This window comes from Mytilus edulis, chromosome 2 (genome assembly GCF_963676685.1).
Source record: "Mytilus edulis chromosome 2, xbMytEdul2.2, whole genome shotgun sequence".
NCBI classification, from domain to species: domain Eukaryota; kingdom Metazoa; phylum Mollusca; class Bivalvia; order Mytilida; family Mytilidae; genus Mytilus; species Mytilus edulis.
Genome location: NC_092345.1, coordinates 74746077 through 74859235, shown reverse-complemented (window position 1 = coordinate 74859235; position 113159 = coordinate 74746077). Strand labels below are relative to the sequence as shown.

Here is a 113159-nt window from a genome sequence, read left to right as displayed (position 1 = left end):
CAAAAGTTCAAGCGGACGGGTCAGCCGGGAATAGCGATAAGGTGTATTAAAGACAGCACAGTACAAAACAAAAAGTGTCGTATTTTTGTGACAAATAAATCAACTTGAAATTCATACAATTATTGTCACAATACTAGTCCAAACAATTATTATGATTATAACGGTACTGAAAGACTATTTAAAATAAATGTTGTGATAGCGTTATTTGGACTTATAATATACTTTATCCATGGAATATAGAAATTAACTCGACTATACTGACAAATAAGACATATGTTAAATGTACCAAAAATACAGAATTCAAACTACAAACGATAAGCCATAACACAATGTCAAATGCACCCACAACAGAATCATCCTAGTTAAATAAATGATTGTTGGATGTATTGATACAGAGACACATCGTATAGCAATGCAAATAGTTATCAAAGGTACCAGGATTATAATTTAGTACGCCAGACGCGCGTTTCGTCTACATAAGACTCATCAGTGACGCTCATGTCAAAATATTTATAAAGTGTATAAATACACACTCGGCAAAACATTATTTTCGAAAGTATGTCAAGTTCGGTACTTAGCAGACAGACGACATATATGTTAAACCACAATCTAAGATGTGGTAAAAATGTCTTTAGATAGTATAGACACAGACACATCGTATTGATGATGGTGTCCACAAGATTTACGGAGTGTCAATTTGAATCTTTCTCCACAAAACTCTACTGAAGCAGTTTCTGTGTAAGGAGCACGCTCTTGTATATGAATTCCATATAGTGTGAAAATGCACGACTATAACGTATCAATTAGGATATGTAAACACCATACGACGTAGCAGAGGGTATGTTACTGCTGCGAAATGATAAATTGATAATTTGGAAGTTGAAATCATCCCGTTTTTCATAGATTTTAGTGTGAATTGTCCATCTGTGTCAATAGTGAGGAATAGATCAATGCATGAAGCAGACCTTCTAGTACCATTAGTATCTTTAATTTCAAATTCACTGAGATATATATGATGCAACTACTGATTAAATTATGGATTATTCAGTGAAAGGAAATCCATATAACTGAAAGTAAAATTAAAGAATTTTTGCGTGGTACTTTTTGTCATTTAGAAGATTCTGAATGAATTCTACTTCATACGAGTACAAATACAACTCGGCGAGAAGGGTTGCACAATTAGTAACCATTGATATACCGACTGTCTATTTAAATGTCAACCCTCCGAACTCATCAAATATATTGTCGATTAAAAAGACCAGTATTAACACTGTATAATCTGAATTCATGGCAACCAATACGTAAACCTGTATTAACTGGTTTAATAGAAACCAAAATGTACCATCACTGTATAAACAGGTTTCATGACATCACCAGAGGGATTTATTTACACAGGAAAAGACGTTAGATAAGTGTTGATTAAATGTGTGATATCAAGGTATAAATGTTATCGAAATTTGTTGGATATATAAGTATTTAACACGTATTATCACAGAGTGGGTTAAATGTGTTAATTTAACCTTTCACTCACAAACTAAACAAAAATCCATCCTATTTATTATTATAATCTAGCTTTGAAGAGTCTGTCAAGCTGATACACAAATAATCGACTTCAAAATCACTTTTATTAGTAAAAAATATAGAAGAAGAATTATTTGTCGTTTAATACACTTGCTTTTATTTTCATTTATACTAGTAGAATGAATTATAAGGAATGTCAAATTAAAATCCTGGTGTAGTAGGGGCTTGTCAACTTGTAGTGGTACTGTCTGGAGTTACTGTTGGTGCTGTTCCAAACGCCATTAGAGTCAGTTGTCCCCACTGTGTCAAAAACTCATCAATACTCACTGTATTGTCAGCTAAAATATATTGACGATATGGTTATCAATAAATTGTGTGTATTGAAGAATAATAATCGGATAGACATTTAGAAAGTAGAAATGTAATATAACGAAAAGCGGACAGGTGTCAACAGTTGACTAGGACTGCTGACCATTCCGAAATTATGATCTCATCCTTTTTTTTTTATGAAGATCGTGTTGCTCACGTTTTAGATTTCAGTGCAGTGTATTGTGTTCTGGAGGGTTTTTCCATAGTTTGTCTTTTGTCCACATGTTATCTGAACTTCTTTGTCTGGCGGTTTTTTATAATCCCCTTGGTATATTCTTCTTTTAAAAAGTGAAAAACAAATTTGATAAAAAAAAAATCTCTGATTACATAAAAGTGAGAGGATAAAGGTCCCCATACATAAATGAAAAGAGTGCTCCATCTATTCGCATAGGCTATATGTTGAGTAGTTATAACTTTTGAAAAAAATGGTTTAGAATAATTCCATAAATATCAAATTTTTAATAAGTGAGTTTTTGCACGAATTGTACGTGTGAGAGAATTTATAAGACCAGAAGGGTGACACATGGACACATACACAAAATGACTCCCTGTAGAATTTTTTTTCATAACCATTTGCCCGGCTTTAAACAATTTATACGTTAGAGAATGTATATCTGTAGCTTTTTGAATGGATGTATTCTGTTCAGATACAACGGATGTATGCTTATCAAATTTATTTGGGTATGATATGATTAGCGTACCTTGATACAGAAACTAACTTTAATCCTTTGAATGTGATATGGTTGCCGTATCTTGACACAGAAACTAACTTTAATCCTTTGAATGTGATATGGTTGTCGTATCTTGATACAGAAACTAACTTTAATCTTTTGAATGTGATATGGTTGTCGTACCTTGATACCGAAACAATTAAATTTGATTATAATTTTGTAAAAATACTGTTTCCACTGAATTTATACAATTTATAAAATAAAGAATTGAGTAAAGGCATAGTCATCGATTGAAATCGGGTACTGATCAGAAAACTTACAATTTGCATCGAAGAATTTAAAGATAAATGGCAAATCAGCTGCATCGATAATTAAGTCGTCGTTGGCATCAGCTTTATCAAACAACACGTTAGCCTCTTTCTGAGTTCCTAACTTGTACAGAGATATCCAGTCAGTATCAAACTCCTGTTTAGTTATATTCGTGTCTCCTAAAATCAAATAATTAATATACTTAATTCAAACAAAAATAGGGTGTATAATGTTTTATTTTATTAGCAAGTATCCGTCTTTCCTTAAAACACCAAATATGATAATGCGGCAACTTTTAAAAGGAAATGCAAACCACTGTTACATACATAACTTTTATACATTGTAAGAGATGTACTCATATGCATATATTGTGTACAAGTTATCATTTTGTTCAAATTATAATTAGTACTAATATAAATGTACAAATTATAATTTGTACTAATATAAATGTACAAATTATAATAATGTAGGGCTTATTTATATTTTGACTTTGTACAAATTGTAATGTGTACATAAAGTGCTTGTACGAATTACAAGTTAAAATTGAATTTTTGTAAAATTTTGTGCAAAGTCAAAATACAAATAATAATTTGTACAATTTGTTTTGTACAGATTATAATTTGTACAAAGTGATAACTTGTACACAACATATACAGATATAATATAATAAGTTTGAGATATTTTTCTAGGATTGTATTAATATGAGAAATAAAAGCCAAATGGAAATATGCACACATAGAATTAAAAGATTTGGTATGATTGTCAATGACTATCCAACAGAGTCCAAATGATGTGGATTTAAGCAACTTTAGGTTATAGTCTTCTGAAATGGTTCTTGCCTTTCAAATTTTAAAGTTTTTTTTTAAATAAAAGAATGACCTTACATTACTTTTGATAGCATACATTTTTTTGCATGCTACATATAGCAATATCTTCCGAACGTTAAATCTCTTATAGAGATTTTATGAGTCTTGGGTTTTATATGACCACTTGTATATATGTATGGCCATATGTTTTCAATATCCCGGAGTCAATAAAGTAATAAAGTCTTTAACATCATGTGTGTTTACCTTGACAAACATATTTTACGTGACTTACCATTTGTATCAAACAGAAGAAAAACCGAATCAAGTTCTGCCCTCGTCAAATATCCATCCAAATTTTTATCCACTTTTTCAAATAATATTTGCTCTCTCTGAGGTTCAGAATCCGCAAGACTGTAAAATGGAAGGTAGTGATAGTATACCAACGTCAATAAATAAGCATAAACCACGGTATAACAGACAAACAATATTGGTGAATATTGAAAGGGTTTGTGTGTTCAGACTGACTGTATCGAAAAACAAATTCGTGAAGGAAACCGCTAAAAAGTAATCATATTAGAATTTTTGTCAACTTAATCGTTAGTTTAGTTTGTTAATGGTGGATTAGATTAATATTTTATTGTTAGTATGATTTGTAAAAGAGAGGCGAAAGATACCAGAAGAGCATTCAAACTCATAGATCGAAAATAAATTTGCAACGCCATGGCTGAAAAAGAAAAAGACAAACAGACAAATAATAGTACACACGACACAACATAGAAAACTGAGGACTAAGCAACACGAACCCCACCAAAATCTACGGGTAGGAAGAGGAAGGGTGAGCAGATCCTGCTCCACATGTGGCAACCGTTGTAAGTGTGTTACTGTTGTTCAATTCATAGATTTCTGCATAATGTGTTGTTGACTTTAATTGGTATTTTTGTATTGATAAAAAGTAAAATCACAAAAATACTGAACTTAGAGGAAAATCCTATCAGAAAGTCCATAATCACATGGCAAAATAAAAAAACAAAACACATAAAAAACGAATGGACAAGAACTGTCATATTCCTGACCAGGTACAGGCATTTTCAAATGTAGAAAATGGTGGATTAAACCTGGTTTTATAGCGCTAACCCTCTCACTTTGATGACAGTCTCATCAAATTCCGTTATATTTACAATGATGCGTGAACTAAACAGACATAATAAATAAAATAGTCAAAATATGGGTACAGCAGTCATCATCGTGTAGCAATTTTAAAAGGAACAATTTAACAGAACACAAAAACATCTATCTACAAACACATTCATTGATTCGCGTGTCTGACGTCAGAAAATTGTATACGGCACATATATTTGTCGTTTAATGTATATACAAACAATTTTAAAATTTCACATAGGCAATGTTAGCATACAGGGTTAAAAAATCAAAAGTATGTAAGAATTAATTTCAGAAATAGACCGAGATTTAAAATAGTCCAAAGGTTATATAGAATTTATAAGAATCCACAAATAGTCCATTCCACTACGCGATTGAATAATTTTGACGTTTGTGGTTCACGTATTTTCTGATTCATAATGGAAGTATATCATAATGACATAAAATAGAACAATATCATACTGACGGGATCTTCTAAAATACAGAGTCACGTTATAAGAACCAAAGAAATACAAAAAGTCGCATATACAAAACACACCAGCAAAAAATGAAGGACAATACAAACACATTGACGGGATGTTTAAGGTCCGAGCTACGTTAAATGGATTTCACATAAAACAATGCAACAGTAAAAGTAATATTGATAATAGATAAAAGACAAATGAAAGAACAATAAAACACGTTCTAAGATGATAAACAACATCAGTGCGCAGAATGTATACCTCAAGACAATCAGGTATTATTTGTGAAGTTGATAGGGAATATTTATCAACAAGGTATTGGTACCTTCCATGAACTTTTTTTAGAAAAAGGACGAGACGTTCTAAATGTAGTTCTATTATTTTTATTGTCCATTTTTTACATTTCTTTTTTCGTATTTTCCCCACAACTCTGCTATTTTTTTTTTTTAGTTAAAACCCCACATTCATTAGTTATACTTACATTCCTGCGAGAAATGCCAGGAGAGTAAATACGCCAAAAATCTGAAGAAAAAAAAAAATAGAATTTTACATGGACTGACATTAAGAATCAGAATACTCATAATCATATGTAACGTATAAGGTACCTTGTAATAATAGTTCATAACTTACAGATATCTTTAACAATAAACAAGATAACATTTTAACAAAATCAGATATTCTATATGTATAACCTAAATAAGTTATGTAATAAACTAATCAAACTTTTTTCCGACGTAGTCGGTATAGTTTCGGTTTGTGCCCTTTGAACTTAAGAACGCTTAACTATGGCAACAGAATACGCATGCTCGAAAATCCTTTCTGTGATTGGACAAAATGCTGTCATGGTGGGTGATTTGGTTGTGTTTGAATAAACGTCTCGTTAATAATATCGTGATGGAAAGCAAGTGAAAAACTATAAATATTTGAACTAGATCTTACAAAGATTTATATTTTAATTAAAATAATTGATTCTCCAATAGCTCTTTGCATCCATGACAGCTGTTTATTCGGGACAATTATATAATTTTTAATGTAAACTTTGTTGTACGAACGTACATGACTTTTAGAACGCACCTACGCACGTGAGATTTCCGCGGGGTTTTGGTGAATGTAAACAGAAAGGTACGAGGACCGAGAATACTGAACACAAACAGAGAAAACGTTATTTAAATGGTAAATCACTTATTTAAATATAATCGGAATATTCACAAAACAATTTGTAACGTTCTTTTGTTGGCAATTCATTGCTTTTTAGATAGTTAGAGCATTGTTGTTCACAAGATGAAGGTAGTGAACGGGCGTTGCCACCAAGGACAAATTGTGTCAAACTATGCAGGTTTTCAGTGCACTGCAATCGTCTTCTTGTAGTTACATTCAGATGGAGATTTAATTAAAGAGGTCCTGCATCATTAAGTCATTGTGCTTCTGGAGGTTATCGAAATGATAGTTTTAAACATATACTCAAATTTTAATACGTCGGATATCTTTTTTAAAGATAGTTCTTGTTTTATTTAAAGATATATTTATAGACTGTTTAAAACGATATTTATCAGATATCTTATTTAAAGATGTCTCATTTCGTTTATAATATATCTCATCAAATTAATAAAGTTCTTAATTTCTACTAAGATATCTGGAGAATGGAATAAAATAAAAAAAAAAAAAAACGGCTTGCCATACAAGGCTGACAAAAGTTCACGTACTTACAAATAAAAACAGGCAAATAAAATTATCAAAATAAATAAAGTGAGTGGGCGATTGACGTCGCAGTCAACAGATCAACGCCATTTGTTTTGAACATTATATTATTTTTCACATTTGTTCCTTAAAATATATTAAAATATCGTTCTTAAAGTAGAATTGGCGTGGTTATGATAAAATGTTTTTTCACAAGCTGTGACCTTTCAAACACGGTCCAAGAACTATTTAAGCTATCATATACAAGGGCTGACTCTAAATCTCACGAACAAACATATACAAAATTTAATGTTTAAAATGCTATCATTAAAAATAATTTTGTCGAACATATTTTACGTTGATACAAGTAAACGATAATAAGTTAGGATGCTAACCGCTGTAATGCATAATCTTTGCGATAACGTAATATATTTGTTTTGTTGGAAGGGAAAGGACCATTCCTAAGAATGCTCCATTTACATTGCAATATTCAAATTAGTAATTCATGTTATTTTCAGTTTTTTACAATATGTTTTAACACTTTTATCTTTTAAGGTGGACACCTTGTCGAAACAGACAAAATATAAGCTACGATATATAGGTTCGGTGCGTTCACCTCTGTGTTAGTCACCATTTATACATGTTATACCAGAACGTTAACGTTCAATTTTAAACGTATTACATACATAATATTATATTAAATAAATACAAGTACACTTGGTTATAGCACTTCTTTTTGCTTTAAACAGACCAATACACGATGGAACGACAATGTTATATGAATATATTTGATAAGAGAAGAAAATCAGACTTGCCTTTTTCATGTTGTCTGGTTATGATAAGAGACCAAGGTTGTAGAATGTACGTCTTAAGTACTGATTTGAATTATCAGTGCCAACTGTTATCTTACAGTTCACATGAACATAGTCATAGCACTCACTAGAACTGCTTTATGTGCATGTGTGTCAGATAAACTTCTTAAGATTCTTGATCGAGATCAACAAGCAACATTTTGAAATATTAAAAAGATACTGAAATCTAAAAACAAACTAGTTAAACATCGCAATGTGTTTTTGTGTCTGTCCTAGGTATAAAAAAAAAACAACGTCAGACGTTTCTTTTGTTTATCGTGACATTTTATTTTACATGTACTAGTTTGGAAAAAAATTATCTTTTTGAAACTTGGACGAAACCATAATGTTTGTGAGTGTCCAGATTTACCCAAAAATGGAACGATCATTTTATCATAATTATGTTCTTCGATATCTAACATTTAAGCTTTACAGTAGATATGGGATATTTAGTTTACTTTGGCTTCATATTAGGCCCGGTGATCTGTCAACCGTCTCAATGTCTATATATCTTTCCCGAGTAAAGTAAACAAGAACACATGGTGACAGCAATATATATCAAACAATTAACAATGCATTCATTTTTCACAGTCAATGTTCAAATGCACAGTTGTCCCTTTTCTTAAACCGATACCTTTTCCCGTATGTTAAAAACTATGTTATTTAGGACTTCATTATAATATATTATCCATGCAGATTGATTTTGTTTATTTTATTTCTTTTCCTATTTACAAAAGCAGAGTTGACTGTAGATTAATTTTTTTATTTATCATTGTAGACAACTTTGACTGACTTTTAATAGGCAATTAATTCTTGGTAGACCACTCCAATTTGACCCTCTACAGGTTTTTTTATTCCTTGTAGACAACTCCACTTTGACCTTTTACGGTTATCTTTATTTATTGTAGGCCCCGTATGCTTTGTATAGTTTCTGGCATATTTTAACATTATAACTTTTCTTTTTCTTTCAGCTACAACCGATGAAATTATCCAGAAAAGCGTTCAAAACACAGCACTGCATTGCATTTTCTGCACATTTTGCTAAAACTTTTAACGATATTTACGTGTATTTTGTACATTAATTTTTTACAACTATTTCCGAAAACTTTATTTTTAATAATGAAGATTTGATTTCAAAGAGAACAACTTCCTTTATTTATGACTTGTCAATACGAAAGGTGTCAGACCACCAAATTCAAAAATCCCTATATATTCGACCTTTTGTTTTTAAATTTCAAGCTTTCTTAATATTTTACATATATCTGAACTTCATAGAAACCAGGAATTGTAAGTGGTTTACCTTTCTTTCTACATGCTAATTTAGAACAAAATTAATGTTCAAAGTCTTGAAGGGAAACACTTAATCTACCGTTCGGAAGGCAACTACTTTTAAAAATATGTTAGTCACAAACTGTAAAGTTTATATTATGACAATAAAATATTGATTTGAAAAAGAAAAAAAAATCCGCTTTTTGAAAATCTTAAATAAGTATACTTTATGTGGAGCATATCAATCCTCACTCGTAAACAAGTAAAAGATGGCTCACAATGGGCTAAATATATTTCTCTTTCACCAAAAGATGCATTTCAGTAAAATTGTTCGTTAGTTCAAGTAAACAATGAAATCCAAAACACCGTTTATTGTAAGGGAAGGGCTACTTTTACACATGTTCTAAAGGAGTAGGTTCACTAACTAGTGAAAATGGCCCCATTCTAAAAAATGTTTCTATTGTGACTAAATAGTTGTATGTGATGTATGAAGCATGAAAACACATAAAATTAACAAATAAATCCATACATTTTCATTTTGGGGTAAATAATGAAAAAATCATTAAAAAACGCTGATTTCTGGAAAATAATTTTAATTTCTTAAATATTCAATTTCGATAATTGGTAGTTAGTTGAAATTAACACAAACTAACATGTCTTAGTATTCAGACTAAATTTTTGGACTTATTTGAGAATTTAACCTAATTTTTGGGAGAAAAGATGAAAAAATCCTAAAAAATCACAGATTTCTGGAAAATATCCTTATTTTCTTAAATATTGACTACTATGAATTCATTTCAAGTGAACATTATCAAAAAATTATACATATTGATACTTACTTTCCTATCCTGGATTATAACATAACATTGCTGTGATTAAGATACAAATAATTAAATTCTTCTGCTTCTGCGGTCAACATCTAGCATAAGTTTCCATGACGAATGTAAACAAACAAACAAAAGACGGCTCTGATCCGGTGATGATGAGTTCGGATTTCGTAATTAAAAACAAATCGGATGGTTATTATGAAACGCCTTAGACTTTTCATTCACCTATATAGTTAAGAATTTTCACCACAGCAATTTGAAAGGACCTAAAATTAATAACACGTATTTATTATAGTTTTTTTTAGTTTAAACATATTTTATTTGCTCAAAGCGAAAAAGGATCAGACACAAGTAAAACATACTTATAAAGTCTTCTCCACAATACAATATATATAACAATACAAATTGAACGTGAGCATACATCATATAATATAAACAACATAAATATAACTTATCTATACTGAAAAAAGTAGAGGGAATGAGGAAAGAACGACAGAGATTAGGTTGATGATGATAATGATGATGATGTGTGTTTTACCTATGTTGATACTATACTACGAGGAATCGTTTTGATCTCTTTATAAAATTGAATACTTGTTTAACAATTTGCACATTTTGATCATAGGAAAGAGTGTCTCTTCCAAAAACCAGTAGTGTTAAGTCCAAATCGCAGCCTTCGGGAAGCCAGCTGAGACCATTAAACAGAATAGCCCTTTCATTTAGATAGAAAGGACAATCAAAGAAAAAATGGTGCATGTCCTCAATATCTAAACCACATTTACATGTTGGATCAGATATAATGTTAGCTCTAAACAAGTCACAATTCAAGAACGATGCCGAACATCTAAATTGGGTTAATATTATGTTCAATTTTCTTGGACCATATAAATAATGTTTTAAGTTAGATTGATTCTCATTTCGAATGTCGTAGTTTTTTAGTTCTACTTTGAATTTTGATAACGAGTCTACATTTCGAACTGCTATGTTCAAATTATTCCAAAGTTTAATTGTTGATGGGATAAAGGATTGGGAAGTTAGAGTCAGCCTGCAAAATGGTAAAATGATATCTTGTCCATTTCGCAAGGGATATTGTGTTGTACTTTGAATTTTAGGGGGCACAAGGTTACATAAATATTCAGGGGCATTATTATTCTGAATTTTATAAAATAATTGTAGTTTTCTTCTTTTTCTTCGTTCCTCTAAAGTTTCCCAACCAACCTCTTTTAAGACAGTCTCAGAGTGTGTGTAAACAGGCAAACCTGTTACAATTCGTGCAGCTTCAAGTTGTAGCTGTTCTAGTTTAATTGAATAACCTTTTCCACAATTGTCCCATACTTCAGTTGCATATTCAAAAATTGGTCTAATAAATACTAGATATAATTTTTCCAAATTTTGTCGGCTAAGTTGATATTTGAGTTTTCGCAGTATATTCAGATGTTTTTTAACACTATTTAATATATTTTCAACATGGTTGTTCCATTTTGCGTCACTTCTAAATGTAACCCCTAGATGCTTATGAGATCGCACAATTGGTATTTCTTTGTTGTTCATAGTAAAATTAAGGTTTTGTATCTCATTATTTGAAAACATCATAATTTCTGTTTTTTCAGGATTGAAAGACATAAGCCACTTTCTTGACCATTCATCCAGCTGTCTCAGGTCACGACTAACAACTGACTGTATAAGTTCCTCGTCATGACCCGAGTAACTGAATGAAGTGTCATCTGCAAATAGTCTGCATAAAGAAGTTAACTGTTCAGCAATATCGTTAATAGAAACATTGCAAAAAGTAGAGGATGATTCATTAATGATAACCTTTTGTTTTCTTTGATATAGGTAGCTAGTGAACCAATTTAAAAGATTTCCCTCAATGCCATATGCTTTCATTTTATGTAGTAAGCCAATATGCCAAACTTTGTCAAAGGCCTTCGAAAAATCACAAAAAACAAAACAGCAAATTTCTTTTGTTTCTAGTGCATTTAAAATACAATCATAGATTTCTATTAATTGATGCACTGTTGAATGTTTAGGCAAAAAACCTGATTGGTATTCATAAATTAGTTTGTTATTAAATAGATGATTATATACATGTTTAAACACAACTCGTTCCATAACTTTCCCCACGCAGCTAATTAAAGATATTGGTCTGTAATTAGATGGCAAAGAAGAGTCCCCCTTTTTGAAAATAGCTATTACATTTGCAATTTTCCAGCTGGTTGGATATATACATTGACTAAGGGACTTATTGAATATAATTTGAAGAGGTATTGCAACTTTATCTGGACAAATCTTGAGCATCCTGTGGCTAATCACATCTGGTCCCGAGGCTTTATTTGGATCAAGAATATTAATCATAATTATCTATAATTTCTTGAATAGTGACATGTATGTCACAAATTTTATTGTTAGATTTAGTTTCAAATTGTGGTAAGTTGATATTTTCTTCATTTAATTTGGAGATTAAATTAAAATACTTGTTCAAAAGCTCACATTTTTCTTCATCTTTATATGCTATTTCGTCTATTTTTTCGGTATTTATAATATTTTGGAGTGGGGGGATGTTATTTGATCCATTGTTAGATTTGATTAACATTTTCATAATTTTCCAATAAGTTTTTGTATTCGATACATTATTTAGAATGATGTGGTCTAAATTACTTTCAAATTTTTCTTTAGCAACTTTTTTCATATTATTGACCCTATTTCTCTGTCGCTTGTACTTCAAAATATCAGATTGTTTTTTAGATTTAAAAGCCTTTTTTCGTAATCGATCTCTAGTCCGTATTTCTCTCCTAAGCTCGCTATTGAACCATGGTTTGTCGTTTTTTCGTATAGTTACTTGTTTAGTAGGTATGCACTCCCTTGCAATGTTCAGAAAAGTTACAGTAAATATTTCACATAATTCATTAACATCCTTGTCATCGGGAAGAAGTGCATACCAATCTGTTTCATTCATTTTTTTCAAAAATTTATCTTTATCCATTTTATCATATATCCACACTTCTCTTTTAAAAGTACGTGACATTGATGAGGGACACTCAAGAAATATTACTGCTGCATTGTGATCACTAATATTTGAGGGAATATCTAAAACATCTGATAGATAATATGACATACAGTCACTTATTATTATGGGATCTAAGAGTGTACTACTTTTATCAGTAACTCTTGTTGCTTTATCAATTACATTTCTTAGATTGAACAAGTCCATAGTGTCAATAAGTTTATTATTATTGACATTAAAGAGATCAGAATTTAGATCACCAGTAATCACTATATTTTCGTTAAATTGAAAGGCAGTTTCTATTGCATGATTTAATCGTGCCCAGAAGTCAGTGTCCGCATTCGGTGGACGATATGAGTGACAAAGAAGGAAGTTTTGACCTTTGGCTCGTATTTCAACCCAAAGTGTTTCATCAAATGGATTTTCTAGTTCGCTTTTTCGGACGATACCGATATCATCTTTCACATATATCATTAATCCACCACCAAAGTTGTTTCGATCTTTCCTTATAATGTTATTGAAGGAATCTAGTTTTAATTGATCTTCAGATACACTAGGATCTAAATGTGTTTCTGTTACAGCCAGGACATCAAATTCGTCAGTGAAATTATTTAAGAATTCTAATTTGTTTCTAATACTACGAATATTTAAATTACATATTGATATGGATTTATCGATTTCACTAAATCTGACACTAGAGGGTGTACTCGATATGTTATTTTCATCTGGACCAGGGTTTGGTTCAATATTTCCGACAAGAAGAATAAGGGAGCTACCATTTGATTTTTATGGGGGGGCTAGGATGAAATTTGAAAAAAATAGGCAGGACAGAAGTTTTGAGTAAAAAAAAAAGGCAGGATGAGACACTTGCAAAAAAAAAAAAGTCAGGACGACAATTTAGGTAAAAAAAAGTCAGGATAAACTAAAAAAAAAAGGCAGGACCGAACAGAGTGAAAAATAAAAAGGCAGGACAGAGATTACAGCTAAAAAAAAATGCAGGACAAAATTTTTCATCCTAGCCCCCCCATAAAAATCAAATGGTAGCTCCCTAAAATGAAGCACAAACAACAGAAAGATAATGTCAATCTTGGGATTTATAGACTGTATACAAGCTAGTGAAAAAACATAGAAGGAGCAATGTAAGTTAATTTTTAGTATTTCTAAATAAGTATAATAGTTATAATTAATATAAGTACTACTTTTCCTCTTGCTACATGTACAATGAAATAAGCCAATGGCTGCCCTGTAATCCTCAATGCTGACTCCCATATTGTTTAGGGGGTACAGAAATTAAGTATAACGACAGCCAACGGCATTTTTCACATGGTAACTTGCACACATCATCATCAGAAAAAATGGAGAAGGTAAATATAAAACAAGAAAAATAAAAAATAAAGGTGACGGAAAAACAAACGGTTATCAGAAGGATACCTGGAGTCATATTGGATGATAAAATGGGATTTTTCTTAACTTTTACTATTTTTATAAATCAGTGTGAACCGTGATCTAGCCACTATATTTGAAAGACGAATTGTATGAGCTATAAGGTCCAAACATAGAGTTGGTTTAAAGACGAATGCCTACCAATATAGTAATAGTATTAAACACTTCATATACTTGCAACTTGAGTATACAGTTTTACATGATATGTATATATATATATATAAATCAAATATAAATATTATGTACAATTGTGTGTGAATACAATACTATTTTGTAAAGAATTTAATCAGTATCTCCTGTTTTTTTCCCCCCAATAGTGTTTAATTAAAACAAAAAGATACCTTTTTTTACAAACAAAATTATATACACGGAGAATATATTTGTACATTTACATGTATTCAATTATTTCTTACTATAATATTTTGTTGGTGCGTGTTTGTGTTAGGCAAGGGCGGTCTGTTTGACTTTTATTATATTTTTGAAAACTTCTTTTGATCGAAATCGACATTTTTCGTTAATAGATTTATTTAAATACAAGCTATAAAAAATGTACAATTAAGCTGATATGATTATAAGCAAAGTTGTCGAAAGAAGAACAGAACATGTGTACGTTCACTATAGAATGCCACATTTACACTGCTTTTTGTTTTTATTTTGAGTGATCGAGAAACGGTAATTTTATCAACTGTTGAAAAGATCTTACGATATGTACGAACATTCTACTACTTAGCCAACTTTATATAGTTGACATGATGTGGAAAGAAAAAAAAAATATTTTGGGGATTTTTTTTTTTATTATTGAATTACAGACTTTGGTTGTATTTTGGCTATCAGAACAACTAGAAGAAAATCAGCTATACCGTTATAAAGTGTAACTGAATTAACCGTTATTAGAGCATATATAACAGGGTGGAAAACAGAACAAAACAGAACAAAATGAACTCAACATGAAAATAATTAAATCAAACATAAAAAAAAAAAAAAAAAAATAACACACAAAAAACCCACATATAACAAACAAACAATGTCTAAAGGTTATGAAGTATTGGTAAACATTTTTTAAACTTTTGTTGATAAGATAACAACTTTTAAAGCTAGAATAAATCAGTTTTTGTAACTGTCTCCAATCAATCATGATCTTCTGATTGCTGGTTTGCACTGTCTGGCTGATTGACAGGATGATTGTCAGGATGATTGCCATAAGCAGCAGGCCTTTTAAATGGAGGTCTAAGATCACCAACGTCCTGCCAATTCTGTATAATTAGTTTTCTACTGCTTTCAGATTTTTTAGCGAATATTCGACCGTCGGCAGTCCAGTAAGCACTGATTTGATTTTTAGTTTTCATATCGGCCAGGCTTTTTACTAGTTCTGTTCTATATTGTGATAGGTTTTCGGTTATAAAAATACCATTTGTGTCACCCTTTAGTTCCTTTTTATTGCTGTACACCAAATGTTTCATTCTATATGATATGAACCTGACTATAACTTGGGACCTGCCTTTTCTTGCCTTGCCTATAACATGTGACCTTCCTATGTCATTCAGGTCTATGTTTATATTTAGCTTGTTTATTATATGTGTGGAAGAGATAGGATTATCAAGACGTCGCCATTTTGCCATACACTACGGGATTCATGGAAATCGCTTGCCAGATTAATTAGTTTAAAACATAGAGCGCAGTCCTCGACAACCTCGGTATTTAGCTGGATTAAATTAAATATTATTGAGACTGTGTAGTTGAAAACTCAGAGTTGTCGACGGCTGCGCTCATATCGCAATTTGAAGGAATACAGGCAAAAATCGATAATATTTGCCGTTTTTGACCATATGTTGATTTGAATTGGGGTGATTTCTACAAAACGCACGCAAGACAGTAATTCAAGACTACCATTTTACGAAAGGGTGGGATGGGTCCTAATAAAATACCACTCAGTTTTTGTTTTTAAAGGCTGTTTATTTTTTATGAAAATATGAGGCCGATTTCCATAGTTAGTGAACCTACTCCTTTAAATGGGTGAATTGGTGGTTTGTCACCTGGAAGCAGTGCGTTATACGGTTCAAATTTGGTAGATAAGCGTACAAATTACCAGAATAGATTACATTTGTATTTTCATATTACAGACGTATCTGACATCGGATATTCAATATTTCGACAGGTAAACTTCTCTTTTTGTCTTGAAGAAGCAGCAGTTGCAAGTCTATGTGATTTGTCCAGGTTATGAATTCAAACAAAGACCATCCGAATTTGTGAACACACAACCATGAGACAACTGAGGCAGTTTTACTATTATTGAAAACTCATTCTTTCACTTCGAAGACAACAACAATAAATATGTCAATGCACTCACTATAAATTTTACTTTTCCGATTTTTTTAGAGTATGAATCTTTAAAAGGTTAACTATAAAAAATCAATTGCATTTTTTTTCCTTCTCTTATATCTTTAGTCTGAAGTATTTGAAAACGAATGCCATTGAATAAAACAATAAAAATGAACAAACCAATAGTTGTTTCTATTTTACAGAAAAATTATAAATGTCTCTAATCTAACATCATTTTCCCCATATTCTTCTACAAAAGTGGATTCAAGTTTTTAGATTTTATTGTCTTGTTTCCTTTTTGAGTCTTTAACGTTTACCCCATATCTCCATTTATTCATAACAGAGGGACGAAAGATCCCAGAGGGACAGTCAAACTCATAAATCGAAAAAAAACTGACAACGCCATTGCCAAAAATAAAAAGAACAAACAGACAAACAATAGTACGCATGGCACAACATAGAAAACTAAAGAATAAACAACACGAACCTCAACAAAAACTAGGGGTGATATCAGGTGCTCCGGGAGGGTAAGCAGATCATGCTCCACATGTGGCACCCGTCGTGTTGCTTATGAGATAACAAATCCGGTGAATAACTAATCAGCAACTATAAAGATTTTCAATTATATTATAATTATTGCAGTAACAATGGCTTTTTGACTTTTTGAAACAATTATCAGCTTAACTTTTTTAGATTCCATTTGAAGTTTATAGTGTAGGATTGGAATGTTTTGCATAGGTCAATGTAGACACTTCACAAATCTAAAGATACCTAGAGGTCAAGATAGTTAACCTCATTTTAAATACTGATGTCCATTATACAACACCTATCTAAAAATTCTGAAGTCGAAGCACTTTCAATTGTCTAAAATAACTGATTAGGTTTTTCACTATTTACCACTTATAATTATCACCCCTATTGACGTCAAACTGTTGATAGGGTGTTAATTGTTATTTAAATGTCATGTGGTATGGTTGCCAATGAAACGTCAATAAAGACAGCACTAAAGACCAACGGACTATTATAATGCAAATAACTTTCGGATTTGATTGCTAGAAAGATGAGTGTAACTGCAGATATATAATAGATAACAAAACAAGAATGTGTCCAAAGTACTCGGCTGCCCCACTTACACTATCATTTTCCATGTTCAATGGACCGTGAAATTGGGTAAAAAAAATCTAATTCGGCATCAAATTTAGAAAGATCAAACCATAGGGAACATGACTTTGTGTACTAAGTTTCAAGTTGATTGGATTTCAACTTCAGCAAAACTACCTTGACCAAAAACTTTAACCTGAAACTCGCACTTTCATTTTCTATGTCCAGTGGACCGTGAAATTGGGGTCAAAAGTCTAATTTGGCTTTAAAATTAGAAAGATCATATCACAAGCAACAAGTGTATTAAGTTTCAAGCTGATTGTACTTCAGCTTCATCAAAATCTACCTCGACCAAAAACTTTAACCTGAAGCGGGACAGACAGACATACGGACGGACGGACGAACGCACAGACCAGAAAACATAATGCCCCTCTACTATCGTAGGTGGGGCATAACAATTCAGAAAATCTTATTGGGAAAGTGAGAAATTTATATGTAAGATCAACATAAATTATTATTTTAGATCTTGGCACTCTGAGTAATATTTTCAAAAGTGTACATGTACTAAAAAAGTTATGATCTAAGTAATGGAAACCGAGCCAATGACGTGACATTGTTTTTACTTTTGAGAACATAAAATGAAATTAGCAACAATCTTTTATAATCTAAAACGATTAATTATCCAGGAGGACCCATTCTTTTATTGATCATACCTAAGTTAAAACAGTCTTTTTTGAAATCTGCAGTATAGAATGACTAATTAATTATAAGTTTTAGCCATTAAACCTTTTTTCGACTTTAAGGGGACGACCATTTGGTATTCTGGGGGGAGGAGGGGAGGGGGCAGGAGGATTTGTTTTGGATCGGTTATTTATTTTTGTAAACTAAGAGGGCATGGTTTCTATTTTTTGCACTATTGAAGCAAGATTTTTCATTTTCATTAAAGCAAGGGACGGATTATTTATTTTCACAACTATATTATAATATTCGAAAATACCATTTTTAAATTATTTCTTTATAAATGATAAATAATACATGACTGTATAGTTAAGTCATCATGTACCATTTAATCAGAATTAATCATCATCCTCTGCAGAAATGAATCTTCCATATTCCTAACTGCATATACATGTATTGCTTCCAGACACTATATTAAAGATTGATTGTATCTAGCTTATTTTAAAAGTATTGGCAAAACATGGTACGCCGAGCGGAGCGAGTCAATTTTTTTTAAGGGTTTTGGAGCCACTGAAGGCACAAGAAGCTTTAGAAGAAATGATGCAAAATCATGCTTTCTGGGTGTTCCCCAGACCCTTTCTTATTTTTGGTCTCAAAGCAAAATGTATACATTCAGTGTAAGACTTAAGTTTTTAGGGACAACATCAATAGACCAATATGAATGATAAAGCAAAAATGTTATTCACATAGTTGAAGTCTGGGGCTTCTGTTTTTTAAACTCATGATCAAGTTAATAAGAAAATTACTAAATTACAAAAGGAATGCAACACTAACAGAATACAGAAGGACAATCAATGAACAAAAGACAAATAAATAAGAAACATTGATCCCGAAAAATCAGGGGCTATGTCTTAGGGAGAACAGAATTTGCTTCTTGCAAGGCACTCGACGTGAAAACAATTTGATATGGAGACAAGCGTTTGGTTTTGAAATTTTCTACATGAGGCATTTGCCTCAATGTAGTTACGGCCCTGTTAAATAAAAGTGAGGTAAGTGTTGCTGAGAAAACATGCCTCAAGTTAAATGAAGCCAATTTACAGACATTTCAAGTACATTTAAATAATATTTATACTTTTATTATTAAACAATTTGGGCAGTGTTTGCCGAAGCCGATTTTTTTTGGAAAAAAGATGAATTTATGAAGAATCTGGTGCCATCTCATACTTTCGATTAGACCTGCTGAGTTATTTATTTTCAATCCATTGCAAGTCAGGTAATTTATTTTCAAACTACCACAGAACAAACCATTTATTTTTGTTATTATCAAGGCTGAGTTATTTATTTTCAAAATCCTCTTGCCCCCCCCCCCCCCCCCCCACCCAGAATATCAAATGGTCGTCCCCTAATGATGTTCGACCAAAACAAACAAAATGAATAGAATTTGAATAAACTGATTATAATTAAACAGTTACAAGCTCGAGTTTTGGACTTTTCATTATAAAAAAATGACATATGAAAATTTACATTTACAACTTAATTTTTGTTTTGTAATTTAAAAAATTATGATAATTATCATTAAAAACTTTTTGACGATGTATTGTTAAATCATTCATTATTCAACATTTTCACAGTTAGACTTTACATTGTTTTATTCAAATAAAGATAAGAAGATGTGTTACGATTGTCAACCACCATATACAAAAGTACGATGATATAAAAACAACAAATGGTCACCTTACGGTATTCAACAATTAGCAAACCCAACCCACTAGTTAGCTATAAAAGGGCACATCATGACAATAAAAGAAAACCCCAAAAAGACCCAAATAAACACTAAAAGCAATAAATAGCTATGCCTGGGGGCAACCAACAAAAAGTACTGAATTAAAGTCTTGTAAAGGCACATGAAGATTGTGGAGGGGTTATACAAATGTGAGACCCACAACCCTCCCCTTGCCACTGAACATGATGTAACAGGACAACATCAGAACAAACTACAAAAATAGCTCAAAAGGTTAGACTCATCATCAGATCGACACACAAAATATACACTAAATATTAAAGCTAATAATGTAATTTTTTTTCTTTTTCAAGGGGTCATAAGTCTGCTCTCTTTCTAGACCATGCTGATCGTGACAAGCCGTTGATATTAATTGGATAATAGACCAATTGAGAGCAGTGCTTAATAGGCAAATTCAAATATAAATTGCATTTGAGAGACATACATGTAACTTCTTAAAAAAAAAAATAGCGCATAATTTAGAACCCACCCTAAACCATTCTGGTATTATTCTTACTAAAAGATGTCCGCAAAATCGCAGTAAAATTGAACAAGTGTTGATATAAAGAGTGTGGACACAGTTAGGATTTTGAAACGGTAAAGTTCATTTTAAATTCAAATCTTTAAAATTTTAAAGAAATGAAAATGAGAAACATCATTCAATAGACCCATTCATCTCTGTTTGAAAATACAAGTATTATATACCATTAGAAAAGTGTGGCAAAATGTGATTTTTCATTTTCTTTTCATCTTTTAGCTCAATAACCGTACAAGTAATAGCTTTTTTTTTTTAAAGCTAGCCGTCTCTTAGCTGATGAAAATGGAATGTGTTCTCGCTTTGAAGATTAATTCATTCAGAATAGCCTAGCTTGCATATCAATCAACAAATTTACCACACACGTGAGGACATACGTTATAAAGTATTAAATCGGTTAATGTTGTGTGTATTTACAAAACTCCAGGAGATTCGGCTATTCATAGATAAAAGTTACCCGTGTACCAATATGCATGTTAACGACCAGGCAAAATCTAATTGCTAAAATAGAGAGGAAAAATCCGATACTCTACGGGATTGAAAGACATTTACTAGGTCTGGATTGTCCCAACCAATCAACGATCTTTAATTATTCACGTCTCAGTAATATCTTCCAATCAGGTAGTAAGAAGCATTCAGCCCGCAGACTGTCCATCATTCAATTTTTAATAAACGTCTCCTCGCGGTTAATGAGCTACGGAAATTCCGTTGACATTTCGGAAAGGGGTCAAAATGGGAAAAAATCCCGCCTAAGTCAGATGAAAATAAAATAAATCGATATCCGGGCTTTCTTTTGTAGTATAGATAAGTACATTGCAATACTACATTACAAGAAATGTAGGTGTGGAGAGGGTTTTCATTGCACTTTATACAAAATAATGTTATAAACATATATTTCCTAAGAGCTCTTAAACATATTTGAGCGGCGCTGATTTTCGAACTAGCATTCGACATTTCCAATATAAATTTCATAAATATCTGACATGAATTGTTCACTATGCAATTTTCTTTTGAAGGAACATAACTCCTTTTAGCATTTTTAATCAGCACTAATATCGGAACCGATAATATAGACATTTAGATAATCCTACAAATAACGAGATAAAAGAGTGCTTGCAATGTTCCATATAATTTATATTGCCAAGGTGTATGCCTCCTTTACAAATAGTTTTGGCACTGATGTTCAAACTTTCTGAGATATAACTGATACAAACCTGTGATAAAAACCACTTACAGACTGACGCCTGGTATTTACATATCACCCGTACCGTGTTGATCGACGAACACAAAAAGTTTGACCTGGTTGATGGTGTTGTTAAATCTATTGTTTGTTTGTGTGATGTTTCTTTTTGTTGTTTTTAATTCTTTTTGGTCATACTAGCGCTTGTTTGTATTGCACTTGTGACGACTTAATAATTGCCTCTGTGGTAACTTCTCTCTCTTTTATCAATACCTTTATATGAATCTATCTAAATGTTTGTGCACTAATTTCATCAACATTAGTAATTTATATCCCATAGTTTCAAGTTTCTATGCATTTTGATCTATTTTTGGAGATAAAAAAGTGCTGTGTCTGTAAATAACTTCAGTATCCTGTAGAAATGTTCTTTGATGTGTTGAATATTATTTATGTTGCTTACGTCGGAACACTAATGCATAGCGAACCCAACTTTGTTTACGGTAAGTAACAAAAAACCACCTTAAATATAAAAAATAGTCTATTTTTTTGCGATATCCAATGCCTTGTATATAAATTCTAATTGATGCCCAATAATGTTGATAGTTTTGACAAGTTACGTCCCGAACAGTATACATCACTATTACAACACACCACTCAATGGAAATGTGTCAACATTTCAGACGGTTATTTATTAACAGGATATTTATAAATGAAATATTCAGGAACATTATATTAATCGATACGAAATATTAATCAGTTATTTTCTTCAAATTTTTTTACCATGCATAATAAAATTAACGGTATCAATTTTCTTGCACCAGATGCGCATTTCGACAATACATGTCTCTTCAGTGATGCTCGTGGCCAAAATATTTGAAATCCAAAGCTTATATAAAAGATGAAGAGCTATAATCCAAAAGGTCCAAAAAGTATAGCCAAATCCGTGAAGGGAATCAGAGCTTTGCATGAGGGAGATACATTCCTTAATTTATAATAATTTCTATCATTTCGTAACAGCAAAAAAAAAAAAGTTTTTCTGAAACATAATTTAGAAAGTTTCTTTAAAAAGTTGACTTTTCCAAACAATGATCATTCTTTGTATTGTTAAATTATTTTTTTGTCGATTCGTCCATATTACATGTAAAATGTTGGTTTTTTTTCTCTCTCTCTGTTGAGGCATATGATAGAAAGGTATCAATTTTTGGGTCCGACGGCCGTGAACTTTTTTACTCTTTAATCTTCGAGAACCACGTAAAAGGATCAAGACATGAATCTGTTATTTTTCTCTACTGTTGAAGCATATGATAAAAAGATCATAACATGTCATTTTTCATATCGCATGTATTATCAGCCTCTCGGTCAATATCAGCCCTCGAGCCATGCGGCTCTTGGGCTGATATTGAACCTAGGGCTGATAATACATGCGATATGAAAAAGGCCATGTAATAATCTGATAATATTAACTAGTTAAAGGAATACTTTTTGGACTCTTGGCAGATCAATACAAAATTCAAAGATACGAAGAGAAGCCAGATGCATTAAATTCATTTTCTATATATTGAATATTAAATATTTGTGATAATATCTCAGTTTCTCGAAAGTTTTGGTTGGACAATGTAATAAACTATATTAAAATTACAAATCTGACTTAATTTTTGATATTCTAAAAGATTAATGCTGAAAATCACACAGCTTGCTGGTAAAAGTCCAAAATAAAAAATAAAGAGATGGAATATACTAGGGGGACAATCATGGCAAAACAATTAATCCTGCTCCCAAAGTGCTTCCTGTCATATGGTGTCAATGGTTAGTGAAAACTAGGTGCTAAGTCTAACTATATGATGTCACAATCAGAAAATGAGTATGGGATTGTGGTTTCAATTGGTATATATCCTTGGTCAGATGGCATCTGTTAAACTGGAATAAATTACACATTCTTTTCAATTAAATTAATTTATTCAATTCTATGATGTTTTACAAATTACAAAATGGAATCAGGTAAGCAGTTTATTTAACTATACTATCATTTGTTCAACCAAAAAATCCGTATAAAAAGTATCAATGTTTTTAATAATACTATTGTGACATAATAGTGAAATATCACCTGGCAGAATATGTACATTTAACTCTGAAACAGACAATGCATGATATCTTCTTTCTTTTAGAAAGCTTGGTGATTACATTACAGGATTACTTTTGGATATCTATCTGAACAATACTGTAAATAATAGAAATCAGAATTTGCCAGACATTTCAAAATATCCGATGTATTGCACAAACTGTCGCAATTGTGCTACAACATAGTTATTATTTCCTAACATAATTCTCAATTTGCCATCATACCAAATTTCCTTATTTTTATATCAAATTGACAAACATCGCTATTTACAGGAATTACTACTCCGACGAAATAATAACTCCGTTTTAGGGCCGACTAATAAATTTGGTGTAAGTTTTGACATGTTGAGCATTTTTAATTCTGTTAAGAATTCTCTTTCCATTATGGTTTTCAAGATATCAGTCAATTACTTATAATTTACCATTATTTCCTATTTCTATTAACGGTGGCCATGTGGATTGATCGACAGGAACAACAAGAACAAATTTAAAACCAGTAAAACTAAAAACCTTCATAATCAGTATATCCAGGTTTTTGTTCTAATTGGAGTTCGGCGGTTTCATTGATTATTTTCGAAACAAGTTATCGACAGTCGACGAACACCAATTGAAACAATAGTCCACGGTGACTGTTTTGGCCAGATGAAGTGAATATTGTTTTACCAGAATGATATATTCTTCTCACTTGAAATGAACCAAATACAGTCGAATGTTTAAAAAAAACCTTCCCTTTGCCAACTGCGCGCATTAACAAATGTTAAACATGCCAAATATATATATATATTATGAATCAAGCAGAAAAATGTATAAAATATAATGTAAGGTCACAGAAAATCCTCCAAATCTATGTCACTGTTTTGTTTCTGTTACCATTGTCCCTGTAAAATAAATAACTACATGAAGTTATGGAACTTATATCAGGTATTAATAAAAAGTAGATCCTAAATTTTATCATACAAAATTAATTTTGTTTTGTTGGATCATAAAAAGTTTAAACTTAAATCTGAATCTTACATGGGGATAGCTGGAATAATATACTGAAATACAAAGGATTTGACTTTCTGTCATATTCGTATGTTATATATGCTGTCAGATATTGAGTTATTTCAAAGTGTTCAATATATTGGTATACATCTTTTTGAAAAAAATAAATCAAAGTAAATCAATGAAATTGGAAGTAAAATGTATGTTTTGTGACAATCTAAAACTTTTATAAACTATTCTTTTGGAAAAACGAGTGAAACTATTTTAACGACAAAAAAAAAATGTCGGGCGTATATTTTTATAGATCAATGAGGCAGCAACTCAACGACAGATAAAAAAAATAACATTCAGGCTGCAATATGCGAAGGAAAATTTTGATTAAATAGAGAACCACTGAATTATTACTGAAGCGGGTCGCCTCTTAGGCAGTCAATGCCCTCTCCCCTTTTCTGAAAATTTCTGAATCCGCCACTGAGATCTGAAATATCCCATTTTTTTTTTATTTTCGATCGGTGAATAACAAAACGATGTACATTTTGGTAAAAAGCACCTAAATATTCCGAGGAATATTTATAAGGATCTCAATCAAAATGAAAACAACCGTGTACAGATATGTTCGTTCTTAGGTTGTCCAATTGAAGATTGATAAATAAAAGGTTCAACAATAGTTTCTTCAAGTGCACAGTATAACTAACTTAGTGTCTTTATTCAAAACTATGCCTTACACTGACGTACTAAATCAAAAAGCAACATTTCCCAAAATTAACATACACACAAAAAAGAAAAAAAATCTGATAAATTAACTAAATAAATATGACCTACCAACGGTTTTACTGTAACCTGATTGGCTAAATCCTTCTTCCATAGTGCGTCCTTTTTTTGCTATTCGACAGCAAAAGCAAAATAAGAATGCAGCGACTACAAGAACTGTCATTAGTGTAATGATTGTAGCTTCTAACCAAGGCTCCATAACTTTTAATAACGTTTTCACAGTTTATATAATCTTGTCGGTTTCTATTGACAATCTTTTTTATCAAAGCTTACTGCTGGCAGGATGTATTGAAATTTGACGTACTCTTTACAATGGACGACTTAAAACTGCTACATCGCTTTTATGTTATGGACAACTCTTTCCGCATCAGTTTAAAGTTTTCTGTGCCTTGTAACTTGTGTTTTGAGCTTGTTCCTGTTAATTTCCAAATGTATTCTAGGTTAATCACTAAATGAAAATAATGTTGCTTCACGTGAGTTTACAGTTATTTTGTCAATCGTTATCATTGGCGTCAAGTATTTTCATCATGTGTTAATCGTTTGCAGATTGTTTCACCGGTTAATTAAAAATAAAAAGGCAGTATTGACGATTTTCACACCATGCAACTATATAGAAAAGGTTAAAAATATTTTCACAAATATAGTTCATTTCGTAGAAAAATACGAAGAAAACAATAATACATATTTATTCATACGTTATTCGCACGGTATTAAAAAAATGGAGAACATTTAATTTTAAGATTTATTTTTATCAACTTTTTCTTATATGGGCTCATTTTGTTTTGTAGCAAGAAAACGAGTGTCGTGGTCCACATTTTATTTTTATTTTCTGAAAACATTTTATAAGAACTATCTTCAAAATAATGTATCCCAAAAATTGTATCGTTTTTTTTTCTGCTTTCACACAAAATGATTTTTTCTTATAACTTAAGTATACTCTATACTAGTTCTGAAAAGCATGATATAAAACGGTAATGGAAATTTGACCTATAAAAAAGTCACAGATTGTACAATGGTGTACAAATATATAAGGAAAGTATAAATTGATCGGTGACTATAATAAAATTGCCCTTTAATGGGTCTAAGCAGAACCGGTCGAATTACTCGGGTGAAAAAACTGAGTCTTCCTCCTAACTTTATGCATTTGAAATTATAACAGGAAATTTCGCTCTTAACGTTCTATCTGAAAATTAAGATTATGGTTAATACTCCAGCACTGAAAATGTCCTATGATGTCTATGGTGAGAAGTGTGTGCTTTAATAGTTGTAGTATTTTTCTGTCTATTTAAATATGCTGTAATCTTTCCAATTCAAAACAATCAAAAACAATGAGTAAAGACAGAAAAATCTTGTCTGGCGCTATGCAAGTAATTTTTTCATTAGAAAAAAAAATCCTGATTTGGGAAGATTATGCAAAACTGAGGCAATAAAAGTGTTGTTTTGGTTGAAATTAAAAAGCGCAACATTTTATATTTTAATTAGTTTAAAGTAATTTTACAAATAGCGAATAATAAATCTATTTTCGTCATGTTTGGTAATTTTGTGGTATTTTAATTTTACAAACGATTACATGATAATATATCGAAGAAAAAAAGTAAACGTTCATACTTGGAAAGCGTGAAATATTTTACTACGATCAAGGATTCGTAACTATACAAATCCTTGTTCCGATCAATCATTCAATCGGAAATCTATAAATATAATAATCTTCTCTAAATATGTTATAAGGTCAAACCTGAGGTTGAACATGTCCCTGGTTAACCGTGATAATGTTATTCAAGTAATTCTAACCTGTTACAGGAAAGAAAGAAAAAATCCTTTGGACTATTAAAATTAATAAGTTGTGATTTTGATTGCTTAGAATTTTAAAAAAATTAAAAAGTGCGAAAAAAACGAAATTAAAATGCCTTATAATGCTATTTAATACACGGATTTCAAATTTGTCTAACACTGGTCATTAGGTTATATAACCAGTGTATTTCCTCAGGGTATAATTTGACATCATTTTCAAAACACACAATCGATGAAGGTGTTAAAGCGGTAAGTGACTTCTAAACTTTGTCGTTAAGAATAATAAAAAATGTTAAGAAATAGGAAATTGAGAAAAGTTTTTATCATACTTTATGGATGCTATCATACACACGATAGAACTTAGTATACTTTGATAAAATATAGATTCTCTTTAAAGATCTTTTAAGTCTATGTACTTCCTCATTTGAACCTGAGACTACAATAACACAGTAGTCTCAGTTTGAACAGGTTATTCAAAATTTTATTTTTACAAGCATTTCAACGCAAGTTTTATTTTCGCAACTTTTTTTCAGGATTTTAATTTCACATTCTAAAAACTGATTCAATAAATGGATTATTTCATTTTTATGGATTATTTCATTTTTATGTACTATTTGGTTCATATTTTTCAAAAAATTAAAACCAGTCGTCTCAATTTGGTTATCTGTGTGACTGTGTGTTAATTTTATTCATACTAACCTCTTTAATTTTCATACATTTCGAAAATGATATAAATGGGGCTGATAATAGGATGAAAATACAGATTATCATTCGTAATTTTTTGGCTTTTGGTACCATGCTAAGACTATTTAATCACATGTGGTATAGTAGTCTAAGAGTTTTGTAATAAAAGTTCCAGTTACTGTATTTAGTTCCAAAAGGAAGAAAATTTATATTAAGAAATATTGTCTCATGTTGAAGACATATCACAGTATTTGTTCCTGATGGAATAAAGGATATAATCACTATATATATATACAAGTTATTTCCGAACATGACAAATACTATATATAAAGTGTAACATTGTTTTAAACAAAGGTTCCAGAAGTTTAATAAGGGAAACCAGTATACATTGACATTGACTTGAAAGCTCGATGCTGTGTAATGCCTCCGTTGTTTACAATTTGTGAATTCTGCATGATATATGCGTAATAACACCATGTAATTTTGATTTACCACTAGGCTAGATTTTGTAAAAATGTCATAAATTTAAAGATTCTTACCTTGTTTTTGATGTAATTAACAAAATAAAAATGTTTTGACACCATTAAATTAAATTTTGAGAAACATATTTTCTACTAAATGAATAAAACACCTGGTTAGTCGTTTGACAGTAGTTATTACTACAAATCTCATAGCAAGCACCGAACTCTTCCTAATGAAGGTTCTGAATAAAAGAGCTAAATATGTTTCATTCAAATGGGTACAACAGGAAGAACTAGCAGTTTATGTTGATAGCTGTGTTCATCAACCATTATATTTACACAAACATTTGAGTAACTAGTTTTCTATGTTGTTTTTTTACGTACTGTTGTTTGTGGCATTGTCAGTTTATTTTCGGCTTATAAATTTAAATATCCGTTTGGTATTTTTCGCCTCTCTTTACAATTCAGCTAGTCTAAGAGTTCGGTCTGATTTTTTTACAATCGTTTAGTGTTTGATATGGTCTTTTTGTTTGCATTTAGACCCGGCAGATTTGGTAAAACCCTAACCATTTCACATTCAGCTCTGCCATTTTTCTTAATTGATTAAACACATCTGTTAATATCTATGCATTGCGTTCAAAATATCATCCACAATACATGTAAGGGCTCATTTGGTTATAAAAAATATGGATCCCGAGGTAAAAATAGCGCTATAGATTGGAATCAATTTTGAGAAGGGGGTGTATAAATTGTTTTCTTGTTTAAGAATAATGTCACGCTCTGTGTACGTTGAAACTTGTTACAGGTCCGAATGTGGCCTGTTGAAAGGCAAGATCTCTGTGACTTTTAAATGTATAGTCGTTTAAAATGTCACTTAAAACTCATGTCCTTTATCCCGGCCAATTCATTGTACAACGCTAGTAAAAAATAAAATAACAAAAATACTGAACGCCGAGGAAAATTTAAAATGGAAAGTCCCTAATCAGATGGCAAAATCAAATTATAAACACATCAAACGAATGGACACCTGACTTGGTACATGCATTCTCAAATGTAGAAAATGGTGGTAATGTATTAATTTTGTTCACGTCCTAAAATATGCACGTAAAACAAAGAACAATCAATCAATCGAAACATTCAAATTGCTCCATATAACAAACTTCTATTCTGAATCTAGATTTTTTTCGTATACATTTTGTTCATCACTCGGAAGAATGATTTGTGCCTGCCATCATTAAAACAAATTATCATAAAATGACCGTCTGAAATACAGAGTGAGTAATTATTTCAGTAGTTTCAATGTGATTACTAATTCTAATGCAACAACGTTTGTAACGTTCATTTTGATTGGATAACGTCACTTTCTTACATGTCATCAATTGACAATTGATGCTATGGAACGTACGCGCAAGCGCAGACGGCATATGACAGATTTTAAATACATGTTTTAACGTTATTTTCTGTCAGTTTCATTAGAATGGAGATAACAATATTGTATTTTAAGCTCCGACGGCATTAATTGGGGATTTGATGGTCGCAAATACCCATTTACTGTCTCCGCTAACGCGTCTCCAGTAAACTTAATTTGCGACCATCAAATCCCAAATTGATGCCGTCGGAGCTTAAAATACAATACAGTTATCTTCTTATTCTAGTCATGAAACTGCAATTTTCAGAAAAATTAACTTAATTTCATCATACCATTGTTTTTCTTTCTTTGCAAGATGTCGTGTTTTGTCTCTTTTTGTGATGTATCTCAATGATATACGTTTTCGACTTACCTGAACATAAACCGCCAATTGGTTGAATTTGTAGACATTTTACATACTGACTAGGCATTTTTAGTCATTTTATATAATATATATGTCAAGGTTAGGCATTATATGTATTACCTGAAAATTCAGACATTTTATAAAATTGAATAAAGCTGTTTTATCAAACATATTTAACATGTATAATTTCTATCAAAAATTAAAAAAAACACACATGAAAAACTGTTGATAACTATTATTCTAAGATAAAAAAAATAAAAATGAATCTCAATAAAATGTCCTATTTCACCCTGAAAAAAATACCTAATATAACTTTTTTTGTTAACTTCCGTAAAAATTACCCTTATAAAAGTTATTTTTAGTTTGTACTTTTTCTCTTGTAACCGAAGTGACCTCAGTCAAACTTACTAGATATGACGTTTAACCACACTTAATGGACAACTCTCGAATAACACGATATTATTACATCGTTTTCTAACGCATGCATTTGCAGTATATATTTAAAATTTAGTACGATATTTCCTGGCTTGCGTTGCCCATAATTATTTCCTTTATACAAGATTGATTGTTTTACGAAAGCAAATTGACCCAAGGTTTATAATGGTAAAGTTGAAGTCATTCCTTTGATCGTTAAACTTTACTATACACCAGCGTGCGTTGGTTGACCGAAATGGAATAACTGTGCCATAGATAACCATAAATATATTGTACTTGACTGCCGTAGCCATAACAAAAGTTTCTTTCTCTCGATTTTGAACAGCTGATACTTCTTGGGGACCTGATATCATAAGTTTGGTTCAAAAGAATTTGTGTTACTTTTGTTTTCATTGTTAGTGTTGTATTTCTGCACTTGTTTCTGCTTTTTTTTATGCCCAACCTACGATAGTAGAGGGGCATCATGTTTTCTGGTTTGTGCGTCCGTTTGTTCGTCTATCCGTGCGTTTGTCCGTCCGTCCGTCTGTCTGTCCTGCTTCAGGTTAAAATTTTAGGTCAAGGTAGTTTTTAATAATGTTGAAGTCCAATCAACTCATATGCAACTATTCCAGTCATAATTACGTTCGATACTTCTGCATGTGACTGGTTTAATTAGGATGTCAGTAAGATGTGCTGGTTACCCGTGTAATGATTTAAAAATAATATGATAGATATTTCATCTTTGTTACCACTCCGTTCGAGGTTTTCTTTTGTTAATATGAAATATTATCATAAAATGATTTCATAAACAATCGTACAATTAATAATAATATAATAGGTCTTGTCGAAACATCATGATTAGGCCACGTTCCCATGTTTGTTTTCTTTGATCACGTTGATGACTTAATAAGTATCTCCACAATCTAGCTATATCTTTGATTATCATACAAGTTACAACAACGTGTCATATTTAATTGCAATATAGAATGAAATTCAAAACAGTGTGGCTGTGGCCATTGATTGACACATTAAATTCATCCTTTGACTGGGACAATTTACGTGAACGTTTGTATGTAACGACCATTGCTCACTGTGTTCTTTTGAAAGACACTTAAACTATGGGGTCACCAAAGGTTCTCAACACCTTAATAAAGTAATTCGAAAAAATTAATCAGAAATAAAATTTTGAAGCAAAAAGTTTGATACCTAAACTGATATTCACCAGATTCCATATGACCCTGTCCCAAGTCAAGAGTCTATAATAAAGTGGTTCTCGTTTGTTTGCTGTTTACCAGTTATCCATTTGTTCTCAGTTTATTTTTGTACATTCATCTGATGTTATGTTTCTAGTTTGACTAAAGGTTCTGAATTTTATAATTTCATTTTATACTGTTATCATTATTGATATGTGCGTATGTTTCTTGTACGAGAGAGTGTTTGTTATTCCATTGATGATTGAATTTGATTATAGATTACATTATGATCTATTGTACTATTTTGTAGAATACTCTGCGGGTAAGTTGATACTATGCCATGGACATTTTGGATATGCCTGAAAGTACTTATTACATTTTGCCTGGCATATGATAAAACCATGAACGAGGATCTACAACAACCCCTGTATAGACATGATTTTGATTCAGATAACTTTGGACAATCCATTCAAAACGCCGTTTCTTTTCAAATTATAGATAATATAAAAAAAGAACAAATTATGAGAAATATTTTGTCAGCTTCAAATAATGAAATGTTTTCTTTACAAAGAGACCATTCAGCTAGATACATTAAACATTTACAAAAAATCTACTTACCCGTAGAGAACATTGAGACAAATAATCCGAACCTTGGTCCTGTCATCGAATACATGGACCGAAGAAATGAACCAATGCGTGACGAAGAAGAGGAAGATGACTTGGCAACATGGAAAGATTTCTGTGAGTAGCACACACCAATTTATATATAATGAGAGAGCTTTTATATGGCCTTCCAAATACCGTTTCGATCCCTAACATCACTGAAGAGACATTTATTGTCGAAATCCGGATCTGGTGTACTAAAAAAGTATTGACACCGTATGTTTGTGGCATAACATCGTGGCCACAAGTTAATTTTTTTCTGTTTAGTATTAAATTTATATTAAGATCCATTTGTTACATCTTGTGATCAATTTTATTTGGCAATCGCCAATGGCAGTCAGCAGGGTTAAAGAACATCAGTTGTTCGACCTGTTAGTCAAATGCGTTTTGTTTAAATATACTTTTTCACTTTTTTGGTCTTTTGGAAAATGTTGTTTGTGCTGTTTTTAGACCCTTCTACAACGAAATTTGTTTTACATGCACAGATTTCTGTGAGTAGCACACAATAATTATATATGTATTGAGAGAGCTTGGTGTCATGGAGAGATTTCTGTGAGTAGCAAACAACAGTTTATATATGCTTAGAGAGCTTGGCGTCATGGACAGAATTCTGTGAGTAGCACACACATTTATATATATATATATATATATATCGAGAGAAAGAGAGAGGGAGACAAAGTATGTGATGGAGTACAAAATAAAAAGTAGACGATATTAACGTAAAATATGACAATTTTTGTTGGAAACAATGTCTTACGAATATGAAACTCTGTTCACAAAATATCTTACGATTGAAATTGATCGTTAGTTATACTGAAATGTTTATGACTAACGGTGATAAAACACGCTGATTTATAAGCACTATATTTGCTTTTACTGATAGCAAAACGTCGTAAATTTGTGAATTTTGTGTGAAAAAAGTCAACAGTAAACAACAATTATTCACAATGAGGCTGTGTCATCATGCATTTTCACTGAACTTGCACACATTTTAGATTAGTGGCCATCTGAATCCAGATTCCGAGCGCAAAATTTTCTCGTCTAATAGTTGCCTTCTGTTGTTTTTTGCTCCTTGGCAGGGTTGTTGTCTCTTTCACATGTTCCCCATTTCTATTCTAAATTTGATAAACATATATATTTTGTCGATATTTAATATACTCCGCAATCATTTTAACAATGTATACAGCAATGTCCGTAACTCATAATGAACAAAATGTTTTTTTCAGTTGAAAATGCAGTATCATGGACGGCATGTGAAACATATGTTCACGGATTATGGTTTATACCTTTGATATTACGTGATACGGTATTCAGAGATTGGGCTGTTGAACAAGGATGTCAGGAAGGTACGTCTGATTACTGTAGTTAAGTATTTGTACGTGTGATATTATATTGGTTTATAAAGACTGCATGCTGTAGAATGAATATGATATACATGAAATTAAATCTTGTACGAGAAAAACTGAAAAAGAATGGTTGTAACGATTAACTTAAGGTGTCAGCCTTTCTGTATGGAAATTTCGAATTGTCCCGCATTCAGAAAAATGTCGAATAATGCGTGTAGTGCCTTCCCAGAGTACAAATAAACAAAATTAAATTAGAGCTACTAAAATATTAATGAAAAATGTACTAATCGATCCGAAGCGAGTATTATATAGTATAATAAATATGTAGGACTCTAAAGTGCGATGGTACTCTAAAGTGCGATGATCACGCTAAAGTGCAATGGTCTACGCTAAACTACGATGGTGTCTTACGCTAAAGTGCGTTGGTTGTTTGTTCGCTAAAGTATGATGGTGTATCACGCTAAACTGTGATGGTCCAAAGGGTAAGATTCGAAGTATTAAAACATCGAGGTTTAAAAATTCTTTTTGCAAAAGCTATTATGCTAAGGTATAACATATGTGATAGGCTTTACAATTTACCGGTAGGCGGAAGTAATTGTTTCTAAATTAACAAGTCCGACCAAGTAATAATTGCTATAAAGGTAATTTATGTTTTGCTAATATTATATTTCATGTAAAATGAATTTTTAACAATTCGGAGCGTATTGAATATTTTGGATAATTGGTGTAGATTGCCATTTACACTAATGTTACAACCTCCCTTACATTTGTCATTGAAAATTAAAAATCCATAATTCGTTCATTGTCGGAATATGCAACATTTATTTGCATAAGGTTACATCTAAATGCGAGAGAAATGCAATGTTCGCCGAGCTTTTTTTCACCCTGTTTTCCTACGATATACAGTATGAACTTTGTTTTAGCAGACAATTTATAGTAAACGCATGGAAACATGTATCTCTATTTTACCGACGTTACTTTTCATTAAAATCGACGGCATTTTAACGGGGATCACAAAGTAAACGGCCTCATAAACAATGATTCGAATAGAAGCAGGATAAGTATGCGTAAACAATTTTGTATTTATATAGTAAAATGGTCGACTGTAGGATACAAATCCTTTTTCCAGCACTCGAAAACAATAAACATTGTGATTCAGCCGACAAAGAACGGTTAAATTCAATCAATTACTCGTAAGTCATGGACATATGGTGTAAAAATTGTTAATCAAATATTCCTAATATATTTTCCGGTATGTTCATTTTTAGTTTGTATAAACAACTGTTAACGTCATTATCGAACTACGTCTTTACGTCTATATTTTCCCGAACCATCGCACTTTAGCGTATGGAACCACGTACTTTAGCGTAGACCATCGCACTTTAGCGTGACCATCGTACTTTAGCGTCCCCATCGCACTTTAGAGTCCTACAAATATATGCCAGATATATTTCATCAGTATAAATATCGTGATGTAATAACTGACGATATCAATGTATTCTGATTTCAAATTTGAAATTAATTATACTTAAGAAGGATAACTGTTATCCGAAATATTAATAGATACTTTCATTAATGGTTTCCCATTTTCGTTAATGATGTTGTTTTGTGAACTTTTTTCAGGCAAATATATATGATTTAATATATTTATTGGGTACAGAATCGTTTCACATAACCATCCAGACTGAGTACACTCGTACGAAATATAGTTGACTAATATCTAGACGTTATGTATATGTAATTTAATTTTGGACGTCACACGTCTTCTGATTGGCTGACGTTGTTATGTTTATCAGCTCATAGACATAATTTTGTCATGTGACCGTAACGTCATCAACGTTTTTTCATGGTTTAATCTGGTTTAATCCTCTTGCTGCCAGTTTTTTTTTTCGAACGCCAGAAAATACGACAGCTCGACGTTTGTGACGTTGGAAGTCCAACAATGACGTCATTCAACATATGCCGTCACGCCATAATGACCGTTACATTTGGAACCCAGTGAAGAAAAATATAACACTGTTTAAACTTTGGTATTTTATTTGAAAAAGATACAGCATAGAGGAGAAGCTTGCATAAATTAAAACATGGACACATGTGTCCCTTTGGCACAGTCGGTATGGCCACATGTGTCCCTCCGGCAGCAAGAGGGTTGAATGAAATTTAGAATTAAATTATAAGAAATGACTTTAATTTTTTTTCTGTCTACTCGAAATAACAAAAAATGTGGTGCACACTTTAAAATAACCCGCTTCGCTCCACATTTAAAAAAAAAATTATTCCTTCATAGACCGAAAAAATATAAAAAAGTCATTACTAAAATATATTTAACGAAAGATACTGTTGTAACAACGGACTTGGAATCATCAAAAAATAAATTACTTTAAAAACTTTTCTTTAATAACAGAAATATTAATTTTTAGTTGAAAACGTTACATTATTAATTATGTATGTATTTTTCAGCATTATTTAGATTTGTAGTTCCCCCAATAACCAGCGTGTTTGGTGTTGATTATAGGGATTTGTAAGTAACATCTAATTCTGTTTTTATGTTATTAATTTATGTAAATATTTTCGGACCATGTATCAGATAGTCTGATAAACATTTTTTTCAAATTTCTATACTCATTTGACGTCCAAATTTCAGAGTGTATGGAAGCATTTTAATATTAAAGAAAAATTAATATCAAACTATATAGCAATGCCGAATTGAGATCGAACTAAAAATAATGCAATATTAAGGAATAAGGTCAAAGTTATAATCGAATTAAGAAGAAAGTGCTACAAAAATGGTATTTGGGCGGAATTTCCACTGCCACGAGTAAATCTGTATGTACTTATCTAAATAAAGGCAACAGTAGGTACTGCTGTTCAAAAGTATGAAATATATTAAGAGAACAAATCCGGGTCAAAAATATTGCGATTTAAGTTATTATAATGTCCCAATTAGTGGTAATGCAAAGCAATGAAAAGAAAGAACAGTTAGTGCAATGGCTAAAGTCATATAAAAATAGTTTTCTGTGACCAGGAATAAAGAAACGTCTCCAGTTTTCTGTAGTCTACTGGAAAGAAGTTAAGAAAATCTCAATCCAAGCTAAGTTCGATTGTTTTTATAAAGTAATGTTTCAGTCTACTATTTATGTTACATTGTTTAAAAAAAAATATTTCTTCTATTTTATTTTTAATTATGGGCCTATAGTTGTAATCTACAGACACTACAAACAACGTTATTCTCAAGACCATTTTTACTCTCTGACCACATAAGTAGATTATCTGCTAAATATAAAGAGCCAAGGTTCAAGTCTACAAGTTTGGGTGGCATAGAGTCCAGAATAAACTACATTATCCTAGTTGTTTACACAATGTTTATTAAATCCGTGTACTAATGAAACCCTCTGATTTACTCTTCGAATAGTTTAAAAGAAAGAGCACGTATTGTTCCGTCTAAGTGTTTATTCTATACATCTTTATAATACTTTTTACCCATTCCTATTGTGCATAATTTATATATAAGGTAAACTCTTCCTCCACACTGAGTCGAAAGCATTCTCAGAGTACATAAACCACAACACATCTTTAATGGTATATAGTAATTAATCAATGGCGTATTAATCGTTGTCTTGTGGCGATCTCTGAAACCAAACTGTGTCATATGCCAAGCTTTGACATTTCACTGAATTTAAGTTGACATGCCTGTTGAAGCATGAATAACTAGAGACCCTGTTGGCACATTCTGAGGTCTCCTTTTAGAGTTCATGCTGTCTTTGTTTTTTCTATGTGGTGTTCTTTATGCTATTGTTTTTATGTTTTTATTTTTATTTTTTGGCCATGGCGTTGTCAGTTTGTTTTCAATCTATGAGCTTGACTATCCCTCTAGTATCTTTCGTCCCTCTTCTATATATGTTTTGTTTGTTACCTTGTTATTTGTCTCTTTACAATCGATTTAAAATTGAACACCAGTACACTACAGTAACCTTAATTAAATCATTGTGGGTTTAACAATGTGTGCAAATGTAACAGTATAAAGTAAAATAATAAAAAAAACCTCCGAGGAAAATTCAAAATAGAAGGTCCGTTATCAAATGGCAAAATCAAAAACTTCAACACATCAAACGAATGGTAATCCTGATAACAACTGTAATGTTCCTGTCAGGTACATGCATTTTTTACGTAGAAAATGGTAGATTAAACCTGGTTTCATAGCTAGCTAAACCTTTCTGGTGAATGAAAGTCTCACAAAATTCCATTACATTGACAACTATGTGTGAACAAAACAAACAGACAAAATAGGTCGAAATGTCAAACATAGGAGCACAGCAGTCAACATTGTAGAATGTGAAAACTAGAATAATTATGTAGTTTTATAGCAATTAGACAAATCTCCACCAGAGAAGAACTGAGCAGAAGTCGGGACTATAGGTCACAGTAAGGACTTTAACGATCAGCCAAACCAGTATCTTATAGCAAGCCAAAAAATACCCCGAAATGACCAATGTCAAACAATTTGATCATTAAAACTTGAGTTAACTCGTCTCCAATAAGATCAATTAGCGATAATCAAATTGCTTTTTGATGCTTGTAAATCTTCAAATACAGTACTGGTTTCACATAATTTGACGATACATTGTAGGCATTGAATCTAAGGTTAATGATCGGATTCATTGGTGATAGCGTTGTGCATTAACATTACTTTTTTTTCGTTTTCATATTTTTTTCTGGTATTGAACTTGAAGCAAATAACAGTGTTTCTCATATCATTAATTTATTGGTTTGATATCACTAGTTTGTCATGGCGGAATTTGATTTCTCATAATGTAACACTTTCATATCTTGTATTGAACTTTCATACAATGGGTTTAAAACTTACCGATTTCCATTCATCTAATAGTATTTTGGTATAATGTATAGATTAAATGTTGTTTTGTCTTGGAAAACACCAATTAATACAAACAAATTTTCTTTCCAGGAAATTCTAGATTTAGATAAAAGTATGTGACACATGCCTGACAATTGTTACAACTGAAGCATATTTCATCACTAGAAAATGGATATATACTTGTCAAGAAATGAATAAAACAACAATTGAAAAAATATTACAGGATTTGTTTTCGAGGAATCATTGAACGGAAGAATCATGAATTTGTAATATAAGCACTTGATTTCGAAATACATTTACAGATACAAAAATCATGCAGTGCAACGTTATTTTTCATTTCATTTTCAAATGTCTTAAAAGTTCTAGATCATCTATTTTTTAGCACCTTGTGATAAATCATAGACATGATTGCTGTTTGTCTTTTTGTCGACTTGACCTCATTCCCCACGTGATTTCCGCACAGGACATATTAGAATGTACACCTTTCGAGTTAGAATGAACACCAATTGCGTTAAAATGTTCACCAATCGTGTTAGAATGTACACCAATCGTGTTAGGCTGTACACAAATCGTGTTAGAATGCACATCAATTGTGTTAGAATGTACACCAATCGTGTTAGAATGCACATCAATCGTTTTAGAATGTACACCAATCGGGTTAGAATGTATACTAATCGTGTAAGAATGTACAATAATCGTGTTAGAATGCACACTAACCGTGTAAGAATATACACCAATCGTGTTAGAATGTTCACTAATCGTGTTGAAATGTATACCGTTCGTGTTACAATTTAAGCCAGTTTTGTTAGAATGTACACAAATCGTGTTAGAGTGCACACCGATCGTGTAAGAATGCACACTGATCGTGTTAGAATGCCAACAAATTGTGTTAGAATGCACATCAATCGTGTTAGAATGCACACAAATCGTGTTAGAATGTACACCAATCGCGTTTTTGAATGCATGCCAATCGTAGAAGAACGCACACAAATCGTGTAAAAATGTTAAACAATTGTGTTATAATGCACACCAATCGTGTTTAAATGTACACCAATCGTGTTATAATGCACATAGATCGTGTTAGAATGTAAACCAATTGTGTCAGAATGCACACAAATTGTTGAAGAATGCACACAAAACGTGTTAGTATGTACACCAATCAACCGTGTTAGAATTCACACCAATCGTGTTAGAAATTTCCCCAATCGTGTTAGAAAATACACCAATCGTGTTAGAATGCACATATATCAGGTTAGACGGCTCATCTATCGTATAAGATTGCATACCAATAGAGATAGAAGTTAATAAAGTGATGACAAAACTAGACGGAGTGACAACAATGCCTTTGGATGAGTTTTAAGTGTTGTAGTGCATTATGTCAAGTCGTTATACTTTATATATTGACAAAAAAAATGGAAGGCTGAAAACTAAAAAAAAGAACAAAAATTTAAAGTTTGAACAATATCGTAATTGTTTTATGTATTGAATTCAACTTTAACTTCAGTGAAACGATTTGCTCTTTATCGTTTTCTCCTTTTAAAAAAAAAACATATTTATTGGTCTGTCGACATGACACACCCGATACAATACTTTAACACATATCATGTGATTTGAACACAGGGAGATGGTTGCGGTCATTAACTTTTATTATGGTCATTTAATTATAGAATGACGATAAAAATTTTATTGCCTTTCTAATAAAGCTCTTTAAAAACCGCGAAGTCATTTGTTAAAACAGAATATTTCGGATAGCTTACATATGACTACATTTCTCTATGCTACAATCTTTGAGACTCACACTCGATATTAGATGGGTTAAGAAGCGTCCATTTCCCTTTGAAGGACCACAAACAAATATTGCTCTTTTTTTAATGACATAAAACTTGCTATTGTAAAGTCATTTACACATATGTTATTGTTATCATAAGATTGTTGAAATGTTTTGAATAAAGGAATGTATCCCCAAATTCAAAACTTTAATTTCTTATTAAGTTTTGTATTTACTATTGGTTCCTTTAGTTTTATCAGCAATTGTACGGTGTAATAGATCCACTTCACAAGGAGTTTGGCCCACGAAATAGCCAAAAATTGGGCCTTAAAATTAAAATTTGAAAAAAACCACATGTAAAATCTTAAATATGTAAATTAGGATACACTTAACTTTTGTTGACTGTCAGAATGTTGATAGCTTCATAAAAAGAATGACAGTTTACAAATTACCTATTTATATATATCCTTATTACAAAGTTTCATGAAATTATGTTGCGTTATATAAGCATTTGTAAGGCATAAATCCTTCTGAAAAACACATCATTTGACCAAAATAAAATTGTTATAAAAAGCTCTATATCAGTGAGATACACATTCGAACAAAAAAAGGATTTCATTTGCAAGCAAATGCTATTTACACAAAAAAACCTTATTAAACAAAGTTACGACGTAGAAAATTGAATTTAGTTTAAGTTAAAGTTTACCTTAGATTGACATGGATCATTTTAGGTTCCTTTTTGTAACAGCTTTTAATATATTTAGTGTGTTTCGGTACTAATACGTCCTTGGCATTGAAACATTTTTGTTTTAAACGTTCCTTATGAAACTTTTTCAAGAAATGCGCTTTGAACGCTTTCAGTTTATTAAATGTTATTTAAAGTTTTAATATCACTGGGTCGATATCGCTGCTGATAGACTATTATTCTTCAAGGGTACCATCAGCTCAGTAGTCAGTGATTCGGTACATACATGAATAACAACACACTTGTCTTCAAATGTCCGTTTACAGATGAAGATTTCAAACTCACTCAGGCAAAGACAATATATCTTCGAACTCTATCGAGGAGAGGGATTCGGACACACAAAATTTATAAAATGATATTTTCATATATTTGTACAGAAGTTTTGCGGTTACCCTAATGCCCTGAACAACCGATATGCTATATCTATGATTCAACTCGCTAGCTAAATGTCTTCGCAGTCTTATATCTCAAGACATTAAAGTACATTTATTATCGGTAATTTAACTAATTGTGTTTTGTTCACGATTTTTACATTTCGAATTTTTTGAATTGTACCATCCATATAAATCAAAGCAGCAGTACTTTAACAATGCTCAAATCTCAATGAAAGGTGAAGAAATCAAATCAAGGTAACAAAAAAAAATGAGGAAATTTAATGAACTCCCCCAAAAGCGATATATGGTTCGTCTAAAGGCTTTTTAAAACTGCAGAACATATTTCAATTTAAATAGATTCTACCCTCCTTGAAGGCATGAGTTAAGAATACACCTATACTTTCTGGTTATCGTGGTGTTTAAAAAAAATGTTTTGAAAAATATTGACAAATTTACAGACTGAAAGTTAATTTCAAAATAAATAACTAATTCAAGATATAAACAGAAAGAATCAAGTGACTGGTCATTATAACCTAGCTCATCTATCAATACTCTTCCTGGTTTTGGTTTTAAATTTGGTACAGATCACCATCATAGCTATAGAGAAAAAGATAAATATTTGATTCCAAATTGATTCATTGGAATAATAGATGGTATCCATACTGCAATGTTTTCGCCATCCAGTCTTTACTGAATTAGTAATTTTACATATTGTAAAACGAGAGGTGATACCAATGAGTCAATCGAAAATCATCAATCAAATGAAACAGACAACACTATGGTGAAATTTAAAAAGAAAATTCCAAGAACAAAATATTACACAGGAAACCAAACATTGAGCAATACGAATTCCATCAATCACGAGAATAAACTATGGTGCAAATGAGAGCTTGTATGTTTGTTCTACACACGTGACAGACTTGGTGATAATGCTAGACAAGATTTGATGATAAATGGTATTAGGTAATGTCATATATAAAGATAAGCAGACGGGACTGTTGTTAGGATGAATGGAATGTAATTGTGGTCGTCGTCAATGTACATTCAATAAAGGCTTACTAAATAATGAAGGCGCTATCAAAACTTTGGAATGGTTGACTTCAACTTTACCACTTGGATCCCTTTATTTAATTGTCCCTTTTGAGCAGTTACATTCTTTCAATAGCCAATATTTAACTGGGTGATGTATACTAAATATGCACCAGGTCTGGAGGGTTGCAAAATTGAAAAAAAACCCAACTGGAATCATTTCTTTTGTCGTAGACCCTCTTTGTAAATTTCTAGAGACAAGCTTTTCGTTGATTGTGATAAATATACTATTCAGTTAAAAATACATTTATATAGTGAAGTAAAATATTTCAGCTTCATTTTCTTTTTCTCGAGATGGATTTTTAAGGGCGTCTGATTCATTGGAAATTAGAAAAAAGTCGGTTCAAAGTGACATATTTGTTTCCGATAAAAATGTCAAATGCCTGTTAAAAAAGATACCCAACTCCGAGGAAAACTCAAAATTAAAAGTTCATAATTAATTGGCAATATGAAAAGCTCAAACACATCAGACGAATGGATAACAATTGTTATATTCCTGACTTAGTACAGGGATTGTCTTATGTAGAAAATAGCGGATTTTGCGTAGTGTTATAAATAACTAAACCTCTCACTGGTATGACATCGCATAACGTCAAACATTTGTTCTGATTAAGATAATCAAGCTTTTGATGTTGTCAGTTACATTTAACGTTTTGTTCAGGAGTTTTATCAAAGGTATGATTTTTCACTTCTTTAACCATATTTTATCACTTGAGATGAATATGCTGTTTTATGCAGCAAAGAGTATTGTTTTGCATGATTAAGAATAATGTTAAGCGTAGACATATCAATTAGTTTATTGCATAACGAGAAGGGTTATTTATTGTAAGCGCCCTAACAAGTATTTGAATATTTGAATATCAACATCTGATTCACGCAAGACCTATACTGGGTAATTTCACAGTTACAGTTATTCTGAAGCACAATTTTGATTGCTGATAAATTAAATGTTAAAACTGTAGAAAGAGGTTTCATAGAGCATTTCACAGACCCAGCAATATAACGTTGTTTAAAAGGACACTTTCAGACTTTAGATATTGCGGTATTTCAGCCCTTTGGCTCACACATGTAGAGTATAAAGGGTTTCCTATTAACTACTCGTGTCAAATTTAAAAGATAGCAGTGTTTTATTAGAGGTTATGAATGGCAAAATAAGATGAGGGTTCTGCCTCTTCTCTTCTTGTCATGTTTTTCTTGATGGTGATGAAGAAAAACCTTCTATTATCTACCATAAACAGCTCAAAGAACAAAAATGTTTTGGTTGTCCGACATTAATTAAAACATATAATCGTCAGTATGTTAAAAACTCAATGAAAAACAACTGAAATTAAAAATTTTTGTAAATCACTTTTCCTGGGAATTGGCCCTTAAGTCTTCTCAATGAAGCAATGTCAATGAATAATTCAAAATAAAAACTACTTATTTAGTGCAGTTGGCACTTTTCTTCATGAAAGTCTCAACAGGGGACCCACCAACTATAAGAGGAAACAACGAAATGACAGAATACAGAAGTGCAACAAAAATCAAACAACAATAGAACATATTCCTGACTTGGTACAGGACATTTTAAGACAAAATGGTGGGTTGATCCTTGTTTTAAATCAGATGTATTCCTTTATCTTACGGGGGTAATGCCCTTTAGATTTGTGAGGCTAACATCTAAAACATAAAGTAAGTATGAAAATAGCTTATACGTATAGCAATTAAATTTCATGTTTGGACAAATTTGACAAATTAAACTTTATATAAATTGTATGAAAGTAATTGCAGTCACTTTAAATTCCATAATCCACTTTTATAGACAATCATAAACATAAATCATGTAAGAAATACCTATTATGTTTTGATCGGTATTCAATTTTTTAACCAAAAAAAACAACATCTCGTCACTTGCAAAATATATATTCTGATAAAGAATTAAATATACACGCATGACATGGATTTACTTATTTACAATCTGCAAGTGCAGATAATGAATTCTCAATGTAAAACAAATACTAGTATGATTATATTAGTCTATTATATTTTGATAAGTCCTTGTTTTCGTATTCAGATATATCCCAGTCTTGTTGTCTTTCTGTAATCAAACCTACTTCAGGTATGAGTCTATATATTGGCCTGTAAGAGAGAACATACTATTTATTTAACAAGAAATGGATGCCACTTTCAGAAGAATACTTAATAATTACAACATATATATATTAATATCAAGGAACTATGAAAGTAGATCATGTATAGCAATTAAATGTTATGTTTGAAGAAAGTTGCAAAACATTTTTTTTTTTGAAGAAGTAGTTTTGTCGTGTATCTGAACTTCTATTCCAATGATACTTTTACATTTTTTTAATTGATTATTAAAGAGACGATGGAAAAAGGAGTGTGTCAAAGAGACAGCGACACGATTTAAAGCAGAGAAAAATCCAAGGCCACCAATGGGCTATTTGTTTCTAAAAATATTATTATAAGCCTGATATATGTGAACAGTTTGCTTATTTGATTTGATTGATTAAACAAACTTAATGAAAATATCTACTTTGATGCGACTGTCATACAAGTGAGAGGTTAACTTAGCTATAAAACCTGGTCAATCAACCATTTTCTACATAAGAAAATGCCTGTACCAAGTCAGAAATATGACAGTTGTTATCCATTCGTTTTATGTGTTTGAGCTTTAGATTTTGCCATTTGATAAGGGACTTTCCGTTTTGACTTTTCCTTGGAGTTCAGTATTTTTTAAAATTTTACTTTATACATAATTATAGGCGGATTGCAATATGTATGTTAATGTGTCAATAAGTAAACTAATGATGTTATCTGTAAAACAAATATGCTCTGATTTTCACCAACTTACAATCTGGAATACAATAAGCAACGTAATCACGTTCAAACATGTAGTAAGATATATAAACCTTTAAAGGTTGCGCTCGAGGAGACATATGCATTTAAGGTTATTTAATTGTTTGACAAATAAAAAAAGAAAGCTTACATGTGCATGCACCAGTAGACAACTGAATGTCATCAATTGCTATGTCCCCTTTGTTTTTCGTTCTGGTTTGGCCTCCTTTGCTTGCTTCTATTTCAATCTGAATACAGAAATGGTAATTTAATTATATTTTATGTCGTTCTTTTCAAGTAAAGTAACAAGCTTAAAAGGACGAAGTTTTAAACGACGGTTTCACTATGCTTTATGTTTTTTTCCCTTCAAAGTTGTTACAAGTAAGCAATATTCATTTTTCAGATAGAAGAGGGACGACAGATACCAGATGGACAGTCAAACACATAAATGGAAAACAAGACAACGCCATGGCTAAAAATGAAAAAGAGAAACAGACAAACAATAGTACACATGACACAACATAGAAAACTAAAGAATAAACAACACGAACCCCACCAAAATCTAGGGTTGATCTCCAGTGCTCCGGATAAATTATCTGTATATTTGAAATGCATAATTATTTGCACTGCTCTTACCACAGCCTTTGAAAAGTAACTTAATACTTCGTCTGCCAAGTTGACATGTTAATTTTGTATTATTCAAATTATAACACTATTCGTTTGTGTGATATTGTCAGCAATTTGTTGATTTAAGTTCGCTCATATGCCCATATAAACACCAATAGTCAGTTATCAAAATTAGGAAAATCATTCAAATTTAATCTCAGCTACATTACATTTTTACTTTGCAGTGATCATATTTGAGTGTTTTCTCTTTATTGAAGGCATCATGGAGACTTTGAAATTAATGACAATGTAAGGTTACAGTTTCTTGTCCTTGTGTGCTGCCAAATATTTGTTACACATGAATAACTCGTACCTCTTCATTTCCATGAAATAATGCATTTATGTATGCACTTGTTGCTGATGTTTAAACTAATTCGGCTGAATGATCAACGTGGTTGAAGAGAAATATTATGTATGGAGCAGTAAATATCTATAAGTGCACTTTTAAAGGGAGTGAACATCCACTTTTAAAACTACATAGAAAGTAAGAACATCAATTGACACATATGCTTAATCTAGCCTGAACAATATATACGTACAGTGATGCCATTCTGATACGACAAATTCAAGCATGCATGGTTCCAACGATTTCCCTGATCTCCATCCTTTGTAAACACAATTTCCCATGTCCCTGAACCTTTTTCTCCTATATAAACTACAAGATTTCCAATATGTGCTCCGTACATATGGTAGTAAAACTCGAGGCAATATTCGGAGGCTGAAATAAATTTAAATGTTTAAATCTTGTTAACTTCTGCACTGCTCTACTCTGATTATAATTGACTAACGCATATTTCAGATTTGTATTTTCAGCATATACATCTTGTGGAACTATGAGTAGGAAAACGGAGTAAATTATACTAATGTGTAGATATATATTTTACGTCGTACGTACGTCGTATTTTTTAGAAGAGGGAGAAAAATTGCAATGGAATAAGCAATGCAATCATCCGATACACGAATACTGTTGTATTTAGTCTTGTTTACAGTAACCAATATTTTTCGAATTTACTTTTTTTTTTAGCTGAATAAAATAGAAAATACGACTGCAATTCAACCATTCACATTCTCAATATAAAACTTGTAAAAAATATTAATATTATTACTCTATTATGACCAATGACAAAAGGATGATAGCCATACATGTTAACTACCTGCTAAAACTGTCCCGTCTGTTGATAAAACAGCAACTTCTCCCGATTCCTTCTTATTTACTTCAATATAAGCATACTGATTGCCGGAATATGCATCAGTTGGTCCAGTCTTTAGTGTTGGTGTGTTCTTATATATGAAAACGGTATTGCATTAGTATAATATCACAGTTAGGTGTATTGATAAAACAGTAATTTATTTTCGGTATGTGTTACAAAATAGTTATAACTAAATTTCAAACTCCAAGGAAAATTCAAAACAGAAAGTCCCTTATCAAATGGCAAATTAAAAAGCTCAAACACATCAAACGAATAGAAAATAACTGTCATATTCCTAACTATGTACAGGCATTGCCTTATGTAGAAAATGATAGATAAAACCTGTTAATATAGATAGCTATCCACTTTAACTTGTATGTTTTTGTTTTATATACTTGATCGATAGTTTTTCAAATGCAAACATTCAAATTTTGTCTATCCCAAATTCATGTATTTGGGTTTGATGTTATATTTGTTATTCTCGTGGGATTTTGTCTGATGCTTGGTCCGTTTCTGTATGTGTTACAGTGTAGTGTTGTGTCGTTGTTCTTCTCTTATATTTAATGCGTTTCCTTCAGTTTTAGTTTGTTACCCCGATTTTGTTTTTTGTCCATGGATTTATGAGATTGAACAGCGGTATACTACTGTTGCCTTTATCTATAGACAAGATAGCTATATATTATATATTTAACAAAACAGATTGATTTTTTTATAAGGATGATAATTATATATTCATAATTCATTGTAATTTTTATACGTATTATGTATAGTCTATAAAAATTCTTTATAGAATGGAAATTTTAGTTTAACTTGTACAATTACTATTTTATACATTGTATATAGTATGGTGATTGTATTATATGTATTACAATTCAATTGGTGATACTTAAATAAAAAAAATAATAAATCTGTATGACATCTCGTATAATTCCATTATATTGAAGACAATTTGTGAACAAAAATAAACCAGACATACTTTAGGTTACAACAGTCAACATTGTGTTATAATCGTAATCGTAATAAGAACAAACAACTAGAAACAAAATGGCATGTACGCACTCTATTGACACAGCACATAAACAACATTTAAGTTTTATCATGCAAGCTATTGTTTTTGGTAATTAATTTTAATGTATTTGTGATTTTTCAATTTCTTCCTTGTTGACGGGACATAAAAAACAGCATTACAAATTCAAAACCAGTTAAAGGGTTCATAATAAATATATTTATTATTAATTTTAAAAGCATAACCAACACATTTGTTTTAAGTATTCACGTTGCCACTTCACGTTGAGCAAACAGCTTTCCATCAATCGTTACAAAATACAAACTTACACATAATAACTAAGTTTATATTGTTTGTATAAATGCATACAATTATTACTGTTTCGTATTACTGTACTAACCAATTGACCAAGCTTCCAATCAAAATCATCATTGCCTTTGTTTCTAAATATGCAGGATTCGTCTAATAACTCAAATCCACAAACAAATAGATCACCTGTGAACATATTTTTCAAATACACTTTTTTCATTGCATGAGTAACATCCAAAACCGAAACTGACGTTTAAATTACACTCGCCTTACTTTAAACAAGCAGCATGGTAGGAAAATCATAAAATATAAAATTCACAATCATAGGAACAGTATATACAGAAGATAATTAAATTCTAAATTTTTTATCACAAGGATAACAGAAATGTTTTCCATAAATTTGTTATTGACTTTCATGTTATTCACATATAAAGATTTCATTGTCAATTACAGAAGATCATCGTTACAAAGATAACTCGAAAAGAATATACTTTACCAAAATAAAATATGTTTAAATAAATTTCTTTTGTAATATAATATAGAAACATTTCTTTACCTGTTTTCCTTGCAACACTTTGAAAGGTAGTTTGACAAATTTAATAAAGAAATGATGTATTTTGATAAGCCCATAACTTGGATCTTGTTTATCATGACTTGTATAAAAATTTCAAACCGTAATACGGTTCGGTCATGTAAAAGATTAACACTAGTCACTAATTTTTGAAGAAAATCACAAATGTTGATAAAGAAGATCCGATGGAGAAACTAAACCGCTTGAGTATTCTGCTCGCCGATCATCTTGGAGCAAATATGCAGGAAAAATTATCCTAACTTACGAAAAGAATGAAAACTTCAAATCATCACCTTCACTGTTTTCGTTTTATTTTATCAAATAGTGGTCATTTATATTTCATAATCATTGAGATTAAGTATAACACAAAGACTTCAAAGTTTTTTTTTATGGAGAAAAGTTTTTGATCTTTATCAGCTTAATTCAGTATTAAACATCTATTATCTATTATCTATTATATAGTTGTCGAATTTGCCCTCCATTAATACTGACATTGTCGCTTTTAATAGGACACTATTTATTACGTTTTTTGAAGATTATTTGTTCGAAATAGAAATGGTTCCCTAAATACTCTAAATTTTCAAATTGTGGATTAAGAGAGCGAAAAGAATATCATTTTAAAGTCACATAATTCTAACAGCATACACAATAGATTAGCGAATATAATAAGAAAGTTCACACGAGGCGCGAGTACAATCTTATTCAAATTTAGTTCAATAGGGACATCACGTTTTTTCTGAAAAAAAGATATAAAGTCGTTTATTTAGTATACAAGTCGGTACATCATTGTATATTCTTTCCTGTCAGTCTTAATTCTTCATACTTCCATTCAAATTAACCAGACAAGTTACTATTTCATGTATTTCTGTTTTTATTTTATATAGTTGAAAAATCGCTATTAAAGTATTCAATTGAACAGTACAGAAAGTGTATGATAGAAATTGCACTGTATTATCTCATCTGATTTACTATATGCACAAGCAAAGTAATGTCTATCCCTAACAAATGAAAGCTGAAGTAACTTACTAGTACATTCTCCAGTCGATAGCACAATTTCGTCAATTGCGATGTCACCTTTATTACCTCCTTTGTCTGCCTTAATTTCAATCTATAAATAAAATAGTTCATCGATTAACAGTTGTATCTCGATCAGACGAATCACGAGTCAAATAAAATCGCACATCCAAAAAAAAATAAAAACCTATAACGAAAACAAAGGAACATAGGGAATACTATATAACAATGATACAGTCGCTCTGAAAATTGCCTCCACAATTTCTATGTATTGTTTTATTTATTTTGTTTTTATTAACAATTATCAATTATGGATTTTTGACGAGACCAATACGTTATATATGGACCTGTTCAGATTATATTGACCAAGGACATAGTCCTGTCTAATGACACTTATTTAAAATAGCTGATTATTTCGAACTTTCGGTAAGTGTATAAAAAGTAAAGGCATCAGTAGTATACCGCTGTTCGAAAGTTATCAATCGATTGAGAGAAAAAAATCCAGGTTACACACTGAAACTGAGGTTAACACATCAACTTGAAGAGGAAAACAACGAAACAACAGAAACAATGAAGTGCAACAAAAAACAAAAACGACAATGCAACACACACAGAAAAAAGTAAAATCACAAAAATACTGAACTTCGAGGAAAATTCAATACGGAAAGCCCCTGATCAAATGGCAAAATCGTACTGTTAAAACACGTCAAACGAATGGACAACAACTGTCATAATCCTGAATTGGTACAGGCATTTTCAAATGTAGTAAATGGTGGGTTGAACCTGGATTTATAGTGCTAAACGCTAGAAACGAACTTCAACATAACAACTGCCATTTTCCTGACTTGGTACAGGACATTTTTAGAATTTGTGTTGGGTTGAACGTGGTTTTGCGGCTAGCCAAACCTCGCGATTTTATGGCAATGTTAAATATAACACTAATATGACAACATTACATGACAGGACTACAGTACAAATTAATGCAAGAACATTCAGTAAAGAGGAATACACAAATAAACATTACAATAGGACATTTCGACATGATAATAGTTTTCAAAGGTACCAGGTTTATAATTTAATACACCATAAATGCGTTTCGTCTACATAAGACTCACCAGTGACCATCAGATCAAAACAGTAAAGAAAGCCAAAAGAGTATAAAGTTGAATAGCATTGAAAAAATTCCATAACGTTGTGCTAAATACGGCTATTCCTGGGATAAGAAAATCCTTAGTATTTAGAATAATTCTTACTTTTGCAAACAGTAAATTTATAAAAATTATCATATAATTGATATTCATGTCAACATGGAAGTGGTGACTAACCACAAAATAAAAACGAACACGTAAATCAAAAAAGGGAAGCACATAAAATAGAAAAAAAGACACATGCATCCACAAGAACAGACGTCCATATAAGATTACAATTTTACCAAGATAAATTTTATTTGACCGTTTAATAGTGTATACTTTATTAGTCCAACTTGCATTAATTGTCTAACACCTTTGATCCCTTAATAAAATTATTATCAACTATATACATACATAAAGATCGGTGTGATATGGAATATTAATGGACGCGAACATCCAGCGATCTCCTTGATTTCCATTGGCAGTAAACACGTTATCCAAACTAGATGCATATCCGTATTCTTGCACCGAAACTGAGAGTGATCCACTGCCAGCTCCTCTCATATGATAATGAAACTGCAGACAATAGTTTGAAGCTGAAACAATAACGTAACTGTAAAACGAATTCTATCTACCGGATTTGCAATAACATGAGCAACACGACGGGTGCCCCATGTGGAGCAGGATCTGATTATCCTTCCGGAGAACCTGATATCACCCCTAGTTTTTGGTGGGCTTCGTGTTGTTCTTTAGTTTTCTATGTTGTGTTATGTGTACTATTGTTTATCTGTTTGTCTTTTTTATTTTTAGTCATGGCGTTGTCAGTTTATTTTCGATTTATGAGTTTGACTGTCACTCTGGTATCTTTTGCCCCTCTTCTTTCGTGTCTCTGTTTTACTTTATAGTACTTTTTGTATTTATGTGAAATTAAGCAGTAAAATAAGTACCATAAATTTTTGTTATAAAAACGAATTAAGAGCTTCAGGAATAAATGACGATATTGTTTAAATCAACTTAATGAATTTTGTGTTTCTGTTTAACATGCGTGAAATGCAATACTTTAATCGGCTGATAATGAAAAAACCCAAAACAGGCTATCCACGTTTTATTCAAACGGAGTACAGCAGAGCGCGTAAAAGAGTGCAATAATATTCAGTTTATGTTTATCTGTTTATGTATCAATGAAAACATTTCTACAGCAATAACACTGTGTGGATTTAATAACGATTTTTAGTGCTGTCAATTATAAGCAGTGAAAATAATTCATGTATATTTCAATCGTATATGTAAAATAAATATAACATACCATCTAGAACTTTGTTCAGTGTTGATAAAATTGCAACCTTATTTTTCCTTTTTTTAGTAACCTCAATATACGCATATTTATCACCAGAGTATGCAGTTGCAGGACCTGTTCCTAATGTAGGTGTTCCTCCCTGTGAGAAAAAAAAAGTCATTTGCTTACAAAATTGTCAGCAATCATAGTGTATTCGTCACCAAGCATAGTGTATTAATCTATTTAACTAGTAGTGTTTGACTTAGTGTCAAAAAGTCACAACAATGCACAAACTGTTGAATGTTTGCCTAAGACAAGTCTAGAAATAATATTGCACAAACCTCATTTCAATGAATTTCACATTGAACCACCTAACAATATCATTATTCATAAAAGAAAACTTAGATTTATCAACAAATTGGAAATTTAAAAATCGGAAAGATCAAGTCTTCCTGTTTTTTTATAGACGTTTGATTGAAGATAACTATAAATCATTTTGCAATATCAAGGTCAAAAATATGCAAACTATATTTTTATCAAGATAGTACAATACATGTTTTATTGATAAATCTGTAAATTTAGTCACATTTACTTCATGTGTGTGTTTATTTTATGTTAAAGGGTATAATGGCACCTTAAAATACAAAGAATAAGGAAATCAAAATGTTCCAATTAAAATTTTCAAAAACGCCTTAAAACGCGAGCGTATTACTAGCAAACGTTTACAATGAGGCATTGTTTTCTAGACGAAAAACGAAAGGACGCGTATATACAAGAAACTGTGTGTTAAATATTTTGTCGATAGCATGATTAAAGTTGACCCTGGACACAAAAATAGCTTCATGAGTTAAAAAAAAGATACTCCCTAAAAAATATAAAAAATATAAAATTCAGGGGCAATAGGTGTGAAACCTGTACTTTGATTATTGATTTACAAAAAGAAGACCCTATATCCGACATAAGTTGTTACAATAATTATCGTCATCGGAATAAGCCTTAGTTTTACTGAAGGAGAAAAGGGACAAAAAAGAAGTAAGAGTATTTGTTTTGTAAAATATTTGTTTCTTGTGGTTGTGGTTTGTACAATTCTCAAGCAGAGATATTTATAATATCAGACTGAACGGAATAAAATAAGAATAATTTATACAAAAAGTGTATTGATTCGGTTGACCTATACCGAAAAAAATAGTAAAACATATTTTGTTGTTAAAAATGACGACATTTATTTGATGCTTTTGTTAGATTGATGGTCTTCCTAGATCACAACATACCTTTGGCAACGGAGATTTGTGAATTTTTGAATATTATTCCCAAACACTCACATATTTCACATTTCATGTCTGAATTTATGTCTGTGTAACGTCTATAGTCTATTTTCAAAATTGCAAGTCTGCAGCATTAATCGTACTTTTCTGGTAAAAATCACTAACATTTTCTATGCTTTAAGGTGGTACCCAACACTTTCACTAAAATTAATTTGGCTCGTTTAATTTTCATAAAATTTTGCCAAAGTATTTACTTTGACCCTTAAACAAAAATATAAAAATTTCAAAAATTTTGAACCAACCGTTTTGTCAGAAAAATTACACTGGTTATATAGCACTTTGACAAAAACCAATTTTGTTCATCAAGAAGCTTAATATTCCTTTTACAACACAACGTAATTAAAACGTTTAGCTGACTTTACAGAGTTATCTCCCTGTAGTGTTAGGTACCACCTTAAGCAACATTTTTCTAGTGCAAGTAAGATTAGGTAACACCTGCTTATTTCTACAAAACTAACGATAAATTGTTAAAAAAAAAGATAGTGTTCCCCTTTGTTTTGACATTATAAACAAAGTTGAACTAAAATGGCAGCACTTTTCTTGCTGTATAACATGTGCATTAGAAAATTAAACCATTTCAGAATTTCATTTGAAAAAATACGTATACATGCATCAAGTAAACTTGACCTCTTCTCAAACTTGATCATATAAAACTGTTAGATCTTCTAATTCAATGACCCATGCTTAATAGACCTGGTGAAAATGATAATGTCAGAATGAAAAAGGAAATAATGTAGATCATATTTTTCCAGCTTTTAATAAATTTACAGAGTAAAAGAGATATCAATCTAAAATAAAAGTACGATTACATTAAAAAAGATTAAGAAGTGGATATTATGATTTGAAATGGGAATTAATTGAAAATTCATAAATTGGTGTTTCCAATTGTAAAATTAATAAACAAGTACTATGAAAATCGTATATAAAATCAAAGATAAAAAAAGTAAAATCAAGGAAAATTCTTAAACGGAAAGTCCCTAATCAAATGGCAAAATCAAATGATAAAACACATCAAACGAATGGGCAACAACTATGCTATTCCTGACTTGGTACAGGCATTTTCAAATGTAGTAAATGGTGGATCGAACCTAGTTTTAATGCGCAAAACCTCTCACTTGTATGACAATTGCAACAAATTGCTACATAACACTTCTAGACATAATTTATTGTATACTTACTGTTTGACCAAGCTGCCAATCAAAGTCGCCGTTGTTTGAATTTTCAAATATGCAATCATCTTCTGATGACTCAAATCCACATGAATATGAAACTATTAAAATAATTTATGCGATTGTAATAGATTAAGTAATATTAAGATGGTATGTTTAATGCTGTTCATCTTATAGAATCACAGATGTATCTCAAAATCGAACACATTTTTAAAAACCTAAAACAAAATTAACGCGTTGGATTTCAAACGTTCCAATAGGCCAAAGATATGCACATGTTGGTATCAAGTTTTATTATTCCTAGGATTGGGATTTTCTCTGTTTTGCCTTTTGTAAATTACCAAAAATATGTGTACCGGGCAAAGTCTTGTCATTAACAAAACGTCCTACAGAAGACATTGCACATTATTTCTATTGACTTTTCAATATTCGAATGGCATTAGCTTGTAGTATTTACATTACTTATTAATGCAATTGTTAAATGGAGAGCAGTTCCTTTGACGAAAATCATTGTCTAAATACAAATCGACAAAAAAGATAAAAATCACCATTTCCAAGAGAAATTTTACAAACCAATCTGAGTTAAATGTATGTCAACATATGGTCTTGCATTGCGCTTTAAACAATATCTCAAGAAGTTGAGCACTAAGTTCTCCACACATTAAACTGGTCACATTATTGTGTATGTCCGACAAAAGGCTCATGTATTCTAGTGATTGAAGTTGTTGATTGCTGTCTATCACAATGCTTTTTTCATTCTTTTATTTTATATTTGAAAATTGCCTTTCTCTTATGAGTTCTTTTAAATATATTGAAATCTAGGAAACTTTTAAAGCTTACTATACAGTATAATAATTGGTCATTGCTGAGAGGTGAGCACTGACATACATTCTTAGCGATAGTTGCCACACTCGCAATCATACTATATCACAATTTGATATAAGCAATCCACAAAACATTACATCGAAAACTAAATATTAAGCATCGGAATCAATTAATGACTTTTAAATTTTTAATAAACTATAACGTGTTAAACAGAAAATTTGAAAATGAAATGGGGAATGTGTCAAAGAGACAGCAACCCGACAAGATAGCAGACAACAACCGAAGGCCACCAATGGGTCAGTTTACCTGACGTCGAAGTAACTCCTGGATTTGTTGTTGTAGTTGGCGTTGTAGTTGTTGGCGTTGTTGTGGTTGGCGTTGTAGTGGTTGGCGTTGTAGTTGTTGGCGTTGTTGTGGTTGGCGTTGTAGTGGTTGGCGTTGTAGTGGTTGGCGTTGTTGTGGTTGGCGTTGTTGTGGTTGGCGTTGTAGTAGTTGGCGTTGTAGTGGTTGGTGCTGGTGTTGTTGTGGTTGGCGTTGTAGTGGTTGGCGTTGTAGTGGTTGGCGTTGTAGTGGTTGGTGGTGTTGTAGTAGGCGTTGTTGTGGTTGGCGTTGTTGTGGTTGGTGTTGTTGTGGTTGGTGCTGGTGTTGTAGTTGGTGTTGTTGTGGTTGGTGTTGTTGTGGTTGGTGTTGTTGTGGTTGGTGTTGTTGTGGTTGGTGCTGTTGTTGTTGGCGTTGTTGTGGTCGGCGTTGTTGTAGTTGGTGTGGATGTTGTTGGCGTTGTTGTGCTCGTTGTTGTTGTACTTGTTAAAGGACTTGCTGTCAAAAGAATAATACATTGTTATCCACAGTGGTATCATATTTAAAATAAATCCTGTTCTGATCATTGTCATTTTGGTAGTTATTTTTATTAAAATCAAATGCATGTTTCTCACAGAACTGAATCAAAAGTAAAAGAAAAAAAAAACATTTTGCAAGTTTCTTTAATTTCACTTTCAGACATTTAGATGATGTAATGTCACTCAATAACCCAATGTCTGTAAGTGCTTATTTCTCTTATATCCCAGTTAATGTAAAATGTATGATACTTTCGTAAGTAGAAGATCCTTCTCGTATCTTGATCATTGCTTTCACACAAATGTCAACTCCCCTTTTCTCAGAAGCAAATATTCCTTCTCCGACATCGTTTGCGTTTACATATCTCAATTTATACACAACGTTCGTGCATATTTAATCTTTACGAACGTCATTAACAGGATTGTGCTTTTTACACAAAATCTGCTCAAACAGAGTTAAAAGGAAGAACAACTAAAATCGACACTTCAAGTTTTACGGTCACAATCAAGAACTGCTTGAACAATATGTGTCTATATCACCTGCGATATTTTTGTGCAGTTTTAACTCTTTATATACCAGTAGAGTCACTAAAGACGACATTGCCGGTTGTGACATTTTAACTATTTGTGTATTCGAATAGCGCTTACTCTGTCGACGCAGCTGGTATCGCTCCTCCCTGTTTCAGTGTGTTACCTTGATTTTTCTCTCCCTAATCGATGTATGAGATTTGAACAACGGTTAACTAATGTCGCTTTTATTTGTACATGCATCTTAATTTCATATTGCTTTTAAAAAGAGTAAAATATTTTAGAGAATTATAGTTAAATAAAGTATGACTATACCTATGTTTAAAAATAAATAACACATATTATAAAAATTGATTAGTAATCTCTAAAATATTACATTAAAGTTTGTAAGATGTTAGTGTCCTATTTTTTTTCCTATATTGTTGTTGATCCCTGTTGTCCTTGAAGGACCTTATACATGTAATGTAAATAATTTCTTTTCTACAAATACCTTGGTGCTTGAATCGCCTAGGCAACGTTTCAATGATTCATTCTTGCATCAATTGAACCAAAACCGTTTAGAAATCATGCCAGTGTTTGTCTTTTGGTTTATTATCTTATTACTTTAACTTTCAATTAATACAAACCGCAGGTTCCAGGAATTAGCCAAATATCGTCAACCGCCATATACGACATCCATCCATTTCTTGTGCCTACGAATGACACCTAAGTAAAAAACAACATTTCTTTATAAAAAGGCAAACGCATTCGATATCACAGATCTTTAAGTCATTTGTGTTAAAACAGATGTAGAAGTTTTCGAGTTGCTTTGAAGAGGAAACTTTAATTTTTGTTTAATTGTTTAATTTGGAAGTTTGTTGAAAATTTTTGTTTACGAAAACGAGACTATCTAAGCATATTGTTCATTACTAATTTGAAGCAAATGAAAACCCACATGAGTTCATAATAAAAAAAAAAGAACCAGAAAAAAAATCAAACAAAACCTATATATTAACAAAGATATGAGGGAAAACTCGACTTTTGGTTTCTTTAACTTTCAAATTCTATTAATAAAAATATATACAGAATATATGTCCATCGTAAATTATGTACCTAAAACATTTATCCTGATAATACACTGATTTCAAAACAATTCTTTGAATGTTTGTAAACTGTGAAAACTTCGTCCAATTCTTATCAAGAGTATATCTTAAAACGCGGACACCAAAATAGATAAATGTTCCAACTTTCAAGTTTATGTCACCACACCATCATGGAAAAACTAGCAAGGACGAATAAAACAACTGACGAACGGACACACATACAACAAAACATAAAACCTAACTACTAATGTAATAAAGGTAGCAATTAAGGCATTATAGTTATTTGATAGATGAACGCAAATTCCTAACTAGAAAAAAAACAGGGTAATTTCCCATTATACTTCATTATGGTTCCAATGACTATGCATAATGTTTGCTCGTGTGCAATGTTGTTTTTTTTTTTTGCAGAGACATGCTCAATTCTTTGTATTTCAAAAAGTCAAAACAATGTTTACAATGCAATAATAAAGCTTAGATTTCCATTGATTAAAATGATTCTGGCCAGATTTAAAAAAATCAATTATCGACTTCATTATGTTTTCTGATTTTTAATTCGCCTATTTAAATATTCAAAATCAATATTAATGCAATCCTGCTTAATGCATAAGTATTGACCAATGAAAGGTTGAAAACATTGTAGGTAACAGAAAAACATTCTTAGAAAATATGCCTCTGTCTGTAGTTTTTCACAATCTGCAAAATAAAACTTGTTTGTCATTTTACTTGTAATTATCGTAAATTGTTCTTCTAAATATATACTGATAAACATTTTTTTTTAGATTGGTTGACGCTTGTGAGTCAAAAATTAAAACAACTATATGAGATATTCATTAAAAGTATACAAACCTTCAAATTATCAACTGCTGGAATATCTATTTCCTTATACAACCATTGCTTGCCTTGTGTAGCATTTTTAAAAAACACTGATGTATCTTTACCAGTTGAATCACTCACAAACACATTCATAAAACCCATGGATATTGGAGTATAACTATACATATGATACCAGAATGACAGGCACCGGTCTACCTCTAAAGATTGAAAATAGAAAATAGAAAAAAGATAATAACGGAAAAAAAGATAAAGAACAACAGAAAGTTTGAGTGGAGCTGTCAATTGCATAAGTTGCTCCGCAATCTGGTAAACTGAGAAAATGTAACTGGAAGATCAAAATGTTCATATTTAGGGATGAAGCGGTAAAGTTGCTTTAACTTTAAGTAATTCAAATACTTGTGTTATAAATTATTTTTTAAACATTAACAATAACGCATTTACTCTTTATTTTTATCAAGTTATTCCTATATGAATATACTGTTTCTCATAAAGTTATAACTGGTCATGCAATATCTTACTTGGGAAGTCTACTTGTGTTGACATGACAGCCTTGTCGCCACTCTCGGTCTTCCCAGATGAATGAAGGTACAGAAATATAAAACCTTCTTTGGCCATTTGAGGACCTGAGTATATGTAAGGTGCTTTCTGTAATATATATAAACGATAATATCCTTTTAATGTACTTACATGAGCATTACGACAGGTATCACATTTCCAGCAGAATTTACATTCCCTTCCAGAGCACTAGAGATCACCACGGTTTTTCGGTAAGGTTTATGTTGCTCAGGCTTTAGTTTTTATGTTGTTGTTTTATATGTAATTTGTCTTTATGTTGTTTTTTGTTTGCTTTCGGTCTGCTTTGAGTTTAATTATACATGTAGAAGAAGGTCTGATGCTAAGCATCCTTTTTGTCTTATAAGATAGATGAAACATGAGCGTTCATAAACCCATTCAGTTTTATTAAGTACAATTTCTATATAGCCCTAATTATATAATCTATTCGGGAAAAAATGTCTTTTGTAGCGTTAAGCCCTGTCTGAGTTAGTGTTTTACAGTTGAGTTTACAATTTTTTTTATTTAGGCTTACAGAGCTTCAGCAGTAAAGGTTACGAAAGTAGTTTAGGAAACATGTTTTATCCAAATGTAAACAAAGAGAAAAATTATAATTGATTAATCCAATTCAAGTATTCATAGATATGCAAATCAAATAAGATTTAAAATCGTTTGAACTGTTTTATGTTAAAGAATATTGCATAAATTAATTGCATCGATGCATTTTGTGATAAAGGAAAGCTTAAAACATAATTGTTTCTCCGTCACATCTTTTCCAATGCCAAACGCTCTGAAAAGTCTATGTTTGACAATATCTAGACGATAGCTGTATGCTTGTATCTGTTTGATTTATGATTTATTACATTGGGAACATCAGTTGTACAGATAATGAAATCGAGGAACCGAAGAGTACCTGATGTCTACTGCGCTGACCATAATTGAATCAACGTCGAGGAGCCGAGTTGAAATTATTCATTCTATTTACTGAGTTGCAAGAAGGAGTATACCCTTAATTACGTCATTGTAGCCATATTGTGGTCAAAATAGTTCACAAATGAAGAGGCCACACTTTCGTCTCTAGATAGATGTTGTAAGATGTGGATTGTTCTGCTTATGGTATATTTTTTCATGATACGAACCAGCATATACGATTGAATGATTAGGCTTCGAACTTGTGATTCGGTACTCACTGGCAAGTCTTTATTCGACAAAACATGCGTCTTGTGTTCTAAATAACATACTTGGTATCTTGGATGGGTTTATTGCATTGTCCAAAAAGGGTAAATCTTAATTAATAAGTTTCCAATCTCCACTTGGCCCGGATTTTTTATTCATATTCAAACAATTTTGAAGAGACAAGACGTATCTTGATACATAAACATACTTCAATCGTCCACCAAGAACGAGAAGTATCGGATATATATTATGAAAAGAGATATTCCAAACAATAAGCTTTATCCATTTAGTTTCTTTCTCTAATGTACGGGTATACAGTTTTCTTCCAAAATCAGTTAAACTTACCGAGCTTGTGTCCCAATTCATTTCGTCTGTTGTTGGTTCCTGTATTAACACACAGTATTCACCCATTTCTGCAGTGCAACCAATAGATGCGTATTCTGAAATATAGGAAACGATAAAAAGCATTGTGAACAGACGAAGATCCTTCATTCTTAATGTCGTGTCTCGCACAATACAAACACCTAACGTGATTTATTTTTTCAATATGCATTTGAAAGATTTTACACTTAATGTAATCAATATAATTTTGAAGTAAAAAGCTAAAACATATAAGATTTGTTGTTAGTAACGTTTTCGTTTTAGATTTTAAAGTTCATAACGTACTTTCAAATATAATTAATGTATTCTATCATTATATACAATCGTATAAAATAATTTCAGTTCTTATTTTACCATGTGCGTTGTCTGCATAGATGTAATAGAAACGGTTTTTTTTTAAACTCTTTAATCCGTACTTGTCTTATACCCATATCAATAAAAAAAGAGTATTCTGAGGTTAATGATGAGACCACAGTATATGGTAAAATGATTAAAGAGATTTCATCACTTGTTACATTGACGTTTAACACGGCTCACTTAAATTTTAATTCCATATATTACAATTTGTTTCCAAAAAATGAGGTAGTCGTTGCCATTGCTATGTGTTACCTGAAAGTTCGGTGCAGTTTATGCCTTTGAATCCATAATCACACGTACATACGTAGCTATCAGTGTCAATTGGACTGTCACAAGATCCAAATTTGCATGGGTAACTCAAGCATCCTGCAGAGAGAAAAAAACGTTTATGAAGGCAAATTGATATACAACACGTGTTTTTTTTTTTAAATCTTTCCTAGTGAGCATAAACGTCGGCGAATACTTGAATTTGATAAACATACTCATACACATGAAATAAAACATGCAACAGAATTAGTTATCTTGGTGTAATCAGGGGTGTACAAAATTTTACACCGTTCATGAAAATTCATACACCCTGAGTCGCAGCCGAATGGGTGTATGAATTTTCAAGCAATTACACCAAGATAACGAATTTATTTCTTATGAACAATTCCTTTACTCATTTTGAAACCAAGATGTAAAATTGAAAAATGGTAATGAAAAATTTCCAGCGTAACATTTTTTCAACGTCGGTGTTGCTGCGCATTGTTAAATACTTTTTTTTCTTTATTTTTGGAAATAAATCAGATAATTTTATGTGTTCTTTTGAGTTTTTCAATTTTTTTTTTTTTTTAAATTTGAAACTTTTGTCCTAATTTTTTAAAATTTATTTAAAAATTTTATTATTTTTTTTTTAATTTTTTTATTTATTTATTTAAGTAAAAATTTTATTTTCAAAAAAATTTGGCAACTTTTTAATTATCTCGGGGTGAACTAGGGTAGGATGTTATTTACACCGGGGTAATTAACCAATCAGATTGCAGTATTTTTGCTGCATAAGAAATAATAACAATTATTGGTCTTGCTAGTTCTATATTGTAAAGAGCGACTTTTTTGAAAGTATCATAAAAAAGCAGCACTTTTTATATTATTTTGAAATGAAGAAGAAAACCACAACGATGCAATTTAAAAACAATAAAATTTCAAATAAACAATTATGGTTTAGTAATAACATGATGTATATATGTAAGTATGTTTTAGAATGAGTTAGATCGTCCACGACTGTAACAGAAACCTGTCCGTCAAAAGTCAGATAGTTCACGATTGTAACAGAAACCTCTCCGTCAAAAGTCAAATAGTCCACGATCGTAACAGAAATCTGTCCGTCAAAAGTCAGATAGTCCACGATTGTAACAGAAACCCGTCCGTCAAAAGTCAGATAGTCCACGACTGTAGCAGAAACTTGTCCGTCAAAACAGGGTTGAAACTCGTTACTTACACGTTTTTTTTTTAATTATTAGTTCGATCTGAGAACAGTATATATATATGTGTGTTCCTTGTTTGATAATATTAACATGAAAACAATCCTGTCATCTAACTCACCCGTTCCAATGGAAACAAAATTCATTTTAAATCCCCTTCCTGGAGCTTTATCACTGCCTACAAAGCTATCAAAAATGATGATCATTGTGTTCATTTCCTCATCAACAGTTGTATCCCAAACCTCATGGTTTGTTGAACCACAACGTCTGTGGAGAAAAATATTTATTTTTTTATAGATTGCATAATTAACTCGTATTTATTGTAACTTAATCCGTGTGATTATTCTTCCTATTTGCATGTTCTAAACACATGGCAGAGTTCCAGATAAGCTGCGTATTTGCGTAATCACGCAATACAAATAAGAAAAAAACCCAATGTAATTGTCCATTGCAGGGTTCAATAACCCAATTAATTCAAAGGAAAACCCAATTATATGCCAAAACCATGAGTTCTCAACCCCTTTATTGGCTACCGTTTGCGTTATTAACACTTATCTGTTTACAGTCGTCGCGTAAATCTATTTGTAAACTATTTATAATTGGAGATGTCCTTTCGTTCTAAAAATAGATCCTTCCATCAAGTAGCCGAAATGGGTCCCTGTTGGAATATTCCGTTGCTCAAAAGTTACACGTGTTTTTGAAAACATTTCGATATTCTCGGCGTTTATTCAATTAGCGTGTGTCATGTTGTCATATTTTTCTCGAATTGCTCGGGGTTCATCATAACATATATCGAATTGAAACGAAAGTGAATGTCCGGTAAAAATATTGAATAGAAGCATGTTTTCAGCTTCTTTTGAATAGCTGAGAGAAATTTATGATGATAACAAGACTCAGCCAGTGTTTTAGGAAGCGTCCATCGAACGCAAGGGCGTGTTTGTGTACCTTAACGAGAACATTGCTAATAAACACGGGGTTTCGTCAAAAACGAAATCAGTTGGAAAAAGTGAAAGGCCAAATCAATTATGACATGTTATGTAGTTGGAAAGCATCGGAAACCAAAAGTTCTAATAAGGAACAACTTAATCCAGATTTATGTAAATTGAATAAAACAAAAACATTCAAGTATAAATTAGAGTTTATTTACTATTATTTTTCATTTTACGGTTAAATGATTGAATATAAAGGTATATATGTAAAATAAATTCTGAGACGAGTGCCTGTGAATACGTTATACATATATCCGTTTTGTACAGTTTATATAAGTTGTGAGAAAATACAAAACTGGAAGAAGGTTTGAAATGGGACACAAATTAAACCTACAAATGCTAGTCAGTGAATGAACCAAATACAACAGCTACAGCACATATACAAAGAAAGAAACATATTTAAGATGGAAAAACATCTGGGATTGATATTGCCTAAATATTCAATATTGTGTTGATGAAGAAAAACAATACATTAAGGAGCTTGGTGGTGAAAAACCCAATTTGATATTAATTTGAGGGATGAATTGGAATTGATAATGCAATTAAAAAACTTTATCACCCAATTACAAAAGAAAATGGTGGGTAAAAACCCCAATTTGTGAATTTTTCCCCCGAGCTCTGTAAACATGTATATAAAAAAAAATAGATGGTACAATCAAACACGATTTGTCGTTAAGACCAAAACAACCTCACAATGGAGAAGATAAATGAACACGAAAGAAGCGAGAATTCGTTCCGTAAGTAATCATTGCACGATAAAATGCTTATCTGTTTGTATAACAAAAATGTTTGAAGTCCAAGAGAATTACTCTAAAACATTTGTCATACTTACTCTGGCCCTTTTTGTTCCATCATATTGTAGTGATACCCATAACATTATGTTTCTAGAGTTTATTAATACATACTTTGGCCCTGTTTGTCACATCATGTAGCGTTGCCAATAACACTGTGTTTCTACAGTTTATTAATACATACTCTAGCCCTTTTTGTACCAACATGTTGTAGTGCTTCCCATAACACTATGTTTCTAAAGTTAATTGATATGTACCCTGGCCCTTTTTGTTCCATCATGTTGTATCGTTACCCATAACACTATTTTTCTATAGTTGAATAACATATACTCTGGCCCTTTGTGTTCCATCATATTACAGTGTTACCCGTAAAAGTGTGTTTCTAGAGTTCATAACTGCATAGTCTAGCCCTTTTGGTTCTATCATGTTGTAACATTACCCATTAATCTATATTTCTAGAGTTTATAAATAAATAATCTGGCCCTTTTCGTCTCACCACGTTGTAGCGTTTCTGATAACACTATGTTTCTAGATAAAATTGAGAATTGAAATTGGGAATGTGTCAAAGAGACAACAACCCAACCATAGAACAGACAGCAGCAGAAGGTCACCAATAGGTCTTTAATGCAGCGAGAAATTCCCGCAGCCAGAGGCGTCCTTCAGCTGGCCCCTAAACAAATATATATACTAGTTCAGTGATAATGAACGCCATACTAAACTCCAAATTTTACACAAGAAACTAAAACAAAAAATAATACAAGACTAACAAAGGCCAGAGGCTACTGACCTAGGACAGGCGCAAAAATGCGGCGGGGTTAAACATGTTTATGAGATTTCTAGAGGTTGTTAATACATACTCCATTTTGTGTCATCATGTTGTAGTGTTACCCATACCACTATGTCTCTAGAGTTTATTAATACACACTCTGGCCCTTTGTGTCAAATCACGTTGTAGCGTTACTCATACCACTATGTTTCTAGAGTTCATTAATACATACTCTGAACCTTTTTGTTCCATCATGTTATAGTGTTACCCATGCCATTATGGTACTAGAGTTCATTAATATATTTTCTGCCCATACCATTGTGGTCCTAGAGTTTATTAATACATACTCTTGCCCATTTTGTCACAGCATTTTTGTAGCGTAAACCATAACATTATGTTTTTAGAGTTTATTAATACATACTCTGGCCCCTTTTGTCCCATCATGTTGTATCTTATCTCCATCCAATGATAACAGGCATAGTCGTTATTACTGATTTCCATGTCAACAATGGTTCCTCTTAGTATATTATTTTCTACACCCTAGTTGTAAATAAATATTTTGTTTACAGTTAAGAACATACATATCATAATTTGTTGTCGAATAATTAAAGATGTTGGATTCGAGCGTCACTGGTGAGTCTTTTGTGGACGAAGCGCGCGTCTGGCGTATAAACAAAATTTAGTCCTGGTATCTATGATGAGTTTATTGATATTCGAAAACGACAAAAGTCAAATGATAGGATGCCCGAATGAGTCTGTATCGCTCACTAAGGTCGATGCATCTTCAAGAATGGGCACTCTCCAACATTGTAGACAAGAAGATAATTAATGACTTAAATCTCATTTCTATTGATCTTGTGAAGTAATTTTTTCTATCTACAATTTCTCTTTATCTTACATAGTTTTTGCCCTAAACACAAACAAAGAGTTAAACTTGTCATTAACAGGTAATTACTCTATTAGAACATAAATGATAAATTAATCTATGCGGCATTAAGAGATGTTGACCAAAGGTGGTATCATTTTAGTCCTATGTTATTTTTACATTTTGCCCTAACAGGGGTGATCTGAGTCGGATTACCGTCACTTGAGTTTCTTTGTTCTGCATGCTAACTTTTATTATGTAACATTTTGGCGGGAACGTGTAACACACAATACAACTTGGAAATATTTAAGCGGAATAAAGACTAACTTTCAAAATTTATGCAGGAAAAATCCACTAAATTGTCAGCATATATGCCGAGAATCCTAAGCATAAGAAGCCACAATTTATACTCTAACACTAAGACGGCTAGATTCAATGTAACTGTTAATTAAACATATTTAAACATTGTATCCGGGGCTCATAAGGGGTATTTTCTTCATAATGATAAATAGAATACAATTTTCGTATGGTAATCTGAACAACATAGTACATGTATGAAGCGTAAATGTTTTTTTACATATAGTCTAGAAGAGCTTGGATGTAAAAAAGTAATCCCAATCGGATACAGTGTGTAAGATTACCATCTGACCTCCAACCATCGGGATGATCTTTTACTTATACATCGCGTTCTTGTGCCATGTCGGTCATCTTGGCATAGGTCAATGGAATATTTTAAAACTAGATATCAAAATGATGAGTGTGGCCAAGTAGTTTCAGGGGGGAATTTTTGCAAAAGTTAAAGAACGACGAATGACACATACGGAAAATGCTCACACTTGCCTTTTAGATCAAGTTTATTGTTAGAATACCATAGCATGTGTTTGTTTAAAATCACTTTGTGCCTGACATCATATAGGAATTACATAGGATAGTAAATAATTACGTTTAGAATTGAAAAGCCAAAATATCGAAAGATTATAATTTCTGCAACATATTAAACGAAAAATATGATGCTTAGTAATACAATCAATATGTTCGTATAATATATTAAAAACTAACGAGTTAAAACGTCTTGAAATAAATTTACAAAGTTATTATCTAAAGCGACATATTGAAAACAATCAATGGCGTTATTATTTAAAGTGACGTATGCAAGATTCGTATGTACTGAGTATCACTAAAATACTAGTGTTTTGGAATATTTCATTCAAATCGTTTCATGTTTTAATTACAATTGATGCCAATAAAGCATAACGTGCTCACCAGTAACAAATGCGCTTGATAACGTTACCATAAACTATTCGTCTGAGGATTTACAAAAACAGTAACACAGATGCCTAAAACATAACGTGCTCACCAGTAACACTGATGTCCAAAACACAACGTGATCACTAGTAACACAGATACCTAAAACATAACGGGATCACCAGCAACACTGATGCCTCAAACACAACGTGATCACTAATAACACAAATGTCTAAAACATAACGCGTTCACCAGTAACACTTGATGCCTAAAACTTAACGTGATCACCAGTAATACTGATACCTGAAACATAACATGATCATCAGTAACACTGATGCCTAAAACTTAACGTGCTCACCAGTAACACTAATGCCTAAAACATACCGTGATCACCAGTAACACTGATGCCTAAAACATAACGTGATCACAAGTAACACAGATGCTTAAAAACTAACGTGCTCACCAGTAACATTGATGCCTAAAACATAACGTGATCACCAGTAACACAGTTGGCTAAAACATAACGTGATTACCAGTAACACAGATGTCTAAAACAAAACGTGATTACCAGTAACACAGATGTCTAAAACAAAACTTGATCACCAGTAACATTGATGCTTAAAACATAACGTGATCACCAGTAACACTGATGCCTAAAACATAACGTGATCACCAGTAACACAGATGCCTAAAACATAACATGTTCACCAGTAACACTGATGCCTAAAACACAACGTTCTCACCAGTAACACTGATAGCTGAAACATAACGTGATCATCAGCAACACTGATACATGAAACTTATCGTTCTCACCAGTTACACTGATGCTCTTTGCATCCGTGACAGCTGTTTATTCGGGACAATTATATAATTTTTAATGAAAACTTTGTTGTACGAACGTACATGACTTTTAGAACGCACCTACGCATGTGAGATTTCCGCGGGGTTTTGGTGAATGTAAACAGAAAGATACGAGGACCGAAAATACTGAACACAAACAGAGAAAACGTTATTTAAATGGTATCTTTGTGCTTCTGAAGGTTATCGAAATGATAGTTTTAAACATATACTCAAATTTAAATACGTCGGATATCTTTTTTAAAGATAGTTCTTGTTTTCATGTCTATGGAGCAGTTAAAGTTGAATAATTAGATTTTAAATGCGCTTGATAACGTTACCATAAACTATTCGTCTGAGGATTTACAAAAACCTCAAATATTCAATGAGTTTGATTACTTTTATTACCTTTATAATCCACGTGCAACTCAGATCTGTGTCATAATTATTAGGATAATTAGGAGATGTAAGTGTTACTTCTGTCCCCATAGGTACATTGATTATGCCTCCACAAGAAGCTGTATAGAAGAAAAAAACTGTATTAGTGCATTTTCTTGGCAGACCAACAATATATTTAAATGAGACATGTGAACTGCATTTCCTGATAATTCTGTGGAAACCCGTTTGACAAAACTTTGGATAAAATCATTAAATTTTAATCTGCTGATTACTTGCACAACTGATACAACTTTATATGGTAAATATTTGGCCTTAACTTATTTGATTCGAGTGTACCTGGTAAGTCTTTTGTAGGCAAAACGCGCGTCTGGCGTAAAACGTTCTAATCCTGGGTAACATTATCTGAATGTACGTCAGGATTTTTGTGTTAAAAAAAGACAAATTATGACGAGGAATGAGACATTTTATAAAATTAATCCTGTAAACGATTTTCAGATACTAGTATGTAAAATGAAATTAAAAGATATTTACATAGAATATTGCATTTTGTTATGTTCCATATTTGTAATTCATTTTGATTTAAGAGCTGTCTTTTATGTAATAAATTATATGCACATGTTTTGTAAAATTGAGAATGGAAATGAGGAATGTGTTAAAGAGACAACAACCCGACCAAAGTGGTTACTTTCACTTGTCTTACCATCATTGGAAATAGGTTGTTCACAGAGATCACCGGTCAAAACATCTGGACAGTAACAGGTACAGTTCCACAGAGTAAAGCCACCGTTTTTACATCCAAGACTTGGGCAGTTATCTAGAAAATTGATGTAAACATTTATGACAGTATTTTAATTTTACAGGAAATTGTACATGAGTACATGTATTTCTTCTAGGAATACCATAGGTTGAACATTTTCGGGTTTTGTATCATTATTACTTATCATTAGTGCATGTCGAATTCCGAAAAACTTACAATACTGAACGAGATTTAGTATGTGAACATGATACATTTATGAACTTATAATAACATGGAATCAGATTTTTTTTTATTTGATAGTTATATTATGTATAAAAGAATTTTAAATTTTTTTTTGGATCTTTTTGGTGTTCAAACTACAGTGCATACATACATTTTTACAAGACATTTAAGAGAATGACATGACATGTATGGCATTGTTATACTATTGACATTATGCAAATAAGACATAGTAAAAATTTACAAGTTAGTGGTGTGAATATTCAGTATATGATACGTCTTAAGAATACTTTGGAATACATTATACTATAACAATATTTAAAAATAAATTTAACTAAATAGCTTTCATAAATTCCCCCCATCTGTTGACAAATGACTCGTGTTTGTCTTTAGAAATATATAAATATTCTAATATATCTCCAGACGTCTTTTAAAAAATTTAAGAAAAGCTTGCACAAATATGAACAGTCTGTCTAATTATGTGTTCTTTACATAATAAATGTAATATTTTGCCTGTAGAATGCAATAATTTAAAACTAAGTTATCAGAATTCAATACACCAAAAATGACACTGTCTTTATTCAAGAATAGTTTTTCTCTAAAAACTGAATACCACCAATTTGAAAAATCTCTCCAAAATTGTTTTATTTCTGTACATTCAAAAAATGTATGCTCTATAGTTTCTATTTCTTTACAATGGGCATATTCATTAGTTAAGGAAAGTTTATTTTTTTCAAGAAGATAATTATGTGAGACTACTCTGTGTAGTAATTTATATTGAAAAGCTTGTAGTTTGCGTTCTATAGTACATTTGAAAGCTAATGAATAAATATTTTTCCATTGTTCGTCACTAATTTCTATAATAAAACTTTCTTCCCATCTTTGTTGTGAAATAGGAGAAACACTTCCCCGATCGATAAAAAGTGAATATACATCTTTAGCAAATAATTTACTAATAGGCATTTTTTATTCTCATGCTCAAAAACGAATCCAAAATGAGTTGCTCTTAGGTGACATGTGTTGTTGTAATAAAACATCTTTCCAAACACGTGGTATAGCAAGCTTAATAGATAGAATGTCTACAAAAGTGACATTCAGGTTATATTTTTTGTTCATAGCGTCATGAAACAAAAAAATCGTCTTTTTCATCTACAATATCATTGATGAACCTTATGCCTTTCATGTACCAAGATCTGTAAAAAATACTCTTTTGATCAATTTTGATAAACGGATTGAACCAAATAAATTCTTTTCTAACATGAAATGCATTTAACGGGATGAAAATACCCTTGAAACGTTTCCAAGCAGATAGCACTTCTATATAAAAAAGAGGTGCTTTCAAATTCAAAAACTCAAATTCACATCTGCTCATAAACAAGTTCTCTAAATCAAAAAGGGAGAAAAATGCTTTGGAAACATGTTTCCATTTGGAGTCATGTTCTGAATAACTTCCGATTTAACTTTCCATAAAAACCTATTAATATCACGTTGTATTTTAATAACATAAGATCTTGGTACATGTGTAGATAAAATGACATAAACAAGCTTCGATATTGCAAGTGATTTAAGAATTACAATTTTTCAGATCAAGGAAAGGTTTCTGATCCTCCATAGTTTAATTATTGATTCCATTTTTTCTATGCATGTATCTAAACTAGAACAAACCATTTCTTCACAAGCATTAAATTTTGAACCTAAGGTTTTAAAACCATCTGTCTATTTAATAGGCAGTGAAACTTCTTTGTTAAACTTATTTCCTCCAATCCATGTTGCTTCGGTTTTAGAAAAATTTACTTTTAATCCTGAACACTTCTCAAAATCGTTAAAGGAATCTAATAAAATTTGCGCTGAGAATACATCTTTTAAAAAACAAGTGGTATCATCAGCCAACTGTGAAATTTAGATTTCAGTATCCCCAATTTTTATACCAGATATCTGATTGTTCTTACGAATACTTATTGCCAGCAGTTCAACGGCCAAAATAGATAAAAAATGAGACAAAGGACACCCTTGTCGAACACCTCTCTCAATTGTGAATGGACTAGAACTAAATCCATTATTAACGACAAGACTAGATATATTTGAGTATAAAGTTAAGACCCATTTGCTACCAAAATTAAAACAAACCAATGCTTTTTGAATAAATTTCCATTCTAGCGTATCAAACGCCTTTTCGAAATCGACCAGTAATATAAGCCCTGGATAATTCTTTAAAGTAGTTAACAATATAACATCAGCAATGAGTCGCAGATTTTCATCAATGTATCTACCAGCCACATATCCCGTTTGGTCCGGATCTATAAGCTTTGGAAGAAATAATTTCATTCTTTCCGCAATAACTTTGGCTAATAATTTATAATCAAAATTTAAGATAGACAGGGGACGCCAGTTCAACAAGAGTGTTCTATCTTTATCTTTCTTTGGAATAAGAATAAGAATACCCCGTCTTTGGTCTATTGAGAGGGTTCCGGTTTCAAAGGAATATTCACAGCTTTATAACACATATTTTTTTATATCAATCCAGAAAAATTTGTAAAACTCAGCAGTAAGCCCGTCTGTACCAGGGCTTTTATTATTTTTAAATGTTTTTAAAACTTTAAAGCACTCAGATTCTGAAATATCTGCATCGCATATATCCTTTTCCAGATCTGTAAGCTTAGGAATAAAATTTAAGTAAAAAAATTAGAATCACCCGAATATTTATCAGGGTCTTCTTTAGATGCGTACAAATTTTCATAGAAATGTCTCTCTTCGTTTAGAATTTTTTCTTGTGACACAATTTCAATGTCGTTTACAACTAATTTGTTTATACATTTATTTTTATAATTGCGTTTTTCTAATGATAAGAAATATTTTGAATTTCTTTCATTGCCTTCACAGTGCTCGGCGTATGATCGTATAATAGCCCCCCTTGTTTGATTATTTACTATTTGCTCTAAATCTTCTTTAACAGTGTCTAATTCAACCAAAAGATTATTTATATCTTATCTTAATATGTACAAGAGAGAATTTTCTGAATTTCGTCTTGTCGTTTTTTTTAATTGTCTATCAACATGATCAAGATGAGTTCAAACAACAGTAAATTGATATAAAGTTTTATTTTTTACATTTTGCGGAGAACCGACTTTACTCCCTCCAAGATAATATTGTTTTTCCTTGAACCTATCTTTGCTGTACCAGATGCCGGTGTACGTGAGGAAATAATAGTTATGTTAGGTGCATCTATGTCTTTTAAATAGTCAAGTATCCTTGATCCAATTCCGTAGTTTCTGTCATCATCGTACCCGTCGTGTGTATGTCCGTCTTTGTCTGTAAACCGATATACCAATGTGTTGTAAGTGCATGCTGATACTCGGCCCTGCATTATTTGTCGGGCAGCTTCACGAACTTCTGAGTATGTGGTGGTGACAGCAGCTGTGACACAATACGTGTGACAATTGCCATTAACTTCATTAGAACTAGTTTGTTCAAATAGGCCAAATTTAGATTTGCTAGTATCAAAAATAGCCAATGATTTTGGAGTTGACACTTTTTCAACATATTTGGATCCACTTTTACTGAAGAATAGACTGCTTCCTTTAATTTTAGTTTCTACATCTATTTCTTTATACTCTTTTTGTTTTTGTACCAGTCTTTTTCTGTTTTCACGCATATCGTCCGGAAATTGTGAAGTTATGTATATGCCATTTAGTGAGTCTTTGTTTTGTTTGCCTATTGTTCGTGCAGTGTTTATGACATGCTCCCGGTCATTGTAGTCATGGAATTCAACAACTATAGGACGGGTGCTGTTTTGATTTGTCTGGGTCCCTATTCTATGGGCTTAGTCAATTTTAATGTTTACTGTTATTTTCAAAACATTTCTGAAAATCAATTTTAATTCCGCTTTTACATTTTCGTCTTTACGGTCATGAACCCCTATTACTATAAAATTTTCCCTCATGCTTTGTTCAACCAGGTTTGCTATTTGACTTTGTTGACAATCAAGTCTAGTTTCTAAATGTACAACGTATGACTTCATTAGATTTAATTCCGTTGTAAGATTTGTGTTTTGATTTCTGACTTCGGCATATATATAATTATATAATTCGTCTAAACATCAGCCCAACTGTTCCGAAAAACTGTTACAAAATATATGTTTTATCTTCATCAACAATGATAACATTAATGTATCAAGAATATCGTAGACAAGAACAATTCAGAGCAGAAAATAAATTACCTTAGCACACTTTTGAGGTTGCACTTTGAACATACAGCTGCTTCTCAAACCACGCCTCTTTTGGGGAGATTTAGAATATTTATAGAAAATTAATTTTGTTTACATACTGGTCCCCAGGTATGCTCTCTGTGTTCCATCTCATAGAAACATAACTTGGGAATGTTACCAGTAAATATACATGTGCATATTGTTTATATTGAAATCTGTGGTAACCTTTCATTCGAGGTAGAGGTATTTGAGAAAATTAGTGTTAGTTTAAACTCTGAAAAGTTCAGGGCATATAACCGTTGAAAATATGCCGCACAACCCTATATTTTGACCTTTGAAAAAAATTGTACTGCATATGAACTTTCAATTCTAGGATAAGATTTTTTTTCAAAACTTCATAATAAAAGTGGTACAGTTTTAGCCGTAAAAGGAGTTGCTATGGGAAATTGCATTGTCAATATTTACAGAAATGCAACTTTGAAGCTTTGAACATGTACTATAAAAAATATTTACAATTGAGCAAGATCTACTTTCACTGGTGGTAAGCGGGTGGTCGTAACGTAAAGTTACGACCATCCGAAAATGGGAGACAACTCGTGCAGAAAAACTTATCCCTAGAGTTGTCTCCCATTTTCGGATGGTCGTAACTTTACGTTACGACCATCCGCTTACCACCAGTGACTTTGTAACAAAAATATATAGCTCACCTGCACATTTATAGACACTGTTTACTTCAGCTATGTCATAATACATAAGATCATTACCGAGACTTGCAAGAAACTCCAGACGCCCGTCTTCAACCACAGTGGTTTTCATTCCGTTGTTAGTAAAACTCTGAAACATTATAATGAAATGGATACAATGTACCGCAACGATAACCAGTAAAATTTTTCTTCATTGGCTTTAGGTATAGGGGGAGGTTTGAGATCTCACAAAGCATGTTTAACCCCGCCGCATGTATGCGCCTGTCCCAAGTCTGGAGACTCTAGCCTTTGTTAGTCTAGTATTATTTTTAATTTAAGTTCATTTATACGTTTTGGAGTTGAGTACGCATTTTTGTTTAAGTGGCCAGCTGAAATCCGCCTCCGGGTGCGGGATTTTCTTCGCTGTGTTGGAGACCCATTGGTGGCCTTTGACTGTTGTCTGCTCTTTGGTCGAGTTGTGGTGTCTTTGACACCTTCCCCACTTCCATTCTCAATTTTATATAATTCATATTTGAAATCGATTGATCCAAGTTCAAAATAAAAATCTTTGTCGGTTTTGTAATAACTTTCTTTTAAGCAGAGTAATTATAAATATTGATATTATTTAGTTTTATAGTTTTAAGATTATTTTGTAAGTTATAACAGTCAAAACAACTAAGCCAATGAAAAATGTTTTACATACAGATTGCACTAGAATTCCGTTAGTTTCTCTTGCGTTGGACTAGAAATGCACTCGTTAATTTGACACAACACAATAATCGACTAAGTTTTGTTTTAGATACATGATTTTTTATTAGTTGTTATTTGCTTTTAATTAACCTTCAGTAACTGTGCGTACTCTCAGATGTTTACTAAGATTTTTTTTTATTGTGGAATGTATAGATACGCTATCATGTCCGGTCCGGCTTTTGTTAGATGTTTTCTGCTTTTTATCGATTTGATGAGTTTAGTCCTTTCCTGAATTTTATAGTTTGTTCTTATGTTGTACTGTTACACAACTGTCCAAGGTTATTGGAAGTGTTTGGCACCAGTAAACTAGTTCATATATTCTATATGAACCTGTCCTAAGTCAGAACCGTGTAGTTCATGTCTATCATGTTTGGTAATCGTAAATTGATTTTTACTTGTAAATCATAGTTTTTTTTCGACTGAATTGTTTCATATATTATCATGTTTGGGCCTTTTATAGCCGACCATACGGTATTGGTTTTTCTAATTGTTGAAGGCCGCACGTGCTTACATACACTTCATTCAACTTTTGTTGGAAAGTTGTCTCATTGGCAATCATACCACATCTCCTTGTATTATACTTAGGTGCTTATTACAAGACATTCAACAATCATGTTTGCATATTGTAAATTAATTAATTGCCCTAATCCTAAGCGCAAAGCTTATAAAGTATATCATTTCCAACATCTTAAAGACGATATCTTAACTGCGTAATCTTAGCTCGAAGCGTAAGAAATAAATTATTTCGAGTTCAGTTGAGCTGAGATGAGGTTTTCTTCCAAACAAATTTGAGTTTTTTTTATTTACTGAATTGATACATACTCTTGTAGCGTACTGTAAACTTGAAGACAGGTCATAGGGATAAAAAGTTGACACTTTTGATTTTACAAAGTTATTTGCACCCATCGATAATCTGTCCCACATGATTTGTACATAGTTATCTCTATCAGGTCGACTCATTTCATGCTTTGCACCAAGGGCATGTAACATTTCGTGTATAATAGTACGACGCTAAAACAAGAAAAAAAAACACAATATCAACACAGAATATATATTGTTTGTATGATTAGGAAAGCCAGTCAGTGAATTAGAGATTAAGAATAATGTAACATAAGTACGACTTTTCATGGTATTGTTTAAAATATGATTATGTTATTGATTTACTTGATTTCTTTTTATAACAAAGACAGAGAGGAACTAACATTTTTTGTATTGTACATAACTCAGGCCATTTGTTATCTCATTTGTCTTGTTTGAATTGTTTTACATTTCTTTATTCGGAATCTTTTATACCTCTGAAGTATGAGTTTTGCTCATTGTTGAAGGTCTTAGGAGTGATATTTGTAAATTATTTTGAAATTCATCATTTGACCTTTCATACCACATCCCTTATTTTATGTTTGCATGTCGATAACAATCATGCCAGATCTTCTTTTTCATTTTTAGACGTAAATAGGAATCATACCACATCCTCTTTTTTTTTATGTTTACACGTAAATAAAAATCATACCACATTCTCTAATTTTATTTTTACATGTAAATAGGAATCATACCACATCCTCTCATTTATTTTTACACGTAAATAGGAATCATACCACATCCTCTCATTTATTTTTACACGTAAATAGGAATCATACCACATCCTCTCATTTATTTTTACTTGTAAATAGGAATCATATCACATCCTCTCATTTATTTTTACTTGTAAATAGGAATCATACCACATCCTCTCATTTATTTTTACTTGTAAATAGGAATCATACCACATCCTCTCATTTATTTTTACTTGTAAATAGGAATCATACCACATCCTCTCATTTATTTTTACTTGTAAATAGGAATCATACCACATCCTCTCATTTATTTTTACTTGTAAATAGGAATCATATCACATCCTCTCATTTATTTTTACTTGTAAATAGGAATCATACCACATCCTCTCATTTATTTTTACTTGTAAATAGGAATCATATCACATCCTCTCATTTATTTTTACATGTAAATAGGAATCATACCACATCCTCTCATTTATTTTTACTTGTAAATAGGAATCATATCACATCCTTTCATTTATTTTTACTTGTAAATAGGAATCATACCACATCCTTTAGTTTTATGTTTACATGTGGATAGGAATCATATCACATCCTCTCATTTATTTTTACTTGTAAATAGGAATCATATCACATCCTCTCATTTATTTTTACTTGTAAATAGGAATCATATCACATCCTTTCATTTATTTTTACTTGTAAATAGGAATCATACCACATCCTTTAGTTTTATGTTTACTTGTAAATAGGAATCATATCACATCCTCTCATTTATTTTTACTTGTAAATAGGAATCATACCACATCCTCTCATTTATTTTTACTTGTAAATAGGAATCATACCACATCCTCTCATTTATTTTTACTTGTAAATAGGAATCATACCACATCCTCTCATTTATTTTTACTTGTAAATAGGAATCATACCACATCCTCTCATTTATTTTTACTTGTAAATAGGAATCATATCACATCCTCTCATTTATTTTTACTTGTAAATAGGAATCATACCACATCCTCTCATTTATTTTTACTTGTAAATAGGAATCATATCACATCCTCTCATTTATTTTTACATGTAAATAGGAATCATACCACATCCTCTCATTTATTTTTACTTGTAAATAGGAATCATATCACATCCTTTCATTTATTTTTACTTGTAAATAGGAATCATACCACATCCTTTAGTTTTATGTTTACATGTGGATAGGAATCATATCACATCCTCTCATTTATTTTTACTTGTAAATAGGAATCATATCACATCCTCTCATTTATTTTTACACGTAAATAGGAATCATATCACATCCTCTCATTTATGTTTTCACGTAAATAGGTTTCATACCACATCCTTTAGTTTTATGTTTACATGTGGATAGGAATCATACCACATTCTCTCATTTATTTTTACACGTAAATAGGAATCATATCACATCCTCTCATTTATGTTTACACGTAAATAGGAATCATACCACATCCTTTAGTTTTATGTTTACATGTGGATAGGAATCGCTTTTTATTAAAAGATTATCATAATATTGTAATTTGCAACAATAAAATAGGTAATAAATATATATGTTATACAGATTTTGATGAACCACACTTTATTTAATCAATAGCTAGAATAGCTTGATTGCAATGATTCCATGGTATAATGACCATACAAAATTAAACTGTCTCTCAACTGAATCACAATTGCATGTTTATTCTCCTATAGCGCGACTTATGGTAAGTGCATGGAGCAAAAGATTCAATAGGCTATATTTTCTTGAAGTATCATATGAATAAAATATAAGATAATCATTTAAATAAATGTTGTTTCTATATTGATCACATAAATATGACAGCTTAGTTTACATTATACTTGTCATTAAAATTTCTATTAAGAAAATAAAAAGAAAGTGTTTTTCAGCGTCGCAAACATTGGAACAATAAGTCAAATTCATTCCAAATCCATTCATAAATCATTTTTTCATTCTATTTCCTTGTGGTGATTCAATGCATGATAAACACGAATGTACGTATGTTTGTGTGCTATGATACAAAAAAATGTTGTCAGTTTAGAGTAGAGAGTCTATAAAACTAGAGAGATGTCTCATTGTAAATGTCTTAAAAAATGATTACACATGTCTTACTGAATGTAATTCACAAAAGAATTGCAATATTCCTTAATATATATTGTGATATGTACAAGGTACGTTGGTATTACTCACTGTCACACAGTTCCCTGTAGTCGACAGTACTATACTCTGGTTAGAGTCACCAACCCTTCCAATGTAAGACGAGCATACTCTATTTAAAACATAAAACATGTATGTTATTCAAATTTCATAACCAGCTTAACAATTGATGCACAAACAGAAATATGTAAAACATCTTTGTATTAACCATGTTTGAAACAGATAAGAACAATAGCTACTGACCAGAGTTTGAAACAGATAACAACAATAGCTGCTGACCAGAGTTTGAAACAGGTAACAACAATAGCTGATGACCAGAGTTTGAAACAGATAACAACAATAGCTGCTGGCCAGGGTTTTAAACAGATAACAACAATAGCTACTGACCAGAGTTTGAAACATATAACAACAATAGCTGCTGACAAGAGTTTGAAACAGATAACAGCAATAGCTGCAAAACAGAGTTTGAAACAGGTAACAACAATAGCTGAAGAACAGAGTTTGAAACAGATAACAACAATAGCTACTGACCAGAGTTTGAAACAGATAACAACAATAGCAGTTGAACAGTGCTTGAAACAGATAACAACAATAGCTGCAAAACAGAGTTTGAAACAGATAACAACAATAGCTGCAGAACAGAGTTTGAAACAGATTACAACAATAGCTGAAGAACAGAGTTTGAAACAGATAACAACAATAGCCACTGACCAGAGCTTGAAACAGATAACAACAATAATTGCAGAACAGAGTTTGAAACAGGTAATAACAATAGCTGCTGACCAGAATTTGAAACAGATAACAACAATAGCTGCAGAACACAGTTTGAAACAGGTAACAACAATAGCTGCTGACCAGAGTTCGAAACAGATAACAACAATAGCTGCAGAACAGAGTTTGAAACAGATAACAACAATAGCTGCAGAACAGAGTTTGAAACAGGTAACAACAATAGCTGCAGAACAGAGTTTGAAACAGATAACAACAATAGTTGCTGACAACAATAGCTGCAGAACAGAGTTTGAAACAGATAACAACAATAGCTGCAAAACAGAGTTTGAAACAGGTAACAACAATAGCTGCAGAACAGAGTTTGAAACAGATAACAATAGTTGCTGACCAGGGTTTGAAACATATAACAACAATAGCTGCAGAACAGAGTTTGAAACAGGTAACAACAATAGCTGCTGACCAGAGTTTGAAACAGATAACAACAATAGCTGCAGAACAGAGTTTGAAACAGATAACAACAATAGCTGCAGAACAGAGTTTGAAACAGATAAGAACAATAGCTGCATAACAGAGTTTGAAACAGATAGCAACACTAGCTGCTGACAAGAGTTTGAAACAGATAACAGCAATAGCTGCAAAACAGAGTTTGAAACAGGTAACAACAATAGCTGAAGAACAGAGTTTGAAACAGATAACAACAATAGCTACTGACCAGAGTTTGAAACATATAACAACAATAGCTGCTGACAAGAGTTTGAAACAGATAACAGCAATAGCTGCAAAACAGAGTTTGAAACAGGTAACAACAATAGCTGAAGAACAGAGTTTGAAACAGATAACAACAATAGCTACTGACCAGAGTTTGAAACAGATAACAACAATAGCAGTTGAACAGTGCTTGAAACAGATAACAACAATAGCTGCAAAACAGAGTTTGAAACAGATAACAACAATAGCTGCAGAACAGAGTTTGAAACAGATTACAACAATAGCTGAAGAACAGAGTTTGAAACAGATAACAACAATAGCCACTGACCAGAGCTTGAAACAGATAACAACAATAATTGCAGAACAGAGTTTGAAACAGGTAATAACAATAGCTGCTGACCAGAATTTGAAACAGATAACAACAATAGCTGCAGAACACAGTTTGAAACAGGTAACAACAATAGCTGCTGACCAGAGTTCGAAACAGATAACAACAATAGCTGCAGAACAGAGTTTGAAACAGATAACAACAATAGCTGCAGAACAAAGTTTGAAACAGGTAACAACAATAGCTGCAGAACAGAGTTTGAAACAGATAACAACAATAGTTGCTGACAACAATAGCTGCAGAACAGAGTTTGAAACAGATAACAACAATAGCTGCAAAACAGAGTTTGAAACAGGTAACAACAATAGCTGCAGAACAGAGTTTGAAACAGATAACAATAGTTGCTGACCAGGGTTTGAAACATATAACAACAATAGCTGCAGAACAGAGTTTGAAACAGGTAACAACAATAGCTGCTGACCAGAGTTTGAAACAGATAACAACAATAGCTGCAGAACAGAGTTTGAAACAGATAACAACAATAGCTGCAGAACAGAGTTTGAAACAGATAAGAACAATAGCTGCATAACAGAGTTTGAAACAGATAGCAACAATAGCTGCAGAACAGAGTTTGAAACAAATATCAACAATAGCTGCAGAACAGAGTTTGAAACAGATACCAACATCAGCTACAGAACAGAGTTTGAAACAGATAACAACAATAGCTGCTAAACAGAGTTTGAAACAGATAACAACATCAGCTACAGAACAGAGTTTGAAACAGATAACAACAATAGCTACAGAACAGAGTTTGAAACAGATAACAACATCAGCTACAGAACAGAGTTTGAAACAGATAACAACATTAGCTACAGAACAGAGTTTGAAACAGATAACAACATTAGCTACAGAACAGAGTTTGATATGAGCGTCACTGATGAGTCTTATGTAGACGAAACGCGCGTCTGGCGTACTAAATTATAATCCTGGTACCTTTGATAACTATTTACACCACTGGGTCGATGCCACTGCTTGTGGACGTTTCGTCCCCGAGGGTATCACCAGCCCAGTAGTCAACATTTCGGTGTTGACATGAATATCAATAATGTGGTCATTTTTATAAATTTCCTGTTTACAAAACATTGAATTTTACGAAAAACTAAGGATTTTCTTATCCCAGGCATAGATTACCTTAGCCGTATTTGGCACAACTTTTTGGAATTTTGGATCCTCAATGCTCTTCAACTTTGAACTTGTTTGGCTTTATAAATATTTTGATATGAGCTTCACTGATGAGTCTTATGTAGACGAAACGCGCGTCTGGCGTACTAAATTATAATCCTGGTACCTTTGATAACTATTTACACCACTGGGTCGATGCCACTGCTGATGGACGTTTCGTCCCCGAGGGTATCACCAGCCCAGTAGTCAACATTTCGGTGTTGACATGAATATCAATAATGTGGTCATTTTTATAAATTTCCTGTTTACAAAACATTGAATTTTACGAAAAACTAAGGATTTTCTTATCCCAGGCAAAGATTACCTTAGCCGTATTTGGCACAACTTTTTGGAATTTTGGATCCTCAATGCTCTTCAACTTTGAACTTGTTTGGCTTTATAACTATTTTGATATGAGCGTCACTGATGAGTCTTATGTAGACGAAACGCACGTCTGGCGTACTAAATTATAATCCTGGTACCTTTGATAACTATTTACACCACTGGGTCGATGCCACTGCTGGTGGACGTTTCGTCCCCGAGGGTATCACCAGCCCAGTAGTCAACATTTCGGTGTTGACATGAATATCAATAATGTGGTCATTTTTATAAATTTCCTGTTTACAAAACATTGAATTTTACGAAAAACTAAGGATTTTCTTATCCAAGGCATAGATTACCTTTGCCGTATTTGGAACAACTTTTTGGAATTTTGGATCCTCAATGCTCTTCAACTTTGAACTTGTTTGGCTTTATAAATATTTTGATATGAGCGTCACTGATGAGTCTTATGTAGACGAAACGCGCGTCTGGCGTTCTAAATTATAATCCTGGTACCTTTGATAACTATTTACACCACTGAGTCGATGCCACTGCTGGTGGACGTTTCGTCCCCGAGGGTATCACCAGCCCAGTAGTCAACATTTCGGTGTTGACATGAATATCAATAATGTGGTCATTTTTATAAATTTCCTGTTTACAAAACATTGAATTTTACGAAAAACTAAGGATTTTCTTATTCCAGGCATAGATTACCTTAGCCGTATTTGGCACAACTTTTTGGAATTTTGGATCCTCAATGCTCTTCAACTTTGAACTTGTTTGGCTTTATAAATATTTTGATATGAGCGTCACTGATGAGTCTTATGTAGACGAAACGCGCGTCTGGCGTACTAAATTATAATCCTGGTACCTTTGATAACTATTTGACACAGATAACAACAATAGCTGCAGAACAGAGTTTGAAACAGATAGCAACAATAGCTGCAGAACAGAGTTTGAAACAGATATCAACAATAGCTGCAGAACAGAGTTTGAAACAGATAACATCAGCTACAGAACAGAGTTTGAAACAGATAACAACATTAGCTACAGAACGGAGTTTGAAACAGATAACAACATTAGCTACAGAACAGAGATTGAAACAGATAACAACAATAGCTGCAGAACAGAGTTTAAAACAGATAACAACAATAGCTGCTGACCAGAGTTCGAAACAGATAACAACAATAGCTGCAGAACAGAGTTTGAAACAGATAACAACAATAGCTGCAGAACAGAGTTTGAAACAGGTAACAACAATAGCTGCAGAACAGAGTTTGAAACAGATAACAACAATAGCTGCAGAATAGAGTTTGAAACAGATAACAACATTAGCTACAGGACAGAGTTTGAAACAGATAACAACAATAGCTGCATAACAGAGTTTGAAGGATACTACAGATACAGTTAAGTCGGCTTCATATCTTGACTTACATCTGGAAATTGACAATGAGGGTCGGTTGAAAACAAAACGTTACGACAAAAGAGATGATTTCAGCTTTCCAATTGTGAACTATCCATTTCTAAGTAGCAACATTCCAGCAGCACCTGCATACGGGGTATATATCTCCCAATTAATACGATATTCCCGTGCTTGCATTTCCTATCATGATTTTCTTGATAGAGGGTTGCTACTCACAAGGAAGCTATTAAACCAAGAGTTCCAAATGGTGAAGTTGAAATCATCCCTTCGTAAATTTTACGGACGCCATCACGAGTTGGTTGACCGTTATGGAATAACCGTTTCACAAATGATATCGGATATGTTCCTTACGTCGTAACTACAATCCCCTTTCCTTTCATGAATGTGACCTACCGAGTTAGACTATTTACCGGACTGTCCCTTTGGTATCTTTCGTCCCTCTTTTGAAACAGATTTTAATTGACTACAGGAGAAAAGTCAATTATGTCACTTTCACTTAAAGTATAATTTTAATAGATATTTCTGTCAAAATGTTTGGTAGAACTTATCCTTTTTCTGTAATATTTTGACATTTTCTAGGCAGCACTGTAATGTTTAACTAAGAAACAAAGGCTTGAGTTAAAAGGCTTTTTTACTTTGAAGAAAATTATTGTCCGACTCTTCGTCCCAATTGATAGAATACAAAATAATAATGATCAGTATTATTTATTATTTTTTTTCTTCAGAAAGATGATTCAAACTGTATAAAATATGTTTTATTGCATTAAACATTATTAGAAGTGTTTTAAAAATATTCTACAAGAAGTGATTCCATATATATAAACATTTATAAACATTGCAAAGTAAATTCCATCAGCCAGAGCTGACTCATATAAAAAAAGCTGAAAAAAATATAAATATGTTTAAATTTCTTAATTTTAACTCAAATTTTGTCTTTTAATATTTACATTAAATCCATCTCTGAAAAGCAGGGAAGTATTTCTTCTTTATATTATAATAAAAATGTTGTAAATCGAATTTCATTTAATTTCCCCTTTGTTTTGGTGAAGTAAACTGCTTTTTATTCATTTTGCTGGGTTTTTATTTTTGACTTGTGATATCAAGGGGAGGTAACTTCTTGCACAAATCGGCAAAAAAAAACACCGCTTCGTGTCGAAAATAACTTGACGTTTGCGTATCCAAAATTCAATTGGCTAGATATTCATATCGAGTGTTTATCTTAATGAGATGCTTTATTAAATTTAAATTCAGCCCATTATTTTTAGTTTCCTCGAAAACATTCATATTTTTCGATCAGGAGACTTGACAATTTTCACACAAACTTCAAGTTTAAAGATAAAATAAAGAATGAAGGACTTTGATTTGATGTGTAAGTTTTGACGATATTCAAGATTATTTGGAGATTATTTGGGTCATGAAGTTTTTTTAACTACAGTGGTATTTAGTTAGTAAAATTGAGGTTTGTCTCACCCGTAGTTTTACTGAATTTTCACGGTCACGTGACTCTATTGTTGCTGATAGACTTGGGGTCAAACCGTGACCTGCTTTCCAACTGAAACGTTCATGTATACATTCTAACAAACGAATGCATCATGTGTTACAAGTGGAGGAAGATAACCCAAGTTAGAAACGGGTAGGATTAGGAACTCAAAAATAGTATTTACCAATCGTATGTTTATTTGCTCAATCCAAGCCAAGAACATCGTTTGTCAATAAGGATTTTGGGAGGGGGTGTGGTATCAGCACTGACATTTTGACTGTTTAGAAAATCAATACTAAATTCCAATCCTGATGAGTGTATTTACAAACACTGGGTCGATGTCACTGCTGTTGTAGTTTTAATTTCCCGAGGGTAGTCAGCTTTTTTGCCATTGATATGGTCATAATTATAAATAACCTGTTTACAAAACTTTGAAATTTTGAAAACTAAGACTTTTCTACCTCAGGAATATATTACCTTAGCTGTATATGGCATAACGTTTAGGAATTTTTGGTCCTCAATGCTCTCCACCTTCGTATTTAATTTAGACTTTTGACTTTTTATTTCGAGCGTCATTGATGAGTCTTTTTGTAAACGAAACGCACGTTTGGAGCATATACTAAATTTCAATCTTGGTATTTTTGATGAGTTTATTCTTAAATTTCATTTACTCACGTTCCGTTGACGAAAGAAACATAGTTAGTATGTCCAAGATCCTTTGAATCTTCTAATGGTACCCAATGTACACATGTCAAAGAACGAAATTCAGCGACTGCATCTATGATTTTGGCTTTCTCCTCTGCATCTAGAAAAGGGTTTATAAAAAATTTAAGTCTTGACTTTCAAAACAGTAGACTTAAAATAAAGGTTTTCATTAGTGGGAATTAGTTTATATTTTCAAACATTTTTACTTGATTAAGATTAACTATACGGAGTGGGATTGGTTCATTGTTGATTGTCGTACAGTGCTTAATAGTTGTTTCCATCCACGTCAGATGATTAGTTATTGCATTGGTAATAATAGTAGTTTTACATGCATTAATTTCCATTTTATTAACTCGGCGTGCTAAACACAAACTATCACTGTCATATAAACAACCGTACAAAGAGTGCAAAAGAATTTATTCGTGAAAGGTGATCAATCCATATTTATGTTTGTTTAAAACTGCTATTAAATGAGAAGAAACATCTACATGAGGTCTCTTACTGCAAGAACACTGCAAAAATAAACAATGAAAAACAGGATATGGGATAAGAATGATTTTTTAATGCATGGAAATGGTCTTGTTAGAGCACCAAACTTCTTTTTTTTCTATAGAAAACTTGTTTCACATGGATAGTGATAGGCATAAAAATGGACGAACAAAGTCTTGTAAAATGCTAATAAATAAGCAAAACATCTGCGATTGCACGACAAAACGCAAATACATTTGCGCTAAATTTACCATTTTAAAAGTTTTTCAGTTAAAAGATTAAAATTAAAAAAGATAAACGGAAAGGAATTTGAATTGTTTTGTCAGCCATCATCTGCATTCATCAATTAACACATTGTTTTCCTATATACCATCTGAAATTATAGACAACGTTGAGTATCTCTGAAGCAATTAAATGGAAACAGTCCTTGATATTCAATAGATTTACTTTCCGACTAAAATGTAGAGTTAGTTGAAAAGGGGAGATATTCCTTGGAGATACACTATCACCGCCTATCAAAAGAAAACCAGGAAGGAACAACCATGACATATCGTTCTAGACAGACATTGTTTAAAAAAGAAACAATAGCTTAGCTAATGAGAACGACGATAGGTAAACTGACAAAGGAAAGTTGCATTTTGGTTTGTATTTGTTTAGACAGGAGGAGTGGAATGAAAAACTCAGACGAAAGCTGCAACAAATTTGAACTGAGTGACCAGAAGAAAGCACAACCGTGACATACCAACAATAGGCACGTTTTGTAATAGCAAATATAACACATTGATTGATTTAACTCATCCTCTATTTACACCTTCAAGGATCAAGCAATTATTTTAGAGGAATACGAACATCAAATAGGTGGTAGCATTACCCAAGTAACAGACAAATAATGACTTGGATATCATTTCTGTGGACCGTTTCTTGTGAGTTGATTGGTTTAATAAATTGTCAAGTTAATTTCAAATTACAAAATACTAATGACGTTATAAGCCTTCTAAAGGGTTAAATAGTGTTTACCTCTCAAACCATGAAACTTTTTGCAATGAATTTTAAGTCTATGCACTGGGAGTCGAAGTTTACGTTTAACTAAGTATGTTTTTCTTTGTCAGAAATGTACTTAAACAAAATTAAAAAAATTGTTGAGGGAAATCTAAATTTTCGGAATTATTCGCCAAAATATTTTCATTTTCATTTCAAAAAATGATTGCTCCGAAATGCAACATACATATGTTATGTTGGATTGTACTTACTAAATGCATAATCGATGACATACGGAACTTTACCATTTGGCCACAGATGAGTCTCGCCTATGAGGTAGTTTCTCTTTCTCGAGTCCTGGAAAGATAAGTATGTTATATTTATATGCAAGGTAGATTTGGTATAATACACAATGCGACAACTATCCAAAAGTTAAATCACAAAAATACTGAACTCCGAGGAAAATTCCAAAAAAGTCCGTAATATGATGTGTGGATAAAACTGTTTTACCTGTTTTACTGTATAGAATTCAAGATTGTTATAGTTTTATAATAAGAGTAGTTTGACATCGTGATCCTACTGATGAAGGATATCTGTTATCCGAAATATCGATATCATTTTATTGTTGTTTTTTTTGTGATGTTGTACCCTTTTAGACTAATTATATATTATATTTTGTAGTGCACTGTATCATATTTATATGATCCATCGCCCCGTAAGATTTATCGTTGGCTATTATTCAGTCATTTTAAAATTAAATATACAGTATATATAGAAAGAGTTAAACGTGTTTTAAACATATTTAAAAAAAAAAAATAATGGTAAACACATTGCATTAGACATTTTGATACAGTCTCTTTATAAGAATCAAACTTAATTTCATTTCTCACATAGGGTTTAAAGTTTCCTCTAAGACTAGCAACAATGTCGATGTACAATGTAAAATATTTCTTAAAAAATTATAAAAAGTAAATGTCACTGAGATTGTTTTACAGCTAAAGTCATGCAAAATTGCCAAAATGTTGTTACAATCGAGACACGGTAATAGTACAATTTTTATTTGAAAAAAAACCCAGATATTCTAAAATATTGAAATGAAATACATGTGTAAGAAGAAAGCTTTCTTTAAATACTTTCACCAAAACAAATGAGATATATGTCTCTTATCCTACTATATAACAAAACAAATCAAACACTCAAATAGGCAGACTCAAGAGTGCATTTAAAAGCGTAAACACACAGGGAAAGGGCCATTACATATTATACTCTACAGTTTTGTCTACTTATTACAGTTTATCTAATAACTAGGCTTTTAGGTGTCGGACAAATAACTCTATATCAACCTAACTTTACGAAATACAGGGTTAGTTCTGGATAGGTATTGATGACATGTATGAAAAATATGAATTTGATTGCGACATGTTTTACAGCTCAAGCGGGGAATTATTTTCAAAGTTTACCGAATAAAAAGACTAATCATGATAATCAGAAAAAATACAGAAATGCTTTCAAAAGTAAATAATCTGCATTTGTTCATCTTTCCTCATTATTCAAACAAACCATTTCAATCTTATCTTTAAATAATGTTAAAAACACAGTTAGTGCCATACAGTAAAGGATCTAAATATTAAAATCGAAAACAATTTTCATTTCTTTATTAAACAGTAAAATAATTTGTCAAGAAGAATTTAAAAAAAACATGAGTTTATATCACAACAGAGTTAAATACATTATATCAATTGATTATAATTTTCCGTTCTTGATATTTAAAATAAACCTTTGTTGGTAGTTTGTAATGAATATAAAATTAGATAGCAATCATAGCTCTTAAACTCTTGATTTTTTTGAAAATGGAACTTAAACTGTTTTGGTTCTAATTTTATAGTTCTTGTATGTCGACAAAAATAAAATGCTAAAAGTAATTTTCCTTTCTTTATTTTTTGTCCTTTGTTTTTTGTATGTAGGTTCTACTGAAAATAAAAGCCAGATAACTCTAAAAGGTTCGAAACAAAAATGATTTCATTCGTAGAAGATAGAAGCTTTTTTTTTATTGGTGGGCCATACACGTAGGTTGTATTTATTACCGGGTGCTTTAACTGATGGTCTTTCCACGAAGGTTACCATCCACTTAGTTTTATACTATAAAGCTAATGACAAGGATAAGAATGCAACTCTCTTCTATACTATTAAACGAGAAGACCTCATTTTTGGTGTCGCTTATCCTCTTTCCACAATAAATTAATCAACACGACTCTGTGTCCTATATATACAGTGCATAGTCGCATTTGTCATCCATTCATATGATTATTCAGATTGAGTTATTTTGGGAGAAAAACGAGAAAAAAGGCATCCGGATATTGTCCCGTCATTGGACGAAATTTTAAGTCTGATTATACTTCCGGTTTGCGTTTTCCTGTATACTTTGAACAAACAAATAGTACGAATAAAGTGTATTTTAATTCTGTTCAGAGTTTATTAAATGGAGAGGGTCTGTATACTATGTCAATTGACCACCATGGATAGATTACTAAACTAAGAATTGAAAGTAAATACACTTTATTTATATAGTAATATACAGATAAGCGCTAAAATTATTCATGTGAACTTTTGATACCTTTTCTGAAATTCTCCATTCATTAAATATTTTACAAAATTCATTGATTACAAAAAAAAAAGATGTGGTATGATTGCCATGTTGAGACAAATCTCCACAAGAGACCAAAATGACACAGAAATTTACGACTATAGGTCACCGCACGGCCTTCAACAACGAGCAAAGCCCATACCGCATACTCAGCTTTAAAAGGCCACGAAATGACGATGTAAAAAAATTCAAACGAGAAAACTAGCGGCCTTATTTATGTACAAAAAAAGGAACGAAAAACAAATATGTAACACACAAACAAACGACAACCACTGAACTACAGGCTCCTTACTTAAATGTTCATAACATACTAAATGTATGTTCATATTAAAATTGATAGAAAACCAAAAATTGGGAATTTTGGAAATGAAGGAGGAGCCTGTATAAAACTTTTAACAACACTTTACATACTTTTAACTCCGCTCTGAATGCCCGCGATTTCGCGGGTGTGTTCTAGTAGTAGTTTAAATGGAAGATTTTTCATAATCATACTTGGCTGGTAGTTTTATTTACCTTGTTCCTGCATGTATTAAACTTCTGTACTCGACATGTCACACATACGTAATACGCATCAAATGTGTGTTGGTATTATGATGCAATTTAAAATCTGATATATGCATTTCTTTTAAGGAATATTGTTATCCGGTGTCAGTATTTTCATTGTTATAAAGATTAACAATCATATATGATAAAGATTTTTCACCTTTTTTATTCAGGTATTACATTAATTTCTACTTACTTTGCTATACAGATGTCTATCGTTCTGTTCAATTTTAGCCTTTTTCTTTCCTAAATTCTTCCCAGAAGCCTATTCAACGGAAAAAAGGGGAAAAAGGAGAATGAAATTATTTTCTCATTACATGTAAAGTAGATGACAATTAGACAACACAAGTCAAGAAAATACTGGTATGATTGCAAAATAATAAAACGAGCCAAGAAACCACGAGAATGCATTTGTTCATATATATTGATCATAAAACAAAGAAGGGATGTACGATAACCACAAAAACAAGTACTTACAATAACTTTAAAATTCAATTTTATATTGCGAGTTCTGTTGTTTATGTCTTTTGTGATACCGATAGAACAGAGTTAAACGATTGTTTTTTTTTTCTAAACTGATGTACATAATGATTTTTTGTCCATACAATTGTTTTATTTATGAAATTAATTGATACAACAAGAAAGGTTCCGGATGGGGAAGGGAAAGCGTATTCACAATACCATAGTTTAATTGTAATGGTCCGTGATTTGTTCAATAGGCAAACATAAAAAATTGGAAAAAATCGTCACTAAAAATAACTTTATAAAGGAGTTGACCTTATCTATAATGACATTTGAGATGGTGGACAAATATTTGTTAATTGCAATAACTTAAGAAGCCTTTTTTTATATGTCAATAGACATTTAGTAGATCACACATCATTCTTACTATTTTTGTCCTGTCAAGTTTTTAACGGTTTTCAAGATAAAAGTTTAACTTATATTTTGTCCATATGGTCTATTTTAATCTATATGGGCCATGTTTGTCGATAGTCGGGGTCATCGGACACATTTTTAAATAAGATAACCCAATAATGAGTGTGGCCAAGTTTGGTTCCAATTGACCCATTAAATTCAGAGTGGGTTTGTTTTACAGTTCACGTACGCCGACGGATTTGTATTATCTTATTTTGTTTAAATCTGTAAATCAAGATGGTGTCATAAATGTGGACTCAGCTTAAAAAAAATCATATATTAGAATTTAATAATTGTTCATTTGAATAGCTAAAAAACGATATTTGTTAACAGTAGCAATGTGAAAGATATAATTTGGCCAACATTTGATAGAATTATGATGGAAAATAAATTAATTAATTACCTCGTGGACTTTGCCACCTTTCTCAATGAACATTGCCTCATGATAAACTTCAAGATCTTCAGGAATTTCCTGGAATAAACAAAATGATAGTTTAAACATTACATTTACGTTCATTACATACATTTTTTGGTGAAAAGGAGAAAATATCTACTATAATAGAAGTTCTTCAATATGAAAATTAGAAGGTGTGATATTATTGCCAATTAGACAACAAATGTGTACTGGTTATTATTATTCTGGTAAACATGATTTATTTAGAAGTTATTTAGTTGTCTTATTTGGTTTTGACAGTTTCGTGTCCATATGAAGAGTTAAAACTGATTTTACAGTTTTGCTATTACCCCATGTTGAGCGAGGATTAAACGATGAGAAACAAATTCCTTGATGTACCTGTACCAAGTCCAAGTCCACGAACTGTAATTCAATAGTTGTCGTTAGTGGCTGTCTGCTTTATTTGTTTGTTGTTTTATCACGAATCAGGATGTCATTTGTTTCCTTTTAAAATGTTAAGAGTTTTGTCGGAGATTTTATAGCTTAATATACAGTATTGGTTTTGCTCATAGCTAAATGCCGTATGGTGACTTTCTGTCTCGAAATGTTTGTGGTTTTGTTGTTTGTTTAGTAGTAATCTTTTTCCCTCCTTAGCTCGTGACTGATAACCTTTTATTTAGCAAGACTAAGCTGGTATTCGGCTGACTACTATGCATTGTTCAAAACGTAACACGAGCGGATTCCCATTTATTGCAAGACTTGACCCAAACAGAAGATTGTGCAAGTGACTGATTTTCCCCCGTATTGGACTAAATAGCGTTAAGGTGTATTAAAACAAACATGTGGCTTCAATTATTTGTAGATCATACATGTTTTTCTATTAAAATTATTATGATGAAATAGTATCAATGAAATGTTTCATATTACATACTTAATGTTAAAGATTACCTCCTGAAAATCAAAAAAATGTCCTTTTCCAAGACCTTTTTTCTTTCCTTTTCCCTTTCCTTTTCCCTTTCCTTTTCCTTTTCCTTTTCCATGTCCCCCATGTCTTTCAACGATCCCAAGCTTTTTGCTGTCTGTTTGCGTGCCTTCATGAAGGTTTCTTTGTAGGTCATTCATCTCGTTGAGGCCATGCCTGTTCAATTTTCGTCTCACACCATAGCTTGGTAGTCGATCTTGTGCGTTGTTTAACAGTATGTCATTGTTCTCCTCATTCTGTTAAAAAAAAGCATAAAAATTACATAAAACTTAGAAGATGACTGTTACTGACAATAACCTCGTATTACAGAGGGGATAAATAGTAATAATAGTGTCATGTGTATTTCAAATGCATGGGGTTAAAGTTATGTAAACAAGCATCATTTTGGTCTCTTGTGGAGAGTTGTCTCATTGGCAATCATACCACATCTTTTTTTCTTCATATAAATTAATATTTCAGTTTTAATGAGCCATTTAAATTTTTATATAATTTTTTTTTATCATACTGCCCCTTGCTTGAGTTGTAATTACGTAAATCCCGTGTCACGACTATAAGAAGAAGAAAATGGCGCAAATAATCAGCGCAGTCACGATGTTTGATGAGAAGTTATCAGCAAAACTTTTTCTAGTAATACGGCAGATTTCTGACTTATTCTATTTTGTATTGCTCTATGCATATCATCTGTATATACCCGGGTTGATTGAGAAAATAAAGGAAAGCGTATGCTCCATGAAAGTGTTAAACAAAAACAATCGGAGGGAATGGAAACCTGAATAAGACTACTGCCTATATCCGAAAGTAACAACGGAAGCAAAAGTTATTTTCATTAAAGTTTTGTTATCTGGATAATTCTATAATAATCATTTTCAAACTTTTAAAATAAGTAACTTTTCGGGTAAGAAAAGGAACTATCAATGTTAAATCATCATCAAAGTATTTCATGATTCATTAACTTATTGTTAACACTATTAACCTATTTTACTTCATTCGCTGCGTTAGTGTTTTTGTTTTGAAACTTTCAGTATTTTTTTATTGATGACATAACTGACATATTTCGATTTTAAAATTAAAACTCAAAATTCCAATTAATGAGAGGAACAAATTACGCTTGCTAAAAACAATCCACTCACAGTTCTTATCTGTCTCCCATGAACATTGTCAAGCTTTTTTAGTTCGTTTTCAATCAATTCTGCTGCTAAAAAAGAAATGTTTACACGTTTTTTTCAAATTAAATATTAGACACAAATACTTCGTAATATTTTTGTTTTATTATTTCTTCCTGTAAAAATTCCATGACAATTAAATGAATTATATCTAAAAGAAAAAAGAAAAGAAAAAAGTACATCAAAAGTAAAATAATCAACGTTTATAATTATTTTTTAACTTACATTTGTGACGGTATGGTGTCGACAATACCGCAGTCAGCATATGTAAAACACATGCAACATAGATTATCAACATTTTGCAATTCTTAGTAGAGGCTGCAAGATATAGAATTTGTCGTACAGTAGCCCTTTTATATGATTTCTTTAATTGAAGTTAAACCTTTTTCGTGATTGGCCATCGTTTTTTTACAAAAGAAAGTATACTAATAATCAGAGTTTACCCACCTTTAGGTTTGTATTTTTCTTTGATCAATCGTATGATACTTTGATCCTGGTTAAGGATACTGTGGTCGATTAATTTTTGAGATGTTGATTAAGATAATTTGAATAGGTATCCCTATGCTTTAACTCATTATGTTTAGTAATTTCTGCAAGTCAAACTTTCAGCTAATCTGCATGTGTAAACAGTCTAATATCTAGGCGCAGCGAACGTTCGTCATGAATGAAATAAACTACGTACTAGGAACAAAATATATTATAGAAACACTATTGATGATGCATTTTAAAAAGTACTTATTTTTATGTAAACTTTTTTTATGTACATCATAGTTTTGCCAATTTAGAGATCAATCTGATAAAAATAATCCCTTAATATGTGTTTTTTTTTTGTGTCAGACGTGAAGTGATACTTATTTAGAACAATAGCTAGTATCAAACCAACATTCAGCACAAATGCCATAAAAATACAATTTAAAAAAAAGGAGAAAATATATGACAAAGTTGAATGTTAATGGCATTATCTACACGTACAGAGTTTTCAAAATTGTTCCTTACTTTTTCTTTATTTATTAATATGTGCTCGCTTCAATCAGTGAATATTTCAATATTTTATTCTGCCGATAATGATAATTTTAGATTATTCTTCCTTATTTTAAATTCTAACCAATTATACTTTTCTGTGTATTGAGCTTTGTAGATATTCAGCTATACTTGCTTATACCAATCTACCTCACATTTGTGTATTTTATTGCAATTGATTATATGCTGCCTTCTTTTAGCAATCTTATTATCATGTATTATAAATTGAAGTATTTTCTGTAAACAAGAACAACGAATTAAAACCATGCTTTTTATTGGACATCCACAAAATGTCTTATAGCAAAATTCATATTTTATATGCCAAACACAGAAGACGAACATTTGTTTCTACTTTATTGGTCGACTGTTTGTTGTGAGATAATAAGTTTCAAATATATATTACAGATTCGGGACATCATTTTAAGACTACAGCATATGTAATACTATCGCTGTATTGGCGTATTGAAACAGGCAACACAATTGTTTATACTACTTCTGTAATGAAACAGGCTACAACATATGTTTATGCGACCGCTGTATTGAAAATATGATAGAAAATGAAAAATTGGAATATGTCAAAGAGATAACAACATGACCAAGTAGTAGAAAATAGCACAAGGCCATCAATGGGTATTCAACGCAGCGAAACAATGCTCCACGCGAAGGCGGGTTTATTTATATAGGACTATATACACGTATAACAATAGTTCAGCATTTGCATGAATCGAGATAACTATATTAACTTCTTTGATATCAATAAGAAATGTTTCACATGTGATGTTAAGATTGAATAATTATAAGAAAGACAGATGCATATTCAGTTTTCACCCGCAATGAAAAATCGTGAGAAAAAGCTCCACATCATTATATTAATTTCAAATTATCTATTTCTACCCTTCGTTACAGGACAATATTAACAACCTTTCAAACATCATTAATACAACGGAAAATACTCATTTCTTTTCCTTAACATTTGTTGATACTTTAAGGAATTGTTAGACCGCAGTCTTTAATAAAGTCATTGGATCGATTTAGACATCTTGATAGTTAAATTAGTTTGATTCTGAAATCTGTAATATCTAATGCTCGTCAATTAAATGAATGACAGTTCAATCAATTTTTTCTTTGAAGGTAATATTTCTCGATTTGGAAATGATAATATTAAATGAGGAAAAATGAAATTTAATCTACTATTTATCATTCAGATTCACAGAACCGAGAAAATTAAAAACATGTTTATCAAGACAGAATATATATCATCAGTATATTGAACCTTTTCTAAATGCTTTGCTTTGTTGTCAACTTTTATCAAGAACAAACATTAAAAAAAAAACGCTGGTCATTTTTTTCTGAATCTTTGTACGATCCTTTTTGGTGTTAACAAATACTTTTACTCTCTAAATATTTTTTTTATTATATTACGAGTACGTTTTGATATTTTGCTTCTGTTCATCAAATTGAATTGTACTGTTCGTCCATAATTATCCGCATGACCAATTTAATTCATTTCTTGATGTGATCTGTAGTGTTCTATTCCTAGTTATTATTCTGTGTGCGCAGTGGTTGTAAAAATGTTTGTTGTGGTTATGTAGCTTAGGGACTTTCCGATTGAATTTTCCCCGGAGTTCAGTATTTTTGTGATTTTACTTTTTACATTATGTATTTTGATTTTTCAGCAATGGAAAAACCACACATAACAACAAAATGTTAACAAACACGAACCAAACCACAAACAAGCAAGACCTGGGGTTTGCCGAAAGTTCCTGCTAAACTAGCCGCAACAATCGTGTTACTAATGCAAGTAAATTTCACTTATAATCATAGTCAGCGATGTCGCGATATAAACAAAACAAAACAAAACAAACAAATAAAAAACAACTCAAGAATTGTGGCTACAACAACTGAAACACTCATCAGATCATTTTTGTTACCGAAACTAAAGAATCGTTTTATACTTCCTACTTCAAAACACATTACTCCAGTCCAGTCTTGTCTTATATTTCATATCTAATTGCCTTTTTTATCTTCTGTTTATATAAAAATAAGGATGTATGATAGTAATGCCCATGAGACAACTATCCAACATTGTTCAAATGGAATGGATGTACCGTTAACAGCTGTAGGCAACCGTTTGATCTTGAAATAGGGAAAAACCCATACCCTATATAGTCGGATAATTAAAGGCACCTACATAACAAATATATTGAATTATAATTGAATTGTGAAAAATAACGGTTCATTCATAACAAAACAATTTACGAAAAACAAATATGACAGACATGAAACAGCGACAACAACTGACCAACTGACTCTTGACTTGGTATAGGCACATACAGAATGTGGTGGGGTAATATGTTTGAATGTATCAAAACCCTCATCTAACATGGAACAAAGGGTGTAATAGTTCAACATAAGAACAAACTATAAAAATCAGTTGAAAGAGCTTGACAAAAACACGTATCGGATGTTGCAGGGTATTTATACACCCATGCATCACGACACACAGTTACTGGTACCTTGTTCAAAGTCAAAAACAACAAATAAAAGTTCATGAACCAAAGACTAAAATATCAATTATGTCATATCAAACATTTAATGCTTATTAAATAAATATATATATATGTATAGTGTGTAATAAATACATTCCTGTTGTGTTGTTGTCATTATCAAATGTATTTTATGTTGATATCTGTATAGGGAGAGGATGTCACGAATGTTGTAATAACTAGTGTTCAATCCCGTTTGCTACTTTTGTAAATAAAGTTTTAACAAACATGATTTAGGTGTCAACAGCTTAGGAATCTCCTTTAACATACAATGGTGTTTAAGGCGCCACAGGACAAAAAGGAAGAAGAATAAAAAGATTACTTTGCATTATATTCGTAAAGTACATGATTGTAGGGATTTGGTGTTTTGAGTTATTATTCCATATATGATCCCTCTTTTTCTAGTCAAAAAGATTAAACATCACAAATATCAAATTCTGCTTCGTTGAGTTGGATCTTCAGTTTTGCAAATTAATCAAGAGCGATTTAAAAGATTATTTACTTCAACACTAATACGCCCGCAATACATGGAAAAGGGTAAACAAATGAAGCACAAAAAGTAGACAGAGGCGTCTAGGAACAACTTTGTATTAGGAGGTTAACCGTTAGTTTTCTTCATAATTTGGAATTTATCATAATTGAAGCATATAAATCAACCATGACAGCTAATAACCTTGAAACTTATCAAATAAATAAATGACAATATAGTCATATCTTTTATTGATAAAATAGACATCATGATTTTAAATGATAATATATATATAAATGAAATTACATTTTATTTCTAATTAGCGTTCGAAGTCACAGAACCAAGGAAATTAGAAACATGTTTATTTCGACAAAATCGTTTTATCAGAATATGAACCCTTGAATTTATTATTTGTTTGTTGTCCACGGTTATCAAGGATATTAGGAGAACAAATATTCGAGTGTTGATTTCCTATATTAAAATTATAATATAAATGTATGTTGTTAATAACGAAATTCATTGGTAAATAATTTGTTTTCTGTGTAACATGACACCTCAGTATACTGATAGTATATATGTGTTGGAATCTCAGTATAGTGATATTTCTTAACAAATCAGTGTGATCGGCATGATAGTTAAAGTTATCAGAACATCAGCACTATATAAGTGTGCTATGCAATGATACTTGTCAGACAGTCAGTATGAAGATACTTGTAAGATCGTTAGTTAAAATTATTAACTTTGTTGTTCGAAAAAACATGTTTGACTTCAAACAATTGTGTAGTTAACTCACTTTACCACCATCCTATTCAAATCCAAAAACAATAATATAATATAAAAAAAGGAGATGTGTCAATGAGAAAAGTACCAACCAGAGTCTAAAAGGTCGCTTGCAAATTAGCAAAAAGTAACTTATATAAGGCCAGGATGAATATCATCCCGAGCAATATGTAACTTTGATATCAAAGTCACAAAGAAAATTATTTGTCCTTGTGAAACAACTAGAATCCTAAAACATTATAATCGCTTGTATGTACAAGTTTTTTTTACGTTCGTTGAAATTGTCAGGACCACCTTCGACAACATATACGTGAGAATGTTATTTAAATTATGATTGATAAATCATTTAAATGATTTTTAACTATCCTTATCTTTTTCGTATTAATCTTAACAGTATTTTTTTTTTATAATTTTATGTAAAAAATATGAAGACATTAATCACTGTTGGTGGCAAGGTAGTAACAATCATCAGATTAACGATAATGATATGTCAATCCTTACACAACTTAATTTAATGATACTTATCATAGGCATATGTTCAAATATAAGAATATATTAGCAGTAAATATTCAATTTTAAGTAAAACATATGAAGGAAAAGAATATTCTGTAGATAATCCAAAAGGGTTCATCGAATAATGAGCATATCTCTTGGATTAAAAACAATATTTTTTTCTGTCATCTTCTAGAGATGAAAAAGTAAAATAACAAGAATACCAAATTCCGAGGAAAATTTAAAATCGAAAGTCCCTAATAAAATAGCAAAATCAAAAGCTCAAACACATCAAACGAATGGATAAGAACTGTCTCTACTCTTTACATGCATTTTTTTTTTATGAAGTACATTGCGGATTAAACCTGGTGTGATTGCCTAACCCCTCATTTGTATGACAGTTGCATAAAATTCGATAAAATTGAAAACAATGTGTAAACAAAGCAAACAGACACAATAGGTAAACATGTTAAAAATAAAGGTACAGCAGTCAACATTGTGTTCTAACCTGAATCACTTTAAAACAAGCAAATATGTCAACAAAGTAAAACAAAAGCACATAGACAAAGTACATCAGCAAAAACGAAAAGCACGAATTCACAAATTTACCATTGCACAATAGCTATAATGACAGAATGTACAAGTACCGAGCCACGTCAAATGGGTACATTGTGTATTACCAAAAAAAGACGGAACAGTAAAAGTAATAACTTTAAAAGACAAATAGAATGACACGTTATTTAGACAGCACATATAATCTTTACTTCAAAACCATCTTGTATTATTTGTGAAGAAAACCATTCTTCACAAATAATACAAGATGGTTTGAATTTGATTATTTTTCCGTAGCAAGAGGTCTTGAAAGAAAACATTTAAGTTTGAAATGTATGTTGTCCCATGTTCGAGTGTTGGAAGCTAAATGCATGCACAATAAGATTTTTTTAGAAAATCACTACATAAACCTCAATCTTGATATGTGTCCTTTACATTACTTAGTAATTATTTTTTGTATGTATTATTCAATTTGTTGTGGAGCAAAAAATGAGTATTTCATCCTTGTAAACATTATCTTTTTTGAAAAGCATTGGTGTATAATCCATATCCAAATATTGATAAATGAACTGGATATTGACAATTTACTTGGAATCTCAAAATATACACAACACTTATCAATGAACAAAATTCTGAAAAAAATCAAAGTTCTGTTCTATATATTCCTTTAGAATTCCAAAAAAATAAAAAAAGTACTGTATTTGATATATAATTAAATAAGTTAAATCACAACAACGTATTATTACTTAGTTTTCGGTACATTTGTTAAAATCTCATTTAAAACCATTATTGATTTATTTTATCAACAATCAAAATTGGACTTCAGAGATATTGTCAATCTGTCAACTCAAATGGCGATGTAAATTAGATTTACATATCAAAACATTTCATTGATCGTAAAGAGTACATCCAATCTACATCATTCTCTACCCGTTTCTCACGAAAACGAATAAGAACCTTTGACGTATCTACACGTTCTACTTGTATTCTATACTTTTCTGACCTTTCAGATAAATGTAAAAGAACAAGTCCGTAAGGAAGATTATCAAACTTAACCGACAAATCATTCTTTGGATGATAGCTGTCATGTCAGTGACTGCTTGTAATCCTCCTTTGTTAACTTATGTATCATTGACATTTTGTATAGCTTCTTTTGTTACCTATTCTGACATCGGACTCGGACCATTTTTAAACTAAGTTTTACTGTGTGTATTGTTGTGTGTTTGTTTTTTCTATATTGGCTAGAGGTAAATGTGAAAGGTCGAGATCTAAAAAAAACATGATTAACTCGGGCGTATTGCATTTCCTCAAATTTTTAAAAAGTCCAATACTACGTTTCCGGAAACTTTAAGTATACGTTTCCAGAAATTGTATTTTATTACTTTTCCGAAAATTTACCTGGTAGTAAATTATCAATATTTGAATATAATTATGTTAGAAAAATTATTTATTTCATATTTTTATACCCAAAGGTTCTGATCTTATATCTACAATATACTAGATATAAAAAAAAATGAAAATTTCACCTTAGTGAAAGATGATGATGTCGGAATCGTATTTTTATGTTTCACCGCCTCGAAATGTCTATGATCGTCTATGTAATGATAACTGATATTTTCATAAATGGCACAGTTAATTATCCGATACTTGGGTGTAAAATGGTAACTACATTCCTCTTGTGTTTACGTTACTTCCACTTTTTATCAAAATGTGGGATCTGCTTATTGATGTGTGCACTACCCGCAGACTAACTCTCCAGCCCGATGTATAGTATGTTGACTTTAATATACAATGCATTCTGCAGTTACAAAAATTCCATAGTGTTGCAGGTTTCATTTATGCCCGCGTCACACTGTCCCGATTTTTATATACGATGGACACCCGAATTCGAATATTGTAAGTTCGTACGAAGTTGGTCCCGATCTCGTTAAAATACCAAAAAGTGACCGAAGCAAGTACGATGAATAACGAAGTCTATACGATGGTGCCGAAATTATATACGATAACAAAAGGTGGACATACGAAGGTTAACCGAAGACGGGTATTTAAGCTTCATATCTCAGCCGAAGCCTACACGATGGATCACGAAGGCTACACGATGGATTACGAAGGCTACACGATGGATTACGATGATGGCGCGATGGCCATACGATGTCTAAAAGACGTCGTGTACAGCTTACGATGCTTTTAAATTATATGTCGAAGGCATCACGCGTTTTAAATTGTTTGATCATTTGGTATATTGTTCCTCCTTGTAATGATCTGACATTTTTTACGTTCAAGGCCAAAGGTCAAGGTCATGCAGATGGACTTGTTTTCCTCCTTGAAATAGCATAATACATTTTCTGCATGTGTCATATACAAATATAGTGTTCATATTTGTCCCCAATATTTTACATACGAGGGGATGCCACGCTCGGCATTGCCTTGTTTGAACTGTAAAATGTGTGTATTAGTCTGAATAATCACCCATAATTATGCCCATGTTTACTGATCTATCTTAAAGGTAAGGTAATGGGTTCGTTGATCCCTTCTATTCAAAAAGAGCTCTTTCCAGGAGAATATCATAATAATATAGACAAAAGGAAGGATGTTGGGAAAGCAACAAATGCGGCAAAATATGACATAATTGATATAGAAAACAAAATGGTTATGGAGAAACCATTCGTGTGACAACAACTCAGACGATACATAAAAAATCAGAAGAATGAAGAAAAAGTTGTTTTCCCTATATACGTGTACCTGCAGTGTTGGTGTACGAGGCGCGTTTATGATTTTCATTATGTTACTTGAAATGAAAAATTGACAAAAAATAATATTTTACTTGTAAAAGTAAATCCTGAGCCTGTAATAGCTGCTCTTCTTGTTCCATTTGAATTAATAGAAACAACGTTGTCGACTTTCTTGTTCTCATAGAATCATATGATATGAGCTCCATGTTTTGTGAACGTCTTTCTTAACTGTCGTATTAGACTGACCAGTGCATATCTTTAAATGTAATTTAGCGCGAAAATTAACTTACATTTAGCTGGATTTATTGCCGTCGTAGTTCCATCTTGTCGCCTTCGTACTTTTGTTCGATGGCAACACGACGGGATTACGAGGTCTTCACGAAGTCGTGTTGCCATCGTAAGACCTTCGGGTAGCTTCCATACGAAAATTTTACGGACCATGATTTGGTTATGCTGTATGTTATATCTGTGTCGATTTCTTTACTTGTCACGAAAGCATACCAGTGTCAGTAGTGATGCAGGATCTTCATACACTTCCGAGGCACAAGAGATCACTTTGATTTTAAGTTTTCTGCACAAATGTTGTTGACTGTTTGTCTCTTAAGTCTTTGTCGATTTTCCTTTTGGCTATGGTGTCAGTTTTTCTTCTTAATGTTGCTTCTAATTCTTTTTTCTGTATATTCTGATGTTTTTTTTAAATGATGCATTCATGAAGTAGTTATTAAATTTGCATAAATTGATTTCACTGTCATTCCAAAAAATGTGTGAACCAAGAATTGTAGGGTAATTCACAAAAAACGTAATAAAACATGGCCGCTACTATAGGAGCGCCGCGGTTCAGACAAGGATCTTAACCGGATTTGTAATATATATATAAATATATAAATATATAGAATAATAAAAAAGCTAGGTTCACACTGCCGATCAGATCAACTCGATCAATCACGATCAAGACAAATTAAGCGATCGGGAGACTGGTCTGACTCAATCGAAAAGAATGTTCGGTGTGGTCTACCTTGGTCTTCATCGATCTGACTTTCCACCCGAGAGTTTTTGACATGTCAAAATCATTCGAGTTAGGATCGAGAAGCCAGTCTCTCGAGAAGAGATCGAAAATTCGTAGGGTAGGGGTCGAATTGATCTAGAAAGGATCGTGTAGAGATCGAGTTTGGTCGGAATACAAATAGTTTACCGATCAGATCTCGATTTTTTCGATTTTTGCACGATTACTATCCGATCATTTCCCGATCAACGACAACCTGTACGATCTGTGGTCCAAATTAACTCGATTAATGCCCGATCGCTTCATGATCACTGCGAATTCTATATTTTTTTTCATCCCAGACCAACTCGACCAATATCCGATCTCTACGCAACCACATTCGACCACTCTTCGATCTCTACTCGGCAATACACGAGTATACAAGACTGCTACACGATTCTCTAAAAATGTGTGCAGCTCTGATTATCTCTCATAACTGAGCTTCTGCAAAAATATATATTGTCACTATATATTCATTTTTAACTGTTCACAAATTCCTCTATATGCAGTACGCGTCTATACTTTTGCAGGGTGGTGTACAATTTTAAAAGAGAGAACAAAGATACCAAAGGAACAATCAAACTCAAAGGTCGAAATCAAACCGACACAGTCATAGCGAAAAACAAAAGCCGACGAGAGGACAAACAGAAGTCTACACAACACAACATAGAAAACTAAAAACTTAGCAACACAAAACCCAGTTTAACCTGGGATGATCTCAGGTGTTTTGCAAGGGAAGTAGATCCTGCATTTTGGCCCCAGAGTATTTTTCAAATATGAAAGTAATTGTGCATTAAAATTCATTATTAGACAGTTGCTGATGACTAATTTAGCCTTCTAAGCTAGTTTTTAAGAATATCAATATTATATTTTACCTGTGTAATTGGCTATTTTTGTTTGGCTTTCCGTATTTTCCGTATGTCCAGAAATTTTTGAAGTATAAAAATAAGAAGATGTGGTATAATTGCCAATAAGACAACTCTATATAGGACACCAAATGACTCAGAACTTAACAACTATATGTCACCGTACGGTCGAATATTTACAAGCACTTTTTTCATTCCCTTTTTGACACAATTTTATAAAAAAAAAAATAAGACAAAAGACAAATGATTTTTATTTGAGTTCGTGATAGATATTTGTAATGCCCGCGTCACACTGTCCCGATTTTTATATACGATGGACACCCGAATGCGAAAATTGTAAGTTCGTACGAAGTTGGTCCCGATCTCGTTAAAATACCAAAAAGTGACAGAAGCAAGTACGATGAATAACGAAGTCTATACGATGGTGCCGAAATTATATACGACAGCAAGAGATGGACATACGAAGGTTAACCGAAGACGGGTATTTAAGCTTCATATCTCAGCCGAAGCCTACACGATGGATCACGAAGGCTACACGATGGATTACGAAAGCTACACGATGGATTACGATGATGGCGCGATGGCCATTCGATGTCTAAAAGATACGAACAGAATTTCGACAACATATCGTTTCTGTACAAGTCTGCCATGCATGGCGGGAAATCGATCTTTTTGTCTAATTCTTATAAAACTTAGTTTATTATCCCCTCGCCTACTACATGTAAGTTGCGTGTAGATAAAATTGTTATGGACACTCTAGAACCAAAATGCTCAAAACTTGGTATGGTGTTACTCTATAAGAATATCTTAAGCGCTATTGACTTTAAAGTTCAAAGGTCAAGGTCACAGTAGCAGTTATAATACAAGGCAATATCACCCTTGTGGACACTCTAAAACCAACATGCTTCAAAAGATTTTAACCACATTTGGTATATTGTTCCTCCTTGTAATGATCTGACATTTTTTACGTTCAAGGCCAAAGGTCAAGGTCATGCAGATGGACTTTTTTTCCCTCCTTGAAATAGCATAATACACAGGAAATTGGTTGCTCATTTTTTTACCTGCTGGTTCTAAAGACAACATTAAAGGTATTTCCAGTTACTGAATGTTTTGGTTGATTTCTAAAAAAATAGTTTATGTGTATCAAATATGCATATTCAATTTACCATTTTCTGCATGTGTCATATACAAATATAGTGTCCATATTTGTCCCCAATATGTTACATATGAGGGGATGTCACGCTCGGCATTGACTTGTTTGAACTGTAAAATATGTGCACTAGTCTGAATAATCACCAGTCTTTATGCCCATGTTTACTGATCTATCTTAAAGGTAAGGTAATGGGTTCGTTGATCCCTTTTATTCAAAAAGAGCTCTTTACAGGAGAATATCATAATAATATAGACAAAAGGAAGGATGTGGGGAAAGCAACAAATGCGGCAAAATATGACATATAAAAAACAAAATGGTTATGGAGTAAAAATTCGTGTGACAACAACTCAGACGATACATAAAAAAAATCAGAATAATGAAGAAAAAGTTGGTTTCCCTATATACGTGTACCTGCAGTGTTAGTGTACGAGGCGCGTTTATGATTTTCATTATGTTACTTGATATGAAAAATTGACAAACTTTTTGAAATAATATTTGACTTGTAAAAGTAAATCTTGAGCCTGTAATAGCTGCTCTTCTTGTTCCATTTGAATTAATAGAAACAACGCTGTCGCCTTTCTTGTTCTCATAGAATCATATGATATGAGCTCCATGTTTTGTGAACGTCTTTCTTAACTGTCGTATTAGACTGAGCAGTGCATATCGCGCATGGCACTTTAAATGTATTTTAGCGCGAAAATTAACTTATATTTAGCTGGATTTATTACCGTCGTAGTTCCATCTTGTCGCCTTCGTACTTTTATTCGATGGCAACACGACGGGATTACGAGGTCTTCACGAAGTCGCGTTGCCATCGTAAGACCTTCGGGTATCTTCGTGATTCATTCGTGTAGACATCGTAATGTCAAAACTGCCCGATGGAAACGATGGAAACACGAATGCAATACGATGTTCAAAGATGCATTCCCGGTGACATTACGATGGTGAGGATGGTGATACGAACTCAATACGAACCCTCAATATCGGACGCACCTTCGGGGATTTTTTAACATGTTAAAAAATTTAGAACCATTCCCGAAGTTGTCCCCGAAGGCTAGAAAAAGTGGCCGATGGTTCTACGATGGTTAAAGATGGCACTACGAATAGCCCGATCTGGATACGATCAGTCCCGATTTTAAAAATTTCCATTATCGTGTTGCCATCGGCGTAAAAATCGGGACAGTGTGACGCGGGCATAAACAGTTTCAGGAATACAAATGTAGGCGAGTGACTTATTTCAAAAAGACGCTTAATTAACGACTTTAATGCACCTACCTAACAAACGGCTGTATTATTATCATTCGAAAGCTAAAAATCTGTACTTTCTGTTTTGCCCGGTCGTAAAAAAATCGTACGGTGCATTTTCTGTTAAATCAAGGTCAAAGGTCATGTATAAACATTCCAATTTTTAGCGATTATTTAACAAAAGGCCATTTCTGATTCTTGTACCATAAAATTGTCAAAAGGATCATATGAACTTTATATAACATGATTCATTAATTTCAAATCAAACAAAAAATAAGAGGTGAGATGCGCAATATTTCCTGAAAATTGAAATTCATCACAAATCCTAAAAAATTGAAAAATTGTTCCAAAATCAAAATATATCTTGGGGGATCGATATATGTATGCTAAAAAAGTAGATTGATGTATATGTTTTAGGTCAAGGAATATTTGTTTTGTATTTTTAAGATGTGATTATTAATGATTGTTCATAGAACAGACTACTATTGAAGTGTTTGCAGTTGCCCAAAAATCTGCCATCCGCAAAAAGCGATCATATTGTTTTTCTATGATAAGATGGCACATCGCTAATTGTCAATATCAGGGAGGAGAATGGTTTTCTATAATAAAAGAATGGGTATTTAAAGTTCGAAAAGAATACATACGAGCTAATTGAGGTAAAAAAAAATGTTTTTTACGAAGTCAATCTTATTTACTTTCTTGTAATCACGTTTAAATGCAAACATGACTTTGCGACTACATCGTAGGCAACATTGAAATAAGTAACCTTGTTTAGAAACATTTGGTTGTCTAAAGCGGGATGTAAACGAACTTAATATAATGCTGCTGCTTATTATTTAGTTTAAAATCGTGTTAGACATATTAAATGTGTTTAGAAGTTTAATCTCTTTAATTATTTGAATAAAAGATGCTTTGGGTATTTTTAACCTAAGCTTTTAAAATACAAATGCAGGCCATTGTGAATGTAAAACACTATAGGCAGTTGTGAAATAAAAGAAATGAAAAAAATTTAATACCCTTCCTGACCTTATAGGATCATTCGCCGTTTTAGGCAGTGATCGTTTTCATGCTGTGCTGTGTTTTGTGGACTGTTGTTCGTCTATTGCACTTGGATTCATGGTTTGAGATGTTGATTGTTCCTTTAGAATATTTACTTTAAAAACTTGCAGTAATGAAAATCGGCTAAAAAAATCGCCTCAAAGTAAAATGAAGAAAATTAACGCAATAAGACAAATACCTGCGAAAATAACTTAGTTTGCTCACGGTGATATATGTATAGAACCAAATCGTTATCATGATACATTTAACTACAATGATCTACAATTTTAAAAACTTTTACTACTTGAAGAGTGACGAAATATATAAAAGCGACATCAACTCATAATTGATAACGAACTGACAAAGCCGGGCAAAAAACGAAATAGACAAGCAACAGTATGCAAAACACAGCATATAAAACTATAGCTGCGGAACCGTAGCTCTTAGGTCCTTATGTTATTTTTTGACTATTTGCGGACCATAGATCTATGGTCCGCAAATAGTCAAAAAATAACATAAGGACCCAAGAGCTACGGTTCCGCAGCTAATAAAACTACACATTGAGTAACACAAACCCCCAAAATATTTTGGGTGAACTCAGATGCTCCCAAAGGGAAGACATATCATGTTCCACATGTGACACCCGTCTTGTGGCTCATGTAATTCTTAACTCGGTGCCAAGTCTTATTCGGTAGGTGACATTCAAGGCCGAGATGACGGTATTTTATTACGTCGGTTGGAACTTATCAGTCGTCATCTGGCGAAACAGATATTTCATAATGGCGTCCATAAAATTTTCAAAGGAATGATTTCAACTTTGCATTTGAACTCTGGTTTAAAACCATGTTCGAACCACCATTTTTCTTCAATTGTCCTGTACCAAGTCAAGCATATGGAAGTTGGTATCCAATAATCTGTTCATTTGTATGTTGGCGTTTGTTTTTGTAGCAGTTCAGTGTTTCTGTTATTCCGTTGTGTTCCTCTTATAGTTGATGCGTTCCCCTCGATTGATGACTATTGAATGGCGGTATAGTATAGTTGCCTTTATTTAATATCTTCATTCTGAGCAGTTACGCACTATCACGAAAATCGTAAAAGTAAATACAAGCTATGGAATATTGTATCAACTTGGAGATATATACTCCACAAGAAGATGCCGCGAAATCGCGTTACAATTGGGCAAGTGTTAAAATAAAAAGTTTTATTCAATTTCGAGGGCAGAAGGTCGACTGAGCATGCTAAGACAAATTAAGGAAATACAAAACCCTACATTTATACGTCATATCATAAATATTTCCGACTGGTTATTGTTTCAGGGGAGTTGAGGCTCAATGAATTCGGTCTCCTCCTTTAGGAGTATAGATATGCAGGCGTTGCTATAATGATTATGTTGCTACATAGAAATAAAAAGTTTATAATTAGATAGTAAGGAATGTTTTTATGGGTTAATTTATGCTCATCTCTTTTGTCGTAAAACTTGTTCTCAGCCAACCATCATCGTCGATTTCAAGATACGTGATAGAGTAAACTATATCTGTTGAGTTTTTTATTTTCAATTTCAATGGAAAATACGAGTGCATTGTCACAAATTTGGCACTATTCTTGCAGTGAGATGAAATCATCTATAATTATAGTGGAAAGTGAACTTTCAAGATACTGGTAGCTTCTTTTTATCAGAAGGTCTTGCATGAAGTCATCCTCGTATGAAAAATGAACTAGTCATTCAATCTATTCAGGAAGTTTAATTGTAACTAGAATCATTGCGTATTAATGTATTTTTTATTCAAAATTATTCTTATTTGATGAATCAATGCATTCAAACAATGAACAACGCAATTTAAGCAATAAAGAAGTCAAGTTTTATAATGTGTTTACTATTTTTATAATTCTTTGAAATTTCAATTTTCATCAATTTCTTTTTAATTTCTTTTTGTCTGAATTTCCAATTTCTTTTTTATGGTTCACATCAAATAAATAAAACGTCTTTTCCACTACATCAATTTTTATAACGAAGCTACAAATCAAACAATAAGAACAGTCGAAAGATGTTTATTTTAGTCTGGTAGTTACAATGCAGATTGCAATCTCTTAGTTTTGCCCCCTTTATTTCAAGCAATAGTATAATTCATGCACATATGTTTTTACTTTACATTTTTTAGATTCTTAAAAATTTGTTAAATAAATCTTATATTACCAACACACAATGTTTAAATATGAAGAAATGCTTAAAAGTAGATTTTTCGCAGATGGTGGTATTTTGGGCAATTATATGAGTTGTTATGTTTTGCTGTTTGATTAGAAGTAAGCATAGTTTTAGAAAATTTATGATGTCAAAATCTTCTTTGATAGTTATTACTGGGTTTAACTTATTTTTAAATGATAAGCAGTAGCATCAGAAAGAAAAATTTGTGTTTTAACACATTTTGTCAACTTTTACTCGAATTTCAGGAAACATGTGCTGTCCATCAAAAACAAGTTTTAAATATTTAAAAATGCATTTGATTAAAGACTGTTTATCTCTCTGCTAAAAGTTTGTATTGTTTGCATATGTGAATTTAGTATACAAGTCACAATATGCAATCAAGCTGAAATCTTAGAAAATACTAGTATGCACTTTTTCGTCCTTGACCTTTGATCTTGATTTGACGAAATTGCACCGTATAATATTTACGACCGGGCAAAACAGATAGTACTTGTGTAGCTTTCAAATGATATATAATTTAGCCGTGTGTTAGGTGGGTGCATTAAAAATTTAATTTTATGGTTACATTTTTTTGGAAAATATGTGATACCTTTACCCCATTTTGCAATATTATTAGTAAAAACAAGCAGTTTGTTGCCATGGGTACAAAAAAAAAGAAGAAATATATTGAACCATTCAACTACTGGGTATCAGATCTATGGAAAAATACTGATTACATACGTATGCACATTTACGACACAAGCCGTAGACTTAATTTGTAAGAAAGCAAGGAAAATGGGCTGGTAAAGTTCATGTATATTGCTATCTAACATCAGTACTTATCCAGTGACAAATCCCATTTTAAAGAAAAGAGCAGTAAAACTCTCATTACAAATCAGCGTCCTACTTTACGTTAAGTAAGGTTTTATAACATTAGGGTTCTCTTTTTTCAGCTCCTTCAAGTCTCTCATAATGTCGATTTTGTCATTTGATTAGGGACTTTTCGTTTTTAATTTTCCTCGGAGTTCAGTATTTTTGTGGTTACAATTTATACTGCAGACACAGTGTTCGCCTTGTCAGCCACAGCATCACCAAGCTTTCTCGGCGCCCTTTGCTGTCTACCCCTTTTTTCGACTTCTATGCTCTCTTCAAGCTCCGTCACAGCTATTAACGGGTCTATCTGAGCTCTAAACACCTTACAAAACAATCCAACTGCTTTATTTCCACGTAGATATTTTAAATGTATAATTTTACTCAGACCTTCTGTGAACTACTGAATTTAACTAAATAAACGGGGAACGTGTCCATTGGACACAAATAATGCCCCAGCTTGCATATAACGTTATGAAGAGTCATTACCCAAGAACGGTAAAAGTGACAACAACCAAATTCGATCACTTGATCTGTGTTTTATGGCATAACGTTTCATAAAATTTGGTTGAGGCCAAATAAAATTAAAGAACGGAAACTAGTTTTTGGGACGTACGTACGTATACGTACTTACGGACGGACAAGGGTAACACTTAATTCCTCCTCCGTTGCAGCGGGTGATATAAAAAAAAAAGCAGATGCTTTTATACTGAAATTGTACATACCGGACCAATGCCCAACTATCCCTACGACCCCTAAACGATCAAATCGATCTGGACTGGTAGAGATCAGACTGAGCTCGAGTACAGTTGATTTGGTCTAGCTAGTCGAGTAAAGATCGTGTAGAGATCGTGAATTAGTTGGAGTTATCGAATATGTATTCAATTAGTGGTCGGGTTTGAGTCATGATGGAAACATCAAGGAGTCGTGAATGGTCGAGTTAAGCTCGTGTACAGTCGGATAGTAGTCAGGTAGAAGTCGTAAACAGGCCCGATCAAGAATTGGGCCACGCTTGGTCGTGGAAATTTGGACAATCGGGATCATCGAGTTGATCTGATCGGCAGTGTGAACCTAGCTTGAGTAATATTTTTATGATCTTGGTTATTCAAAATTTACAAAAATGTTTAGAATCAAGCAATGCATCAACACGTGCATTAATTGTAATGATACAGCAAATAGAATTTGGATAGAGATTAAGAGTCCCGTAAATCAATTCGTTTGTTGGTTTGTCGGTTCGTTTGTAATTTCCGTAAGTTTCATTTAGTCAGGAACAGAAGATTTTAGGGAACATGATTGTACGTTCGTGTCTGCGGATAAATATTTAATGCATATTTTACGGATAAACTTTCAATACAAGTTCTACAAAAAAGCAACATTTA

General features: G+C 32.0%; 5 protein-coding genes across 5 annotated transcripts; 2 read left to right on the top strand and 3 right to left on the bottom strand.

The window, feature by feature from the left end:
- Positions 1 to 1606: 1606 nt before the first annotated feature.
- On the bottom strand, positions 1607 to 7887 carry LOC139512935 (uncharacterized). Its single transcript, XM_071300920.1, has 5 exons — positions 7788 to 7887; positions 5777 to 5817; positions 3969 to 4087; positions 2882 to 3049; positions 1607 to 1859 (listed from the first exon to the last, which is right to left on the bottom strand). The coding sequence occupies exons 1-5, from the start codon at positions 7794 to 7796 to the stop codon at positions 1750 to 1752; spliced, it is 447 nt and encodes a 148-aa protein (XP_071157021.1). The 5' UTR covers positions 7797 to 7887; the 3' UTR covers positions 1607 to 1749.
- Positions 7888 to 12266: 4379 nt separating this feature from the next.
- LOC139511019 (uncharacterized) lies at positions 12267 to 14364 on the bottom strand. Its single transcript, XM_071297584.1, has 2 exons — positions 14355 to 14364; positions 12267 to 13648 (listed from the first exon to the last, which is right to left on the bottom strand). Exons 1-2 carry the CDS (start codon positions 14362 to 14364, stop codon positions 12267 to 12269), a joined length of 1392 nt encoding a protein of 463 aa, XP_071153685.1.
- An 18098-nt stretch (positions 14365 to 32462) lies between these two features.
- On the top strand, positions 32463 to 39298 carry LOC139510681 (uncharacterized). Its single transcript, XM_071297225.1, has 4 exons — positions 32463 to 32888; positions 34037 to 34156; positions 36617 to 36677; positions 39120 to 39298. Exons 1-4 carry the CDS (start codon positions 32483 to 32485, stop codon positions 39127 to 39129), a joined length of 597 nt encoding a protein of 198 aa, XP_071153326.1. The 5' UTR covers positions 32463 to 32482; the 3' UTR covers positions 39130 to 39298.
- Positions 39299 to 44891: 5593 nt separating this feature from the next.
- LOC139511018 (MAM and LDL-receptor class A domain-containing protein 1-like) lies at positions 44892 to 74047 on the bottom strand. Its single transcript, XM_071297583.1, has 20 exons — positions 73573 to 74047; positions 70120 to 70233; positions 69429 to 69538; positions 66495 to 66613; positions 63649 to 63794; positions 62317 to 62430; positions 61672 to 61766; positions 60117 to 60243; positions 59611 to 59795; positions 58309 to 58387; positions 56628 to 57137; positions 55506 to 55597; positions 53033 to 53162; positions 52141 to 52322; positions 50609 to 50690; positions 49103 to 49197; positions 47661 to 47787; positions 47046 to 47224; positions 45992 to 46088; positions 44892 to 45123 (listed from the first exon to the last, which is right to left on the bottom strand). The coding sequence occupies exons 1-20, from the start codon at positions 74045 to 74047 to the stop codon at positions 45095 to 45097; spliced, it is 3087 nt and encodes a 1028-aa protein (XP_071153684.1). The 3' UTR covers positions 44892 to 45094.
- A 5178-nt stretch (positions 74048 to 79225) lies between these two features.
- Positions 79226 to 84387, top strand: LOC139511017 (uro-adherence factor A-like). The gene is made up of 5 exons (XM_071297582.1): positions 79226 to 79315; positions 79990 to 80833; positions 81087 to 81890; positions 82144 to 82452; positions 83984 to 84387. The coding sequence occupies exons 1-5, from the start codon at positions 79226 to 79228 to the stop codon at positions 84385 to 84387; spliced, it is 2451 nt and encodes an 816-aa protein (XP_071153683.1).
- The last annotated feature ends 28772 nt before the right edge of the window (positions 84388 to 113159 follow it).

What these genes read in the sequence shown, in the direction of transcription:
- LOC139511017 (XM_071297582.1), top strand. Translation starts at nt 79,226, where the DNA reads ATGATTCCATGGTATAATGACCATACAAAATTAAACTGTCTCTCAACT. An exon ending in CTCCTATAGCGCGACTTATG is followed by an intron (nt 79,316 to 79,989) that starts GTAAGTGCATGG and finishes TGTTTGAAACAG; the next exon opens with ATAAGAACAATAGCTACTGA. An exon ending in CAAAACAGAGTTTGAAACAG is followed by an intron (nt 80,834 to 81,086) that starts GTAACAACAATA and finishes TGAAACAGATAG; the next exon opens with CAACACTAGCTGCTGACAAG.
- LOC139510681 (XM_071297225.1), top strand. Translation starts at nt 32,483, where the DNA reads ATGCCATGGACATTTTGGATATGCCTGAAAGTACTTATTACATTTTGC. An exon ending in GGCAACATGGAAAGATTTCT is followed by an intron (nt 32,889 to 34,036) that starts GTGAGTAGCACA and finishes TGTTTTTTTCAG; the next exon opens with TTGAAAATGCAGTATCATGG. An exon ending in TGAACAAGGATGTCAGGAAG is followed by an intron (nt 34,157 to 36,616) that starts GTACGTCTGATT and finishes TGTATTTTTCAG; the next exon opens with CATTATTTAGATTTGTAGTT.
- LOC139512935 (XM_071300920.1), bottom strand. An exon ending in CTGGCATTTCTCGCAGGAAT is followed by an intron (nt 4,088 to 5,776) that starts GTAAGTATAACT and finishes TCCATTTTACAG; the next exon opens with TCTTGCGGATTCTGAACCTC. An exon ending in TCTTCTGTTTGATACAAATG is followed by an intron (nt 3,050 to 3,968) that starts GTAAGTCACGTA and finishes ATTTGATTTTAG; the next exon opens with GAGACACGAATATAACTAAA.
- LOC139511018 (XM_071297583.1), bottom strand. Translation starts at nt 74,047, where the DNA reads ATGCGTGAAAACAGAAAAAGACTGGTACAAAAACAAAAAGAGTATAAA. An exon ending in ATTGGAAGCTTGGTCAATTG is followed by an intron (nt 47,788 to 49,102) that starts GTTAGTACAGTA and finishes TTCATATATAAG; the next exon opens with AACACACCAACACTAAAGAC. An exon ending in CGTATCAGAATGGCATCACT is followed by an intron (nt 46,089 to 47,045) that starts GTACGTATATAT and finishes TTCTGTATTCAG; the next exon opens with ATTGAAATAGAAGCAAGCAA.